General features: G+C 41.8%; 1 protein-coding gene, 1 long non-coding RNA gene and 1 other non-coding gene across 4 annotated transcripts; 1 reads left to right on the top strand and 2 right to left on the bottom strand.

The window, feature by feature from the left end:
• Nucleotides 1-37,332: 37,332 nt before the first annotated feature.
• NPR3 (natriuretic peptide receptor 3) lies at nt 37,333-111,390 on the bottom strand. 2 transcript variants are annotated; one of them, XM_004484628.5, is made up of 8 exons: nt 110,421-111,390; nt 101,902-102,024; nt 90,573-90,739; nt 53,483-53,618; nt 48,102-48,196; nt 46,406-46,541; nt 43,795-43,882; nt 37,333-42,850 (listed from the first exon to the last, which is right to left on the bottom strand). In XM_004484628.5, the coding sequence occupies exons 1-8, from the start codon at nt 111,175-111,177 to the stop codon at nt 42,739-42,741; spliced, it is 1,614 nt and encodes a 537-aa protein (XP_004484685.2). In that variant the 5' UTR covers nt 111,178-111,390; the 3' UTR covers nt 37,333-42,738. The 2 variants fall into 2 exon arrangements, with proteins under 2 accessions (XP_004484685.2, XP_004484686.2); XM_004484629.5 differs by having other exon boundaries at nt 43,795-43,879; nt 110,421-111,240.
• LOC111762210 (U1 spliceosomal RNA) lies at nt 104,125-104,285 on the bottom strand. The gene has a single exon (XR_002795380.1). It is a non-coding gene; the product is annotated as a U1 spliceosomal RNA (small nuclear RNA).
• A 20,463-nt stretch (nt 111,391-131,853) lies between the features above and the next one.
• On the top strand, nt 131,854-136,505 carry LOC111762205 (uncharacterized). The gene is made up of 3 exons (XR_002795376.3): nt 131,854-131,929; nt 132,068-132,306; nt 136,024-136,505. It is a non-coding gene; the product is annotated as an uncharacterized lncRNA (long non-coding RNA).
• The last annotated feature ends 7,674 nt before the right edge of the window (nt 136,506-144,179 follow it).

Genomic DNA, 144,179 nt, shown 5'->3' with positions numbered 1-144,179 from the left:
ACATAGGGGACCCCACAGGCAAGGAGTGCACCCTGCAAGGAGAGCCACCCCGCGCAAAAAAGCACAGCCCACCTAGGAGTAGCACAGCACACATGGAGAGCTGATGCAGCAAGAAGACGCAACAAAAAAAAAGACAGAGATTCTCGGTGCCACTGAGAATGCAAGTGGACACAGAAGAACACACAGCAAGTGTACACAAGAGAGCAGACAATGGGCAGAGGTGGTGGGGAGGAGGGGAGAGAAATAAATAAATAAATATTTAATTTTAAAAAAAATTTACCTGGGTGTCCTGTATTTTACCTGGCTACCTTCTGGCTTGCCATCTCTCTGAGTCACCATCACAGTTTCTGAAATGACAGCAGTGTGGCTCTTTGAAAAAGATAGAAGAGCAATTCAAGGTTGAAGCTGACAAGGACAGACCCTGTTTCCACACAAAATATTCACTTAATAGCAGCCAAAATAAACTTCCCTCTTAAACTTGGAGGTTGGGCCAAACTGCCTCATTGAACCCCTCCTCTCCTAAACCCTGTAAATGTTAATCAATATTTGCTGAATGAGGACCTTCTGACCTTCAGACTTCTCACCAGGCAAATAATGATAATATTTCACTGGGTTGTTTTGAAGGTCAAATGAGGTTATGTATGTTAACATTTACTGTAAATGCTGTTTTGGCACTCATATTTCTGAACATAGGAAATTTTTCCTAAGAACCAAGAATAAATGCTGTTAATCCAAGTCACTTTCAGTGAACATATAAACCAGGAAGTCTAATATTTAAACAGATTAAGATAAAAACTAATATACTTGAAAGTTTGTAAAAAAGAATGACTTAAGTTTTAAAATCAACTGTAAAAACCCCTAAGCATCTCTTCACGCAGTTATATACAAAAATAGTCCTTTACACATGTTATATGTGCTATTTATTTCCATTATTTCTGCAGTGTCAGCGTTTAAAAACTGATCTGGATATCATAAACAAGGATTGTTCTTGAATATCATTCTTTTTTTTCTTTTTTTCTCTTAGTGAAAAGCTATCCAAAAAAATTACATAGAACAAGATTACATTAAACCTCCTAATAGCCAAGAGTAATACAGAGAGTACAAAAGTAAATATGCTATATACACATACACATATTCACACACGCACACACACCCATATACAGAAGGATGATAAGGAAATGAAGAGTTTTGCATGAATATTTTAATTTATCAACATTTTCCAGATGTTTACTCAAGTTCTTTGTAAAAAAGAAAGTCTTATTCCTTCCCGTCTGTCAGATGGGAATTTCAGATCCTTTTCTGTTCAAAGAGAACCTGTCTTCTTTTAAAAATAGAAAATGCCTCTTAGGAAAAGTTAATTGAATGGAAGTCTCAAATATTCAAGTTGGGTTGACCAGCCAAAACAATTTGTTCCTCAAAACTCCTTTATAGACTGGCAGCCCTTGATCTGATCAGGGTCAGTGTATCTGAAATAAAAATCTTCTGCTAGAAACTTGGAGTTTTAAGAGAAATGATGGAGACTTAGAACTGAGAGAAATATTTGAGATTCGTGGAACTCAACGTAATCCTGTGTCCTTGGAGAATAGGCAGCTGAGGGATATGGGGTTTGTACAGAAAAGAATGTAGACCTTACAAGTCAGAAAAATCTGAATTTTTGTCCTAGTTCCACTACCAACTTGCTGTGTGTCTCTCAGCCCCTCTGAGTCTCTGTTCCCCCATCTTTAAAATGGAGGCAATAACAATTGGAGATAATGTGGTGAAGATGCATGTATGTAAAGTTAACAAATGGCTATTATTAAGCAGTGTTCTTACTATATTTGTAAGGAAGTAGAACCTAGGGGCTAGCTGCTCAGGAAAAAAGGGGGATTCCATGTGGGGATGTATCATAGGCAGAATTCAATCACATTATACAGTGGGATTGGATTTGGATGCAGGGAGTAGAAACTCAGGATGGGAAGGTAGACATAGAGTCCAGAAAGGGATTTTTAGTTTCAGAAAGTTCTGATATTAACTGAGCCAGACACCTGAAATGACTGTAAAGACTTCCACAGCCTGTACACTTACAAATGAAGTCACTGCTGGTGTAGCTCATCGTACAGAATCTCTGTATAGAATTATAACAATCTCATTTGTGCTCTGAGTCGGCTGTGGGAGGCCACAAAGATGGGAGCAGTGACTCAGGGAGAAGGTGAAAGAAAAGTCATGGGTTTGAAGGAGCAATCGTGATTGGATGTGATGAAACAAGGTGGCCCAAGTGTCAGCTAAACCAGATACATGCATTCTGCCTGGATGATTTCCTGTTTTGTCATGGCTCCAGATTGGAAACAGGTGGCTGGCAGTCAGAGGGCAAACCAATCAAATCCAATCAAGTTCCAAGCTGAATCCTGTCTCTTCCCTCTACTGCCCCGCAAGTGGTATCAACCACCGTTAGGGATGAAAGCCAGTAACAGGCCCTGATACCCCAAATTCCAGTGGATGCCTGTGAGGCCCCCTGGATGGTTTTCTTAAAGTCCCTTCCCCCACTTGACTGAAGGCGAGAGGAAAGTGCCCCCACTCCAGGAGGGGGGTTATCCCTTCCAGGCTAAAAATTTCCTCCAAAGATGCGCTCCAACTGTCCTCATCAACCTCCTCATGACTTCCTAGGCTTTTCTTATATAACCTCTACTCAGTTCACATTTGTATTTGTGTTTCTTATTTTTTTAATCAGGAAAAAAATCATTAATATGAAAGTCCTCAGGATGTTAGGAATGTTGAATTGAATGTGAAGTCCAAGGAGAGATCTGACTCTGGCTTCAAGGCTGTGGGTAATCTATAGGTTCAAAAAATGACATCTGCTTCTTGCCCTTCTCTCCCTCCCACACTTGGTTTTGCTTTATTCTGAGACAGCTTCATTCCCAGGCAGACTGTCTTCACATGGCAGCAAATGCCCCTCCAAAAGTTCAAATTCACCTGACTAATTTTTTTAAGCTCACCAAGTCAGAAACAGGGAGAGTCTCTCTTTCATGGAATTCACCTCAATCTTCCCCTCCCCTGAAACTCAGTGGTCCTGCTGGACCTACAGCTCAATCACTGTGTCCAGGGAGTGGGGCACTTGGATTGGCCAGTGGGGTTATGTGGCTACCCAAGTGGCAGGTGAGATAAGACCCACTTGATTACCAGCCCCATCTTAAACACAGGAAAATGGAAAGAGAATGTTCCTAAAGTGATGGAAGGCAGATTGAAAGAAGGAAGGAAGGGAGGGAGGGAGAGAGGGAGGGTACCACACCAGAGGCTGAACATTTACAGGGAACATTTACTGACTGCCCACTTCATGCATGATACTAAAGACCCTTAGAAATCAAGAATTTAACATGGAAAGTTTGGCTACAAGGGACCTCAAAGATCCATGTTCTGACGCTATATAATAAATTCTAATGGCAATAATGTTTCCTACATCAGTCATTGCCAAACTGTAGTGTGCATCAGAGTCACCTGGAGGGCTTGCTAAAACACAGATTGCTAGACCCCACTCCCAGAGTTTTCAATTCAGTAAGTCTGAGGTGAGGCCCAAGAATTTACATCTCTAGCAAGTTCCCAGGTGCTGATGATGCTATAAGGACCACACTTTGAGAACCACTGCCCTACAACCAAGGATTTCATGAAGATAAAATTTAAAATATAACTAAAGTGGCTACTACTACTTTGAGTCCCTGATTCAGCAAGAATGGTGACTCTACTGGGTGAAGAAGTCAATTCAACTTCTGCATCTCACTTACGAGTGTTCTTGAATTTAGGGTTACCCCAAAGTCTCTGGATGCATTCTTCACAATTAACAAAAATTTGGTGTACAAAGAGATCTAATCAATTGCCCACCCTGGACAATAGTGCGATTCGATGGCAAGTCACTAGTGCTCTGCCTAAAGCCTGAAGCAAATGGCCAATCCTGACATTTCTCTGCTGCTGCCCCATCCTTTGCAAAACAATGCAAGGCTTGGACAAGTCAAGGACACCTTCTGAAAAAAACAAAATAAAAACAGCAAAACAGGCAGGAAGGACATCAAGAGCTTTAAACTAAAGACACTTTCATCCCCAAAATAGCATGTTCATTCTCTTTGGGTTAGCCAGTGTTTCTGGCGGAAGTGAAATTCTTCTCTGGAGTCCAAGAAATATTTATGACTGCAAAAGAACAGATTTTACCTGGCAGTGGGTATGTGCAAGGTTTGTTCTCTTTCATACCAGGCCCAATTGCTCTTTATTTGGCAGATGCTAATATTAGACCCAGTTAATCATTGCACATTCCTTTTATTAGGTGAGGAGCTACATTCTTGAAACTGCTCTCAGGAAAACAATCCTTCACTTCCAGACCACCCTGAGTCGTAGACTTGGGGTTTCGGCAGCAGTCGTATTGCCGGGCCATGTGGTAGACATTTGGGCAGCCCTTGGACATCTGCTCTTCGACCTCAACCCCTTGGAAGTGGTTCGGAACTTCCTCTTTTCTCTTTCACTTGGCCCAAATTTGCTCCTTCTACAAACATCATGAAGGTGTTAGTAGCACCAGGGTATTAGACTTTATTGCCTCTTTCCCTAAGGGCAAGGCCGCTGGAATAGGATGTATTCAGTATACAGTATTTGAAAGCCCTAAGTCAGACAAGTTAGTGAGTTTGAGAAAAATATGAAATAAGAAATTGTTAGGCTCTGTTCAGTTCTGTTACTTCTAGGTGAGTATGTCTTAATTCTAATGGTCATTTAAAGTTGATTATTGGCAAATTAGTAGCCAATTTGCCATAGAAACATTGTGGTTAGACTCTGAGCCAACCCCCAGATGTCTCCTTAACTCATTTTGTGCCTGAAGTATAGTATTATACTAATAGCACCATGAAATCTCATCACCAACTACAACTTTGCTTTTGGAATGAAAACATCTCAAGTTCCAGCTCAGAACTTCAGAGGCTGGTGGCTGGGCTCCCCTTTATTCCTTTCTGTTGCAGCTATAGTAGTCAGCAGAACTCCCAGAGATGGAGTGAGATGGGGATCCCAGAAAGAAGAAAGGGGATTTTAGGAGGAGATTTTGGGGTGATGGGAACAGCGGAAGTCTAGGCCCATAATTTTACATGGTGGTTCCCAGTCCTTGCCGAGTGACAGTGGTCTCAAAAATGGGGAACGGGAAAGCAGGGGGTAGGCAAGGAGACCCTTCACAGAAACAGGGATGCCAGCAGGGAGAGGAGCCTCTGGTGTGGGCTACAATTCACAAAGAGAAAATGCTCCCCTTGAATTAGTAAGCGTTCCATACGACGACCATAACCAGGCAAAATCATGTTGCTACCAACATCCTTTGGGACTATTGCCTCAAATAACGGGGCTCCTGAGGGCTCTGCAGACATTCAGACACTATAGGCAGGGCAGACAGCTCAGGAGTTTAGTGTCCTGCCAGTGGACCCTACTTTGTCATTTATGCTCCCCAGTGCACCCGAGTTGGACTGTCATGGTTTCCCTACACACGGCTCTTCTGCCCCTTCTATTTGAACCTATGGTTAGTACTAGAGTAGGTAGGTTTATGTCCCAGAGACTTAAGTCTTTGGGCTGCCCATATACCAGCTGGGCCCTGAATCTCAACAGAGTTGCAACACCTACTCTCTAATTTATTGAGCTCACCCAGGACAACTAACAAGGAAATGATGACAGACAACGCCCATCCTAAGGAACAGAGAGTCTACAACTACAAGCAAGACAGTAAAAAAAAAAAAATCCTTAGGGATCCACCAGATACAATATTTTATAACTGTCCCATAAATTCAAAACACTGTTGCTTCCATTGTGCCTGAAAAATCATCTATTCCCTTAAGTCTTTTAGCACCTACTTCTCTACTCACCGCCAGGTCCTATAATCAGACTTTATCCAGCAGTTTTTTATTGAGCAGTGACTCAACCTCACAAACATTCCGTTTGTCTATAACCTGCAAACCATCTACTTCGTGTCATGAATAAACTCATTTGAGGTGTTCTTTCCCACATGGTGTCTTCTGGGCCCCCTCTTTCTCTTCTCATTTGCTCTTTCATCTCTGAGATTCCCTCGACCTGACCAGTCCCAACTGGGGCCCCCGTGGGTACCATTCCCTCTAGAATCCCACTCCTGGTCATAACCCCAGGGCCCAGCAGATATCTCCACTGCTGCAAGGACAAAGAAGCAGACATTAGTCCTGACTGAGAAAAAGCATAAACGAGGCTGGCTTATATTTCTGTTTTAAATTCTATTTTCTAGGCTCTGGTGGAAATTGTTTACTTTTTTCTTTCTTTCTATTCCTTCCTTCCATTCTTCCCCTTACACTCTTTGTTTTTCCTTCTCTTTCATTTTTCCTTTCTTCTTCCTTCTGATGTCTATCCATGAAACTTTTGCTTCCTGCTAAGCAGTGTGGAAAACTGGGGGAAGGGTTGAATTTACAAGGCTCAACCCACACAGAGCACTGATGTACATATTAGGCTGCAACTGATGAAAGCTGGAGTCCAAAGTTGCATTCCCAAAAGAACTCTACTTAGGAAAGATGCCTAACAGGCATGTGGGTAAGGCTCCAGCCTCTGAGGCTTCGTTTACATTTCATAGCTTTTACTAAATTTTCTTCAGCTGTCTCCCCAAACATCCTTCCCTGGTCCGTAAACCATTTCCAGTGAAATTTGGATCGCATTTGATCTAATTCCTGTAACTCTGCGAGAAGCTGAGACAGGCCAATCATTTGTAAGCAAAGCTCTCTGCTTAAAAAATCATCTTTTCCATTTCTCTGTCAGCATTGTCAATAGCACAAACATCCTTCCTTCTGATAATCAGGGCGATCTGTATCTTCCTAAAATACCAGTTATGCGGACCCTGCTTGCCACTCTAAATTTCACTGCGTCTTTATAGACATTTATTTTTTAAACTATGAACAAGTCATTTCTAATTGTCTGGGCCAAACAGGAGAGAAATGCTAAAATTTGGTATTCTCAACCTTCCCTACCTACTCCTTTGAAAGTAAAAATCGAGGAGAGGGTGTGGCTCGGTGGTTGAGCACCTGCCTTGCACAGGCGCTGTCCAGGGTTCAATCCCTGGTACCTCCTTTTAAAAAAAAAAAAAGGAAAAAGTAAGTAAAAATCTTTCATCTTAAAATCTAGATAACGGATGAGGCTTAGTGGTGACGTCCTCCAGTACACCGTGTTTAGTAATGTGAAATTTCAGGAAGGTAGCATCATGGGTGTCTTGTGAACTCTTAAAATACATCATTAAGGCAACCTCTTACTGCTGTAAGGGTCTGAGAGCTCTGAGATGTCGGTGGAATTGCTGCCCCACTGCTTCCTAGAGTTCACGAGGATGTAGTTGGGAGGCAGCCTGACCCGTAAGACCTAGGACGGGCAGCTCTGCTTCTAGGAGAGGCATTAGCTCTCTCCTGGAATATGAACACACAAAGGCCGGCTCCTCTTTAAAGCCACCTAGGAGAAACAGTCTTTCTCCTGGGAGTCCAGCCAAGTAAAAGAACATTTTGTTAAGCATTGCTCATTATCAGTTTGGCCAAAGAACTGTGGGTTTATTGTTTGCATCTGGGTGGCACAGGGCAAATGTCATCACATAAACAACCAGTTTACAATTCTGGGTGGTTTCCCTGGGTCAGAAACTCTCAAGTCAGCCCTTTGGAACTTCCAGTGGGGGTACTTCACCTTGAACCCAATAGACTTGGCATTTTTCAGTCATCCTCGTGGCCGGGTAAAATGGAATTCTCCATGCTTGTCCTCAGAGCTCAGGAAGCTTTTGTGGCAAACACTTGTTTCTACAGGTCTGTCATTTTAAGGTACATTTGCTCTAAAATGGAATATTCATTTAAAATACTGTGCATCCTTCCACTCCCCTCAACCAGTGGCCTGGCTCAAGGGCTCAGCTTGCCGTTGTGGACCGGATAATGTTTTGCAATACTAGCAGTGGCTCTGGTTTTTCTTCTTCAAGACTAGTTATGCAAACAGTGACTTCATTTAATTTAAACAAGCCATATTGGTACTTCTGCCTTAGGCAAATAGAAAGGTCTAGTAGTAAATTCACCTTGCCCCTTGTGAATGGCAGATATACATTATTAATAACTCTAATCCTCAAAGATGTTTAGAAATACTGAATCAGTCTCATCTTCTATAATGGTCCTTTAGAGAATCTCAGGCAAAAATCATTTGCTTAGCCAGGCAGGAAACAATTGTTAGTACTTCATTTCCTGAGAGAATTTGAAAAAATGGAGCAATTTCAGCTCCTCTGATATGAGACATGGAAAAAATAATGATATTCTGCTTAGAACCCACCATAAGGCAAGCTGAACTAGCCAACTGTACTTCTTCTGATTGTAAGGAAAAGCCAAATCGTTCAGGTCAAAATCTAATTGCACGGGGAAGTGGACTTGGCCCAGTGGTTAGGGCGTCCGTCTACCACATGGGAGGTCCACGGTTCAAACCCCCCCGGGGCCTCCTTGACCCGTGTGGAGCTAGCCCATGCACAGTGCTGATGCGTGCAAGGAGTGCCGTGCCACGCAGGGGTGTCCCCCGCGTAGGGGAGCCCCACGCGCAAGGAGTGCGCCCCGTAAGGAGAGCCGCCCAGCGTGAAAGAAAGTGCAGCCTGCCCAGGAATGGCACCGCACACACGGAGAGCTGACACAACAAGATGACGCAACAAAAAGAAACACAGATTCCCGTGCCGCTGACAACAACAGAAGCAGACAAAGAAACAAGATGCATCAAATAGACACAGAAAACAGACAACTGGGGGAAGGGGAGAAAAATAAATAAAATAAATCTTTTTTTAAAAATCTAATTGCATTTTTCTAGAGGGTCGATTTAAGACAACATTTTTCAAAGTTTTGTTTTTAATAAAATTCATGGCAAGAATTATATTTTATGTCATGGCATACCCACACACCTATAAATATTTATCCAAATTATGTTTTGGGAACTATTACTCTTACTACATACTATAAACTCTGTTAATTTTATCTGTTCTAGTCCATTCTCTCTCATTCCATTCTATTCATTCTGGTCTATTTCGTTCTTTTAAAGGTATTAATTGTGACCCATAACATTGATTTCCCAATCTACCACCCACACTGTGAGAAACACTTTCACAGGTAGAGGGTTCAAAATTACTCCTCACAAATTATCTAAATCCTTCCACCCCAGTTGGAGATGCCCCAAATTTCCCATTGAGATGTCATTGCTTTGGCTAAAAGTGTTATCTCCTATTAAAATGTAAACAAACACTGAATGGGTAACAGAGTAAACCTTGTCCGTCATTTATACCTTGACATTGAACGTATTACATCATATCACATATAGCACAGAGGAGCAAGGAGGTCAGGTTGGATAGGGAAGGGATGGGAGTGAGAACATGAAAGTTCTGAGAAGGAGTGGGTGGTGCAGGGGTTCTTCTGAGGCGGGGAGGGCACCTCTGGGACCCTAGACCATTGTCCTCCTCTCCTGTGTAGGTGGAGGAACGCAGATGAAGGCCTCCTCAGCATTCCCCGAGTTCCCTGGCTGACCCCCTCGTCCCGCACATAGCAAGGGGCAGGAATAGGAAGTGCAGCCCAGAAGCGAAAGGGACAGAGCCAGCACCCCTTGAGGCCCACAGGAGGCTTCCGGAAGGCAGGGGAGCAAACGGGACAGGAGGACCCACCTTGCCCACCTCTTTCCCTTTGCCACGCGGTTTCTCTGCTAGGAATGCTCTTCCCATTCCTCTCTGCCTTGCTCACCTCTTCCAATAAGAAGTTCCCGACTACGCCTCCTCTGTCCTTTCAAAGCCACCTGCACAGACGGTCAGCAGAGCCCCCAGCGCATGCAAAACAGCCTCACTAATCGATCGCCAGTTCCTGGAGGTCATCGGGTCATCTCCAGTGCCTGCACGGGGACCATATCCCCCCACTCGTCCATATGTTCTTGCATTCAGCTAACAAATGTGATTGTAGTACATATCAGGCCCTCTGCCAGGGGTAGGGAATGCAGTGATGAACAAAACAGACCGTGGCCTCTGCTTTTCTGGAATTTGTTGTCTATTTGTTAATATAGATATTTTCTGAAGGCATGAATGAGTGAACAAATGAGTCTTATGCTGCTCTCTATTGCTCTCTTACTGCTTCATAGTACAGGCAGGTTTCATTGTGAGAAAGTCCTTGTGTTGAATCAAAGCCTATTTCCATGAAACTTCTGTGTATTATTCCATAAAGAATAGAAGCAGCTGACATTCTCTGTGTCTACTGACATTCTCCTCTCCAGTCTAAATGTCCCCAGTTCCTTCAGAGGTTCCTCCAAATAGCAACATCAGCAAGAATATGAACTGCTTTTGAGTTATCCCACCATTCTAGCTCCTTTTCTCCTAACATCCTCCATTTGGTCTATAATCTCCAAGAGTGACACACAAAAGGAAAATCCAGGCTCCAGATGTGCTAACTACTGCCCTCTAAATTTTATAAGTCCACACATGCAGCTTCCTGCCATATTAACTTCTCTGAAAACTGGATTCTACCACTGACTCCATATTAACAATGTTGACCACATACTTATACTTTAACTTTATGGAATTATTCATCCAAAACCTCCCTTTACTCCTTGAATTTTTGGACCACCGTCTTCCTCCCCCTGACCAAGCATATTTAATGGCTGTTTTGAGAAATGTCATTTTTTTTATATGATTCTGTCTCCCTGACTACAGGAGAGCTCTTACCAGGTTTCCTCTTTCTCTGATTATATCTTAAATAGCCAATCTCTCCTAAATTTAGTAGCAAAAGTCCTAAGAAGGGAGACTCAGGAGCTTTTCAGGTCACAGTCTTGCCTTGTGTAGAAGGATGGTTTCTAGTGAGAGAGAATAAAACTGCCACTCGAAGAGAAACTGAGACTAGAGATGGCGGGAATCCAAATCTTTTGCATCCCTAGCCCCATTTATCCCTGAAATTCAGTAGTCTCCCTTCCTTTCCTACAGTCTGGTTGTTCTTGGATTTTAAGAACCAATAAGTTCCCTTTTTGCCCTTTTGCCTAATTCCAGTTGGGTTTCTGTAAGTTGCAACCAAAAAATTCCTGACTAGTTCATCCCTTAATTTTTTCTTCCTGAACGCTGCCATGCTGTTCCTACACCAAATATTCACATCCTGTACGTACATGTTTTTTAACTCAAAGGCAGGTCCTTACATTTACTGCTGCTGAGTATCATCTTGTTTTATTTGATTCATAATTCTAGTGTACCTGATCACAAATTTGCACATACTGCTGTCAGTTGTGCTAAGAAAATGTAACTTTTGTAAATGTTTGGTAATGTAACTGGTTCCCCTCAAAAGTCCCTGCTGGGTAGCAAGAAAAGAAAACAAATTTTCCAATAATCATATCTCATTCAAAAAAAGACTTTTATTTAAGAGAAATGCTTCCATAACTTGATGAGCTGCCTTTTGTCTGTTATTTTATATTTTGAATTTAAAATAAAGTTTGCATTAAACAAATAAAAATAAAAATTTAACATTACCACATACACACACAAAAAAAGACTTTTAAGCTGGATAAAACTGACTCAGTTTCTTTTGAGTTAATTTTCAGTCCTTTGGAGCAATCCAACACCTGTTCTTCTCCAGAATGTCAAATGGGTAAAGATAGGAATCATGAGACTTCATCATGATAGAAAGGGGGCTCCAAAATCCAAATGACAACCTCTGGTCCTCACTCGTCTGTACATGGGATGACTTGTCTGTTCTCATCCCTGGACTGGCACCCCTGAACTGTAAATGGTCCTATGTGCACCTTAGGAACATCAAACTGTCATCCACAGTTGCAATCACTGGCCCTGGCTCTTTGCTCTGGTTACAAAGTCAACATACACTGAATCTTTCCAAGCCCTCTCAGCATCTCCATGTGCCCTCCCTGGGGCATGTGAGAATTGCACAAACAGATCATGGGAGGCCAAGAATGTTGCCTAGGGTTTATCTATCAAGTCATCTCTTTGTTAGTGAAACAACACATTGGAAATTATGGATGCCCACATAATTGTGAGGCCAATTCCAGAAGTATGGAGCTTTCTTCACACTAAACATAAGGAAACTAGCCAATAGCCAATATACTTCCATATACCTATCTGGATATTTCTGCAGTCCTTGAACTTTTGGGCTTGAACAGGGTCACAAACAACCCTGGGATCTGAACTCCATATCCTACTGTCTTTCTCCTTCCCATAGTCAATGGGGCTGCACAGCATTGTCTTCTCTTCTTTCCTTGTTGACAGAGGCTTCTCTGACATCATGCTGGAGTTCCCACTGTCCTGTTGCTTCTTAAAACCCAATAATCAAAAATGTTGGGAGCTAAAGAAGTTTAGAAAATCTATTGTCTCTCACCAAAGCCGTTTTTTTCCTTCAAAATATTGTCAGTCTGCGAACTCAAAATTTCCATTTTGGAATTTGAAAGCTGGGCATTGCTTTTGTCTTTGCATTCCTGCTGCAATAATCCTAATTTTCCCCAAGGCAAATGATGCCTCTGACTGAATAGGAAGAGGTCACATAAAAATTTCAAAAGTAAAAAGCATTTTAATATATATTAAAATATTATCCCCCTTATACTAGCACAGAGATAAAATTGGAACCTAATTGTGTCATCCAAATTATGTACTAACACTCTGATCTCATTTACCCATAACTTCAAAAAATCTGCCTATTGTATCTTCATGACATCATTGATAATAACAATAAAAATGTTGAACAACATAGAGGATAGAGTTCTAAGGCACATCACTGGAAAAAATATTGACAACTGACAGTGATCCACAGTGAAAATATTTTGTGTCTGGAATTATTCCTGTGTTAGCCCAAGTAAATCACTTGTTTAGGGATGTGGTGGGCAGACCATAAGGCAACCCCCAGTGATCTGTGCCTTTTGGAATTCATGCCCTTCAATAATCTTCTCCTCTTGAGTGTGAGTGCGACTTGTGACTTGCTTCTAACCAATAGAATATGGCAAAGGTGATGGATGTCTCTCCCATGATTATGTTGTTATATAAAACTCTGTCTTGCTAGAGACTTCCCCCTTACTGGCTATAAAAAAGTAAGCAGTCATGTTAGGAGGCCCATGTGGCAAGGAAGCAAGGGTGGTCTCTAAAGGAGAGGACAGGCTCCAGCCACCATTCAGAAAAAAGCTGAGGTCCTCAGTCTAACAGCCATAAGGAAACTAATTCTGCCGACAATCTGAGTAAGGAAGGAAGGGGACTCTTCTCCAGTTGAACATAGAGTCTGGTTGATAACCTTGATTATTACAACTTGGTAAAACCCTGTGATGGAGAACCCAGTTAAGCCTTGTCCAGGCTCCCAACCCAAAGAAATTGTAAGAAAGTAAATGTACATTGTTTTAAGCCATTAAGGTTTTGGCAATTTGTTACATGGCATAAAAAACTAATAGTGGTTGGGATCGTGAAAGAACAAATTGTTCAGATAGGTGCATTTGTTCTGACCCCTGCTTCAGATTATTTTGCTTATTTGGACATATCCAGCCAAATGGACAATGGGACTATTAAAAATTCCGAGCGTGGGGTATTTAGCGGGTAATGAAAGTATTCTGCATGATCTTGCAATGATGGATACAGGTCATGTTGAACTCATAAAAAATTTATAAAAGTATATGGTCTAGAGTGTAGACCATAGTGTAAATGATTGACCAAGGTTAGTGGCTATGTTTCAATATCTGTACATCAGTTGTAACAAATGTACCAACCACATGCAAAAAGGTTATTGATATGGGAAGGGGGAATAGGGGGAAGAGGTTGGATATATGGGAGTCCCCTGCATTCTGTATGTGACTTTACTGTAACCTAAAGCTTCCTTGAAGACAAAATGAATAAAAGTAAGACACCAGGGAAGAAATGAAAGATATTGTCACTGTACATACAGGACAACAGATAATACAGTGATGAAAAGCAAAAGGTAAAAAAAAAATTTTAATATTTTTCATTTTTTTATATTCCAATTTTTAAATTTTATTTTAGTTTTAGTTTTTCCAAAATATTATGTATATTATTTCTTCCATTTAAAACATTATTATTTCATTTTCCTATTAATTGTATTTGGTAATATTCTTGGCTTCATTTTTGAAGAACTTTTGGACCACAGAAAGGTTACAATTGTGGCAGGAGAGGACCATTGGTGTGGGTGTCAGTGATGGAAGATACATGGGAGGTATTTCACCTGGGCATATATATAAGGTATATAAATGTGTTCAAATGTTCATGGGGCATTGTCACAGTGGGTGAAGATTCACACAATAACAGAAAGGATATTGAATTGCCATTGTGGGGAGCTCTGCCACATTCTCTAACAGAACAACAACAATCCCCCAGGTGCAGGGCAATGACTAGTGAAGAAGGATGGTCCATTGATGGGCCATGATATTGATGATTGTTTATGAGCCTTTGCTCTTGAAATTACAACTTTACCTAGTGCTGTAGGGTGCCTAAGAGTTGTCTCCTGAAAGCCTCCACGTTGCTCAAATGTGACCTCTCTCTAAGCCAAACTCAACATATAAAGGCATTACCTACCCCCCAGCATGGGGCATGACTCCTGGGAATGAGCTGGCACTGAGGGATTACTACCAAGCACTGGCTGGTGATGCAACTGGAAAAAGACCTTGAATTAAAGGGGTACGGACAAATGAGTTTATATAGCTAAGAGACTTCAAAGTGAGTCAGGAAGTCATCCCAGAGGTAACACTTATGAACATCTCAGTAGGATCTCATAGACTGCTCTATTAGTCAGGGTTCTCTAGAGAAACAGAATCAACAAGAGATATCTGTAAATAGCATGCAAATCTATAAGAGTCTCTCATGCAGCTGTGGGGACACACAAGTCCAGGTTCCGCAGGCAGGTTGCAACCAGGAACTCCAATGAAAGTCCAATGAAGGTTCAAAGTAGATACTACCCCAAAGCAGATACTACCCCAAATAGAGGGATTCCTGAGGTCTCTGGAGACACCCAGGTCCTACAGTCATGGCAGATAGCTCTGGAGTTTGGTGCCTTGCCAGTGGGCCCTACTTTGCAGTTTGTGCTCCTGACTGTGACAGAGTTGGACTCAGTTGTGACTTCTCTACGCGTGCCTCTTCTGTCCCTAACTTCTGTAGTTGGTACTGGAGTTGGTAGATGTACATCCAAGAGACTTGACTTTTGTGGCTGTTCTTGGGCCACATGGGCCCTGAGCCTCAGCAGAGTTGCAATACTTACTCTCCAGTTTGTTGGACTCATCCAGGCAACTAACAAGGAGGTGAGGATGGACAACCACCATACCAAGGAACTGAGAGAGTCTACAACTGCAAGCAAGAGAGTCCCATCTATCAGCCATATGGGATCAAGGGCCCCTCACAATTAGAGGTGGAGTGGGCATCACCATCTCAGAATCCTGAGGATTGGGGAATAAAATATGGACTAGATTGGAATTACTGATATTCTACTATACACTTATTGTGATTCTAGCAATGGAAGAAATTATATCATTAATACAGAGACAGTGGCCACTGTAGGTGCTGAAGCAGGGAGAGGGAAAAAGAGGTGTAATATGGGGGCATTATTGGGACTTGGAATTGTCCTAAATTGTTGTGGGAAATTGGCTTACCTCTTTGTTGCTTCCTGTTATTGTACAAAATGTTCTAAGGTGCTTTCTGTTATTGTAAATTACCTTATTGTAGATGTTGCAAGTTGCTTCTTGTTATTGTACAGGATGTTCCTGTACCTTATTGTAGATGTTGCAAGTTGCTTCTTATGTTGCAAGTTGTTCATTGGCTTTCACATAAATACAATGGAGAAACTAGGGTTGAGGCTCTCAGTTTCAGAAGCTGTGAGGCCCCCTGGTCCCATCTTTGTTCCCTCTCTTGTATCTTTCTTTCTGTCCTTTTACTTCTTCAGTTCTGTGTCGCCTTCCCTTCATGCAGACCTATTGCTGAGCTGGTCTCAGCACTGAATGACATTGCAACAACAGATACAGGCCATTATGTATTGTACCATGATGTAAAGAATTGAGTGGGAGAGAGTGTAAACTACAATGTAAACTATAATCCATGCTTAGTGGCAATGCTCCAAAATGTGTTCATCAGTTGCAATGAATGTACCACACTAATCAGAGAAGTTGCTAATGTGGGGAAGGGTGGGAGGTGTGGGGAGTGGGGCATATAAGAATCCTATGTAATTTTTGTGTAACATTTTGTACAATCTAGGTATCTTTTTAAAAAATAAAAAATACATTTTAAAAATATTCCCAGCTTGGTTTTATCAGCATCATTCTGAAGACCTCTATTTTTTTAAAAATCTAGCAGGAGTCTTTTTTCAATGAAAGAAAAATAACTTCCCTCAGCCCAATTCTGAGAAACTTAGCATGGAAATCCTCTTCATATTCTCCACCCCTAATAACAGACATCGCTCAGTTATTAGACCACTGTCTTGACTTCTGGTTAGTTGGATGAGCAGAGCCAATGTTCTTAGAAGTAAACCAGAGCAACAAATTCATATGAAATAATTTTATGGGTCTCCATTTTCTAATGCTGCATAAAGAAAGGCTTTGAATAGTGCTGGATTCTGGGAAGAACCATGGTGAGTATTTTCTAAGCTGTCAAGGTCAATGGGGAATATAACTGAGAACATAAATTCTAAGACCATCATAAGCTCAATGTTGGAAAAAGAGAAGTGTTCTTTTCAGTATGAAAAAAATAAATCTTCTCATTAGAGCCTTAGAATGAATCTACTCTTAGAAGTCTAATCCATGAATAAACTAAGAAATGGAACTTTGCTGAAAAATTCCTCATGGATTTACAAGTTGCTATAAGTCCCTAAGGAGTAGGGCTTGGGCTATAAAGTTGCCTGAGATACACAGGTCTGTACAGTGTAGTGAGAATTTGGGAATTGCCATCATTCCACAACAAAGACACTACTGATACCAAAACCAGACCTATCAGGCTTTCTGTCCCCTGTGTTAAATAGTACTTAGTATGGGTTTAAAGTAACTTAATGGTTGCTGCTTAAGAAGGAAGGAATTTCGAGGGACTGTTAAATATGTGAAACCAGAAAAGTCCATCTAAATTTCTTAAAAATCTGAAACTTGAAATCATTTATTTTAAAAATTATTCCATCTTAAATTGATAATTGTCTGGTAATATTCAAAATTCTTCATTATTCAGAAACATAAGCAAAACCAGAAAACATGAGCACATATGTCTTTATTCCTCTTGTCAAATGAAATAACAATGTTAAATAGTAGGTGTCAATAAATTAACTTTCATTTCACTCTCCACTCTGTGCTTTACTCAATTGCCTCATAAGAACAGTGGACCAATTATTTGTCAACTCTTTGATTTTATAGTTAACTCAGCTGAATATTAGATGTGTTGATCAGATAACTTTTTTAAAAAAACAATCTTTTGTGTGATCTATGTATCTTTTAAAAAAAACAGGGAAAAAAATCACAATCTCAAAACTGAACTACAGTATAACCAAGATGATAATATTGTCTATCTTGAAGATCATAGCACTCTCTGGTGCTAAATTCATTTTTAAAAGCCTGCTTTGACCATTTGCAATATTCTTTTCTTTCATAGCTAAGAAAGGATCTAATATACAGGAGATAGGAAATTGATGAACTTTTGTGGCATAAGATACCTGGCCAGAGTGAATATTAATTTACCTTTTATATGTTTTGATCACTAGACTGATTGGAAATGTAGAAGTCTGGGATTGTCAGTGAGCTTATGGTTTCAACAGCTGGATGCTCACCAGATGGAGAAATTCAGAGAAATGTTCCATGACTCTTAGATCTTCAGGTCATGCTTTTATTTACCTTTGAGTTCCCTCACACTTTCTAGTTCATGTTCAAGAATTCAACAAAAGCTAAAATGTAGTAATTTCACTTAATATTTTAATTATTTAACAAGTACACATTCACCAAAAAATTAAATTGATTGCAAACTATATGCATAAAGGCTTGCCAATTAAAGAGAATATGGGCGGCGGACTTGGCCCAGTGGTTAGGGCGTCTGTCTACTACACTGGAGGTCCGCAGTTCAAACCCCGGGCCTCCTTGACCCGTGTGGAGCTGGCCCATGCGCAGTGCTGATGCGCACAAGGAGTGCCCTGCCACACAGGGGTGTCCCCGCATAGGGGAGCCCCACACGCAAGGAGTGCGCCCCGTAAGGAGAGCCACCCAGCGCAAAAGTGCAGCCTGCCCAGGAATGGCGCCGCCCACACGGAGAGCTGACACAACAAGATGACGCAACAAAAAGAAACACAGATTCCCGTGCCGCTGATAACAACAGAAGTGGACAAAGAAACAAGATGCAGCAAACAGACACAGAGAACAGACAACCGGGGTGGGGGGGAAGGGGAGAGAAATAAATAAATAAACAAACAAATAAATAAATAAATAAAGAGCATAGTTTGGGTAGAGAGAAAGAGAAATAAGGCATAATTCCTGGCCTCCAATCCTAGTCTAGAAGAAAAATAATGAGACCTATTCCCATACAAGGTAGAATGTGCCATGTGAGGAGTATGGATAGTATGGAACATGAGTTCAAAGAGGAGATTATTTGATTGCCAGCGTTCAAAAAAAAGATTTTACAGTACTTCCCATCACTGTTATATTATGGAACCATTAAAATTATCTTAGAATCAAGGATCTCAGAATTGGGAGGAGTCTACAAATCAAGTCCACCGCTCTTCCCCATGGGTTCTTAAGTGGAAATCCATGGACCAGCTTTAAGGTGTCAGAACCTTTAGACATTGCCTCTCATTCTGTGCCTGCATTGGAGGCTCATTCTTTCCAAATCTATCTATTAAATGTTATTGTTCCTCAAGGATTAATCCCATACCCATTCTTCCACATATGTAACTTTAATAACTAATATAAGGAAGTGGATTTGGCTCAACTGATAGAACAACCACCTACCACATAAGAGGTACAGGGTTCAAACCCAGGGCCTCATGACCCGTGTGGTGAGCTGGCCCACACACAGTGCTGGTGTATGCAAAGAGTGCCGTGCCACACAGGGCGGTCCCCCGCCTAGGGGAGCCCCATGCGCAAGGAGAGCATCCCTCGAGGAGAGCCACCCCACGTGAAAAAAGTGCAGCCTGGCCAGGAGTGGCACTGCACACATGGAGAGCTGACACAGCAAAATGATGCAGGAAAAAAAAAAAGAGACACAGATTCCCAGTGCCACTGACAAGAATGCATGTGGACACAGAAGAACATACAGCAAATGGGGGGTGGGGGGGAAGGGAGGGGAGAGAGATAAATAAAAATAAATCTTTAAAAAAAAAATAAATCTTTAAAAAAAAATAACTAATATATATATCAATGATACCTAAATTTATTTCCCAGCCTAAATCTCACTTCTGAGTTCAAGACCCATAAATTTCACTACCTACTTGGCATCTCCAGTAGGAAAACTTAAAGACAGTTTATATTCAACATGTTAAAAATTGACCTCATACTCTTCCCCTTCAAACCTGTTCCTCCTTCTCTTTTCCCTAAAACACAACACAATCTCCACACATTGAAACTTGAGTATCTCTTTAAAAATCACACATGACTGTGTCACATTTTTGCTAAAACCCTTCTGCAGCCTCCTATTTTTCACAGGGTAAAAGCAAAACCCTAGATATGGCTGCATGGTCTTGGATGTTTTGGGCTGCAAATAGCAGGAATGCTCCATTCAAATAGCTTAAGTAATGATGTCAGCTTTAAAAACTGTTCTTTTTTTCTTTACTGAAATATAAACATGCCATAAAATTCACTTTTAAAGTGTAAAAATATCTTAAAAAGTGGGATTCCAGATGAATCATCAACATCATCAAGAAAACAGTTTCTTTTCATCTTTAGTCTCTGCCGTTGAATGTTTAAATCTGATTTATTCTCATCATAATTTTGTCTTGAAGGAAAATTTCCTTACCTTGGTTTTTCTTGTAGAGATGTTTATCTCTGAGAAAGCGGAGAACATTGAGGCCACTTAACTTGATTTCTTCCTAAAATTCAATTCATTTATTTAATTGTTATCTAAAGTACCCTCATGCTGTCTCTTAATTATGGTGGGTGTATTTTTGTAGGGTATTTTCAAGTGTAAATGGGTGGGGTTCATGAAATCTGTTGCTTCACCAAGAATGCACAATTTTGACAAATATGACCCTGATCAACTGACCCAAAAGTGATATGTCCCATACCAACTTATTTGTAAAAATCATCAACCAACGAATTTCAAGCTCAAAAAACATTCAATTTTAGTGGACTGAAAGTATTTAATTGTGTTTGATAAAACATAGGTCAGTACACATATTGACTCTTGGGTACCTCTCAGTAAAATATTCATCAAAGGTGAGTCTTACTTTCTTCTCTTGCTATGTACTTTGCTCTGTTGAATGGGCTAGGTTGCAAGTCAAGCAATAACAAGGAAATAAAGGGAATGGAAGAAGTGCAATTTCTTGTCCTAGAGCCATGCATTGGAGGAGAAGCATACCAAGCAGAAAGGCAACATGAAATACCCAAGGGTATGTCTCTTGCATTCCTTGGGAATGGCATGCTACTGACAGTAATATAAGTTTGCCAAGCTAAATAAATTGGATTCTGATGCAATATCAACTGCAAATCAAATGTGATGAACAAAAAAGTCATTTGCAGTGAAAATATGTTGTTTATGATTGTTCCTTAAAGGTAGCCAAGGTGATCTTTATGACATTCAAAAGAAGTCAACAACCCCAGCTTAAAGAGAGACCAAGACTTAGTATCAGGGGGGAATGAACTTCTGTAGTTCTAGTCAAAGTATATAAAAGGTACTGCACGATGTCCCTGTAATGAAATCCCAGAAGGATAATGGAGACCATGATGAAGTGGTCTTTCCATTATTAGGAAAACAACATAGAAGGCTTATAAGGATTGCTTGATAAAGTTTATGTAATTAAACCAAGTAGAATTTGTTGGTGAACATCACCTGAATGAAAATTTGGGGTGAAAGCCAAACATTAAGGTTCTGGATTTTTAAAATCAGGAAACTCTTAATTTGTCACGACTTCTTTGAACTTTGCAGATCATTTGAATCCCCATTTGTCCTTGAAACCTGAACTGAGCAAGCAAAGGTTGATTGATCTGATATTTTCAAAATGCCCATAATTCCAAGATCTTGTGAAGAACAATGAAAAAGAACATTGCCTATGACCTTGAGGAGCTATTAACTTCAGGAGAGTCTGGGTGAGAAACTTCTTCACGGATAACAGGAAACCGGGTCGGGGGAGGGTGAGACTTACAGACAGCTTAAGGGATCTGGACTTGTTTGTCCTTCCCAGTAACTTGAGGCTACAGAGCTGAGATGATAACCTCAGAATATAGGAGGGACTGGAAAGACTTATGCAAGAACTCCTTTGTACTAACTTCATGTCTCCTCAATTCCGAATGTCTTCATGGATCGAATATTTTGATACCATAGACTCACTCTCTCCCCCTCAGAACTTTCAAGGCAGAGACTTCATGATTTGCCTGGGTCTGTACAAGGTATTAGTAAAAAGTGCTTCATCCCAACAACTAATATATAAGAGTAAGTTGGGCCTGGAGAAAAACAATGGCTCAAATCAATCAGGCAATGAGAAACCACAGGACAACAAAGAACTGTAAACAAAGTAAGTGAGTTGGTCAGAGCCTAAGAAACAGAGTGGTATTCTGGACTGTAGGTACGAATTGGAGCCCAGGTGGGAAGTATGACCAGCAGAGGTTATGGACTCTATCAGGTGCTCCAGGCAATAAACCCAGGAGCCTGTAGCAATATGTAGCTGGACGTCCCTGTCAGGAATCTTCTCCCAGGAGTAATCCAGATGGCTGAGCAGAAACTCACCTCACCTTGCAGACCCTGACTCAGGACACAACCAACACCTCACATATCCTACTAATAGGAGAAAGTATCTCTTGTTATCTCTTCCCATCCCTTTTATAAAAATTGAAAAGATTCCCATTTATAGCCATATGGAGAATAAAATTATCTGGCAACTGCCCACTACAAAATAACTAGAAATACTGGATAAAATACAACATTATATTAAATGTATACCTGAGCTCAACAAAGAATTAAGACAAAGTTCCAGGGCCCCAAATGCAAAGAGATCTGTATGAACGCCAGGGCACCACAAGCATGAGCCAATTGCCCCTCCCCTGAGTACTAAGGGGGTGGGGAGTTTGCCAGGTTATAGAAACCAGGACTTACTTGGGTTTTAACAGCTGTGCAGGAGCAGAAGAATAAATGTTTCAGACAATTGGACTCTTAGATACCTGGTCGGAACAAGTCTGAGATCTTTCTTCCCATTTGCGGGCCCTGAAGATGAACACAGTGAACTTATCCCAGCATTTTTTTTTGGACATGTTCATATCTATTAGAAAGCAGAAGATATTGAAGTTACTTTATTACAATAACAAACCTTGGAGAACCTCAGATTTCTCCAACTTTGGTAGCATTTTGTCACCCACGAGTCGTTAGCTCCTCATCAACTCTCCCAGATTCACAAAATTTAGTTATACATCTCTGGCTCTCCCTGCCTGCTCATTCTAAGGATTCTAGATTGTATCATACTACGGATATCCTGAGCCTAAAACCTACCTTGCCTTAAAAAGTACAATGAAGATCATAACGTTCTTCCTGAAAAATTATTATTCCTTTTAGAAGGAAGGGCCTTGCTTGTTTTTAAAGTCAAATATTACGTCTTTTCCTTTAACAAAACTCTATATTGGCAGGTTTGGTCATGGCCTCCTCAAGTTTGGTACCAAAACCTGGGAGGAGAACTACAGGTCTCAGGAAGTGGCACTACACTCTATGGTTAAGAAACAAATAGGTACTTGGAAGGAAAAAAGGAGAACATGGTTACAGTGAAAATGGAGATCATTATCTGTGATACTAATTCTCCTCAGACAAGGAATTCCATGTTTTCCTGAGAAGGTAAATATGAGAAGGTCAGTTAGCTCTGAGATGACTCACTGAAATCCACCCAGAGTAGCTGTATGTACACTGGGAGACCCCATTGGCATTGCAAGCTGTAAATTATGGTCATTCCTAAGAGGTAACAAGAGAGGTTCTGTCAGCTGTGCAATTACTTTGTTTTGGCAGGACACTTTGGAGTCAAGAAAACATTGGCTGGGGTTCAAGGCCAAGATTTTGGATCAGCTGCCACCATAATTTTTCAGAAATGTGATGACCGTTCCTCAAGAAATACTTTCCTAAGTAGGCTGCAGGAATGTCTCCTGTATATGTTTGAAACGGATTTAAAGAATGAGTCCCTGGGGGGCCCACCAGTACATTTGAGTTACCATGGGCTTTTCAAGCGGAGGGCAAGAAGTCTGGGTCACATCAGGAATCAGTAGATTTAATTGAGATAGGATATACCTGAACTCTGTTATCTTTTACAATTTATATGAATAAATCAATGTAAAACATGTTTAAGCTACCTAAAATAGAATTTCTCCTTTATTATAAGTTCTGTGCTAAACTAAATGGGTTATGCTTTCTACACTGCCAGCTATCCTATTTGGATGTAATGACATTGAAAAAAGAAGATTATGTTAACATCTAAATGACCCCATCCCCTAGAAGGTCACTGAAGTCCTAGATACCCTCAGTCTCCTTACTTCCCATTCCCCAGTCTTTCATTTGTATATCAGAAAGCGTCATTTATGTTTAAGAGATTCAGGGCATCATTGCAATTCGAATACCAACTCCATTCTCTGGCCCCCTTTTTTTTTTAGTATACCATTGGACAAACACTCTGTTATTAACTTTTTATGTTGTGGTTGCCAAGAAAACATTTACAACGTGCCTGAGCTCCTCAGATAGAAAAGAAGATAAAGTTTGGATGGTGGGAGATGGGTGTGAAATAGGGAATGTATTGAATCAGAAATACCATGGCAGAAGCATAGATACACTCCCCAGGGAGGCTCTGAGCATACTTGATCACTGATGGTGGAAGAGAAAGGCCACCACAGACAGCGGCAGCACCACACAGGTAACCTCCCAAGAAGATGAGAGTGTGCCATTAATTTCTTGTCAAGTATTAGATTCATGCTGTTAACTTTGTGGGAAGAAAAGTATATACAAAATACTTGGTTCTATAAGAGGCTGGAAAAAGAAATCATGGCAGATGTCTGAGAGTGTAGATAGTTAACATCAATGTTTGCTACAGTGGAGGCTGATGGTGGTTTTCTCATTCTATGGGAAATGATGTTCATTACTCTTGGGGAAGTCTGAAAATTTTCTCTGCTTTGAAATGAATGTGCTTAGATTGGTTCTACCTTATAAATACGATATTATAAATGTCACAGGATCTAATATGCAAATGGCTGTGCCTGAAGTCTTGGAAGGCCTACTGTATTTCAAGTATTTTTTATCATGTTTCCAACTTTACCAAGGGCATGTGTGTGTGCCATGTATGCATATGGGATATGTTGGGGCTGTCGATATAGGAGGAAGGGGGACACCTAGAAGATTCAACAGCAAAGCTTGCAATTGTCAGATTCCTAGTGATTTTCATCCTTTATTGTCACCCTTCCTATCCCCTAACTGGCAATGCACACATACACCTCACCAAAACAGCGAGGGAGTCTGGTGACACCACACTTCGGAACTGTTAGCAGAGGCCCAAAACGCGTTTTCATATTTTAAAGATTTATGTTACGGGAATCAGGATCTTTATTCTCTTTATTGACCCTATGGGCAGAACTTTCTCCAGGGTCATTATTAAACTGAGAAGTTCATCCGAAAATCCAAGGTCTTTATAAAGTCTGGATTGTCCTTCATGCTTTCGCATGAAAAAAGCACTAACTCGGCTCTTGATGTCTATGGGCTTTAGTCCTGAGTGTGCTGTTTATCAGCTGTGAGGCTGAACAGATCACGTAACTTCTTAGAACATCAATTTCCTTATCATTGAGAGAGAAGTGTTATTGGTGGGTTGAGTTCTGGGTTCCCCTCGTAAGAAAAAGTGAATAGCAGGCAGTGGTATGCTGGTAAGTGCTTAGTAACAGGAACAGAAACCGCCCCGATTTGTCATTTGTCAATTTCCATGGTGTAAATATGCCCGCCATGGCTGGTTTCACTCTCCCAATATGTTGCTGAGTGGGGAGCTGGGAAGCAATGCACAGTAGCACACCATTACACAATATTTCCACTGTACAGATACAATAGGCAACAATAACCTCAAGAGTGTAGATAATAGTAAAATGTAGTACAATAATTAGGAGATGATGCTCTGAGTATTTATCGTCTTTGTTTTTAATAAAATTTATTGAATTATAAGTCTATATAATTTTGTTTTTAATAATGATTTTGTTTACCAACTGGTTCCCAAAATTCCTGAAAATTTAATAATTGGGTCTCATGAACCCATATGTGCCAGCTCCAAAACATCACTGGCTGTTGGGTCTCTTTTACGTGCCAGAGATGAACCAGAGAACGGCAATTACTTCTTAAATGAAACCAAAGAATAGCTTTGAGCCCAGGTTTACATAGGATCAGACTATACAGGATTTTGGATGGATAGAAATGATAAGATGAGAAAAACATTCACACTAGTATTTGAGGATTTGGAATCAGAGGCTTTTCTTTTTTCTCAAGTCAAAGCAGCTTAGCTTAGCAATGGTTCAGGGAAGTGGATATGGCTCAAGCAATTGGGGGCCCACCTACCACCCAGGAGGTCCCATGTTTGGTTCCCAGTGCCTCATAAAGAGAAGACAAACAGCGAGCACAAACAATGAGGAGAGGGGAGAAATAAATACAAAGAAAATAAATCTTTAAAAAAAGAAAAGTTTCAAAGTAAGAAAAAATTGCTTCAGTGTCATTGTTTGGAAGGACACACTTTTTACGAAGAGTACACTTAGCAAAAATCCCTCCTGTATTGTCACATTATAAATTGGTAAGTAGTGATCTGTTCACTATCCAGATACTGCTTGTAGGTATAACTGAAAGTTCAAAATTGTGGACTGGTTTTGAAAAACAGCTATGAAAGCCTTTGAAGGAAAGAGTGGTGGTCTGAGATGTTTGTTTCGCTAGCAGTTTGGTCTTAAGGGTGATGCATTCATGAATTCCACTACTACACTCAGAATGTGAGAGATCTCTCAAAGCAGGACAAAGATAAACTATTAATAATCCAGGCAGGGCACAGGTTACATGTGGCCCTTAAAAGAATCAGCTGGCAGGGATTTACTGAATAGAGATCTCTAAGTCTCTGGGGATACATAAAAAGGGCAAGGTTGGGTCCTGGTGCCCAGAAGACAAGATATATTCTCATGTTACAACAAATAAACAAGAGAATATTTTGGAATTCCATCAGAACAACAAACTAAAGCAATGCTTCTAGACATAGGGATTTCATAAATTTCAACCATTTAAAAAAAATTTAAGGGTTCCCAACATTGTATTTATCAAGTTAAGATGTAAAAAATAAACCTATTAACTATTATTATGACAATTTAAAAGGTATTTTTGTAACTTGTACACATAATCATAAGGCTATACTCTCAGACAGAAGAGGCAATCTTTAAGCAATGAATCAACTTAAGATAATGAAAATTTTCCTATATTGTCCAAATTTTCTAATTACAACACACAATGGGAAAACTCCCTAATTGCCACCAGTCTTCAGATAGGCGGCTGGGAACCCCTGAACTATAGCCCTAAATTCTCCCTTTTCCTTACCATCCAATGGGCATTTGATATGGCAGCGGGTGGCAGAGGACCAAAGGTGGGAAAGCAGTGTGCACTCCACAAAGAAGAGGAGATGCTGGAGAGTCTTCTAGGATTACTTACGGTATGAACGACAGCAGTGACTGTGCTATGTCATATATCAGGGTGGAAAGAGCATGGGTTCTGGAACAGACTGCCTGTTTTCATGCCCTTGATTCTATCATTTCCTGGCTCAGTGACTGGGGGAAGTTGTTTACTCCATGCATCCGTTTCCTCAGTTTTGAAATAGAGGTCGTAACACTACCTCCATCAGGTGTGAGTTACAGTACTTAGAACAGTGAGGCTCTGCTGGGAACCTCACTCACAATCCAGTGAAAGCCTTGGTGTCCTCGTCTCTGAAATGGGGATAAGGATTAGAAAGTGTGTGTACTTACTCCTAGGGCACATGCAAAAAAAGGCCCCAGGGCCTCAGTTACGTGCCAGTCTTGATACCAGAGCCCAAGAATGCCAGCCACCAAAAAGGCTCTGCTTACTAAGCTGCTGCATATCAGCTATCAGCACTGCTTGAAAACCCTACAAAGTAGTTACTAGTCTCCTCATTCTACAAAGGAGAAAACCAAGGCTCAGAGAGGTCCTGTGATTTGCAGAGGCCACATGGCTAGTAAATAGAAAAGCAGGGATTTAAACTCAAGAGTCCTTCTAGTGAGTGTGTTTAAAAATATCCCAGTTTTAAGAAAATCTGATTTCACAAAGCAAAAACATTATGCCATGAGTATTTACATTACAAAAATTCTAGAGTTCCTTCAAGTAATAATTCTCCTAGGGCAGGAAATATTTTGTTTTGGCATCATGAAGTACTTGACAAAGAAACCAAACAGGGAAAGACTTAAAGTGTCAAGGAATTCTTTGAAGACCTGCAGCTCTGAAGTTATGATGTTAAAAAGGATAAATAAGGTAGCAATAGAAGAGATGGTGCAAAACTCTGCCTGATTGTCCGATTAACTGTATGAACCAGGCTTGCCAGTTCTAAAGCCCTAACATATACTAGTAAAGAGAACTAGCTGTAAGAACTTCAGGAATAGTCAAGAGTGAGGCATTTGCCTCACCGGGACGCATATGCCCCATGCAAAGGTGTTCAGATTCCAGTTTTTTTCTAAATACTGGGTAACCAAACCAAATGCATCTGCAGACCTCCTGTTCCTAACCTCTGAAACAGTAAATAACATGAAATCAGGTAGAACTTGTTTAAAGTTAGGAGGTCAGAAGCCTACAGAGGAACTGGGATTTAACTGCAGATAAAGGACAGGCCTGATTAAAAAGAGAAAGGGAGGAGTTCTAGGAAGAGTTATCGGAGTAGGTATCTCTCACAAAAACAACGGAGAAAGGGCCAAAAGCTGTCCTAGGCATCTGCTTTGGGGATCAGCAGACCAGGACAGTGCTACACAACTCCTGGGATGAGAGCCAGAGACGAAGCACACAAAACAACAAATGTTAGTTACAAAAACCTGCCCAGTGGGACGGGCTTCCAGCTTGCACACACAAGACATTAAGCTGGGATAAAATCCCTGGCTCACTGCAGTCAAATGAGAGTGGAACAGACATCTTCTTCTCTGTCAGCTCTTACAAGGGAAAAGGGAGGAGAGTTGAGGGGCTTCTCTTCAGTGAATTCAGCCATCAGAGCTTGCTTTGAACCTCAGCTCTGGGCAGACCAAAACACAGGAAGGAGAAAATTGAAAGAAACACCTCAGTGGTAAGGTGCACTGACAAGCAGCATCTGCTGGCCAGGCTGGAAATTGCATGGACAAAAACCACTGAGGGCTCTCTTTACCTTAAATCCCGGGACAAAATCTGTGCACCATTAGTGAGTCCCTGGCTAGATTTTGATAACTTAAGCTGGGCAATTTTAAAGATATAGAATAAGTTGAACCAAATGTCAAAAAAGAGCTGGGGGGTGGGGGGGTGGGAAAGGCAAGAGAGACAAAATGGGCCATCAGAGTAAATCCGTCAACATATTCAGATACCTAGACATCTGCAAAAATTTACAAGTCATACTAAGAAACAGGAAGAGATGACCCAGCCAAAGGAACAAACCAAATATCCTGAAGAGATACAGGATTTAAGACAATAAATGATAATCACACAACTCCCTTAAATCAACTCAAAAGAGAAAATATGGCTAAAGAGATAAATGATATTAAGAAGACACTGGGAGATCATAAAGAACAACGTGAAAGACTGCAAAGAAAAGTAACAGAACTTATGGGAATGAAAGACATGATGGGTGACATTAAAAATACATTAGAGGCACATAAGAGCAGATTTGAATTGCTCAAACACAGAATTAGTGATTTCAAAGACAGAACATCTGAAATGGGAAAGACAGGAGATCAAAAATAGAAGTGAATGGAAAAAATGGAACAGTCTCAGGGAATTGAAAGACAACATGAAATGCACAAACATATGCATTATCAGTGTCCCAGAAGGAGAAGAGAATAGAAAAAGGGCAGAAAGAATATTTGAGCAATAATGACTGAAAACTTCCCAACCCTTATAAAAGACATAAATATCAATATCCAAAAGGAAAGTGTACCCCAAACAGAATGAATCTGCATAGACCTACCCTGAGACACCTACTATTCAGATATCAGAACTAAAGAGAGGATTCTGAAAGCAGTAAGAGAAAAGCAAAGCATCACATACAAGGGAATGTCAATAAGATTAAGTGCCACCCTCTCAACAGAAACCATGGAGTTGAGAAGAAAGTGGTAAGACATATATAAGCTACTAAAAGAGAAAACCTGCCAGTCAAAAATTCTGAATTCAGCAAAACTGTCCTTCAAAAATGAGGGTGAGTTCAAAGTCTTCACAAACAAAAACTGATAGAGTATGGTTCCAAGATACCAGAATTATAAGAGATACTAAAGGGAGTACTGCAGCCTGAAAGGAAAAAACAAAGGCAAGAAACTTGGAGGACTGTAAAATAAATATTATTAAGAAGAGTAAATTAAAGGGTAGAAAGACAGAAAATAGTCAGATATGACAACAGAAAGCCAAAGGACAAGATGGATGAGGTAAGTAATGCCTTTACAGCAATAATACTGAATGTTAATCGCTTGGACTCCCCAATAAAAAGACATGGACTAATTGAATGGATTAAAAAAAAAATGAGTCATCTATACGCTGTCTGCAAGAGACTTACCTCAGATGTAAGGAAACAACCAGGTTAAAAATGAGAGGTTGGAAAAAATTTTTCCATGCAAATAGTAAAACAGAAAAAAGCAGGAGTAGCAAAACTAATATCAGACAAAACAGATTTTAAATGCAAAACTGGGGAAGCAGTTGTGGCTCAACTGATAGAGCATCTGCCTACCATACGGAGGGCCCAAGGGTTCAATACCCAGGGCCTCTGGACCTCTGTGGTAAGCTAAGGAGTGCTGTGCCATGAAGGGGTGTCCCCCACATAGGGGTACCCCATGCTGAAGGAGTGTACCCCACAAGGATTGCCGCTCCTGCGTGAAAAAAGTGCAGCCCGCCCCAGGAGCGGCTCCGCACACACAGAGAGCCGACACAGCAAGATGACGCAACAAAAAAGCAACATGGTTTCCCAGCGCTGCATGACAAGAATACAAGCAGACACAGAAGAACACACAGTGAATGAACAGAGAGAGCAGACAACAGGGAGAAGGGGAGAGAAATAAATAAAGTAAATCTTCAAAAAAATTATAAATAAATCCAGAACTGTTAGAAGGGATGAAGAAGGTCATTATACATTAATGAAAGGGGCAATTCACCAAGAAGAAATAACTATACTAAATATCTATGCACCTACTCTGAGTGCCCCAAGGTACACAAGGCACACACTGGCAAAGCTAAAGGGAGAAATAGATGTCTCTACAATAGTAGCTGAAAACTTTAATACTCTCAATATTGTATAGAAGAACTGGAAGAGAGGATAAATAAAGAAACAGAGACCTTTAATATTATGATAAACAAACTAGACCTAACAGACATCAATAAAGCACTGCACCTCAAAACAACAGGATATACATTTTTTCAGGTGTTCATGGCTCCTTCAGCCAGATAGACAACATGTTGGGTCATGATACAAGACTCAATTAATTTAAAAAGATTGAAATTATACAAAACACTTTCTCTGATCATAACAGAATGAAGCTGGAAATCAGTAATGGTTGGAAAAAGGGAAAATTCATAAATATATGGGCATTAAACAAACATTCTCTTTTTTAAAAAGATTTTATTTATTTTACTTCATTTTATTTATTCCACCCCCCTTGTTGCCTGTACTTGCTGTCCATGGGCCATCAGCTCTCCACGGCTGTGTGGGCCATCAGTTTGCCTTCACCAGGAGGCCCCAGGAATTGAACCTGGGACCTCCCATATGGTAGATGGGAGCCCAATCACCTGAGCCACACCTGCCTCCCTAAACAACACACTTTTTTTTTTTAAGATTTATTTATTTGTTTCTCTCCCCTTTCACCCCATCCCACTCCAGGTGTCTGTTCTCTGTGTCTATTTGCTGCGTGTTCTTCTTTGTCCGCCTTTGTTGTTGTCAGCGGCATGAGAATCTGTGTTTCTTTTTTTTGTTGTGCCATCATGTTGGATCAGCTCTCTGTGTATGTGGTGCCATTCCTGGGCAGGCTGCACTTTCTTTTGCGCTGGGCGGCTCTCCTTACGGGGCACACTCCTTGCACGTGGGGCTCCCCTATGCGGGGGACACCCCTGCGTGGCATGGCACTCCTTGTGTGCATCAGCACTGAGCATGGGCCAGCTCCACATGGGTCATGGAGGCCCGGGGTTTGAACCATGGACCTCCCATGTGGTAGACGGATGCCCTAACCACTGGGCCAAGTCCGCTTCCCAACAACACACTCTTAAATAATCAGTGGGTCAAAGAATAAATTGCAAGAGAATTCAGCAAATATATTGAGACAAATAAAAATGAGAACAGAACATATCAAAACCTATAGGACAATGCAAAGGCAGTGCAGAGAAGGAAATGTATAGCCCTCAATGCTTGCATTAAAAAAGAATCAATTAGTATAATAAACCACATAGAAAAATTGAAGAAAAACCACACGATCCTCTTGACTGATGCAGAAAAGGTGTTCGACAAAATACAGCACCCTTTCTTGATTAAAACACTACAAGAGATGGGAATAGAAGGAAGCTTTCTCAATATGTTAAAGTGCATATATGAAAAAGCAAATACTAGCATTGTACTCACTGCTGAAAGACTAAAGCTTTCCCGCTGAGATCTGGAACAAGATAAGGACCCTACTGTCCCCACTATATTCAATACTGTGCTAGAATTTCTACCTAGAGCAGTAAGGCCAGACAAGAAATAAAAGGCACCCAAATAGGAAAAGAAGAAGTAAAACTTTCACTATTTGCTGATGATAGGATCCTATATGTAGAAAATCCTGATAAATCCACAACAAAGCTGCTAGAACTAATAAACAAGTTCATCAAAGTGGCAGAATACAAGATTAATATGCAAAAATCAATAGCATTTCTATACACTACTAATGTGCAATGTGAGAAAATCAGAAAAAAATTCCATTTATAATAGTGACTAAAATAATCAAATATTTAGGAATAAACTTAACCAAGGACATAAAATACCTATATTCAGAAAACTACAAAACATTGCTAAAAGAAACTGAGGAAGACAAATAAATGGAAAGATATTCCATGTCCATGGATTGGAAAACTAAATACAGTTAAGATGCCAATTCTACCCAAACTGACCTACAGATTCAAGCAATAACAATAAAAACCCCCGCTGTTTTTTTTTTTTTTTTTTTGCAGAAATGGAAAAGCCAATTATCAAATTTATTTGGAAGGGAAATGGGCCCCAAATAGCCAAAAATATCTTTAAAAAGAACAAAATTGGAGGACTCTCACTTCCTGACTTGAAAGCATATTACTTAACTACATAGGTAAAAACAGCATGGTACTGACATAAAGACAGACAGACTGACCAATGGAACCAAACTGACAAAGTTTACCCTCACATTTATAGTCAAGTGATTTTTGACAGGGCTGTTAAGCCCTCCCAACTGGGCCAGTAACAGTATATTCAACAGACGGTCCTGGGAGAATGGGATAGCCATATTCAAAAGAAAGAAAGAGGACCCCTATCTCATACTTTATACAAAAAGTAACTCAGAATGGATCAAGGACCTAAATATAGAAGTGGCAACCATAAAACTCCTAGAAGAAAATATAAGAAAACACCTTTGAGACCTTGTGGTAAGGGTGGTTTCTTATACCTTACACCCAAAGCACAAGCCAAAAAAGTAAAAATAGATAAATGGGACCTGCTCAAAATTAAACTCTTGCACCTCAGAGGACTTTGTCAAAAGGATGAAAAGGCAGCCAACACAATGGGAGAAAATAATTTGGCAATCACATATCCAGTAAGGATTTAATATCCATGATACATAAAGAAATCATAAACAGGGAAGCGGACTTGGCCCAGTGGTTAGGGTGTCCGTCTACCACATGGGAGGTCCGCGGCTCAAACACCGGGCCTCCTTGACCCGTGTGCAGCTGGCCCATGCACAGTGCTGATGCGCCAAGGAGTGCCACACCACGCGGGGGTGTCCCCCATGTAGGGGAGCCCCACGTGCAAGGAGTGCGCCCCGTAAGGAGAGCCGCCCAGCATGAAAGGAAGTGCATGCAGCCTGCCCAGGAATGGTGCTGCACACAGAGAGCTGACACACAAGATGACTCAACAAAAAGAAACACAGATTCCCGTGCCACTGACAACAAAAGAAGTGGACAAAGAAGAAGACGCAGCAAATAGACACAGAGAACAGACAACCGGGGCGGGGGAAAGGGAGAGAAATAATTAAAATAAATAAATCTTAAAAAAAAAAAAGAAATCATAAACACAACCATAAAAAGACAAACCACCTGGTTTAAAATTGGGCAAAAGACTTGAAAAGACAATTGTCCAAAGAAGAAATACAAATGGTAAAAAAAAAACACATGAAAAATGTTCAGCATCACTAGCAATTTGGGAAATGCAAATCAAAACTACAATGAGATATCATTTCACATGTATTAGACTGGCCGCTACTAAAAAGTTAGAAAACTTGAAGTGTTGGAGAGGATGTGGAGAGATAGGAACACTTATTCACTGTTGGTGGGAATGTAGAATTGGTATAGCTCCTGTGGAGGGTTCTTGGGCAGTTCCCAAGAAAATTGAATATAGACTTGCCATGTGACCCAGAAATTCCATTACTAGGTATAGACCCAGAAGAACTGAGAGCAGAGACACAAAGAGACATCAGCACACCGATGTTCAATGAGACATTATTCACGACTGCCAAAAAATAGAAACAACCCAAGTGTCCATCAACTGCTGAATGGGTAAACAAATTGTGGTATATCATACAATGGAATATTATGCAGCTATAAGAAGAAATGAAGTTGTGAAGCATATGACAACATGGATGAACCTGGAGTGAAGCAAGCGAGACACAAAAGGACAAATACTGTGTGATTGAGCTATTATGAACTAAATATATTGTGTAAACTCAAAGAGTTAATAATCAGAGGGAAGCAGATTTGGCTCAACTGATAGGGCATCCACCTACCAGATGGGAGGCCCAGTGTTCAAACCCAGGGCCTCCTGCCCCGTGTGGTGAGCTGGCCCATGCACAGTGCTGATGTATGCAAAGAGTGTCCTGCCACGCAGGGGTGCCCCTGCATAGGGGAGCCCCACTTGCAAGGAATGCACCCCACAAGGAGAGCCGCCCTGTGCGAAAAAAGCTCAGCCTGCCCAGGAATGGCCCCACACAGACAGAGAGCTGACACAGCAAGATGACACAACAAAAAGAGACAGATTGCCAGTACCAACGACAAGAATGCAAGCAGACACAGAACACACAGCAGATGGACACAGAGAGCAGACAATGGGGGGGGGGGTAACGGGGGCAAAGGGGAGAGAAATAAATTTAAAATCTTAAAAAAATAAAATAGAATATTGTTCACCAGAAAATAGAAGAAGGTAGAAAACAGAAAGCTGAAGTTTAATCTGTGCAGAATTGGTAAAAAGGATGCGTGTCACCGTTCAGAAATGAATAGTAATGGTGAAAACACATCATTGTGTTTGTAACCAGCAGAACTAGTGTATAACAGTGGTTGAAAGGGCAAGTCTGAAGTCATGTATGTTACTAGAAGGAAAGCTAAAAATATAATAGGACTGTGTAACATAGTGAAACCTCATGTGAAATATGAATATGGTTGGTATTGCATATATGACTTTTCACAAAATATAAATACAAGTAAACTAGAGAGACAAAAACAAAATAGCAGCCATGTACAGCAGGGGAAGCATAGAGAGATTAAGAAGAGCTTTGTTTGTTGGTTTGTTTTTTATTATTATTGGAATAATGAAAATGATCTAAAATAATTGAAGTGATGAATGCACAACTATGTGATTTTGTCATTATACTGAATACCATTGATTATGCACTTTGGATGGATTTATGCTCTATTAATATGTATCAATAAAATGGACTTGTTTAAAAGAGAGAGAGAGAGGATTTTCCAGGCAAGGGGACAGTGGGAATAAAAGTTACAGGTAGAAAAATGCAGGGAATGTTTAGTGGATGAGAGGTAAATCAATTTAATTCAGTACAATTCAGCACAATCTAATTGACTCAAAGGAATAATGAATAAATCAACAAAGCAAGATGGAGCATCTTCTCTTAGGGTTGTGAACACCAAGCACAAAATATGGAATCTGACCCACTGGAAAAGGGAGCTGTTAAAGGTCACTGAGCAGAAGAGTAACATTATCGAAGGAGGATTGTAGGAAGACTGATATGGCAGTTGTGTGAAAATGAGTAAATGAGGAGAGTTTAGCAATAAAGAGGTGTCAGGAGGCTGCTCTTGGCTCAGTTAGGACCAAGGGGATAAAGGGCTTGATTAGTGGCAGTGAAAATGGAGAGGAAGAGATGGAGGGGATTCTGAGTATGGAAGGTGATGAAAGGAAGTGAGAGCTACCTGAGAAGGATGGAACCACCACCATCTACTGGATTACGCAGTTTGGCATAGCCATTGTCTAGAGCTAGCAGTCTGGCTTCAAACCCAGTTCTGCCTTGTCCTAAGCTAGTGAGACCTTAAGCAAGCTTGTTACCTTCTCTGTGCCTCAGCTTACACATCTCTAAAGTAGGAAGCCAACCATAGATCCTATCTCATAGGGTACTATGAGAGTTAAATAAATGAACACATTTATGGTGCTTAGCACAACCTGACATATAGGAAGCTCTTAGTAAATAACTACAGTTGTTAAGTTGAGAAGGCACACACTCTGCCTGTTCTTTATTTTCCTTTTGAATAAAATGCTGAAAGTAGTCATAAAGATACCAGGTGGCAAGCTTTATTTAGATATGGTCTCTTGCTGGATTTTTGCCTTCAAGCATAAAATACCTTTGACGCCACCCAAGACGGCCCTGCTGGGGAAATACAGACCTCTTACGCACAGCTGGTTCTTCTCAGGCATTCCATGAAGCTGGCTGAGGCACAGTCAGGGATACCTAGCACTGGCTGCTGGGCTCTGTGATGGAGAAAGGATGACATGGGCTGGAAGGCAGCCTCCCAGCTCTGCCACCTCTGACCCTCATTCTGAACTAAGACCCTCTGGGAAGAGTGGGCATCGTCCCTATTTTGCTCAGAGCTGACAGGCCTGAGAGGATAAGGATCCCATAAGCTAACCCAGAAAGCCTGAGCCTCTGCTCTATAAAGGTCACATCCCCCACCAGCCTGCAGGGCACCTGGTCTCTCTTGGCCCACTGGAATAAAAGTGGAATAAAATCCTCTTGGTCTACGCTGGGAAATGCCCCCAACCACTAACATCCTGTCAGTCCTGTGTCTCTGGAAAACCTTTGATAATAGAGGTCACGATCCCAAAAGTGATTGGGAAAGTGATGGGAACACCGTTTTCTGGAGATTTCTTGGTTCCACCTTCTTTCCTACCCTGCCCTTCCCCCAGTCAGCACCCAGCGGGGAATCTTCTAAAACACAGGCAGCACCCTGTGGGTGGCATTTGTGGTGATGTCAGGGGACCTCATTGGCAGTGGCCGCAGGGCCAGGGGAACACTGCTCCAACCATGAGAATTACTGTGTGTGCTCTGGGCTTAAAATATTTCATGAGTAATTTCCCAGATAGCGACGCAGCCTACCACGCTTACCACGGTAAGCCTACCAGCTTCACAACCCAGAGGCAACTGGGGATTCTTGAAGGGGGTTAATTCAGGAAGCTGAGGGGCTCTTCAGAGTGACAAAACCGACTTTAGGGTCTCCAAAGTGGGCAGGGGGCATAATTATCTGAGACAATGAGGTCAACTGTGTGGTCTCAAGCTGTGGAGATTCAAGATAATGTGTACTATTCATGGAAGATGTCCTCCCTTACCTGCCAATTCAGGGTACACCCCTCATTTTGGGCATTTATTCTTTTCTTATTTCCACAAGCTTCCCTTTGCTGCACAGAAATTCTTGAGTCATTTCATGGGTATTATTCAAACATTACAATTCATCCCATCCATTACTTGATCTTTGACTTAAACTAGTCCTAGGAGAACAGAAAGTCCTCAACGAATATGGATATGTGCAGTGGATTATAAACAGAAAAGGCTCTCTGTGGGATGTAATTTTTAATGAGAACACATTGTTATACTCAGGGTATGTGGCACTCTTGCTTAATAGAAACATTTACAAGAACACATACACAGTTATATCCAAATGCCAAATGAAGTAGATATTTTAAATGACCAACTTGCACCAGACATAAAATATATCATACAAAACAGGGGTTATATCCACAGTCATTAATTTTCATTTTCTACACACAACAATAAATTAAATCACATTATATGCAGATAGTACTACTTACATTAGAATAAATTGTACGGAACTTATACAGCTTTTATTTTTATTTTTCTACCAGACTCATGGTAGGTTGGTATTGTTTGGTAACTCTGTATTTAAATGAACAATGACTAGCATGAACCAGAAGACAAGAGCCCCAAATACACCTTTATAGTACCTGTCCCAGGTTCTCTTGGTTTCAGTTAATCACCATGCACAGGGAACAAAGCTCAGATTCCCAGGCCCCAAAACAGAGGTCTGCAAACCCACTGCGTTTCCAGACTGTCACCTCGTTGTTGTCTTGTAAGAAAAATCACAGTAAAGATTTTCAGATCTTGGCACTGAATAACAAAAATGACACCGGGTTTTCAAAACCCAAGTTGTCCTCTTTCTCTACCTCCTTTGCCAAATCATTACATGCTATGACAGCTTTGTTCTCCTAGCAAATAAAAAATAATCTGGTGAGCCTAGGTTGTGATTTACAATTGGTACGTGGTCCCTTTACTCCTTGTGCATAGAAACTTAGGTCTTTAAAAGTATGAATCAAAGCAATCCAGCATTTCCGCTAACTCTTAATTCTGCTTGTTCTAATCTCTCCCCTAGGAATCATCCCATACCTGATATACATCAAAGAGCAATTATAACATATGGATTTTTACTTCTGAATCTCAGCTCCTGTTGAAACCTTTTCATTGGGTTTGAAGTAGTGAACAACTTGAACGTTACCAGCATCAGCTGGCTTAGAATGTTTTGCCTTTGGTATGAATTAACATTAGTGGTTAATGAGAAATGTGAATAAATCCAGCCTCTTTGGAAAGTAAGTTTTAATCCTTCAGTCTTGCTGTGGGTTATACCTGCAGGAGACATTTGGGAAATCTACATGCTGAAAACCAAAGCCAGACTTGCTGAAATATATGGACGTCACAGGCTTGAACTGCCCAAGAGCTTATGTGGTCAAGTTAGCATAAGGTCAGGATCAAAAGGCAGCTACATTCTCACAGGCAGCACTGTTTTGCCTTGTTTCCTCTGAGGAGGTAAGCAGGTTCTACAAACAGGTTTCAACATGCGTAGGCAAGATGCTAGCATCCCACTGAAGTGGTGACACAGGAGGGTGCCCGGGGAAGGGGAGAGGGGCTCAGGTAAAGGCAGTGGCAGCCTGCAATACCACCCTTTTCTGTTACTTCTGGAGGATCAAACTCCTGGCACATCCCAGGTTTCTTGCTGAGTCTGGCTTATAAAAGAGCTGTTGAAAAGGGACTAACTTATTGGCTATTTTTTAGTTCTAAAGATCAAATAAAAATGAAACAGATCCCTTTGAACAGCACCATCTCATTCCCTTTGCTTCCACATTGCCTGTAAAGGTTATTCTACCTTTCTAGACAGTTTCAGCTTTTTCCACTGAGCAAGAAATTCAACTCATTTACTAGCTTCCTCATGAAGCACTGACCCACAGGGTGTAACTAAACAAAACCCAAGAAAGGTAAATCAGGGGGCCTAGTTTGGGTTGGCATTTGGCTTTATGACAGCATTCACTCATGATCTCAGTTGTTTGTGTCCCAAGAAACATAGGTATGCCTTCCTTCCAGGCTATAAATGCTCCTTATTACTGGTGGCAGGATATTCTATTTGGTCTCTTAAAGAGACTCCCACAAATAGCCAGTGTATACTTATTTACCGGAAGGTCCTGATGCCACTGGAATCTGCCTTGTGAATCTCTGTCGCTTTGTGTATAAGCTCTATACAAAGACCTTGATTTCCCTGCTGATGGCATAGCATACCACTCCCCCAAATCAGCTACAACCAGAAGGAAAGTGGGAAGTTAGGGGCAAAGAAGGCACATGTGCCATTAGAATATTAATGATCCCAGAAGTATGAACAGGAAGAAGGGGCCCAGCATTCCAAAGCAAAAAACTCTGAATGTAAGGAAGAGAAAAGGAGACCGCCTCTTTTCATATGTTTCTCCCCAATCCCATTAGAAATAGCTTCTGAAATGTAAAGGACTATTTTTAGGACTGTGGAACCATATCTGTGGTTCAGGAAAAGACAAGTGGATGGCTCTTCAGAGAAATGTAATGCACATGGAGTCTTCCTCGTGGAATTGTGGTCCGTCTGGGGTGGGATATGGACTCTAAAGAAGTTCTTACCAGAGAGAAGTGATCTTTGGGGAAAGCTTTTATTTCTGAGTCTTTCCCCCACCGCCACCTCTCACACACAAAAGCTAAGAGGGACAATGATCATCCTAAAACTATAGCTATTTCCAACACCAAAAAAATATATATTGTATACTCATTTTGACCTGTATCAATATCAGCTTATGACCTACTAATTAAGCACCCCTTTAAAATCTAAACATCCTGCAAGTACAATAAAAATATATAGAATGGATTAAGAACTAAAGTCCTGCTTATTTCACTATATGCTACTGGTAGGATATGAATATTATATGAGGTCAGCAAAGATGTTGCTTAGCAGTTAGAACTTAAATCCCAAACTACAATCTGGAGAGGTCTTAACCAGGGATAACCTTGGCCAAAACATCTACACTTTAACAAAAGTTTCCCAACTTAACGGAGTTTTGGTTATTCATATGAAAACTCCAAGGAAGAAAGAACAGACAAGACATGGAAACAAGCAATCTATCTTCAGAAAAGGAGAATTGCTTTAAGATTGGAAATAAATGGCATCTGTGGACCAGAAATTTCATGATTGGTTATTCCATTGGGAGGGGGGGGGTTGTTTTTATTTCATAAACTATTAGAAGTTAAAGTGAGTAGATTTTTGTTAATATTCCTTGTAGCATTTTACAGGTGCAACAGAAAACCTGAAGAACCAAATTAGGATAGCTGTGGTTCATTAGATAAATGTTGCCATTCTTCCATTTTTGAAAGATAAATTCTCACTCATTCTTAAGATTTGATCTGGGGACAAAATATTAAGTTTCCTCTACCTGAAGTAGAAATAAAAGATACTCAGTTCTAAAAGTTAGAGTTAATGAGCCCCTATACATTCTAGAAAGGTTAGAAATGTTTATACCTAAACACAGCAACCAAGTAGAGTATTTGTTCCTGTATACGTTCATAGGCTCAAATTTTAAATGTGTGTTTTTTTTTTACAAACACAAGATAACAGAAAATGAGTATTTCTAGAATATATGGAAAACATCTTTGAGAAATAAAAACGTGAAAGAAATAAGCTCTCCAATTCATGTAAATAAGATGGATGCCCTCTTTCCATCCTGGTTTCACTTTGAGGAGCCCTGAGCTGTCAAATGCTTCGCTTTCCTGGATTTTACTTCCCAAGCTCTCTCCCTAATTAGGATCTCTGGAGTTGGTCTCTCTTGCCTTTTTTACATTCAGCCCTTGTTCCTTTGCATATAGCACGGAGAACTACCACATTCCTGTTTCAGTTGACCTTAGTTCATTCTTTTATCATGCCCTTCCACTGCCTGCATTCCATATTTTAAATGAAAGAGGGGGGGAAATGTGCCTCACCCAGAAATAATCTGTTCACTTTGACTGCATTGGTGGTGACAGAGGCAGACTCGGCCAGATCCAAAGACACGCGACTCTCGTGCACACAGCCTGTCACACCACCTCTGTGAACGGCGACCTCCATCACACCAAGTCATGACTCAAACTCAGCTGTCTTCCTCCCTGGAGATGACCATTTACAGCTATTTAGATACATTTTAAACTACTTTTCAGTTGCTCAACATGTCACAGAGGAAAGACCCGAGTGCCCCAATACTAAGTAACCTTATCTAGCAACTTCCCATTCTTCCCTGTCTATTTTCTCTACAATTAATAAGTGAACGTGGCAACCTGAGTTTAAATCCGTGTGCAGAGTACTGGGCACAAAGCAGATATCCAGCAAATACTTACTTAACCTAGTCCAAGCTCCTTCTATCCATACTCAACCCAGTGTGACAGGTTATTAGCGGGCGATTATAAAGGAAGTAAAAGGGAATATAATAAGATATTTAGATTCCCTCTTTTAACCGAAACCACCACTATGAATTTTGGTAAAAGGTCATATATATGCATGTTTTAAATTTATCATTTCTGTGCTTACCGCCATGGTCTTACTCTACAAAGCTGTCCTGGAGGAAAAAGGACTGCCTCCCTTTATATACCCTGCTTAGTTCTAGTAACTTTTCACCCCTGATCTTGAAATAGCATTTGACCAAAACTGGAAGGGTGTGTCTACCCATAAAGTAACTTGCCTTTAAACAGGTAAAGGGATGTACTCCTTTAGACTTTATAATCTGGATACTTTCTACATCTCTGAAATTAAAACAGCAAATTGCGTTTGACTGTGACTAAGGGCCAGAGGGAAACAAGGCAAAAATGAGAAGCATCTTTCATCATCGTTGGTTGGTTGTACACTTTAGCCATGCATTTAAAATATAAATGAAATTTAATCTTCAAAATGAAAAAATAGACACATTTTCTAATAGCAAAATACAAGATTAAAATACTTAAAAATAAAATATTAGTGTGAAATAGGGCTTTTTGTTTACATTTTTAAAAGGAAACATTTTAGACTTGCTTTTCTTGTATAAATCCTCTTTTCTCACTAATATTTACAACCTTCCAGAGTTGCTTTTATGAGACACAGAAGGAGACAGGGAGGAAACCCTTTTTCAAGATTTGAAGCTAGAACCCGAAAGTACACGCTGGACAGATGGGTCCTCAATCACCCCCTCTAGAAAGAGGAATGCTGTACTTACGGCCTTGCGGTTTTTCATTACATTTTCCTCTTCCTGGGTGTTAATTTTTTTCTAAGAATGTCCTACCTGTAAAGATGATTTTTATTCTAGCTATAAAGCATTTCATTTAAGAAAACCACATTTTATATCCTTGCACGAAATGCCCCCTCAGACCATCAAAATATGGAGACATCAGATTTTAACACCATAAAAGTAATCCTATACCCTTGAAGCAGTATGAACATTTAACAGAGTTAACGTTATTTCCTCCTATTTGTTTGTCATGAGATGAAGGGCCGTGAGGCATATGGTGATTAATAATCATTCCTGAGCGTCTAAAGAAATTTTAAAACGAAATGACTAACTGCTTAAAAGAACGAATTCCCTAAGAGCGCCTCTTCTATTCCATTGATGTCTTTCATCCCATCTATCTCCTTAAAGAATCTCAGGCAGAAAGAAAAGCCTTCCTCTAAGCCACCGAAAAATGGGATCTGATGGAATCTTCCCGTAACTCGCGATGTTTTCCAAGGGTACTTTCTTCTTGCTGGTTTCGTCTCTCAATGGTTATTCTGTATTTCTTCCTGGAGAAAGGGAAAGTTAATGTAGTAATAAAACCTCGCTTGGCTACAAAACACTATGGTTTCTCTCACAAAGAATGCCCTCAAGGGACATCGGGGTTTGGGCTGATAAATGGGAAGTGACAGAAATGAAACGCTGGTCAGAGATTAAAGTAGTGTGCCCCAAGGCGTCGTGCCCTTATTCAAGGAGGAAAATCGGCATGCCTTTCCAAATACCGTAGAACAAGCCTTCCCCTTCTTCCCTGGGCGCCTTGTGGGTGAAGTCTTGTCTATTCTGCCACAGACGCTCTCCCCAGCTCCCAGGATAGGCTTTAGATAAAAATCAGATTAAGTGCACTGGGACCAAAGGAACAGGAATACAACTGTTCCCACAAAGAGCCTTTGACACCCAGAATTACATTTCCACTGAAGGAATGAAAAAACCTTGGTCTAATGACTTATAAATAAGCCATAAATTGGACCACCAGAGATTACAAAGGAATGGCCCCTCCTTGCCTGAGGAACCATCAGTACCTTGAACGCAAGAAAAGGATGACAATTTCACAGGCCTCGGGCTAAGCACACACCAGCCCAAGCCTGGATTCCGAGCTTCCCCCTCCTCTTAAGAAGGTGAACCAAGGCACTTATTTCCTAATTGGAAGAAGTCTGAGAAAGGGGAAGCTGATTTTTCCCCTTTGTCCAGATTCCCTCTCCACGTTCACATTTGGTGGGTAGTAGGAATCTGGGTCAGAATTTCTGTGTTGAAGGATAGCAGCGGCAATCTGGCCCACAGGATGGGATAGACACTTCTGGGCCCCCACTACCCATCCACTAACCCACTGACCACCAAAGCCCGGGTCCCACCAGAAGAACGGCTTAGGTTTTTTTAACCGCCTCACACAAATGGGATGGTGCAAGTGACAAAGGACAGGAGAGGTGATTTTAAAGCTTTATAAAGCGGTCCTAACCTGAAGAAGTAGAAGGCCATTAGCAAACCTGCTCCTAGTAAGGCCCCCACAACAATTCCTGTCACAGCCGATTCTTCTAGGCCACCTGCTTGAGAGAGAAACAAAGATAATGAGAGTTTGTTTTGAGAAAACAGCTAAGAATGCCTCAAGCTTCATCCATTGGAAGGTGTTTTTCAATTTCCCACTTGAGGCAAGTTTTCCTTTCTTTTTAACAAAAGTTTTCCTGGTGATCCAACACTTTCCATTTGCTGCCAAGGGAAAAGCTTAAGACACATTTGAGAAAGTAGTTGATGAATGTGAGAAAAGAATGAACACAATGGGAATATCAGCAGAGTCAAGACAGATTTGAGGAAGACTAGAAACCAAAGTTCTCAGATACATCCACACTCTTTGGAGTTTATTGTCGGAGAAGACAACCAGTTGGACCATGGGATTGACCCAGCACTTCTTATTTTCACAGATGGATGGTGACACCTCAAAGTGCTGGAAGATTTGGTGAAAAATTTGCTGGGTTCATGTTCTATTTTTAGATGTTCTCTCACCACAGCCAGAGTTTCATGTCAAAACGTCCTATATAGCTTTGTGAAAATGTGAATAACAATTTGAAACAATCAAGTTCAGTAGTGTCCCAGTTATTACATAAAAGTGATAAATAGCGAGCTTTTCTATAAAGAGTTCAGTTTATGGCCTTTGGTGCATAACCTCATTTAAGCCTCAAAACAACCCTAAAAGTTGGGCTCACTTTCCCATTTTACATATGGCAAACTGAGGCTTACAGAGGTCAAGGAACTCTTCTAGGGTCACAAAATCAGCAAATACTGAGGGTGGGATTTGAAACCAGCCCAGTAACTCCAGAGACAGTGCTCTCAACACCCTTCGCCTTACTCCCTCCTACAATTATTGCATAGACACAAACATCCCACCATGTGAAAGGTGCTCCCAAAACATAATGACTACACAAATAGGAGCCTAAAATGATCAACTGGCCTGAGAGATTGATATTTGCTTCGTTCTCCTTCATGACCTTATCAAAAGGATTATACCTTAACAAAAAGGAAGAAAAGGTAAAGACAAATGACTTTATATGGCTAAGAGACTTCAAGTGAGTCAAGAGGTCATTCCAGAGGTTACGCTTATGCATGTTTCAGCAAGATCTCAATGACTGCCAAAGTAAATACTACCTGAAATAGTGGGGCACTAAGGGCTCTGGAGACTGCCGGACACTATAGGCGGGGCAGACAGCTCAGGAGTTTGGCACCCTGCCGGTGGGCCCTACTTTGGAATTTATGCTCCCCAATGTGAGAGTTGGACTCAGTTGTGGTTTCCCTATGCATGGCTCTTCTGTCCCTTGTATTTAAACCTATAGTTAGTAGTAGAGTTGATAGGTATACATCCAAGAGACTTAGATCTTTGGGCTTCCATGTGCCAGCTGGGCCCTGAATCTGAATAGAGTTGCAACATCTATTCTCCACTTCATTGGACTCACCCAGGACAACTACAAGATGATGAAGGACAATGCCCATCCCAAGGAACAGAGAGAGTCTACAACTGCAAGCAACACAGTCCCATCCATCTGCCCCATGGGAGCTAAGCCCCCTCTCAATTAGAAGCAGAGTGGGCATCACCATCCCAGAATCCTCAGGACTGGGGAATGAACGATGGACTGGAGCAGACTGACTGGTATTCTACTACAGACTTATTGTGATTCTAGCAATGGAAACTTGTTGGCCACTGGAGGTTCTGAGGGGAGGCAGAGGGAAAAACAGGCGTAATATGGGAGCATTTTCAGAACATGGGAATTGTCCTGAATGTCATCGCAATGATACAGATACAAGCCATTATATTTCTTGTCCTAACTTACAAAATAGTGCAGAAGAAGTGTAAACTACAATGTAAAATATAATCCATGCTTAGTGGCAATGTTCCAAAATGTGTTCAGCAATTGTAACTAATGTAGGATGTTGTTGATGTGGGAAAATATGGGAGCAGTAGGCAGTGGGGCATATGGGGATCCCCTATATTTTTTATGTAACATTTATGTAATCTAAATATCTTTTTAAAAAATAAAAAATATATATATTTTTAAAAAGGTCTTATAAAAGCTACGGTTTCTAACAATTTTCCTATTTGTAAGCTCCTTATAGGAACATCACCTGCTTCTATATTTGTGTACAAGGCTGCTCATAATAATAGGTTTTACACTTACCTGTCCATTTATAAATTTTCAGGGACATTATACATTTGGTTTTGAGGAGCATAACTACAGACTTTGAAAATAAGAATAAGACTTGCTAGAAAAAATGAATACGTGAGTGACATTTAGTCTTTGATATTTTTATTTTTCCTAAAAGTGAGAACCTCAAATAGTAAGAGATGTAAAAATAGAGAGAAGCCTTCTGCCATTCTGAAAAAGAAAGATGGAAAGACCTGTAAGCCTCTGATAAAAGCAGGATGCCAGTTTGTGAATTTTTCCCATGTGTTTTATACCCATCAGAAAAAGAAATCTCAACTTTCAGAACATGGGCTCCTGGAGGACACTTATCTCTTAAGCTTGCATTATACTGAGACTTTAGATAATGAAGTACATAGTAAATTAAGTTTCTAGACTTACATGATTTGCAAGGAGAGGTATTTGAGTGCTCCACAATTCTGGTTTCATCTATTCTCAGTTTCAAAGGTCCCCAAGGATATTTGACATTTGGCCGCATTTCAAAACGACCTTCTTTTCCAAAGTAATCACCAATAACCTATATGAGAAAGAAAAGGCCAAAGTTATCTGTTCCCAAAGCAGGCACAAAGCACAGAGCCTTGAACTGTGAAAAAAAAAAAAATTTTTTTTTTAATTAATGAAGTTGTAAGTTTACAAAGTAATCATGCATACCATACAGGATTACTATACATCACCCCACCACCAACACCTTACAATTGTTGTGACACATTTATTACAAATGATGAGAGAACAGCATCATAATATTACTGCTACCTATAGTCCATAGCCCAAAAAAATCTTGACTTAAAGAATCTTCAGAAACGCATCCTCTTGTCCTGACTGCTGGGTTACACTCGCCCCTCTGATGAATTTACCCTCTTTGCACCCCCATTTCCAGACTGAGCACTCTCTTTCAAGTGGCCCCTGTGCCCCTGGGAAGTATTCTGTTGGTTCTAGATTCACTCCTCAGTTTCTGAGCCCTACCCTAGAAGTATCTTCCCACCCAAGCTTTCAGGACTTGTCTTTTGGTGAGGCAGGAGCACACTGCTCCTGAGAGGCCAGGAACATCTCCTCCCCTCTCTCTCCTCAAGGAGGTCCCCCAGACTCTGATGGGCTAGTCCATGTTGGAGTAAGAAGTCTAGATCATTTCCCAAGTATAACAACAGTGGCAGGTACTGGGCATGGACCACCTGCTTTGAGCATATTCACACCCTATGCCTCAGACGAACTCAGTGATGGACTAGGATTACTCGCCTTTCGCAGATGGGGAAAGCAGAAGTGAATGAGACCCAGATCACTCAACGCGCAAAAGCCCATTCAGTGCACAGAGACCACGCCTGTCCTGCCGACCGGCCCTTCCCACCAAGGCCCTGCACTGGACCAGAGGGAACAGCAAGTCCCACCTGCCAGGGCAGAGAAGGTGCCTCGGAGTAAGGACGCTGTGCACGAGTGAGCAAGGCAGCGCTCAGGAGACAGTGCTGTTGGACTTGAAACACTGCACACTTGTATAATATTTATACAGTTATCATTTAAAATTTATTTTGGACTTTCCTAGGTTTCATTTTCCGCTGGTTCTCACAATAAGTGCATGAGATTGGAAAGGAAGATATTACGGTTTATATTTTACAGCTGAGCAAATGAAAAGAGCACGCACCTTTGGAAAACGTCGGGTGCTCATCATTGTATCCAAGGCGCTCTTTCCTTTTCTTGATGCTATCCTGAAACTACATCATCTTTTGAAATACATACAAGCCCAGTTTGTAATAATTCCAAGATAATTCCCAAATGGAAGAGGGGAAATAAAATTCCACTCTTCCACCCTGATAACCTTCCCTTGTCTTTTAGGACTAATGTGTGGCTCGTGGCCAGTTGAAACGTGGATTTCCCCACTGAGGACAAACTTGGCACCCTTTCCTGAAGTCTTCCCTGATACCCTCAACCAAAGGTGAGCTCTTCCTCCTTGGAAACTCCAGTGTTTTCAACTCATTTATTTTTTGGAGACTGCTTCTGGGACAGCTATTTTGACAGCAGGACAAACACATTCCTTGGATTCTCGACAAGCAGAGTGAGCTGCGGATACAGAAATTCCTTTGCTTACCTCCTGGGTGCCCGCTTCTGTGTCCGTCATGGCAATCACAGAGAAATCTCCATGCCGGTCTCCATTCGCATCTATGGACACCGGCCCAGCGATACCTAGAGGACCATATATGAAGGACTGGAAATGAGTTGCTTAAACTACCTCTCTCTGCCAACAAAAACAAGAAAATGAATTGACAGGATTTTTTAAACAAACTAATGCCACAGGAAATCTCATCAGACGCTGAGCATTTTTGCTGGCATTTGGAAAGACATTGTAATTTCATCTGTGTCTGCATTCCTAAATTCTTAGCATTTCTCCATTTAAAAAAGAAAAGAAAGAGAAATAAGTGACTTTCTTTGGGGAATAAGTTTTTTTTTTTAAATGCAGGCTAATCCTGGAAGCAACATGCCTATCCCAGAGCTCTGTACTAATGCTGAGAGAGAGAGAGACAGACAGCAAAGAATGAGCAGTAGAAGGACTTTCACGGACTTGTCATGGGGTTGCATGATCATCAGACAAATAAGATGAAAATCCGTCCAGGGCCCAGGACTCAGTCTTAGCAACAGGCTTCAATGCACAGGAGAGCAGAGAAGGGGGTCTGGTCTGGTGGGTCCTGGATGCTGAATTTGGTGCCACAGCTGAGGCAGAGCTGAGTCGGAAACACTCTGTGCTCAAGAGTGGGGTGGCCTGAGCTAGGGATCTGCAAGTTTGCACTGGAATCGACTGTTTGCATTTGGATTCCAGGGCTGACATTTACTGGTTCTGTGGGCATGGGCAAGGTACTAAACCCTCTGAGCCCCAGTCTCTATGACTGCAAAACAGGTATAATAGTACCTCCTGACCAAGCGAGGTACATTTCCTCTTCTGAACAGAGACAAAATGAGAAAAAAACCATGGGAAGAACTTTCAACACGATTACTCTTCTATCGTTCTTTTTCTTCTATTGTTATTACGACTATCATTTTGCACGACAGCTGGTAGAGGACACAGGCTGTGCTCACACCACGCAGAGGACGAGCCATTCCATCCACATGGAGAATCAGTGAGGACTCAGTAAGAGAATTGGTATTTTACAGGGACTTGGGAGGAAGTGCATGATTTGGACAAGTAGCAGTCCTGGTTCTGGGATATTTTAAGCAGAAAAACCAGTCTAGTAAGTACTTAGAAAGGCAGAGGGGCCAAAAGGGACAGAGGGACCTTGAGATTTCTGGGGAGATGGGTGCACGTGTGTGGAGGGGAACTGCGAGAAGGAAGGCTGGGACAGAGTGGCCAGCGCGTGCCTCGTGAAGGATTTCATCTTACTCTGGCTGGCAGGCAAAGTGTAGAATGCTCAATAAGAGCAAATAGGCATTATTAGCTGATATTAAACGTCTGTATCATAATTTTCAGACACTAAATAAGAGACTGCATGCATCAGCCACATTCTAATTAACTAAGGCTGTTTGTTTTCTTTCATTTAAACTGTGGTAAAGTTCAGTGTAACCCTTAATTGGTGTTTCTATTGATTTGGTTCTTTCCAGAAGGACTGCCTCCTCTAGTAAAATGGATGTCTGGGAAAAAGGATCCCAAGGGAAAGTTCCATCCTCTAGTGTGGTTTGGAGAGGGCCTGTATTTGGGTTTACTGTCCTTTGGGTTGTGGTTTGAGGGCTCATTGATTTTTCCAGACTTTGGTCTTCTTTGCCGGAAACAGAATGGAGCTGCCATTCATCTGGATTTTTTTGTCTTCTTAATATAGACTGGTTACAAAAGATGCATGTACCTCAAACTTGTGTATCTTGACAGTCTGTATAACTTTAAGATTATAAATAGCTTTCTTTTAAATTTATCTCCAAACATATTGGCCATCCAACACCACTTGTCCCTCTGTTCAGAAGTGTTTATGATGGTGTGTCCTGCTAAGTATTTCAGAGTATTTTATAAAACAAGGTAGCCCTGGTAATCAAAGACCTCATTACACCTTTAAGCTATTACATTTCTGCTGAGAAATAGGGTGAGAACACTCAGGGTGGGCGATTAGCAAAGTGAGACCTCACCTAAGAGTACTGTACATAAGGTGAGATCGTTAGGCTGCCTGAAGAATTTTCCTGTACAAAATTAATGGGACGTTCCACCCTCATTTCTATGGGCCTGGAGTGGAAACCCAGGTTGGAGCCACAGTCCTATTTACCTTGTCACTCTGACCTCTCACACAGAGAAGAAATTGAGCTTCTTTCCAGGCCATCTGTTGAAAGCCTTGAGAGTTGGTCGTGGGTTTCACAGCAATAAAATCCAAATTTGTCAAGCAACATCCAGGGTATTTTTCCCCTGACAACTTAATTATCACTTACAGGTTACTTTGTTATTAATTTTAGGAAGGCTAGAATTGCTCTTCCTTCAGATAGATACCTTAGAGTTCTTTCTGGACCTACCCTGGGGTGGGTCGTTGTTTAGCAACTAAAATTGGCTCCCCAAGCAACTGCAACCCAAAACCTACCTTGAAATTATCTGTCTATTTGGTCAAAGGAGATTTAGACTGAACTACATGGCTGATTGTTTCAGGACTTGTTGCATATTGCCAAGCACAGACCTGTCCCTAGAATGTATGTGTCAAGATGGCCTCTGGGAAAGGTCAGTCCATGTCCTGGCTCCAAGCAGAGCTGTACTCCAGCCACCATGGGGGCCTGCTCTTCCCTTAATAACCTCCCTCAGTGCTGCCTTCCAACGTCCCCCAACTCTGGCTCCTGTTCTTCTGTCAGAAGACCAGGAACAAATGACCACACCAGGTAGTGAGTAATAGCTAGAATGGGATGTGGCCTACCGAGCTTGTGTCCACACAGGCCAGTGCCGCAGTGTATTGTGTGCAGCTTCTGGGAAATTCGCCTCTGTCCTCATATGCCCCCTGAATTAGGCTATTTGTTTCCAGCTCTTCAGCTGAATCCATCAAAGGTGAAGCAAAATGATCCTGGAGTCTTAGCTGCCCATGTCCGATAATCTCTCTCAAGTTTTATAAAAGAGAAGTCACTCCGATTTTGAGGAAGGCATGGCATTGGCTAAAACCACCAGGGAGAAATGAAAGCGATCAACTGGGACCATAGCTACTGCCCAGTCAACCCTAGCTGGGAATGGGCCCCTCCCTCCTGTCCTACCCTTTCTAATAACAGAAGGCAAGTGGGAGACTGGAGTGGGGTAGGGGTCCCATCAGAAAAATTAATGTTTTCCAGAAGTTTAGACTTACAGGGATTAATTCATTAAATAAATAAATCCAAGTTATTTAATGAAATAAAAATTTCCTAAGTTGGATTACAGATAAATATAGGCACACTCCAATGCATTAAGGAACTTTAAGGAAGAGTCAGCATAATGCCGAAGGGAACAGGACCTTGTGAGTCATCAGTTGGACCGACCTCCTTATTGTACAGATGAAGAGAGAAGCCAGCTGAATGAGGTTACTGGTAAGTCAGGGCCCAGGATGCAGGTTTCCCACCCCCTGTTCCAGTGACCTGTACACCATGTCTGTAGTTCTCAAATGATGCCCACAACATACTGTAGTTCATTTTCCATAAGGAGCCATTTTTAAGATGCAAGACATGATGGTGTCACTCAAAACCCACTAGTGGCTTTCAGCCTCACTCAGGATAAAACCCAAAGTCCTTGCCATAGCTTCCAAGTCCACACGATGCAGCCCTACTAACCTCTCTGACCATGTTTCCTACCACACTGCCCCCCCCACCGGTACTCTGCTTCACCAAAAAGGCCCCCTTGCTCTTCTGTGGACACGCAGCACTCTCCTGCCACCTGCATTCGCGGCTCCCTCTGGAATGCTCTCCCACAAACAGCTACTCTACCTAACTTGCCCCTCACTTTCTTCAGCCCATGCCCCATTCCCCAGCCTTACTGCCACTGCCCAGAGAGGCCTTCCCTGACCACCCTATCACTTTCTACCTCCCTCCTTTGCTTTATTTTTCTTCTTAATACTGATACAGCCCCTGAAATAGTATATCAATTTGTTCACTGCTAGTTCTCCCCCACTAGCACGTAAGCTCAGTTTATTGAAGGAAGCGTCATTAGTTCACTGTCAATCCCCAGCACGTCAAACAGGGCCTAGCACACAGTAGGTGCTCAATAAATATTGGTTGAATGAATGAATGACCATAAAGTTGATATCTTTAGGACTCCAGCAACTGGGTCATTCCCATGTTGAATCTTAGCTTAGATTTCCTATGCACTATGGGCAAGAATATAACTTAGTGGATCTTTCTGGAAGATATCTGGCAATATCTCACGCATTTAAAAGGCACCAACATACTGTTGCATCCAGAACTCCCACACTAGGAACCTATACCACTGGATGTCTTAACAAAACTCCATCAAGATGAGAAGCATTTTGCCTAAATGGCAGCATTTTGCATAATAGAAAAAATTGCAAATAACTGAAGTGCCCATCAATAGGAAACTGGTTAAAGAAATGATTGCACAGCCATATGGTGGAATTATATATGTTAACTGTTATTTTAAAACGTGTTGGATCTGGAAGTGCTAATAGGAAAATTCATTTAGTTGACATAACTAAAACCTTAGATGAAGAATGGTATTTGTAGTATAATCCCTTTTGTGTACATTTTTTAGATAAGATATACAAATGCATATCTGCTGGCAGAAGGCATAAAATATTTTTAGACAGACTCATAGGAAACGTTGGGGAGAGAGGACTAGGGTGGGAAGGAAAGCTTTCACTTTTCATTTTGTACATTTTTTATACTGTTTAAATTTCATAGCCAAGTATAGTCTCATTCTTGTAAAATTTTTAAATGTTGACAGAGGTTGCCTGAGTGATGAGTTTATGGGCTATTTTTGTTGTTGTTCTTACACGTCTCTGTACTTAAGAAAATAACAACTAATATATATCATTTTTTAAAATTAAATAAAAGTAGAGTTCTCAATTGGACTTCCTCTTCCTTCAAACCACCCAGGTTTAACCATGACAGGTACTATTTCCTCAGTTTGACAAAGACCAACATTGTCTGACCGGAGCAATGTAAATTTGACAAGTTTTAAAACTTACCGCAGAACTCTTAACAAACTGGTTATTCTATCATGAAAGAGACTTGTCATTTTAATGACATGAGTCATTTAATGGGACTTTTGTCTTAAGAAGCACAGAGCTGTTGCTTAACGACCAAAAGAACGAGACATTTTCTATTTCAGCAGTACTATTTCAAAACACTTTCACATGCATCATCTCATTTAATTTCCACAAGTTTGTGAGGTGGGTTAATTTTGAACTGTTACCCTTCCTTTACAGCTGAGAAAAAGAAAGACACTGGCCAGATCCCACAGTCGTAACAGAGAAAAAGAGAACCAGGAAAGATAGCAGCTCGATCGGCAGCAGAGAGGTGTTGCCTTATAGGATGAATGCTCACCTTCAAATGTTCTGTTCCAAGTCTGCTGGATAATTTTCCCTCCATCCTTCTTGCTGTAACCAGCTCTGAGCACTTCGTGTAAAGCCAGGACATAGAGGAGGATAGCATCATGGAATCCTTCCACAAACATGTTAACCTGTAAGGGAAACCCCAGCTGGGTGAGGCCAAACACCAAATGACCCCCATTCGGAGGGAGATCAGCAGTCCAAAGGGTTAACACCTGAGATCATGAGCCTTAAGCAGTGGCGGGACTGCCGTGGTTTTCTGGCACTCCTTCAGTGAGGAAAACTCTTCCCCAGTTCGGGAATTTGGAGAGCAGACAAGACATTACAGAAGGCAAGAAAATTTCCCCTGTTGATTAAGGGAAGTATTACAGGGGCAGCCACCTTTGCATGCAGATCCCACTGCAGGATGTCCTCCTTCTCCCCTATGCCTACTCTCCACCTCAAGACTGCTCCAGCCCCACCTTCCCCTTGAGGACTTCTCCACCTCCCACGGCCCCCACGACCTCTCCAAGCTGTGGCAGGGGGACTGACTACAACAGTCAGCATCCACTCATTCCCCTGCATGCCAAGGAGGGCACCGGTGCTAAGGGCGCCCAAAGGAGTGCACTCGGCGATTTCTGCCTTCCTGCGGCCATCAGTGTCCTCTCTTCCCTTCACAACTGTATCTCACTTTCCCTTTCCAACTTGTGTTTTAGTGGATCGGAAGCATCTGACCACTCACTACCCCAAACCCCTGCTGTCACGCTCTCTGAACCAGAATGGGAAACAGGCCTGACTGTTAGTATCTCCCAGCCAGCGTGGGAGGCTGAGGGCAGTGCGGCCCCTGATGTGCTTCAGGGCCTGCGACTGAGTTGACTAGACGGGGGCGGGGGGGCGGGGGGGCAAGGCCATGCCAGGAGATGGGACTGGAGTGGCAAGTGGAGTCAGATCATGGAGAACCCAGGGGCCACTCTGAGGAAACTGGACTCCTCGGCAGGCGTTTCATTCCTTTCACTTACTTCATTTCACCTCTTAGGCAGGTTATAAGCACCCTTTGGCAAGTTCTAATTCCCCATTTAAACCCATTATAGCATTGCACGCGGAATGAGCAAATACAATATTGAAACGCTAAACAGCTGACAACCAAACTCTGTATAGAACGAAAAAAAAAATCCAAGCCTTCCTGTTTCAGGGAAAAGTGTCAACAATGGAATGCCAGGGCAAAGCAACATAAACGGGATGTCCTGCAGACCACTCTGTGACACTTTTGAGTTGGGAATTCCCTCCCCCATCCCTAGGAAAACCCCTTTGAGAAGAAGAGCCCCCTGGTTCACATGCACAGAGGTCCACAGAAGGCTTGGCCCAGCATCCGGCTCTACTTGGCTTTGTCTGACCCCTAAGGACGGTGAGTCCTGTCTGCATCCCAGAAACCAGTGTTTCTGTATTTGCTAAAGCCTAGTGCTGAGAGGCAGTTTGTCATGATGGTTAAAGAGCCTGGGCTTGCTTCCCAGCCCTGAAGCTTATTAGCTACATTTCTGAACCACTCGGACCCTCAGTTTCCTCATCTGGAAAATGATGATAAAAGTATCTGCTGCACAGGCTGCTGTTAGGTTTAAATGAGTTAATGGATATAAAAGATTTTGACTAGTGCCTGGCATGGAGTCAGCACTCACTGTTAGCTTTCGGTGTAGTTATCATCTAGACATGGAGAATTACAAACCTATGGGTCACACTCAGCTTTTTAAAAAATGTCTCTCCCCTTCCCCGCCCCCTCCCCCTCCCCAGTTGTCTGCTCTCTGTGTCCACTCGCTGTGTGTTCTTCTCTGTCCGCTTGTATTCTTGTCAGCGGCACCCGGAATCTGCGTCTTGTTTTGTTGTGTCAAATTGCTGTGTCAGCTCTCTGTGTCCAGCACCACTCCTGGGCAGGCTGCACTTTTTTCGCACTGGGCGGCTCTCCTTACGGGGCGCACTCCTTGCGCGTGGGGCTCCCCTACACAGGGGACACCCCTGCGTGGCACAGCACTCCTTGTGCGCATCAGCACTGCACATGGGCCAGCTCCACACGGGGCAAGGAGGCCCAGGGTTTGAACCGCGGACCTCCCATGTGGTAGACGGACGCCCTACCCATTGGGCCAAATCGGCTTCCCCACACTCAGCTTTTAATTTCTAAGTCAGAAAATGAGTGATGTGCTTATAGGTAAAGCATATCATATTAATCCATTTATACTTAACAAAAATGATAACTCCCCTCTCCTGCCTTGGTGCCCCAGGCAGTTCTCTTAGTCGCACAGTGCCAAGCCCTCGATTTCACCCGGGTAGATGGGGGCTGCCCAAGCACTCAGTTCTGCAGAACCTCTGGGAGCAGGGGAGAGCAGAGCGCCTGCTCGATCACAGGAGAGCTCTGGGTTAGTTGGCCGGACCCTGAGCTCTGGGTTGGCCCAACCCCGACACGTGACAGTCACTCTGACCCTCAGTTTCCTCACCTGTTGATGGGGGTTTATTCTCTCCTCACCTCAGAGAGCTCTTCTGGGGATTAAATGAATTAGTGTGCCTCAGCACCTAAAACAGTTCCTGGGACCATGAAAACAGCTGGGAGGTGCTGGCACTTCCTCTGACACATCAAGCTCAAGTCTCAGTCATTATTTTCTTAGGCAGTGAAGAATGATGTGGAAAAAACATCTAGTCAAAGATAATTTTCCGCTGATTTGGCCATGCTAATTCAATTTTCCAAAGGAATATGAAATGTTCACTCAGGCCATGAGGTCACCATGGTTTGAGAAAGCATGTGTGCTGATGCATCAAAGAGTTTTAATAAGTGGACTCAAGCAGTGGACTTGAATTCTCAGGCCGCAAACACAAACAAACAAACAAACAAATGTCTCAAAAGGTTCGTCCTCTTTCTGAGAATTACATGAACACCACCCTGCTACGGAGGGAAGCCACAGAACGGAACGGGTGATGTCAGGGGGCTCTGGTCCAAGCCTCTCCCTGCCCTGAGGACCACAGCGGCTTCACTCACCCTCGGTCCTGCCGCGTTCCACGCTCCTCGTTCCCGGGGAGCCTGGAGTGGCCTTGGCGGTCCACCGCCCCTCCTCCTCCTTCTGACCTCTTCTCAGAACCCTGACGCGGGGCCACCTGCTCACCTCAGCCGCCCAAAGTGCTAGACGCGCACCCCAGTACCACCTTCTACCTGCCTTCCTTCTTGCTGTGCCCTCTCTGCCATCCAGGACGCAAACACCAATTACCTAGCCTGGAAGGATGGACACGGGTTCCTTTTGTCCAATAAACTGGAGAGTAGGTGCTGCAACTCTGTTGAGGTTCGGGGCCCAGCTGGTACAGGGGCAGCCCAAAGATTGAAGCCTCTTGGACTTATACCTATCAACTCAGCTTCGATGATACAACAGAAGAGATAAACCAGGCTCTGAACACATGCCAAGGTCTAAACACTCACTCAGTCTTGATTAGCAAACGGATCACAGAATTGACCTTCTTTCCTCTGGGAGTGGCTGAGTGTCTCCCTCTCTTGCCAAAATTAGCAGGAGGGCTGCTGTCCCTGCTAGGTTCATGGCACCCCAGCCTGCTGCGGGGGAGGTTTCCTAACACCTACCTCACAGCACCTCAAGCCATAAGCAAAACCCTAGAGACCGCCTTTTCTCCAGGAGAATATTTTCACGTCTGCACGTGTTTTTAGTGGGAGGAAAGCCCGTTAGCACATTTATCAACACTGAAAATTGGAAGTGCAAATTAAAAAAAAAAAAAGAGGGGGGAAAAAAACCACACAAAACCCCAGAGTATTAAGCTGCCTTTGGAACACTCTCCACTGGATTTCAGGGCTGAAGGAAACTTGGGCCATCTGGTCTGTGTCCCTGACTCCGGTCAGAATGACACTTGAACCTCAAGGTCCCAAAGAGCACAGATCAGGCTGTTGTTACTGATCACAGAAAACTGGATTCCTCAGCCTGGACGCCCTGTTCTAGGATTTAACATCCTTCCAGGCCAGCTGTCCACATCCATGTCCATGCCGGGTGCTGAACAAGCCAAGTCAGACCAGCACGTGCAGGAGCTCCAGGCGTTCACATCCTCACCCAGTCAGCACCGCTGCTCCACAGGAATGGGCAGTCACAGCCTATGCGCGGCCGCTGTGAGGTGGACAAGCATGGGGGACAAGCTCCAGAGAGGTCATCATTTGACCTATGTACCAGGTATCAAAAGAAGTGCCTGTCCTTCAAATGAGATGAAAACCATTCACCAGGAATGCTGCCCCTTCCCCATCCCTGACTCTCAATTGCCCTGATTTGGTCCTCTGCAGACACCAAGAGCGCTGGCTGGCCATACCTTTCTGACAGCACCTGTCAGCATGCCTACTTGTTGGTGTTTTGCCTACTTGTTGGTGTTTCCCCATCATGGGGAAAGCAAAATAGAAATCTTATCTGCTAACTGAGTGTTCAGGACGCAGCTCCTAGCTGTGAGAGTGAGCAGCATCTTTCTCATTTCTCTCTGGAGGCAAGGGGGAGGGCAATTCCTATTGAGATGAACTCCTCCATGCTTGTGTTGCCAACAGTAAGCAAAGACTGCAACGTGCCTCAGCTGTTCCACAAAGGGAGAGTGACCAGCCGGCCATAATCTTCTCTCTGGCTATCTGAGAAGGCCTCTAAAGCTCTCGGAGGGAGGCTGCTGGAAGAAAGCTTCCCAAGTTAACTGCAAGGTTAGGCTGTCCCAGACAGGTTTTGCTTGTGGTATTCACATGAAGTCAAGCACTGCATACAGTGGTTCTGTCTTCCTCACCACAAATCTATGGTTCCCGATGCAAATAAGGGTGTTGGGCAGGAGTGCCCAAGAGGCAGGGGGGATTCCGAAGGAGCGCAGGTGAGAGGAGAGCGTGTGTCCAGGCCCAAGCCCTGCCCGCCCACAGCCCTCACATGCGCCTGGCCTGGTCCGGGGAGTGGCGAGAGCCTGAAAACACAACGAGCTGCGCTGCTGGAGATGGCGCCCGCAGAAGGAAGCGGCCTGGGTGGGCCGCGTGGGCAGCCCACGGGTTAAAGAGGATTTTGCATTTGCCGAACACGACTGTACATTACCCCATACTTGAAAACTACAGCTACGATCTATTTCAGTGGTTTCCTTTTTCATCGTAATATGAAAAGTCTACAATGGATGGTAACAGCGAGAGCCACCACCAGCCAAGTGACATCACAGCCTCGCCCCCAACAGAGGGGCTCTCAGGCCGAATGGACAGACGTCCCAATGTCTGTTCCTCTATACTGCACCTGCCTTCGTGGAATTCACACTTGGTCGGTTGCTCGTTAATTCTAGCCCTGAGGAAAATTACGCTGAAAATCTGATCGTTATCCTAGTTTAACTTGAGGAAATGCCAAGGGCAAGTGGTTCACCCGCAGGTAGCACATGGGGCAGGGAGCCAGGGTCTCCAGACGCAGCGCTGGGACGCGGTACTGCCGGCAGACTTCTTTCTCCCCACCCTTAAGCTAGGACTTTCTTGGGGTGGGGGGTTGTCCTCCATTGTTCAGTCACCACAGGTCTGTTAGTGGGAACTGAAGGCGATACAGCACCAGCAGATGAGTGTCTTTTTAAAATCCTCCCCACACTCGCACAGGGAATTCAGTCATCTGATGTATTGGCCCTTTGAATGTGTCACACACGCGATATACAGATGGTTCGCATCACCCATCACCCTCGAGTGGTTCAGTGAGAAATGCACACACAGGATGGCATAGGTGGTCCCTGGCTGTCACATGAACAGGTGAGTAACATCTGCCCTTGGCCTTGGCACCCCAGCCTGGCATCAGTGCCCAACCAGACGTGCTGCTGGAAAACCTGGGGACCCAACTCCCACAGACTGCTGGTCTCTCTTCCCAGGCACCTGTGTTCCTGTCAAAGGCATGGTGGTCGAGGTGACCAAAGGCATGAAACATAACAGGAGAAGGGCAAGAGCAGGCCAGCAGGTGCCCTACACACAGCAGGCTCAGCAAAGCTGTGGGCACTGACGCACACCCAAAGTACGAAGGGAGGGCCAGGTCAGAGGGAGACGGAGCTGGGGGAGTCGGGGACCATTTCTGGTTTCATTATTTCTGTAGAGCCCAAAGTGGAAGAAGCATGTAAATTCTACTTGATCAAACTTTAAAATGCCTATTATGCCAAAGGAGCATCTAATCCGGCTGGATGTGAAGGAGCAGTGTCTTACGTCAGAGTAGTCTGCTTCAAGCACATCAGAAGCCAAGCCAGATAATGAAAGATACACTAATTGTTAATACAAGTTTTCTAACTAGGACTCAATATGAAGTGCAATGGCTTGGTTTTGGAGGGTCTTCAATCTGTATGGTCTTGATTCTTGATGATAACAACAACAACAATAATAATAGATAGCAAAGCATCACTTACTCAGCCTTGTTAGGGAAAAAGGAGGTTTCATATAAGCAAATTTTCCAGATTCTTAAATGTTTTTTCTCTAAGCATCCAAATGTTTCAATAATATAAATAGAGTGGATGGAAATGTTTCTAAAATGAGTCCCTACGTTCATGCCTTGGGAACAGAAAGTGCTGACTACAATATTAACTAATTGGGATTCCCTCTAACAGAAAGTCATGGCAATGAACAGTCTGGAGGCCTCCACCGCTACTGAAATGAGTACGGTGCTCTTTACACAATGCCAACTCCAAACTTGGCATTTTCTTATAAATATTCTCTCTTCTTCCACACTGACAGCACATGAGCTGGGACCCTCACCCCTTCCTGAAACACTTCCTTCCCTTGGCCACCCACTCTTCCGTGTGTCCTCATCAAGCCCCCACTGTGGGTGACCTCCAGGGATCTCAACAGCTCAAGAATTATGTCCAAATGTCTCAGGATGGCAAACGACACTCTCCATTGCCACGCCCCCAAATGAACTCTATCTCCCACTCCTTACAAAACCCCTTAGATTCTCTGAGCATGCCATGAGGTCACTTTACATATTAGCCACTGGGCTTGGAATGCCCTCCCCATGGAACTTGTCTCTCCAAAGCAAACTCCCACTCAGCTTTGCTGGATATTCTCCAGTTACTCCCTCCAGATCCACCTTCCACTCTTCTCCAGCTGGCTCTGGGCCCTGGGAGGCTGACACATATAGATAGCATCAACTGTGTCCCCTTACCCTCTCTGGCTGGATTCAGCAATGAGGGACACCAGAAGGAGAGGAGAAGGAGAAGGAGAAAGGTCAGGTTGCTGGAGACTGCACTCTTCCTCTAGATGCCCCAGATGGGTCTCTCCAATGGCCACAGGCTCTGGAAACTTCTCCCTCCCTTTGTTCCTTCTGGTCTATGGGTGGTAACAGCTTCCCATTTTTGCAGGCCCCAGAGTTCTGCATCTTTCCTTGTTGGTTTCCCTTAACTCCACACATACCTTTGTAAATAGCCCCTTCCTTAAATTCTCTCTCATTTCCTTTAAGAGTGTCATCTATTTCCTCCAAGACCCGACTGCTACATCAACTTTCTGTGAGCAACTCAAGCTTGTTCTTGCTGAAGCCACATAGGAACCTCCAGTCTATTTTGCATGTATGTATGTCTGTATACCCATAAGCTGCACAAGCTCTTTGGTGGCACAAGTCATATCTTAGGTGTCTTTGTTTCTCTAGGACTCAGCCCTGCACCTTGCAGAGGGTGCATTTGCTTGATTTGACTTCCTTCCACCTGTCACTGTCCGTTCCTCTCACTGTGCCTGCCTCCAGCATTCCATCAACTCTTTCTCCCTTGCTACCACTAATGTTCTCTAAGGTGGAGGAAGAAATCACAAGGCTTGTTAGAGCAATACCTAAATTAGGGATAATAAGTTCGGAGGGAGGATTTAAGAGATTCTCCCATGATGAAACTAATAGATTATATGTCTATTTTAGCTGCTCAAAGGCCTTCTTCCCTTATTCCTTTGCTCTGGGCTAGTCCCATATAGGTGAGATTGCCATAAAAGTGGTTCAACAGCTACCGCTGAAAGAAAGCCCTCTGTGTTTGAATACCAATGCAGGGATGCTCATATGAAAATAACACTATAATTCTTAGCAAGTGAATGAAAGCAAGAAATGGTTTTAAATCAACTCTTTTTATTTTGAGAAATGTTTTCCAAGTTTGCTACCAAAAATAAAGAAAATGAAACAAAACTAAGTATCATCTCTGTCACAAGAAACTTAATTCCTGGCATTTTTGAACACTGACTATTGGTGAAATATTACTATCTTTCAAGTATGATCATGGTATTATGGTTATGTTTTTCAAAAAGAGAGTTCTAGTAGTGGCATAGTAGTTTAAATCAGACTAACTCTCCCACAGTCAAAAAATATGTACTCTGGAAAAAATTTTTAAAGAAGGCATCAGAAAGTGACCAAATTCAGGCATAAACTGGAAGAGACTGACCCTTGAAAGAAGGGACAACACAATATCCCTGAGGGAATTCACTGGTCCAGGAGGCATGGGGCAGCTAGAACTCAAGCAGAAAGTCATAGGTTTCTTGGGTTTAGCGATAGAAGGATGGAATTCAGAGCCGCAAGAGGGGCCAGAAATTGAGGAAGTAAATCCTAGAAAGGACAAAGCCACAGAGAAAAGAACACTAAAATCTATATTTAAACTTCTGCCATTCTTGATTCAGCCCTAAACTGTACATGCATCAGGAAAGACAACACATTGGGAAACGGACTTTGGCCCAGTGGTTAGGGCGTCCGTCTACCACATGGGAGGTCCGCGGTTCAAACCCCGGGCCTCCTTGACCCGTGTGGAGCTGGCCATGCGCAGCGCTGATGCGCGCAAGGAGTGCCGTGCCACGCAAGGGTGTCCCCCGCGTGGGGGAGCCCCACGCGCAAGGAGTGCGCCCGTGAGGAAAGCCGCCCAGCGTGAAAAGAAAGAGCAGCCTGCCCAGGAATGGCGCCGCCCACACTTCCCGTGCCGCTGACGACAACAGAAGCGGGTGCCGCTGACGACAACAGAAGCGGACAAAGAAACAAGACGCAGCAAACAGACACCAAGAACAGACAACCAGGGGAGGGGGGGAAATTAAATAAAATAAATAAAAAAAAAAAAAAAAGGAAAGACAACACATTGTCCAGCAAAAGGCAACAGCTGAATGGCTGAAAAAGCTGAGAAACATGTGAATTTCTGTCCTGAGCAGGGAAGAGAGTCTGGAGTTTGAATCTGGAGTTAAACAAAAGTGGTAAAAACCTCAGGTTTTCCAGTGAAACCCTATATTGGTTATTGGTCACACCAAGTGAAGATTATGTTACAAAACAAACTAAAGATTAACCCAAAGACTAAGAGCAAAAACAAAATAGAACCACCCTTAAGAAATTGTAAAAGTGAGCTTCCAGAAGTTCAAAGTGGTCAGTCAGTGATTTTGATACCTGCTAGAACAAAAATTAGCACTCTTCAGAGATTCATAACTGAATTCAGTGTCTCTGTAAAGTTCCATTCACAACATCCAGAGAGAATAAAAAATCACCAGACATGCAGAGGTGACGGGAAGGAAAATATGGTCTATAATCAGAAAGAAGAAAAAAAATGACAAATAGAAACAGACCCTGAAATAATCCAAATGTTTAAATTAGCAAATTTGGACTTTAAAGAAGTTATTTCAAAAACATTCACATCTTAAAGAAAAGGATAGTCCAATAAAAGGTGACCATATGGGGAATCTCAGCAGAGAAATTGATGCTATAATAAAAGAAGAAATGTAAAAACCAGAACTGAAAAGTACAACGTTGAAAAAAAAATTCACAGCATAGGCTTAAATGGAGATTGGAGAACTTCTGGGGAAGATGTTTGAGTAGGGAGCTCCAGGACCCAGTCCTTCACCAAAACAACCATTAAACAGGCAGAAACTATCTGAAACAACTATTTTGAAATGCCAGAGATCAGAAGAACACTGTACGGCATCCACGGAACTATGAGAGAAAGAGGCTGATAAATTATGGTAAAGAACTGTAAATTACTCTCTCTGAGCAGCAGCTACTGGTGTCCACCTCCCACTCTCAGGGCAGGCCACTGTGAGTCCAGTTCCTGGCTAGCAGCTGCTGACAGAAAGGAACATAAAAATCTTCTCCAACAACAGGGCTGTCCACAGGCAATCACTGATGATGGCTTTTGATTGTTGAATTTGGATCACTGGGTACTGGCTCTGAAGGAAACTATTGTTTCAATCTACCCCATAGAAGGGCAGTGACAGCCATTATTTCAACTCTGTCCCAGACAATGGCAGGGGCAGCCATTGTTTTATCCCTCCCTGGACAGGGGAGGGGGGAAGGAGAGTTAAAAATGCAAGGCTTCCTTAGGTTTGTGGGGGAAATGTAGCTAAAAGGCTGCATGTAGTGGGCAGGTCAGGATAGTTCAGCTTTGAGGAGCCATAGGAGAACTTTTTGGTGCCTTTTCTGACCCCCTTCCTTTCCAGGGCACTTTGGAATCAGTCTGTGCCCCCTTGGTGGATTCCTTGCCCTATTTTGGCTGGGAAAGACCAAATTGGGAAAGGCCTCCCTCGGGTGACCATCCTTCCAGAATTTGTGGGCAGAAAGGAAAAATATTAAAAGCATAATGGCCTAACATAACTTTTGGACACCATCAAGTGCACCAAAGTATGCATTATGGGATTCATAGAAGGAGAAAAAAAGAGAAAGGGGGAGAAAGAATAGTCAGAGAAATAATGACAGAGAGTTTCCCAAACCTAATAAAAGATGTGAATATACACATTCAAGAAGCTCAGAGAACACCAAACAGGATAAATGCACCCTGTCTTATATTGGTGACACTACCAAATGCAAAAGACAAGAAGAGAGTTCTAGGAAGCAGATGTGGCTCCAGCTATTGAGCTCCAGCCTACCACATGGGAGGACAATGGTTCAGTTCCTGGTGCCTCCTAAAGAAGACATTGAGCTGGCACAACGGGCAGGTGTGGCAGCTGACACAACAAGATGGTGCAACAAGAGACACAAGAGAAAAGCCATAACGAGAGACAAAACAAAAGCAGGGAACAGAGGTGACTCAAGCAATTAGGCACCTCCCTTCCACATCAGAGGTCCAGATTCAGTTCCCCGTGCCTCCTAAAGAAACAAAAGAAGATGAACAGACACAGCAAGTGTAAACAATGAGGGGGTGGGAAGAAATAAATTTTTTAAAAAAGAGAGAGTTCTGAACACTGCAAAAGAAAAGCAACCTGTTACCTACTAAAGGAATCCAATAAGATTGAATGCCAAATTCTCATCAGAAATCATGGAGCCAAGAAGGCAGTGGGCTGAAATACTTAAAGTACTGAAGAAAAACAACTGCCAACCAAGAATTTGATATCTGGCAAGACTCTCTTTCAAAAATGAAGGAGAGATTAAGACATTCTCATATAAACAAAAGCTGAAGGAGTTCATCACCACTAGGCTTGCCCTATGAGCAATGGTAAAGGGAGTTCTTCAGACTGAAAGGAAAGTGCCCTAGACAGGGGCTCAAAGTACCATAAAGAAATAAAGACCTGTGGTAAAGGTAACCATTTGGGTAACTATAAATGCCAGTATTATTGTATTTGTAATGTTTGGTATGTAACTTACCTTCATACTTCCTACAGGTGCTGAAATGCAAATGCATAAAAAGTAGTGATAAATATAGATTTTGGACATACAATGGACAAAGATATAAGTGGTACCCAGTACCAGAAGTATAGTAAGTAGACAGAGGGTACAGGAAAGTACATGTGTATGCTATTGAAATTAAGTTGGTATAAAACCAAAAATAATTGATATATATTTAGGATGTTAAATTTTAACCCCATGGTAACTACAAAGAAGAGATGAAAAATATATCCAGATAGAAATGAGAAGGCATTCCATATGGTAAAACACAAGAAATCAAATAAATATATAAGTACACTTTAACAGAAGTAAGAGACAAAAAAAGTATGACTTACAAAGCCAAAATAGAAAAAGGCAGAAAAAAAAACAAAACGAAACACTTGTATTATCAGTAGTGACTTTAAATGCAAATGCATTAAACTCTCCAGTCAAAAGGCAGACATTGGCAGAATGGATAAATAAGCATGACCCAACTATATGCTGTCTGCAAAAGACTTACCTTGAAGTCTAAGATACAAGTAGGTTAATGGTGAAAGGGTGGAAAAATACATACCATGAAAGTAGTAACCAAAAGGGAGCTGGAGGGGTTGTAACTAACATCAGATAAAATAGACTTCAAGTCAAAACTAGTTACAAGAGACAAAGGTGGTCATTACACACTGATAAAGGGGACAATTCAACAGGAAGATATAACAATTATAAATATAAATGCACCTAAGAGCAAAGCCCCCAAAGTATATGAAGCAAATACTCTCAGATTTGAAGAGAAATTGACAGTTCTACATTAATAGCAGGAGACGGTAACATGTCATTCTCAATAACAGATAGATCATCTAGTCAGAAGATCAATAAGAAAGTACAAGACTTGAATGATATACTAAATCAATTAGACCTAACAGAAAGATATAGAACACTGTACCCAAGGAAAATAGAATACACATTCTTCTCAAGTGCACATGGATCATTCTCCAGGATAGACCATACGTTGGGTCACAAACCCAGTCTCAATAAATCCAAGAACATTTGAAATCATACAATACATATCATCTGACCACAATGAAACGAAGCTAGAAAAAAATAACAGAGGAAGAAAATTCACAACTATGTGGAAATTGAGCAACAAACTCTTAAATAACCAATGGGTCAAAGAAGAAATTAGAGGTAAAATTAGGAAATATCTTTTATCTTTTTTTTTTTAAGGTACCGGGGCTGGGGATTGAACCCAGGACCTTGTACATTGTATGCCAGTGCTCAACCACTTGAGCTACATCAATTCCCAGAAATATCTTAAGGCAAATGAAGATGAAAATACAACATACCAAAACTTTTGGGATGCAACAAAGGCAGTGCTGAGAGGGAAATTTATAGCTCTAAATAATTAAAAAAGAAGAAAGATTTTAAATAAGAGACCTAACCTCAAAACTGGAAGAACTAGAAAAAGAAGAGCAAATTAGAACCAAAGCAAGAAGAAAGAAGGAAATAACAAAGATTAGAGCAGAGATGAATGAAATAGAAATGAGAGAGAGAGAAAATCAAGAAACCAAAAGTTGGTTCTTTGAAAATATCAACAAATTTGTCAAGCCTTTTACTAGGCTAAGAAAGAAAAAGAGAAAGCAGATACAGAAAAGGGGGACATTACTACTGACCCTGCTGAAATAAAAAGGACTATGAGTGGGTACTAAGAAAAACTGTATGACAATAAATTTGATAACTGTATTAGTCAGCCAAAAGGGTATTGATGCAAAGTATAAGAAATCTGTTAGCTTTTATAAAGGATATTTATTTGGGGTAAAAAACTTACAGTTAAAAGGCCGTAGGAGTCCAAATCAAGGTACCATAATAAGAGGTACTTTCTCACCCAAAGTCAATTGCCACGTGTTGAAGCAAGATGGCGGGCAATGTCTGGGAGGGTTCAGTCCTCGTTCTTCTTCCATGGTCCCAGCTTCTTCTGATCTCAGCTGTAGGCTGGCATAAGGCTCATCTCTCAGGGCTTCTTAGCTGCTCTTTTACCTTCACAAGGTCAGCTATAAACTATCAGGCAAGTGGCTCATCTCGCCCCAGGGCTCCAGCATCAAAACCAAGTTCTCTCCTTTGTCTTGTCTTTTTCTGTGTATCTACTTCTCTGCATCTCCTTGATTAAGAGTCCATTTTATATAGCCCACAAAGAGGGCAGGGACTCAAACTGAGTCACCCTAATGACATGGTGTAATCAAAGCCCCACTCTTACCATAATTTAATCAAAGGCATCTCAGCTAAATCTAATACAATCAAGAGGTATCACGTCCAGAGGAATAGACCAGTTTATAAATATAATCAATATCTCTTTTTGGCATTTATAAATAAATATCAAACTGCTGTAATAACCTAGATGAAAGGACTAATTCTTAGAAGCACCCAAACTACATACATTGACTCAAGAAAAAATAGATCTCAACAAACCAATTAGTAAAGAGAATAAATCAATAATCAAAAACAAAGAAAAGCCCAGGCCAAGTAGTTTCATTGGGGAGTTCTATCAAACATTCCAAGAAGGCTTAACTTCAATTTTTCTCAAACTAACCCAAAAAAACTGTAGAGGAGAGAAACTCCCTAACTCATTCTACAAGGCCAACATCATCCTCATACCAAAACCAGATAAAGATACTACAAGGAAAGAAAACTTCAGACCATATCTCTTATAAATATAGATGCAAAAATCCTCAACAAAATATGTACAAACTGAATCCAACAGCATATTAAAATAATTATACTCCATGATCAAGTGAGATTTATTCTTGGTGTGCAAGATTGATTCAATATAAGAAAACCAATTAGTGCAATATACTATGACCTCACACCATATACAAAAATCAACTCTAAATGGTTCAAAGACCTAAATATAAGAGCTAGAACCATCAAACTCCTAGAAGAAAATATAGGGAAACATCATCAGGATCTTGTCTAAGGCAACAGTTTCTTAGACTTTACACCCAAAGCACAAGCAGTAAAAGAAAAAATAGATAGGGAAACGGATGTGGCTCAACTGATAGAATGCCCGCCTATGATACAGAAGGTCCAGAGTTCAAACCGAGGGCCTCCTGGCCCATGTAGTAAGCTGGCTCACACATAGTGCTGCCACACGCAAGGAGTGCCATGCCATACAGGGATGTCCCCCACGTAGGGGAGCCACATGCACAAGGAGTGCGCCCTGCAAGGAGAGCAACCCCGTGCGAAAAAAGCACAGCCTGCCCAGGAGTGGTGCCGCACTCATGGAGAGCTGACACAGTAAGATGACGCAACAAAAAGAGACACATATTCCTGGTGCCACCAAGAATGCAAGCAGACACAGAAGAACACACAGCGAATGGACACAAGAGAGCAGACAACGGGGAGGAAGGGGATAGAAATAAATAAAATCTGAAAAGAAAAGAAAAGAAAAGAAAAGAAAAGAAAAGAAAAGAAAAGAAAAGAAAAGAAAAGAAAAGAAAAGAAAAGAAAAGAAAAGAAAAGAAAAGAAAAGAAAAGAAAAGAAAAGAAAAGAAAAGAAAAGAAAAGAAAAGAAAAGAAAAGAAAAGAAAAGAAAAGAAAAGAAAAGAGAAAAGGAAAGAAAAGAAAAGAAAAGAAAAGAGAAAAGGAAAGAAAAGAAAAGAGAAAAGGAAAGAAAAGAGAAAAGGAAAGAAAAGATAGATAAATGAAACCTCATCAAAATAAATAACTTTTGTGCCTCAAAGGACTCACTCTATCATGAAATTAAAAAGGTAATCTTCATAATAGGAGAAAATATTTGGAAACCAAATATCTGATAAATTATTAATATGCAGTTTATATAAAGAAATACCTTAACTTTAACTTAACAACAAAAATATAAACAATCCAATTTTTAAAATTGGCGAAAGACCTAAACAGACATCTCATCTCTTCAAAGAAGATATACAAATAGGTAGGAAGCACATGAAAAAATGCCAAACACCCTTAGCCATAGGAAAATGCAAATCAAAACCACAATGACATGCCACTTTGCACCATTAGAATGGCTGTTACTAAAAACAACAACAACAAAACAGAAAATAAATGTTGGAGAAGATGCGGAGAAATAGGAACACTCATTCATTGCTGGTGGCAATGTAAAATAGTGCAGCCACTATGGAAGACAGTTTGGGAGAAAGCTAGGTGCAGAAGTACCATATGACCAGGTGACCCACTATTAGGTTTATACCCAAAGAACTGAAAACAGGGACTTGAACAGATATTTGTATACAGATATTCATAGCAGCATTATTCACAATTGCCAAAAGATGGAAGCAACCCAAGTGTCCACTAACTGAGGCATCAATAAATAAAATGTAGTATATGCATACAATGGAATATTATTCAGCCGTGAAAAGAAATGAATTCCTGATACATGGATGAACCTTGAAGAAACCATGTTGAGTAAAATAAGCCAGACACAACCAGAAAGTATTGTATGATCGCCCTGATTTGAAACAATTAGAATAAGCAAACTCATAGTTTCAGAATCTAGAATATAGTTACCAGGGGATGGGGTGACGATAGGGAATAAAAGAAGCTAAGACTTAAAATGTACTGGGTTCTTATTTGGAATGATGGAAATGTTTTAATAATGGATGGTGATGATGGTAGCACAACACTATGAATGCAATTAACAGCACTGAATATATATCTGAATATGATTAAAAGGGGAAATGTTACATTGTATATATGGTAAAAATTTTTTAATGCATGGTACTACACTACCCAAACAGTAAACCCAAGTTAAACCACAGACTTTAATAGCACAATTATGAAAACGTGCTATCATCAATTTTACAAACGTTCCTCCCTAAATGCAACATGTTGGTGGTGAGGGTGCTACATGTATTTTGTGCATGATTATAAACTCATAACTTCTCTAATAGGGAGAAAAAAGCAGATATGAGACAGCCAAAGCATCAGTGGTCTTGAAGACATACCAATAGTGAATATCGAATCTAAAGTACAGAAATGATTCAAGGTCAATATGCAAAAATCATCTGTATTTCTATATACTGTCAACAAACAATTGAAAGTGAATTTTTAAATTTCTGTTTAAAATAGCATCAAAAGGTATAAAATTAGCACACACAAAAAAATTCATCAAAGATGTGCAGGGCTGCCACACAGAAAACTACAAAGTATTGCTGAGAGAAACTAAAGACCTAAGGAAATGGAAAGATGTAGGGGGTTGAATCATGCCTCCCATGAAGACATGCTCAAGTCTTAATCTGCATTCCTGTAGGGAACCCATTTGTAAATAGGACCTTTGAAGGTGTTATTAGTTAAGATGTGGACTCATTTGTGAATAGGACCTTTGAATATCCTTTTTAGATGAGGCGAAACTGAACTGGGATGGACCTTAAACCATATGACTGAAGTCCTTATAAAGCAGAGGACATTTGGAGGCAGTCAGTTGGTAAGAGCCAGAAGTCAGAGAAAGCCACAGGGAGAGAGCCAGTAGGCAGATCACCTTGTATTGGAGGCAGAGATGCAAACCAAGAAACATCAAAGATTACCCACAAGTGACCACCAGAAGCTACAGACTCCCAAAGAAAACAAGATTGGCCAAGATCTTGATTTTGCACTTCTTTCCTCCAAAACCATAAGACAATAAATTTCTGTTGTTTAAGCCTAACCATTATGTGGTATTTGACATAACAGCCCTGGCAAACTGAGAGAAAAGTTTATGGATTGGAAGACTCAATATTTTTAGGATGTCAGTTTCTCCCAAAATTTGTCTACAGATTCAATACAATCCCAATCAAAAATCCTAGGAAAACTTTTTGTAGAAATTGACAACATGATCCAAAAATTTATACTGGAAAAGGAAAGAATTTAGAATAGGCAAAACTTTGTTGAAAGAGAAGAATAAATTAAATAAATCACGTTACTACATTTCAAAACTCAATATAAACCTGCAGCCCTCAAGACAGTGTAGAATTTGTATAAGAAAACCACACTCGCATAGTCAATAGTTTTGACCAAAGTGCTTGAGCAATTCAATGGGTCCAAACAAAGTCTTTTTAACACATGATGGTGGAAAAAGCTGAAAAACATACCAGAGAAAATTAAAACTTGACCCCTATCTCACACCATAAACAAAAATTAATTCAAGATGGATTATAGACCTAAACACAAAAGCTGAACTACAAATTTGTTTTAAAAAGCAAGAGAATATCTTTGCGACTTTAGTGTTGGCAAATCTTTATTGAAACACAAAAAAACACTAGCCATAAAAAAAATTGACTTCATTAAAAAAAAAGTCTCCTCATCAAAAAGTACCATCAAAAATCTAAAAGCCCAAGTGAAATACTGGGAGAAAATATTCATTATACATATGTTTACTTACATGCAAAATAAATAAATAAATAAATAATTCCTTAAAGTCAATAACTCAAAAACAACCCAATTTAAAAATCGGCCAAAAAAAATCAGCAGATAGGCCACAAAGTGAAGTGGCCAATAGGTACACACACAAAAAAGCCTTAAGATCATAGTCATCAGAGTAATACAATTTAAAACCACACTGAGAAACCATTTTACATCCACCAGAAAAGTTCAAATTTAAAAGCTAACAACACCAAATGTACGTGAGGATGTGGAACAACTGGCACTCTCACAGATTGCTAGCAGGAATGTAAAACAATACGACGACGCTGGCAGTTCCTTATAAAAGTAAACATACATCTATGCTATGACCTAACAATCCCATTCCTAGATACTTAACTCAATAGAAATGAAAACATATGGCCACAAAAATGCAAGAATGTTCATTGTAGCTTTAATAACTAGATCCAATCGGGAAAGAACCAGGCTCCATCAAGAGGAGAATAAATCAACAAATTGAAGTAGGTTACACAGTGGGATATTACTCAGCAATTTACTCTAAAAAATGATGAACTTCTGATATATGCAACATCATGCAAAAAAACCTCAAAAGCATTATACTGAGTTAAAGAAGACAGACACAAAAGGATGTCATTTATGATTCCACTCATACAGTATGTGCCATCTGAATTCAAGAATGAGCAACACTAATGTACGGTAACAGAAATCGCAAGACTGGTTACCAAGAGGAGTGGGTTACCAAGAGGACATGAAGGAACAGTATGTGGTGACACAAATGCCCTATATCCTGACTGGGGTGATGATTACATGGATGCATACATTTATCAAAGCCAATCAAATAGTACAATTAAGATCTGTGGATTTCACTGTATGAAAATTTATTTTAATAAAATAATAAAGAGCTGTATCATTTATATACACATTAAAATATTCACATACGAATTGATGATGCCCTGGATTTTCTTCAAAATTATCAGAGTGAAGGTGAGGATGAGAAAAAGGTTTCAGACAAAATTAGTCTGAGTTGATAATTCTTCAAGCTGGGTGACAGGGACATGGAGTTTCACTATACTGCTCTGTCTGCTTTTATATATATTTGAAATTTTCCGTAATAAGTTTTTTATTAATCAGTTCCCTAAGTGAACAACCCAAATCTGGAAAACTGTGGAAACATTTCCAGAGTTGGTGCATTTAGAACATTTGAAAATGCATAATGAGGTCAGCATTCACATTTTGTCCAGTCCAGTACTGTTTCCTTATCACCAAAGGCAAAAAAAAAAATTTTTAAGACATTTATAGATCTCAGATATCAATTGAAAAGATTAGGGCAGTGCACCAAAAGATCAGCACTCTCTCTGTCTCATTTGGGATCCATCATGACGGACAGAACTAAGTCATTCTGGAACCCATTTTAAAATAGCCTTTGGAACTGTGCAAATAATGGCTTTTGTAGTCTTACTAACTACCAGCAAAAATAGTTACTCCTGGTTATTATCCTAAAAATATCTCAGTTCTACAGTTTGAGAATTGACTTATATCCTCGAATTTCAAGAAATGTCCCTCCGCAGTCTTTACAAGGTTGGACCATGCTACACCTTATCATACATTTTAAAGAGACTAATCTTTTCCATCTGTTTCGTAAGAAAGTTATTTTGCTCCCTTAGACAATTAAAAGACCTTTTTAAATAAATCTTTTGGGATAACATACTTTGTTAACATGAGAAAACTCGTTTCTCCTAAGAAAGTTACCAAAACTGTGTCCAGTATACTAGATGCAGATATATCATCATTTTGAATCATGGAAGATATTCCCAATCTATTGGAAAGTCAAATGACACTATGGCTTAAATACATTGGCCATAATACAGGAAAGACTTCTGGGTAGATGTCTTATAGAAGAAATTTGCCCTAGCAAATACAATATTTAATTAATTGTCAAGAAAATAAGATCAAAGGGAAAACAGAGTAATACTGGATATTAGAGGTAAAGTCAGACCTAGAGTTGCTGGGGAAAAAATTATAAATTGACATAAAACCAGAAAAAAAAAGGCTTAGTCTCTTAAGGGCCACTATTCATAAGGTCAATTCAGCATTATTTAGAGACCTGGTATTAATATATTTTTGTAAGAGCTGAGACAGAACTCAAGGAAGAAAAAACCTAACCAGAGTGTTCCCAAAGAACTGAGATGTCAAAAATCCTATACCGAATCTTTGCTATCATCTGATGTAAGGCACTCCCTCACTCCCAGGGCATAATGAATGCAGTAAGGAGGTTGGCAGGCTGCTCACATTCTTCCGCTCCGCCCACATTACTGCATTCATACTGAGCCATCTCGCTGTCCCTGTGCAGTACCCATTCATTCAACACCCTGGCCTTTTGGTTCCTTGACCACCATAATTATGATGAAATTCATCACCATTCTATTTCCACAGCTCAGTCTCAGGCACATGACCTTGACAGATACTTCAGACTTTAATGTGCATGCAGTTCACCCAGAGATCGTGTTCAAATCCAGATTCTGATTCAGTAGGCGTGAGGGGAGGGAGATTTCTACAGTCTCCCACGTGATAGTGAGGCTGCCAGTCCGTAGACTACCCTTTGAAGAGCCAGACCTTAGATTTTGGCATCACCTGGAACGTCTATACTTTTAAAATCTTTGGAAATCTCTTTTTTTTTTTTTTTTTTACAACAACCTCCTAGCCTTCAAGTTCCCTTAGAATGCAGAGTAAACTCTTTGAGCTCAGATAGACTTCTACTCCCCTTGTCTTTATGCTTGGTCCAGTGGAGCTCTGAATGGAGGAGTCCTCAGGAAGGGGCTGAGGGCTGGTAGACACCATTCTTCAGAGAGAAGAGCCCAGTGGGAAACTGGAAGCAGGGGTGTGCCACTCGGGAGGAAGTCTGGGGTTGGAGACCTGAATTTAGAGGTTATCCACACAGAGGGGAACATCCTGCCCAGGTAAGTAGATATGCTTTCCCAATATAATGTTTAGAGAGCTGAGGGCAAAGGGAAGAACTATGGGAAACATCAATTTTTGTTGAGCAAGTAGAAAAGAGAAGTCATCAAAGGAACCTAAGAAGGATGCAGCAAGGTAGGTATCTGGAGACTGGTATTTTGGGCATGCAAGGGAAGAGTGAATTTCACAGAAGAGCAAGACCTTTCCAAACAACTCCTCTGCAAAACCCTTCCATTCAAGCATGGTACTCACTATTTCATAAATGTGTCTAATGCAGTCCTACCTCTAAGCTTGGATTCCCTGAGTTTGTCTTACTCAGAGGCCCATTGCTACCCATCTATTCTTGCCCATCCTTCAAGAGTCACCTAGCATGGGTGCTGGCTTGTCCCCATAGCACCTAGCACATGCCCTGCCTAAAAGAAGAGGCACAGTAAGTACAGGATGGTGTATATATTGGCTTAATCGATAATCAACTTCAGGTTTAACTACACACATGGTGATACACAGAGATCACATTATCAACAAAAACACATGAGTGCTGAAGGGAAAATGAGTCATACAAAATCAGCTGAATCCAAGGAATTTTGGGACACATGGTTACAATATATGTCATCGCTGACCTCTTACAAAAAAAAGAAAATGGCCTAATATTGAAATGAAATTAATTTGGGTGGCAATCTGACGTAGGACTGATTACTAAGAAAGAAATCTCTTCGAAATCTTTAACAACTAGAAACACAGCAATCTGACTTCAGTGATGTGGTAATTACCCCAAATAGAGGTAACTGAGTCAAAGGAATAATTAATAAATGTCCCCAAATTTAGGTCAACCATCAAACTGTCTATCCTCTGCTCACCTCCTCCCTATCTTCACCGCCTTTGGAGCAAGATTTTCAGATCTTTACAAAATGAAGCACGTTGACTCCAGGAAAAACAAATCAGAAGATTAAAAGACTAATTCAAAATAAGCTCCTGCAGCGAGAACTACTTTCAAATTTCATAATGGAGAAGAGGGTTGACTCCCTGGCAATATATTATTCTAGCTCCTCTCCTTTAACAATTGGCTGGACCCCAGAAAGGATGTCATTTAAAACTGCTACTACACAACCGCTCACAGGCCCCAAGCACATTCTGCTCTGGGCTGCTGTTTCCTTTGGATGCTATCTACTCAAGGTGCTTAAGCTTATAAAACCCCTTTACAATTATTTTTCGTAACTTCCGAGGGCAACTAAGTGTAGTTTTCTCCATTGAAGAGATTAAAGCCGCCGCACACAAGGCAGCATGCCCGGGGGTCATCGATTGTTTTAATGCCCATCAACTAGTATTTACTGAACCACTACCTTGAACTTTTCCGTCACCTCCACCCACATGGGTAGCAGAAGCAATAGCCAGGCCATATGAACAAGAACCCTGCCCTCTGAGGCTTAAAAACCTGAGGCTGCTGTCGGCTTCAAACACCGGAGTTCTCTGTTAGTTGCGTGGCTTAGGAAGCCTGGCAGTAGCCTGTCCACTTCCCTTCTTCCAACCTGGAAGGCTGAATACATGGGCATTTCCTTCTGGATTCTGGCAAACTTCACAAAATGCAGAGCAGCTGCTGTTGCACTATTCGGGAAAATTCAAACTGCAAGAATGGGCGTTTGGGTTCTGAAAGCACAACGCTGCTCACATTCTGGGTCGTGATGGAGTAAATCCTGACGTTTGCGAGGCACACTCGTCTTCCTCCACCTGAGAGCAAAATATCACCTCTCTCTGCATTTACCTTTCATGCCTTCCTTTTCCTGGTTCCTCCTTTAAGTGCAATATCCTGGTAATGCTTACCTACTGAAATCTTTCATGTAAATGAAATCCTCACCAAGTGCAGAAAGAGGGGTGCTGGGAGGCCCAGGAGCACAGATGTAGTGGAAGGGATGAGAAAGATGTAGAGCTTTCATCCTCTACAATTTTGCCCGGGGCCCCTCACTTGTACGAACTGGTATAATTCTGAAAGCCCATGCAGATTCTTTCTTCAGGCTGACCTGGTAATGTGTCTACAGCCCATATTTTAAGTGATCTGACTATTCAGAAAGAATTTAAATTGTGTTTCAATTGTCAAGAATTTGGACATACTTGGAATCTACTCCATACAGTGACAATACAGAGGGAAAAAAAAGAATCAGATAAAAGTAAACCAGTTTAGTCTTTGAATTGTGAAACACATTTCCACACTGCATTGCTATTTTATTCATGTACATTTGAGTATATTGCCACCATTACAAAATATCTTTCTAACTGAAGTTACGTCACCACTGGTAATGGGGGAAAAATAGTGATTGTCTTTCGCAAAGTCAAAATGAAGCCTATGTTCTCTGTCAAACATTTTCAGATTACACCTGTTCAATAACATCTTTGCAAATGATAAATCCACACCTGCCAATATATGGAGATCACAAGCAAATGATAAGTAATGTTTTAAGATCAAGCAAAAAACAGTTCAATCAGGAGATGTCCACGTTATTTAAACATTCTAATTTAGCCCAACTAAAGCTACTTATAAGTTAAAAGAACAAACAATTTGTAGAGCATTTCCCCCTTTACTTCAAGAAAACAAAAGGGATGTGCCTTTTAGATTTCAATACATCTTTATTTAAACATGTTTTGCAAGTCAACTGATGCTTCTTTTGCTACAGAAAACGAATGGCTGTGCATAAACCATTCCCTTCACAGTGCCTTGGCCTCCCAATTACATTTTACTAATAAAGTGAATCTTATTAATATGTTGGCATGTGAACTCATTATTTTTCTGTTGCTAAAAGCCAACTTGTGGTTTGCTTGTATTCTTTCAACTACAATTAGCAAAGCCCTCCAGTGCCTGAAAGGGCCTTTTCATTTGGACAAATTAGTCCCTGGCTGACTTTAAAGAAACAGGGGGAGGGTCAAAAAGGGAGAGAGCAGTGGAGGAGGCAAAGGAAGCTCCTTCCATTCTGATGCAGCTCGAGCAGACACAAAAGGCTGCCTGTACGTAATCCCACCAGAAGTGGGGCAAATACAGCTTGCATCCATGGGCTACTGTTTCTTTGATTTTTCTTCCACTAGCTTTAAGGAATAGCTAACGTGTAAAAACTCCAATGAGAGTGCACAGTTCAAATTAAATTATATTATGGAAGACGAGGGGGAGTGAGGGTTCAGCCAAGATTTTATTGGTGATCTGATAACTTTTCAATTGGCACCTCCCACACTCCTTCTGTGCAAAACCAGTGTCAAAGCACAAGCTGGTGCAGACGGCTTTACTGCTGGCCCTTCCCTCACTTAAGGAGATCAGAGTGCCGGTTTTCCAACATTTTGGACTATTCAGAATGTAATGCCTGGCCTATCTAAACAATTATTTATTAAGCCCTGCCTCTGTTCAAATACCTCGGTAAGATAAATTGCCTGCTCTCCGGCCTCCCATTTCGTTTTTGAGTGTTAGAGGGAAACCCGAGAGAGGGAGTGCCCAAAATACATCCCAACTCTGTAACAATACGGCTGTGCCTCGGACACTGCTGGGATATTTGTTTAATTAGTTAAATTTTCAACTTTCAAATAAGGAAAAAAAACAAGCTATGGGTGGCCCACTAACCTCAAGCGAGCAAATACCCAAGGTTATAAAATGACCCACTGCTCAGAATACCTGGTTAGAAATAAAAACAGCTTTTACCAAATTCTAACCCAAGCCCAGAACAGAGGTCGCATTAAGAAGTATGAAGCTAAATTCGACAGCTAAAGTACGAAGGATGCAGCATTATTTCATTTTAAAAAATGGATTCCACACATTCCTTATAGCCAAAACACTTTCCTTTAGCCAAAAGTCATCTCTGAGATTAACGGGAGAAATACCACTGATCCACTCTTAAAAACTAGGTTCTAATTGTGTTTGCAAAACTACACTTGCAGCTGTATCTTGGAAAATGCAAATCAGATACAGAACATTGCAATTACTTAATTTGTATAGACAAAGGAGAGTTTTGCATGTACCAACAGTTATACTCTATTGAAAGGCAGTGGCAGTAGAGGAAGAAAAGCTGGTCCTTCATGCGTTAAGGCTGGAGTAATGAAAATTTCCAAACAACTTTTCTTATGCAATGTATTAAGAAGAATGCTTCATTGTAATACTATTCTCCTAAAATGTAGTGGAGTCAAGGGGAAGGGGGAGGAGGGTTGTGATGATTGTTACACTACGATTTTTTTAATAAAGCATAAGTAAATTCTATCCTCAGAACATAACAAAGAAACACAGCCTCCAAATTAAGACTAAAGTTAGAAAACACAAGTTGAACAAGTAGAACAGAAACTTGGAAATGCGAAAAGCCCCTTGAGGTGCTGGTCCAACTCCTGGCTTTCCAACAGTAGCAGCCCTAAGAAATAAAGGGACCCAGCCAAGGGCTTTCCCAGCAGCAGTCACTGGACTAGTCCATGGTCAGGAGCTCTCCCTTCTCCCTCCAGCTGCTTTCACAGCCGATAGCCTTGGCAGTGGAAATGATGCTGTCTGCACCACCAACCAGAGCCTGTTAGAGGATGGGAACACTGGAAGGTAACTGGGCCGCATGTTGGGGACCTCTTAATAAACTAATGTACTCAAATGTTTTCACCATTTTAAAAGGTATATTATTTTGCAATTTTAGATTCCTAATAGATCTAGAAAATGTGTGATACTGCTACCATTTCATAGTGATTAACTACAAATAACCTATCTGGACACAAAAAAAAAAAAACCTCCTCCAATTATTTCCCATTTTCAACCCTAAAGCTGAGTTAACTTGGCTTTTTTAAAAAACTGCTTTAAAACCTAGAATTCTATTTACACTGGTAGCAGGTTTTCTGGATGGTTTTCCTATATATGTACAAAAGGATCATTTTTAAAATGAAGCTAGCATGACAGGTATATTAGAGGAAACAATTTAGCCCCAGACATAAAATGAAAGAAACAGTCTTCATATACCAGTATGACAAACAGCTTCTTCCTTAGTAAATTTGTATTATTGTTAATACACTTTGCTTTTGTCAACTGTTTCTAACCAATCACAGAAGGTAGGCTTATCTCTGAGGGTAAAAAAATAAGCATTGGGCTGGTAGAAAGTCAAGATAAACTATCCAGTAGAAGGAAAACTGGAACCAAAAGGGGATTTTTAAAGAGACTAGAGCATTTGACACGAAAAAAATATGCTTGTGCATTCTCTCTCTCTCCCTCTCTCTCTCTCCCTCCTCCCTCACTCCCTCCTTTCTTTACTTGCTTTGAATATAAGAAGATAATCCCTCAAAAAAAAAAAAAAAAAAAAAGATGGCACTGCTATCTGTAGATATAAGCCTTGTATTGAGATTCAACAATCCAGAGGATACTTCCAGTAAATCACAACCACTTAAATACTTAGTCCCTCCAAAATCCCCACTAAAACAACAATAAAGGAATTTCTTGAGGTGTAAACCTACAAGATGAAAGAGTCAAGGAAGAGAATAATGAGAAATGTCAACAAAATTTTGGGGAAAGGGGTAACTGACTCAAAAGGTCTGAGAAACTAAAATCTCAGGGTTCACAGTGAAGTAGCAGGGATGTCCAGCAGGACACAGAGGTATTCACTGTGAGAGGCTCTAAAATTGGAGACACTTGCTACCTCCAGAGACTAGGCTGTGGTGAGGTGGAAAACAACAAGATTAGTTGAAAGTTTGTATAAGGAGCACTTAAAACTCACATCCCCTCCCCAGCCTCATACAAATATGAAACTGCCCCTTCCAACCCAGGCGGCAGGCAGAGATTTATTTTCTGAAGTTCTTGAGGGCAAGAGATCTGAACAGGAGGATACCAGGCACAGCTGGAGATTGGATGAAGCAAAAAACAGAAAATGAAGTTTAAATGAAACATTTGAAATCCTAAAGGTGAGACTCCCCTTCATTGGGCTACCAGTATGTTGGGAAGCCTTAAGACCCTCAAGAAGGCCACTGAAGGTTAACACTTTAGCGAAACTTGAAGACCAACAACCTAACAGGTAATCATGTTTAGAGTCCCCCTTAAAAAAAAAAAACTACCTCAAAGCCTTATTACCCTAAAGTCCACCACTAGAAAAGTTCCATCCATACCGGCAGAACTTCTGGAGAGCCCATTAATCCTATTAATGGTTTATCCTTAAATATAATCAGACTGCCAGGGATTGCTAAAAATTTGAGGAAAGTCTCTAATATAAAAAAGAAAGAGCAAATCTAATAGAAAAAGGAGGGGGGACTTGAAAGAAATAGGTAATGCAAAAGATGGATGAAAACTTAAAAAAAAACTTGATGAATGATACCTACAATTTTAAGATGAGCCGTTGTTTTATGTACCTTAAGAAAAAATATCTATACCTATTAAATTATGACAGATCATCAATTATAAAATGGATTCCCAATTTTAGAAATTTTTTTTTTTTTAAAAAGTGTATTCTAGAACTGATAAAATATTGCATCCAGGAAACAAGACCAGGGTGCTATTTTTAAAAAGGGAAGCATTTAGGAAGTAAGAGAGAGCCCTTGAAAATTAAAAATATGTTAGCAGAAATTGAAAATTCAATAACGGATTGGAAGAAAAATTCAAGGCAGTCTCTCAGAAAGTAAAACAAAAAAGCAGTGCTGAAAAATAGGAGAGGAAATTAGAGGACCACTTAAGAAGGGCCAATATCCAATGTTAAAAGTTCCAAAAAGAGAGAACAGAGTCCAACAGAAAGATCCACACCAAGACCTACCACTGTGAATTTTCAGAATATCAGTTAGCCAATTGGCTGCCCTCTTTGGTTCCCAATTCATTCCCCCTTCCTTCCTCAGCTCTGCTCTGTACTATATCACAGGGAATGACACTCCATGCTGCATTTCCCTCTAGGCCGACTTCCAGCTAGTTCAGCCAACATGAAGCACAAGTGGGAGATTTAAAATAGGGGGAAGGCAAAAGCCAGCATATTTCTCCCCCTCTTTCTTTGCCTTGGTAATGTCTCTTACAGAGGCTGCATATCCTTTCTACTTCTAGCTCCCATGGGCAGCACTAACTCCTGGATCCTGGTAAAACTATCTCTTCCCTATTCCTCCAGGTCTAAGCATAGTAATGTCTTTTTTGTTTTTTAGTAATGTCCTTTTACTCATGCTAAACTCTGCCTTGTCTTACTGTTCCATTCAGCATTTTTGATCTTCCCAAACCTTAAAATTAGTTCTCCTTTTAAATTCCTTCTGTGGGATTACCTGGTAGAGGCTCTTTTTTCCCTTTTTTTTCCCTTATTCCCTTATTTGAGAATAAGGAGAAAATATTAAAAGCATCTAGAGATAAAGAAAAAGAAAGTAACAGTGAAAAGATGAAGAATCAGAAAGGTACCTCCAAAAGCTACAAAACAACAGAGCAATGAAGTCAAAATTTTGAAGGAGGGGAAGTGGACTTTGCCCAGTGGTTAGGGCGTTCATCTATGGTTCAAACCCCGGGCCTCCTTGACCCGTGTGGAGCTGGCCCACGTGCAGTGCTGATGCACACAAGGAGTGCCCTGCCACGCAGGGGTGTCCCCCATGGGGGAGCCCCATGCGCAAGGAGTGCACCCCGTAAGGAGAGCCGCCCAGCAGAAAACAAAGTTCAGCCCGCCTAAGAACAGCACCACACACAGAGAGCTGACACAACAAGATGACGCAACAAAAAGAAACACAGATTCCCGTGCCACTGACAACAACAGAAGCAGACAAAGGAAAACACTCAGCAAATAGATGCAGAGAACAGACAATTGGGGGGGTGGGCAGGGGAAGGGGAGAGAAATAAATAAATAAAATCTTTTAAAAAAATTTTTGAAGCAAAATAATCTTCAGACTAAAATTTTATACCCAGCTAAACTGTCAATTAAATATAACCAAAAAATGTTTCCTGAGGTGCAAAGTCTCAAAATATTTTCCAGTTATGCACCCCAGTCTTCTTTGAAACCAAGGTGATAATCAAGACAGAAGAAAAACTTTATATGCAAGTAAAAGGGGATCCAACACAGAAGAAAACTGAAGGAAATTTCCAGGTTATGTGTAAAAGAGTTAAAACTTTTTCCACTGTGGGAAATCAAGAGATAATAGTAAAAGTTTTAATAACAAAAGTAGCAAAATAAATAAGCTGTTTTAGAAATATGGAGGGAAGCAGATAAAAATGTTAATGATTATTGACTCAAAGAAAAGAGAGGCAGGAATGAGGAACAGCAGAACAGGGTGCTCATGTTTGTCTATAAGACTTATAGTGGGAAACAGACTTGGCCAGTGGTTGGGGCGTCCGTCTGTCACATGGGAGGTCCGCGGTTCAGGCCCCGGGCCTCCCTGACCCGTGTGGAGCTGGCCCACGCACAGTACTGATGTGCGCAGGGAGTGCCGTGCCACGCAGGGGTGTCCCCTACGTGGGGGAGCCCCACGCGCAGGGAGTGTGCCCTGTAGGGAGAGCCGCCCAGCACAAAAGAAGGTGCGGCCTCCCTAGGAATGGCGCCACACACACGGAGAGCTGACGCAGCAAGATGACGCGACAGGAGGAGACACAGATTCCCATGCCACTGACAACAACAGAAGCAGACAAAGAAACGAGACGCAGCAAATGGACACAGAGAACAGACAACCGGGGTTGGGGGGGAGGGGAGAGAAATAAATAAATAATTTTTTTAAAAAAAGACTTATAGTAATACGAATTTACTTTAATTCAATGTGGGTCTTTTTCCATTCATCGTATCAGGTCTTCTCAATCCAGAAAGTCATGTATTATTTTATTTAAACTGCATCAGGGAGATAAGGTGAGCTTCATCCAAGGGCAGAGCCAACTGTTAAAGGGCCAGCCAGTTAGTGGGTCTCAGAAATGTTAAACACAGGGAAACAGACTTGGCCCGGTGGTTAGGGCATCCGTCTACCACATGGGAGGTCCGCGGTTCAAACCCCGAGCCTCCTTGACCCGTGTGGAGCTGGCCCATGCACAGTGCTGATGCGCGCAAGGAGTGCCGCACCATGCAGGGGTGTCCCCCACGTAGGGGAGCCCCACATGCAAGGAGTGCACCCGTAAGGAGAGCCGCCCAGTGCCAAAGAAAGTGCAGCCTGCCCAGGAATGGCGCCGCCCACACTTCCTGTGCCGCTGACGACAACAGAAGCAGACAAAGAAACAAGACGCAGCAAATAGACACAGAGAACAGATAACCGGCGGGGGCGGGGGGGGGGGGATTAAATAAATAATTAAATAAATAAAAAAAAAAGAAATGTCAAACACAATAGGGAGAATGGGTCAAGGCCAAGAATGGGATTTACTGAAGGGCCCAGAAGCCAGAAAGGCTGCCAAAGGGGAAGAGATGTCTCCAAGGCTGGCTCAGTCTAACCTGAGAAATAGTAGCAGAGAAAAATTTAAATATACCTCTTCAAGACATAATGTGAAAACACTGGGAATTGGAAGCACTGCACTGACTTCCTAGTCCAGGATAAATGCATGAATAAATGAACAAACATTTCTTTTATCTCAGAAATAAATGTAATGGTTTTAGAATCTAAGAAAAGGCAATATTAGAGCTTTTTAAGCACTTCTTTAGTTTCTTCCAGGGAAGTGGTTTTTCAGTGTAACTCTGTATGCTCAATGTTATTTCCTATCCACGTGAATAAATAAGGTTCAGTACATTAACTAAGCAAATGGTATGCTGATTAGCCATGGTCTAGTTCAACGGTTCTTAAGTTTTTGCTACACTGACCCTATTAAAACCAGATGAGGGACTATGTATACATACATACAAAATTTTGTACATAATTATAAAGAGTTAATGCATCCTTGGTCAAGAAACCCTCACCCACTTAAAGGGACAAAGAAATCATAGAAAGGAGTCTCCTACTAAAGAAGACCTAAGTAAGCCCACTTTGCTCGATGCCCCTTCTCTAGAAACATGACTTTCACATATGCACCACATTCGGTGCGCCACATTCGGTCCCTTACAAAATAGACTGTCCAGACTCTGTGAGCGGCATCAATGTGTCACAATAAGGGGCATGAGGCTCTAAGTCCATGCTGGTACAGGAATGCAGCTGTTGGGATCTCCCCAGAGCGCACAGCCATGGATATTTGTATACCTGCTTACATATTTTCAGGTGATGAGGATCCCATCCTGGATGGGGTCACTGTATTGTTCAGGATCAAACTCAAGTCCATGCTCCTTTGGGTACTTAATAAACAGCATCTGATGATCGAGAAAATGATGGTTTACACTTCAGAAAAAAACAACAATAGGTCACTGCAGATGAAGAGGCAACAGCCAACCTTTGTGCAAGAGTCAGAGTCTGATACCTTATAAGTCTGTATTTGGGCAGGCAGGGTACAGGGAAAGAAAGGGACTCCTTCTGCCCATGTTGCCTGCCAGCCTCACTTGTAGGACCTGAGACACTTAATCTTTGGGTCATGAGTTTGCCCGCATATTGGGCACATTGTTATTCAAAGGGTTGGACTGATGTAGTGGAAAAAGAAAGTCACTGAACCAGGAGTCAGTGGATGCATCTAATCTTGGCTTGGCCACCACACAGCGCATTCTAAAACCAAATACCAGTGCTCTGGAATTGAAACTGCTCGCGTGGCAAAGGCCAAGCACCTCCATTAAGACACCCTTGAATGGGAGCCACTGCTCATGTGGGTGACCCAATAAAAACTGCCCGAGAAGGCCAGGAGGTACTTTGCAAAGATTGGCCGGAGCCCTGCTGGAGGCCCAGTGGTGCTTAACTTCTGAACTTTACATTTCTGATGATCCCCAAATGGTCCTCAGAATTCCACTGTGAAATGCCCAACATCATCTCCCACAGTACAGAGGGAACCAAACATCTGGTTCTGTGTACCTGATGAGATCTAGATACAATATCTCGTTGACGGACTGCAATATGCTAGCTGCCTTACAATCCTGAGCCTCAGTTTCCACCACTGAACAGGGAAGGGGTTGGCTCTGCTGTCCTTCCCCTTCAATAATAGCAACAATAATATGCATAATAATAATAGCTCACTTTTATTGATGGCTTCCTATGTGCCAAGGATATAATAAGGGGAGTGTAGCAGTCTGATATAGTTATGAATTCCAAAAATAGACATCGGATTATGTTTGTAATCTAGTCTGTACCTGGGCATGATGAAGTTACGATTAGGGCTTTGATTGGGCCACGTCATTAGGGCATTGAGTCCCCACCCACCAAGGGGTGGGTGATAAAAGGCATGACAAAGGATGGAGTTGAGGGGTTTTGATGTTGGAGTTTTGAGGTTGGAGTTTGATACTGAAGCCTTAAGCTGGAGCCCCGGGAAGTAAGCTCACAGAGGAAAAAGAAGCAAACCCCAGGAAGAGAGGAACCCTGAGCCCAAGAAAAGCAGGAACCCTGAACCCAGAGAGAAGCAAGACCCTGGAAAAGAGGAACCCAGGAAGCCTGAACCTTCGCAGATGTCAGCAGCCATCTTGCTCCAACACGTGAAAATAGATTTTGGTGAGGGAAGTAACTTATGCTTTATGGTCTGCTATCTGTAAGCTCCTACCCCAAATAAATACCCTTTATAAAACACAGCAGATTTCTGGCATTTTGCATCAGCACCCCTTTGGCTGACTAATACAGGAATTAAGTAGGGAGCTGAATAAAATGGGGCTCATACTCTCACAGAATTTACATTCTGGTGGAGGAGACAGAAGTTAGTTAGAAAATCTCACACAAAGGTGTGTGATTACAACCTGAGCAGAATGCTGTGATGGAAAAAAAGTAGCGCGCTGGGAGATAGTCTATGGGGCATGAAAAGATTATGCTTAGGAAGTGGTATTTGAGATAAGCTCTGAAGGACAAGTAGGAGTATTAGAGGCACACAGGAGCCTCATAGACATTGGCCTGGAGTATAAAAATAATAGTGAGAGACACAGCCACCATCCATTGAAAACTTAACTGCGGGCATTGTCTTAAATATTAGCTATATACAATTCTCGAGTTATTTTAACAACCTTGGCAGTTACAATTATTAGCTCCATTTCATAGTCAGTCAACTAAGGCACCAGGTTTCAGAAACATGCCCAAAAATAGTAAGAGTCAGACCCAGGTCTGTGAAATCTCCAGCCTGTGTATTTAGCCACTAGGCTATGCCACTCCAAGGGTGGCCACCTGTCCCTTAAAAACATGATGTATCAGAATGGAAGAGGTTTCTACCAGCCTCACTGTATTTTTTTAAATAGTGTTGTGCTACATGTTAGGAGTGCAGGAGGCAGTGTCGTAACACACAAGTGCTAATCACTAGACAACTACCATCTATACAACACCCACCCCCAGTGATAGGTCGCCTTAAGCAACCCTATTTTCTGTCACATGACACACATGTACCCACTCAGCCCCCAACCAGAGTCAAGAGAAACGAGTGGACACTTGACCCAAGAGAAGTTAATCCATTGGCTGACACCGGCCTTTGTGATGACTGAACCTGAAACACTCCATCTAGACAAACATGGCAGGTCCAACCATGGTTATACTCTCCAAAATATGAACTGCAAAACAGAGAAGCTGAAAAATCTTGAGGTAGAAAGAGGTCAGAAATATCCTAGAAGCACACAGAGGGTTAAAATTAGAAATATATGACAATATCAATCACCATATTGTAACAGATAAAAGAAAAACCACCTGATTCTCTCAACAAATACAGAAAAAGCACTTGAAACTCAAAATCCAAACCTACACAGGTAATAAAATTATATAGACCTTAATGCACACACTCAAGTACAAGTAAAATTGGGGAAATCTGAGTCAGATCAATGGATCATATGAATGTCAATATCCTGGTTGTAATATACTATCATTTTCCAATATGGTACTGTTGGGATAAACTGAGCAAAGTATTTAAGGGATTTCTCTGTATTATATCTTAAAACTGCATGTAAATCTTCAATTATCTCTAAAAACAATAATTAAAAAAAGAGAGAGGATAAGAAATGGAGATGGAGGTGGGGGAGGAGATCACATTTACAAAACTAAAAATTTCATTAATCCTTCAAATGGGGTACGTGAAATATAAATAATAATAATTTTGCTAAAAAATATCATTGTCACTGTATCCTTCCAAAGCTTCAAGTAGAGCCTTAATGAAATTTAGAAGTTTCACTTTTGCATTTTGAAAAGACCATAACCTTTCCAAGCACAAGACAACATGCTTCTCCATGAATGTGGCTGTGGATACTATCTATGAAGTTGAATCAGGGAAATCATACAATCTGTGTTGCCTACAATAAATATCTCAGTCCAAAGCGTTCCCTTAATCTAGATTATAGACACCCTGATGCTTGTAATGCTGTTTTTGTTTCAGCTGGCCTACTAAAACGTGTTACTTTGACAAAAAGGGGAAGAGGGTCTCTATACAAACATGAAATAAAAGAACTCCCATAATCTAATAAAGACTCTTTCCCCAAAAAAACCCACAGCAAACATCTTATTAAATGGTGAAATGTTAGATTCTCTCCTTTTTAAAGTTAAGAACAAGGCAAGAATGCCCACTATCATTGCTTATATTGCATACTGTATTGGGATCCTAGCCAGTTCAAGGCTACTGAATTAATAAATTAAAAGTACAAGAATTGAAAGGAAACAAAACTGTCGCAGTCCCATCCACAGGCCATGGGATCATACAGAAAATGCATGACAAATTTTAGGCAATATTTAAATTTCAGAACTAATAAGACTTGACCAAAGTTACTGGATTCGCAGTCAACGCAGAGACTGAAGAGACCACAATGGGTTTCCTGGACTCAAGCTCGTAGTAAGCAGATGAGACAACCCGTTAGCAGAAAGAAGAAAACCAGAAAGACCTAGGAAAGAGCCGAGACCTAGAGCGGAGACCACAAACGCTCACTGCTCTTGCGAAGCGTCTCCTGCCGCATCAGCTCTAAGTCCAGCATCTGTGAGGCTGTCACACCAAGGTCCTTGTCCCCTGTGACTCACAGCTTCCTTCTCTACAGTAGCTCACCACGACCACCTGTGTAAACTAATCTGATAGTCTGCACCTGGCACTCAAAATCATCTAACTGAAACACACATACATATGAAAGATAGCTACTTCTGAAGTTATTATAATAAGCTCTAATTTCTACTTAAAATTATAATTTTTGTTTATTTACATGTATTTATACTTATCTGTAAAGTTCATTGATCCCACCATCAGGGAAACGCAGTGTTATAAGCCTCAGCTGTAAATAATCTCCAAAGCACCATGTGGTTTAGAATGTATTATGCCTCTCTCTGAGATTTTGCTTAGACTGCTATTAAAATGAGACTTACTATTCTGAACAGAGAATAACTGATGACCGAGAAAAATGACCCAGTAGTGTCTTGGGATGCCAGCTTATGCCCACCTATGCTGAAATAGTTGAGCTTCTATAACCTCAGGGAAATGGGCCAGACAAAATGACACCATGGTAGAGTTTTTAAACCATAAAATTAACACTAAATTAGCAAAGCAAAATAATACGGTGACACATGTAAAACACTGTGGAGCTCCCAATCAGTCCAGGCCAGGTGCAGTAGTACTACTGAGTCTTAGGGCCCTCTGTGTTCTTTCAGACTCCTGAGGCAAAGGATTGGGATAATGACAAGACTATCATCAATTTCCTTAAACTTGGGCTTTATTACAGAGACCCTACTTCTTTCAAAACTCAGAGCAATGCTGTCCAATATGGTAGCCACTAGTCACCAGTGGTCACTGAGCACCTCAAGTGTCTGAACTGAGACATGCTGGAAGGGTAAAATACACACTGGATTTCAAAGACTTTGTACCAAAAAAATTACAAAATCTCATTAATACTTTTACATTGATTAAATGTTGAAATGATAATTATTAATAAATTGAGCTAATAAAATATATTATTAAAATTAATTTCACCTTTGTTTCTTTCCTTCCTTTTTTTAATGTGGCTACTAGGAATATTTTTGGTTTGTATTATAAGGACAGTACTGATTTAAAATGTCAAAAAATATTTTAAATGATATGTATTATATATATATAACATAAAAATACTAATAAATATATTTATAAGACCCTTGGCATGTCATTTGACAGAAAATGCCTATAAAGACGGGTATAATTTTATAATAATAGTACAAAAGAAGTACTATTTCTTGAGTTTCCCCTTTATGACAGGGATAGTGCTAAATGCTTCAGACAGATTATCTAAAATCCTCCCCAAAATGCCCCCTTGGATCAGAGAGACTGAGTAACGGCCCCAGATTACCTAGCTAGAAAGCCCTGGATCCAGGCTCTTCACGCAAGCCTGCCTGAGGCCAATGCCGGTAATCCACAGTACTTCAAGTAAAGAACCTGGTAGAGGCCCTCTTTGGAAGTGACCATCTCTTACAAAGTAGGTCATTATTCAACTTGGACAGAGACTCTCCAAGCCATATACCCATCATTGACGGAATGCCCTTCGTTTTGGACACTGTGGAGGGAACAGATTTGAAAACCAGCACACCTACCCTACCAGCCCAAGGGGACCAATGCTCATTCTTCTGAGAAAGGATTTGCAGGAATGAGAAGCCATTGGAGGGGCTACACAGCCAAGTGTGCCAGAGGCAACCAAAACAAGGGGCCAGGTGGGCAGCGTCAGCTGCCCTCTTAGAGGCATTCCTCTGCTAGAGGACACCTCCTAGCCTGCAAAGCTGCTAACTCTGGTGCACTCACAAAATGCAGCAGCAACCACAGTACCCATGGATTGGAAAGGCCTGGAATACCTGAACAGGAAGCAGCTTGCAGCAGCAGGAGGCCACAATAGCATCCGCAAGAGAGAGGTGCAGGCTAGCCATGAAGCTCAGACAGAGTGCCCAAAGATCCTTCTAGAACCCAAAATATCTTCTGCCGCCAAGCTTTGGGAAAATTAGGCACGCAAAGCACTGGCACTCCTTCGTCCATCTTCCCCCCACCACCCTCCTAGCCTAAGAGGTGGGTGAAGTATACAGACGTGGGCTCGGCATGACCACAAGTACCCACAAAAAGCAATTTTCCTTCCTGCAGCAGTTGGAAAAGTGAGAGGGAAGGGTGGGGGTGATGGGGGGGGGAGAGGGAGGGAGGAGAACTAGCCAGGAAAAGAACACACAGAAGGCAACAGTGACATTCAGACGCAAACCTAGGAATTTTTGAATGGCTCAGAATGGGACACTTTGTCACCTTTGATTTAATTAGAAGACTGTTTTCAGGATGCTGAAGGTCTAGGCTCATAATCAAGCACTTACGTAATCCTCCTCATTGAGCCCTTGTTTCTCAACAGAACTTTTCACCTCCATGGAAAACTTCTCAAACTCGGGTTTCACTGTCCTCAGTAGAGTGACTGTTTGGAGGGATGAGTACGCTTGCTTCGCTTCAAAGTCGTGTTTGTCTCCTCTCTTCCACGAGCCATCTCCTACGGGAGAAGTGAAAATATTTATAATTCCAAGCCAGTCAACATAAAGAGGCCATTCTCCCTTTTCAACTGTGATGTGTCCCTAACATGCTACTTTGGCAGCCGGGGCAAGCGCATTGTCATAGCATTGCACTTGGGTATAATCTGTCAATGTAGAGATCGTTAAAGAAGAAGGCCCTTTGGATGTGTGTTCCTTTGATGTGTAAGAGAGAAAGAGAAGCAACGTTGAGGTAACTGCCTCCTAATAACCATGTAACTGCAAAGTTTAGCCCCCCAGAATTGCAGCACTACAAGAGCAAGAGGTAAATTTTTACCCCTTGCCAACCACACATTTTACAAACCTGCAATCAACTGTAGCATCTAATCAAGTTAATGCAATATGATAAATCTGATACTGTGTAGCTATGGAACAGGAGGCAACAGCTACATACTACAACCATACTGTTAGAAAAAAATGTTTTGGATTTTGACATTTCTTACATCTCTTCAAGGTGAAAAGTAGCTTAAGTGAACTTGAGGATTTGCATCTTGCTAGTACTGACAATGTCATAAAAATTATTCATTGGACAATGTCCATGAGTGGAGCAATAGTGATGAAATAAAAACTGCAGACATTTATTGAGCCCATACTATATAATAATAATAAAAGCCAGTATTTCTTGGCCACTTTATATGTATAAATGCATTAACTGTCATAAGCCCCTGTGATGTGGGTACTATTACCCTCTTGATTTTACAGATGAGGAAACTGAGGCATTGAGAATCTGGGTACTCCACGGCTTCATAACTCTCCCTTTCACAAAAGCAAAGGTAAACTACATGGATAAGAATGATTACCCCTTCCTCCATCATATCATTTTTGAGAAAACCTGTGGCCTGCAGGACCCAGAGAAGAAATGTGGACCTCTAAGTTTTAACATACACACATACGCACACAAAAAACTGTTTTTCTCTAAGTTATCATTATGATTCCTGACTATCTCTGAAAGCACAACCAGAAACGCAATCTGCCAGAGTCCAGCAACAAACTCATTTGTTCACCACCAGCCCCAGTCCAGGAGGACTGGACCTTCCACCCCAAAGGCTGAGCCGTGAGGCTTTGGCAGAGCCTGCCGCCTAAGCCACGCAGCACCCGCTTGACTTGCACAGAATAAGTTGAACGCAGGTTGAGGGACTCTGGAATTTCTATCACACCTTGAATCAGACAGACATGGATTAACCACACACGACGCGCAAGGTCCCGTCAGAGTCACAGCGGGCGCCATCCATGTCTTGAACAGCCTTGACCAGTTTGAAGAGAGAGTTTTGAGACTGAGCCACAAACAACCAAAGTTAGTACAGGGTGGGATGAACACGTTCCCACGGGAGCACAAAGAAGCTATGCAGCATGGAGAGGAAGAATCCACGCGCTCCCACGGGAGAGGCTGCGCGTCAGGAGGCGCCACTGGGCCTAACGGCGGGACGAGGATGTTACCGGGAGGAGAGGGCAGGGAGAGGTGAGCCTGGCAGAGCGCACGGTTACGGGCAAAGACGCAGGAGTGCATGGCATCCAGTGGGCAGCCTGCAGCGCGAGGAAAGGCAGAGACAGAATGTGTTTGCGGCGGCACCCGTATGACACAATCCTAATAATAGCAACCATCTAGTCATTGCTTGCGACGCCAGGGAGCCGTGACAAGAGCAAAGAAGACAGAGCCGAGGACACAATTCACTTAGGACTAGATCCCTTCTGCAGTGAGCGCAAGATTACATTTCAGGTGACCAAACAAAACTTGGCAATGAGGTCCTTCCCCTCCCCCGTGAAACCTCCCAGGCCCTGAGGAGGCCCCCGTGTGAGCAATAACTACGCCTAACCTCAGAGAGCAAGTGGGCAGGCAGCACGGGGCGACCAGGGAAACCCGCGGGATGCTCCCAGCGAGACACAGACGCCTTCGTTACGGGGTCAAATCCACTTGCCAGCGAGACCCCAAATTCTAAGAACATCCAGAGCATCTTCATCCCACAGAGAATGTTAACAGAGTCCCAGGGAGGAACCCATTTAATACAGGCACGCAACAAACACCTACTGAACCATTTAACCTCACCTGAGATGTCAACACTCAGCAGAGGAAATGCTTCCTAAGCAAAGAGGGCCGGCGCACCTCAGCTCTGGGAACAGGTTCTCTCCAGAAGCTAAGAGGAAAACTACTTAACACCATAGGCCATTACACCGTGTATGCCAAAAGCACACCTAGAACTAGAAACAGCAACTATCTCAGTTACTAAAACGGAAAAAAAAAAATTTTTTTTTAACAATTTTTGAAAGGAGTTAAATCTAGTACGACAAATCTGTCTACCACAGCCTAAAAGACTTTGTAGATCCAATTTCTAGAAAAACTCGAGTGGAAATGACAGTGCTTAATAAACTCAAGCCAAGCCAAACAGTCATCTACCCATAACTGTAACTGTTACTATAACTTCCTGCTTTTGTGGGTGTTTCTTCTTCATGATGTTTCAGTAACATCTCCCATCTCGGGGCTGCTGGGCACTAGGAAAGCAGAGATCAGCTTGGCAAGACGCCCCATGAGCGGGGACAAATTTAATTCAGTAGACAACTGGGTGCCTCTAAAGATTTATGAGCGGAACAGAAGAGTGACATGATCGGAATCCTGCCTTGGGAAATATCAGTGGATTAGAGTGGGGAGACACTGAAGGTTCACAGCCCACAGTAATCCAGGCAAGAGGTTATAAGAGGTTACAGGTGGGAAGTTACACACCAAAAAATTAAAAATGGTTCTCTGGGTGACTAGCAGTATGGGTGAGTTTTCTTTTCTTTTTTTTTTGAATTTTTCTGGACCTAAAAAAATTTCAGTAATAGCTATTTATCATTTGTATAATCAGGAAAAGCAGTGAAACCCTGGAGAATGGAAGTAGAAGACGGTGCACGTAGACCCCCAAGCCTGCAGCAGTTAGGGAGTGAGGGACAGCAAAGCAGGAGGCACGTCACCAGGGACACCAAAGAGGAAAGGGAAACTGCTTGTCATTAAAAGAAAGAGCAGGGAAACGGAGGTGGCTCAACGAATTGGACTCCCATGTACCATTTAGGAGGTCCAGGGTTCGATGCCCAGGGCCTCCCGGTGAGGGCAAGCTGGCCCATATGGCGAGCTGGCCCATGCAGAATGCCAGCCCACACAGAATGCCACCCCGCACAGAAGTGGCCCCTGTGCGGGAATATCACCAGCACGGGAAAGTCACCCCACATAGGAGTGCCGGCCGACATGAAGAGCTGGCACAGCAAGATGATGCAACAAGAGACACAGAGGAGAGAAAATAAGACGAAATAGCAGAACAGGGAGTTGAGGTGGCGCAAGAGGGTAATTGCCTCTCTCCCACTCCGGAAGGGCCCAGGATCGGTTCCTGGAGCTGCCTAATAGGAATACAAGCAGACACAGAAGAACACACAGCGAATGGACACAGAGAGCAGACATCAGGGGGGACGGGGGGGTGGGGAGAAATAAATAAAATATATCTTTAAAAAAATAATAATAAAGAAATAGCAGAGCTAGGTGAAGGAAAAGGGGTTAGGTGGTCATGAGAAATGATAATGACTTCAGTTGGGGTCATGGTAACTCCAAAGTGATTACAGAAAGCCCAGGTGACAACATCCTGCTGGCATTTAGGACCCAAATGAAGCAGAAAGAGGAGCGAGCACTAAAGAGAGTGTCTAGAGTCATTTCCAGACAGCTCAGCATGAGAACCCAGGGCTGGGCTGCTCTGGAGAAGAGAGTGCAGAGAGAGAGGGGAGAAGGGTTGAGCCCAGAACACTTTGGGAATGTAATTTTAATGGGCAGGAAGAGTAAAAAGCTAACAGAGAACCAAAAGAATGTTGTGTCACCAGAGCTAAGAGCACGGGGTTTCCAAAAAGAGGTGGATGCTAACAATATGGAACGCTCTAGAGCGGTGGCTATATAATCCAGTAGCCCTGCCCACCTGTGTGACTAACTTAAATTTAAATTTGTTAAAATTTATAGAGATTTAAAAGTCATTCCCTCAGTCACGCTTGGCACATTTCAAATGCTGAATAGCCACATGTGGCTAATGGCTCCCACAGTGGGGAACACAGAAGAGAACACAGCCATCATTCACGAAGTCCCATGGGATGGCGCTGCTTTAGAGCAATGGAGGCACGGTCTGAGGTAATGGTTTGGTAACGGCCATTGGTGACCTTCAGGAAAGCACTCTTGGAAGTTGGTAGGCACAAACATTACATTCTTAACGATCATCCTGAACAAGGGATAAAGATGTAGAGAAAGAGTCTACCAGTGAAAGGTAGAGTAGAAAAGGTGATACTTGGTAGCTGTTTCATGTATAAGAGAAAACAGATTTACTTTGCTTTGCTTAGTTTTGTTTTAAGCATCATGAAAACCCGAGCGTTCATTTAGAGTGAGAACATTTATGAAAGAGGAAGTAACCTGTGGGCACCAAGGCCTGTGCTCTGCAATCCTGTGACTGGGGAGCTGGTGCCAACAAGGGGTGTCCACCTTGAGGTAACCACGTCATCCTACAGCACCTGCTGAGCAACCGAGGACCCAGCACAGAGTAGACCTCCAATAAATTTGGCCTGAATGAGTGAGTCATCACAGATCTGCCCAAGAGGTAACTGCGTTCAACTGGACAGGCTGTGTGACACTGTGGCTTTTGACCTCTGGTGGCCAGTTAAGTGAGAGAAAAGCATGGGTCTCTTTGCTTCACCCATCCTCTCTAAATGACCAGTGTTACCTGTTGCCATGAGCTGGACTAGTTGGGTTACATCCATCAGGGATGGTGTATGCCCTTGGGCACAGCTCTCTACAGCTGCTTGGCCTATAGCATTTCACTGTTTAATCCTCATATTGACACTATGAGGGAGACTGAAGTGCAATCCCATTTTATGGATGAGAAGACTGAGGTTCAAGGAGATTAACACTTCCCAAGCTACTTGGCAAATACATGAGAGAAGCAGGATTCAAACACAGGCTGGACCCCAAAGGCTAGTGCCCTGCCTTCCCTATATTCATTCCATTCAGAGCTGGGAGCCTTCCAGCTCTTTAAAACTGCATGCACAGTGAGAAGAAAAGATGTAAAAAACAAAAGAGGAGAAAAGATGAGAAGGCAAAGGGCTTCAACACTGTTTAACAACCATTACAGTTGAGGAACTATGTGAGAATTCCTTTTGTTTTCTCTTTGTCCCAATGAGATTTTAATGTGCCTTTATCACTACATATATGTTATCTCATTAATTATTATCACATAATAAATCCCATTCCCTACCCCAGTTTTTCTGTTTTTTTCCCTTTTTAGCCAGCCACATAATTTAATTGATGTATCACCAATCTCTATTATACTTCCATCCTCACTTTGGTGTCCTTTGAGTTTTCAGGAAGGCAGGAAAGCTCTACAATAATCTTAATAGCCCTGGAATGGGGTCACCCAAATAACTTCCACCTAATTGACATTCTAAGAAGATAATTCCAATGGATGATAATGGCCATAGGTGCTATTACAAACACTACAGGGAAGTATCTCTCATCTTCTCTCTGAATGTTTCCTTTAAGTTATCCTTTCTATCTTAAATTCTCCCAAAATGTATAACCCACGGAACTCCTGCAACAACATAATTTGGGCAAATCTGATCTTTGTGTGTATGTGTGCTCACCAAACCCAAACAATCTGGAGATCAGTAAAAATGGACACACTATCAATATGGTTTTTTCAGGGTTTTGGGGTTTGTTTTCTTTTTTGTTTTCTTGGTGTTACAGGTGGCAACAGATTGAACCTGGGACCCTCCCATGTGGGAAGCAGGCACTCAGCTGCTTGAGCCACATCTGCTTCCCTCAACATCAGTAAGTACTGATCAAAATAGAGGCCTTGGGAAGCGGATTTGGCTCAACGGACAGAGCGCCTGCCTACCACATGGGAGGTCCAGGGTTCACACCCAGGGCCTCCTGACCCGTGTGATAAGCTGGCTTACAGGCAGTGCTGATGCACAAAAGGAGTGCCATGCCACACAGGGGCATTACCCGCGTAGGAGTGTGCCCTGTAAGGAGAGCCGCCCAGTGCATAAAAAGTGCAGCCTGCCCAGGAGCAGCAACGCACACATGGAGAGATGATGCAGCAAGATGATGCAATGAAGAGAGACAGATTCCTGGTGCCGCTGACAAGAATATAAGCGGACACAGAAGAACACGCACCGAATGGACACAGAGAGCAGACAACTAGAGCGGGGAAGAGGAGAGAAATTAAAAAAATAAAATCTTAAAAAAAAAAATAGAGGTCTTTCTTGGAACAGGTTTAGGGGTTTGGTGTGAGGAGGCACAGGGAGTAGAGGATACTAAAGGACTTTCCCATAAACATCTATTTGAGTCTTAGCATACAAAATCTCAAAAAAGTCTCTTCACTAATAACCCCGGAACTTTGGTCTAGGTCACTCTGCCCACCATATGATCCTCTTACTTTTAGTCCAATAAGGAAGGGTACTTAGGTTCTGTGGAAAATATAAACAGTTGCCTCCCTATATCCATTCTCCCTTCTTCCTTGGTAACAGATCCTTGAATTGATTTGGGTTAGCAGTGAGTCCAACTAAAAGTACACATTTTCCTGGCCTCCCTTACAACCAGGAGTAGCCAACGACACGCAAGCAGAATCTAAGGAGTGGGGCTTCCAGGAGAGCCCTTTGAAGAGGACCAATTCAGCTGGAAGGGTCTCTTTTTGCCTCGTCTTTCCCCCTTGGTCTTGCTTGGAACTAGGACGTGATCTCTGGAGCCCTGGCCACCATCTTATATCTCAGAAAAAGACGCCAGGTACTAAGGTTGAGGGAACAGAAAAACATAAGAAGCCTGAACACCTGAGGACATTATGGAACCACCTCAGGCATCTCCCATGTGAGGGCAAAAAAAACAAACTTAAATTTGTTTAAATCACTATAGTAGGGGTTTTGGTTATTTGTATGTACATGCAATTCCTAATGGATGCAGATCTTTAGAATGTATTTGGTAACAGAACATTTGGCCCTAAAACCACCTATAAAACTACCATCACACACACAAAAAGAAAATGCACAAACTTAACTTATAATTTTGAAGTATTATGTGCACTGGTTAAAGTAAAATAAGAGTAATAATAAATACTTCTAATATTTACTGTGTTCCAAGAACTTGGCTGTACATTTTACATACATCATCTCATTCATTACTCAGCCATAATGTAAGCACTATTCCTATCATGAGAAAAGAACTAAGGCTTGCAGGGATGGGCAGGGTTAGTCACTTTCCCAAGGGAACACAAATGGCCCATGACAAAGCCTCTCGGGCAGACCGGCACCAGAACACAAAGCCTGAGCAAGCATGCTGTAAAAAGGTGAAAGCGAAGCAGATATAATCACAATCATCACGGATACTTTGTGAATTGCAGAACACTCTGTGAACCTCTATGCAATTTAATTTAATATCAGCAAGACTTATTATGCACTGAGAAGGACACAGTATCACTTTTGTAGTAGTCTTGTCAAAAATGCATAATCTTAATCTAATCATGAGGAAACACCAGATAAAGCCAAATTGAGAGACATTTTACAAAATAACAGGCCAGCACTCATCAAAAGTGCCAAGGTCATAAAAGAAAAGGAAAGGGAAGCAGATGTCGCTCACGCAGTTGGGTGCCTGCCTACCACACAGAAGGTCCCAGGTTCAGTTCTCGGTGTCTCCTAAAGAAGAAGAGCAAGACAGTGAACTGACATGGTAGGCTGACGCAGTGAGCTGATGCAAAAAGATGCTGCAGCAAGGAAACACAAGAAGGAAACACAATGAGAGACACAACAAACAGAGAAGAGAGGTGGCACAAGCAATTGGGCACCTCCCTCGCACATTGCTGTTCCCAGGTTCGGTTCCTGGTGCCTCCTAAAAAAAAGATGAGCACATAACAAACAGACACAGAGAGCAGACAGTGAGCACAAACAATGAGGGGGTAGGGAGAGAAAAATAAATAAGGTCAATCCTGTAAAAAAATAAAAAAAAAAAAAGACAAAGACTGAGGAACTATCCCAGGTTAGAGGAGATAAGGCAACACAGCAACTAAATGTAATATGGGATATTGGACTGGATCCTGGAACAGAAAAAGAACATTTGGAGGAAAAGTTGTAACATTCAAATAAGGGCTGTAGTTTAGTTAGTAAGATTGTACTAATGCTAATTTTCTTATTTTGACCATTGTACTAAGTCATTTATATTGTGTATACATGAACTTTCCATATTATTTTTGCAGGTTTTCTGTAAGCCTAAAAATATTTCAAATTACAAAGGTGAAAAAAAATAAAGTCCAAAAATTACCTCTAAAAATAAGTTAGGTCTAGATACAGAGTTGATATGTTTCTCTCTTTCAAGGAATATTCTTATGGTGTATAAACTGTTCTAGAGCACAGAAAACAATGGAAATTGTCCTGCTTATTTTAAAACCAGTATAAACTTCAAGGGAAGAAAAATTCCATTCAATCTAAATCATGAATATAGTTTCAAAACTCTTAAGTAAAATACTAGAAACTTAAATTTAGCATTACATCTTTTTAAAAATCATCATGATATAGGGCCCTTAAGTCCAAGAATGCTTGGATGGTTCAGTATTAGGAAATTTTTTAAAATAGGTAAAACGCATGATAATATTCAACATCTGCTTCTGCTTTTTAAAAACATGTTTAATAAACTAGGAATAAACTAGGATACATTAACATCTACTTCAAGGCAATAAATCAGAAACTAAGGTATCACTGCTATTATTTAATATTATTCTGGAGCTCTTGTCAACGCGCTACGAAAAAGAAATTACACATTCAACTATCAAAAAGGAGGAAAACAGTTATTGTTATACGAAAATGATATAAAACCTGTTAGAACAGAAGATTTAACATGTGGAATGCTAGCAAAATAAATAAAAACAGTTTTTCTGTATAAAAACTGTATAAAATGTCACAGGAAAAGATTATGATCATAATAAAACAAAATATATATATAAAACACTTAAGAATGAACTCAATAAGAGTGAAACAGATGCAACTGAAGAAAACTAGAAAACTTTGCTTGAAGACAAAAAGAAATTGAAATAAATAAAATTAGAATGTTAAAACAAATCCTACCAAGGATTTAAGAAAACAATCTCATACATTGTTGCAGAAATGTAAATTGGTACAACCACTTTAGAAGGAAACTTGGCAATATTTATCAAAACTTTAAATGTACAAAACTCTTAACCCAGAAATTCTTCCAGAAATTTATCATATAGATTATATATATATACACACACACACACACACGAATAAATATGTGTGTACATGCACACACAGGGCTAATCAATATAGCATTGTTCTTAATAGCAAAAGGCTAAAAACAATGTAAATATCAAGAAACAAGGGACTGATTTAGGGGGTACATCAGCTTTATAAAATACTATGCAGCCACTGAAATCAAACAGTAAAAGAATATATAAAGGCAAAAAAAAGTTGTAATATAACTGGTAAAGATCAGGCTATAGAGCTAAAGAGTATGATCATTTTATCAAAAAAATACTTTTATTAAATATATATAATTTTTAAATCAGACAAGATGTACAACCTTCAAAAAAATTACCAATGTATTCTTATCTGGGTAGCACAATTGTAATTTCTTTTCATCCCCAAGTTTTTTCCATGTTTTCCATATTTTCTGCAATATGCATTGAAATTTGTGGAAGGATAAAAGCTTTATCAATTGTGGTTGAAAGGAAGTTCAGGCCTCATATATGTATTACACTTGTCCATTTATAATGTGCATTCACATGCACTGCCTCCAAATTATGCATTTCCCGTTACCAACTTGCAAAACTTGGAATAAACATTTTTCATTTTTCACCAGTCCCTACCACTATCTCAATGAACTCAATACTGCAGCCAATAACATAATTACATTCCATTTGGGTCAAGAAGTGAAACCACCATTCTGAGTAAAGGAGTGGGGAAAAAATGAAGATCACAGCAGCAAGAGGGACAAAATAAGGTGTTATCCTACCAGCCTCACATCTCCTACTTTTTCTACTCCAGGAAGCAGTGGTTATTTCTCTTTCATCAATTTTTCTTTTTCCCCATAAGAAGTGAATGTTATTATCTGCAGATTGATTAAGTGAGCCAGGATGACAGGGCAGGAAAGCCGGGTGAATGCTTTAAAGTTTAGATCCTGCTAACTATATCCTGTCAGTGACAACTGGGAAGTGGAGCTCAGTATAAACATGCCATTTGTGATATGCACACTTTAGAGTCCCCTGGGAATGCCTCAGCTTCAAGCAGTCAACGGAGAATCTCTGAGGAACTGAGCCATAGCCCTGTAGTGTCTACTTCACAGACAGCCCTCACCACATTTGGAGGGAAATGTTCTGAACTTCTGATCTTGAGGACTTCCTTAAACACTCTCCATTACCAGAGTACATCCCCACATCCATTTGAAGGAACTACATGCTTTAGATCCTCTACATCGGTGATCCCCACACTTGCCTATATAGAGGCTTAAGGACAGTCATCTGCATAGAAGCTGGGCCAGGAGTAGTTTTCAAATTTTCTTACTTCAAACGACAGTAAGAAATTTATTTTACATCGCAATCCATTAAGCAAAGGTATATGCATGCATAACTTTATATTTGCAAACATACAATTCTATTAATAAAATAAAAGGCTCGTGAAACATTGCACAGGCTAAGTGTGGCACACGTTGACAAGTTCTACTGTATTATGTCGGTATCTTCTATTCTATTCCATTCAATTAAAAGTAGAAAAAAAATGCTGCCCAATTCTCACTAAACTTATTTCAACAGTCCAGTATGGTGGCAACCTGCAGCTGGAAAAGCCCGGGGCCAGGACTCCTTCTGACCTGGACTCCGTATTTGGAGAGCTAGAGTGGGCTGGGCTTAAAGCCCTTGCTGTCACTATTCAAGCTCTCTTTTTACCCTCCTTGCCGTCTCAGAGGAGGAAAGCTTGAGAAGGCATGAGAAATCGTGGGAGTGTCCAGAGGCACAAGCCCCTGCAATCCTGTTACAGAAATCAAATCCATTCACCCAACTCAAATCAGTGCACTTTTCTCCCAAGCCCTCTGTGACACCTCAGCCCTGGGAGGGGAGACTGGAAGGCGAGTTACCGTATGAAGAGCTGTTGAAGAGTTCGATGTTGAAGAAGGCGTAGTCCCCGCTGGTCATGCCGTGCCTGTGCGCCGCCAACATGATGCTCCGGATGGTGTCGCTGCTCGCACACAGGATCACGACTGGCGGAGGAAGAACAAACAACGCATGAAACTGCCTCTTCACACAAGGCAGGGGAAGCTGAAGCCCCTGGGGCCGCGGGCTGGTGGGCAGTTCTGCCAAGGAGTAGGTATTTATACACCCCTAAGATGTCTTCTCATCAATTACTTCCAAATGACAAAGAGGAGAAGACTCATACAGTGGAGAAACCTAGCAGAGCCCACCTGACCACCGGAGGGATGGAAGCCACATCACCTAACGATAGGGACTCAGGAGCCTCGGAACCCAAACGACCACGCCGTAACTGGGAAGCAAAGCAAACCCAAACTGGGGGACAGTCTGTAACATAACTGGTAGCCTATACTCCTTAAAAATGTCCATTTCCTGAAAACTGAAACAAGCTGAGGAAACGTTCCGGAAAAGAGAATGCAATGTGGATCCCAGATTGGATCCTGGACCTTAATAAAATGTTTTACCATAAAGGCATTATTGAGACAACAGCCAAACTTTGAATAAAGTCTGCAAATCCGATAAAAAGCAACTGCATTTGCCTTAAAGTTCTTGTTTTTCATAATTATACTGAGGTTATATAAGTATTTAGGGGTAAAGAAGCATGATGGCTGCTGCTTTCAAATAGTTTAGAAAAAGATAGCAATGTTTGTGAATGTGTATGTGTATATGTACATACACAGAGACGGGGAGGCAGGAGTTTTAAAAGAGAGCTTGAGAATGATAAAGGAAATGTGGCAAGATTCCTGTCTGAAGTCTGGCTGAATGCTATATGGGGGTTCTTTGTACTTTCTTTCATCTTTTCCAAAAGCTTAAAATTACTTCCAAAAATCCTTTATACTGTATGAATTTTGAAACATTATTCTCAGGCTATCTCAACATACTTAGGGAATAATTGCTATTCTAGGTCCGTCTCCCACGTTGTGTCCGTTTTATCCACATTGCTGGATTGGAGAGACTTTAAGCAGAACCAGAATATCTTTGCCTATAAAGAGCAACACGGGCTGGAGTGAAGCGGGGATTTGGCCAATAATCAGCTAAGTCGATCGATGTTGATGGCCAAACCAATAATGTGCACATCTCTGTCCTGCTCGCCGGGGTGGGTCCTGTTTGGCCTCATACACAGTGCAAAGGAGAGACCCGACGAGGCCTTGGGTGCTGTAACCGCGTTATCACCATCCTCGCCAGCCCTCCAAGCTGTGTATGTTCTTTGTAAAAGCACGGGTGCTGAAAGACGTAAAACAAACTTCAGGCTGTGCCAAGGCTGCCTTGGCAACCTGTGTGGAGGACTAGGCTCTTGTTGACGTTTAGTTTACTGCACACGTTAATTCAGATGTTAGAACAGAGCTTTGACATTTCTAACTACAAAAGGACTCGGTGTGCGAAAGCTCTGGAGAGTAAGAGATACAGTTACACACCAGGGTTCAGTAGTCAAATTCCAAGATGCCTCTGCAAGGAAGCTTTAGAACACCTAATTACTGATTATTACCTACACCCTTGTTTTAGCTCTGATTCTATTCTAGCCGTTTAAAGAAAAATAGCAAGGTATCCCACAAAGCGGTCAACATAGAGAAGACAAGGGGCCGAGGCTGGAGAGATGCAGCGTGGATTCTCAAAGTGGGGCCTCTAGGAGGTCCCAGCCCACTCCGCTGAGCAGCCCTCATCACTTTTTGAGCCATTATTCACAATCCAGGATCTGGCTCTCCACTCAAAGACAAAGAACTTGATTCTGTCAGCAAAGAGAGAATAGTCATTGCTTGGGGGCAGATTCCCATTCACCCAATTTAGGTATTTTCAAATAAACTGAAATGCAGTTGATTTAGTAGGACCAGGACAGTCATGACCACGTTTGCGTCAACGTGATCTGTGCCTGGGCATGCTAAGTGAGCAACCAAATTATACATAATAGGGTCCAGGAGCAAGCAGGCTGCATGCTCAGGCCGGAGCATGAGCTTCTCTCAGTCCTGCATGGACTCTGCCCAACACTGGCCTCTGTGGTACTCTTTTATTATTATTAAATTCCTGGTCACTCTCCTTCTCTCTATCCGCATCACCACCATCATAAACCCCTTCTGGCACATTCTATTTTTATATTTCTTTTTCATTTTTTAAAGGAAGGGATAGCAGGAATGCAGCCCCTCACTGCCACTAATTATGCAGTGAGTTTCCCACACCCAGGGAAATCACAGGGGTCAGCATATCTGGAGTGCAATGGATAAGCTTCACCCCAGGAAAACCATGAATGATCATGGTATCTCCACTGCCAAATAAGTAAACACATTCTTTTTTTCAGACATTAGTATCTGTTTAGATTGAGAGGCCCGGGATGACATTCGTCTCTCCAAGAGACTTGGCGTATATCAGAGCTCATCCATTTGCGTTGACCATGTGGTTTAACTCTCAGGAGGAAACCCTAATTTCCAAGTTCACGTGTGGGAAGTCAGAGCAAGCCCTTGACGATGCTAACAAAGCAGAGTGCGGCACCCGTCTGGGTTACGTTCCTCAGGCTCATACCGTTGTCTCATTCAGGCCTAATTCAACAGCAGCTTGCCTTTAGAAGTCTATTAAAAGATTTAAAGTCATTTTCATCAAAACAACTTTCCCTTCCTCCTCATGTTTCATCAGTTGACATAATAACTAATTAAATTACATACTATGATACTGAGCACAACTGGCACAAACAGATTTGGGAACAACTCTTGGAAAAAAAGTGTACAGGCAGGTCAGAGCACTCTAGCTGCAGGTACCCCACAATGAGGTTTAGAGAGGAAAAGGGTAGAGCAGCTTACCCTGCATGCTGCTAAGTGAAGGCCCATTAAGACAATTTCTCTTGTACTTGAATATGTTTGAATACATAATTTTTTATCAAATGGTTAAACTTCTAGCACAGGAGATAATGTGATTCTAAATCTCTGGATAGACTTTTCTTCATTCTACTCTAGATTTTCTGCCTTGCCAAAGAATCTGTGTTGTCCTCCACCATCTGCTTCCCACATCTTCTGTAAATGGTTTCTCACTATCGCAGGACATTTTTGGCATCAGAGAGAAGTGCAGAATGGGTAGCTATAGAAATCAATCCAGGGAAGCAACAATATTCCAAGTCATATATCTGAGTTAGAGGGGATATCCTTTCCCTAGTTTCTGTGTGGAAGATTCTAATAGGGTAACAGTCCTCATCTCTCAAGGTGCCCTCACTTATTCTTTCTCAGGAAAAAAGGAATGAATTCTTTGATTGGTAAGTCTGGAAGAAAAAACTGGGCAAATGGACCCAGCTCTTTATACCTTCCTCTTGGGGATATGTCTGCAGAGAACAGTGGTCCTTCCAGGACCACTTTCATCACGTGGCCAGGGGTCTGCCCAGGAGGGGATGTCTGCTGCTGCTCAGCACTACCTGTGGCTTGGAAAATTATGCTGACTAATTTTGGGGTGCAGTAATAACAAGCAGGCCCTTTGGAAACAGATCTAAATCCATGCTCTCCAATAGGTTTTATCAATAATGAAAATGAAATTTTCATATTCTCCATCTGACCCTTATACCCATTTTCTACTTAATCCCAAATTTAGAAGGGAATGAGGGGTGTATCACTGCATGGAAGCAAAGCAGGATGTGCTGTGCAGAAACTGAAAATATGATCACAGAAATGAAAAATGAAAACTCAACTGTAATTCTGGAAATAAAGTCAAAGAAACATCCAAGCAAGAGGAATTAAAAAAAAAAAAAAAAGGACAGGTGATAAAATAGGAGAAAGGGGATAAGAAAGGAAGAGGATTGACCCAGGAAGTCTTACATTCAAATAAACCAAATTCCAGAAAGAGAACAGAGAAAATTAAGAGGATAAAATTATCAAATTTTCCCAGAATTGAAACACATATGTGTCCAGATTGAAGGGGCCCACTGAGTGCATAAGGCAAAATACTGCCACCAAAACATATAATAATAAAATGTTAAAATATTAGGTGCAGGGGAGTAGGTGTAACTCAGTGGTTGAGGACCTGCTTCCCATGTACATAATCCTGGTTCAATTCCCAGGCCCCAGATTTCCAGGGGGAAAAAAAGGGGTCAAGAATCCAAATCATTCAAGCTTCCTAAAAGCAATGCTGGAAGTTAGAGGACTTTGGAGCAATGACTTCAAATTTTGGGGGGAAATTATTTCCAACCTAGAATTCTATAATTATGTATAAAGGTAGGATAAAAAAATTGTTCAGTCACGAGGGTCTCAAAATTTAGCTTTCATCTGTCCTTTCTCAGGAAGCTCCTAGAGGATGTGCTCCATCAAAACAAGGGTATAAACCAAGAAAGAGGAAGACACAGGGATCTCACACAAGAGGAGGTAGCAGGAATCCCCAGAAGGATGTTGAAGAAAGAACCCAGAGTTACAGCAGTGCAGCATACCTAGAAAATATTCAAATTGGAGCAGCTCCAGGGAAGATGAATTAGTTGTAAGGATATAGGAAACTAAGCAGACAAACAAAATCCAGCATTTTTTAACCCCAAGGAAAACATGGAGGACAATAAATGAAATGTCGCCATAGCAGTCTATATGACTCAGCTGTGGATGGCAATTAGAAGGTAATAACAATGATACTGCATACCAAATTAACCAAAAAGTTTGACACAACCCTAAGAAAAGGATGACTGGAAGGAAAGATTCTGTGTGTAGTTAGCAGGTAGTAGAAGAGAACTCAATCATCATTTTCACTGGGATGGTAAGAGATAAGAACTAAAACTAAAATAATCAAAAATAGCATGTTTTTCAGAGATAAGTAGGTAAATAACCAGAAACAGCTATAAGAGTTGAAAATGGCTGTCACTGGGAAGAGAGAAATGGGGGTGTGGTGTGTAAAAGGCAGGAAATTCATTTTCCTAATAAGACCAGTGTGATTTTCTGACTTTTAAAAGTATATACCTGTACAACTAGCTTTAGTAAAATAAACTTACTAAAACCTAAAACTTATTTTGTATTTATCATGAATTCTTCACTTAAAAATTCTGCTCATCAACCACTTAGTCATTTACCCTAGACTAATTCTAAAAATAAATGACTCATCAGTTATTAAATACTATTATCTCTGCAGTCGTTAGGCACACCCAGATTAATGACATTAACAAAGGGATAACACTACAGTTCTTCATACAAAAATGTTCTTGGGTAGAGTACCTCTAGTTTTGCATCTGATAAGGAGTATAAACAAAATAACTGCTAGTTTTTATTACTTGGAAAAACTTTTTACTTGCAATTTTTAAAAATATCTTTTAAAATATCTTACATATGGAATATTGACGGCAGTACTTGACCAGCTGTACAAGAGAAACCATTTTAAATAGATTGTTTTTTAAAAACAATATATACCTAGGTGTGTGTATTTAGGTGACAGAATATTTCTACATTCTTATTATTGCCCTAAAATGAAAGGATAATTAGCGTCTCTTCGTTTTTTCCACAGTCCAGCACACAGCCTTGTGAAATTTTAATCATTACTATTTGACACGGTGGCATTGTTGGTTTTTACCCTTTAAGAGATCCAAACATTCATAATCTGTTTTAAGGATGAACTAAGTCAAATAAAATGCTTAAAATGTTACCTACTGAAAAGAAGGAAAGAAAAAACTCTCTACCTTAGTTTCGTGATATTTAATATGGAATTTTCAAAGGCAAAAATATTGTCACATTTTTACACCTGGGTAAGCACAAATTGGCACCCCTGAATAACAACAGCTCCAAGAGGCCTGATTCTAATCCAACCTCACTGTTTCTCAAAGGAAGACTCTCAGAGAAGTTAAGTGCCCTGCACAGGCCACACATCTGCTAAGTGGACAGGCAGAACCAGACATGTCTCTCCTACCCTAGGCATGGTGTCATCTGAGTAAAGACGATTAGCATCATATATAATAAGTACAATAAAACCTCACAATTACTTAGTACTAAGTATGTATCTGGCACTGTTTCAGTGAGTTCCATGTGTCAGCTCATTTAATCCTCCCAGCATCCCCAAAGATGTGGGTGCTTCTACTACCCCCACTGTACGTGAGGAGCCTGAGGTTCCGAGGTTTTCACAGGAGCCCAAGATCCCCCAGCCAGTGAGTGGCTGAGCCAGGACAGGCATTTTGGAAGTGAAACAGCACAGCCCACGTTCTGAACTACTATTTAACACATTAACTGCTTATGATGAAGTAATGATGACTCAGTGTGTTTGCGAAAGATCCCCTGAGAGCTTTATCATGCAATTTTCGCTCCTGAGAATAAAGAATTTCTGTAATTTTAAAAAATGTTTTTAATTTAAGAAATGGCTTAATGGAGAAACTATTTCGTTTCAGAATTCTGAAAATCTGCAAAGTCAATATTGGAAATATATATAAGTAAAATACACAGGTCAGCTGATCAAACTTTCACCACTAAATCCAGACTTGGAAGGAAAAAAAGGGGAGGACTTGGGACCATCTACCAGGCTTTGGAATTTTAAAAAATCATCATCATCATAAGCCTGCAGCCTCTGAAGTCCGAGGCTTCTGATCAGCCCCCAGCCCCACCGGGGAACTGCGGCCTTTCTGCTCCCTGGCCTCGGCTCAGTCTTGACGCTGAGGGGCCCCATGATTGTGTTCTGTCCTCATCTGTTCTGACAGGTCCCAATTCTCAGGCCACGTGCGCGGGGTCACCACCGGCGGTGGGACTGTAACGGCAGTGCCAGCACCAACGCGTTGGCAGACCTCCGTCTCCCCCGTGGGGGTTCAGAGTTGACACACCCTTGGGAGTCTCCAACCCTGAACTCCTGGCCCTAGCAAGCCGACCGCTGAAAAAGGAGTTTCCGGGGTCCAGAGTAGCCCAAGGTCTGCAGGGGCTTACGGTGACCCGGGGACAGGAACTGGGGAGAGAAGTGGACGTGGATTCCTCGCCCGGCCTGGCGAGTCCACTGTCCCTGGACACAAATGCCCTTTTTCATAATCAGGAAAGCCGGCGCCCCGCCTGCTTGGCTGGCAGGGTTTCGGCGCAGACAGCCTGGATTCCGGACGCTCAAAACTTGGCCACGCATCTCCAGTATCAACACCTCCCGCCTCTTCGCTCTAAGGGGTGCGTTCACTCCAAGTCAAAGGTGAAAAAGTTGGGGAAAGGACTGGTCACAGCGCCACCCTTGGCGCCTCTGCCCATTCTCACCTGTTCCCGAGGCCCCTAGCCTCAGGTTACGCTGAGCCTCAAGGCCAGTGCCCAGGTATCCAGCCGTTATACATCGTGGACGAGCCCCGCGGCTGGCTAAGCCCGGCTCCCCTTTGGTCACACACGCGAGGTATCGGGGACACGGGTTGCCCGGCCGGGATTACACTGCTGACATTCACGATGCACATAAGCACGGAAAAGGGGCAGAGGCGGGATTCCCACGCGCTGTGCACACCCCATGCCAGACGTGGGGAAGGAGGGAACTGTGCAATGTTGGGATCTCTGCCCGCCTTCCCTCAGAATCTACTCTGCAATAAAATGGGTAGCACAAAGGGGTTTCCGCGGTTCTGTGTCCGCGACTACCCGTTTCTCCTCCTGATACTTGTAGCCACAGACTTCAACCCCAGCCTTAAGCTGTTTGTCCAGCTTGGGTACGATTAAAAACTTCCACAGACCTGAGGCGAAAACTTGGGATGGGGGCGGGGGGAGGGGGGAGTGAGCACGTGGAAAGGCGGTTCGGCACAGAAACCCAGAAAACTCGCTCTGGGCGCTTTAGAGACACAGATGCCGAGCGCGCCGGGGGAAGTGAGTGTCGCCTGAGTACAGACACAGCAAGGCATTTTTGTTGGAAACCACAAAAGCTCATTTATAAGGGACCTGGGAGGCCACGGAGAGGAATGAGAAGGGCGATACAATGAGCCTTTAAAAGAAACCTGAGGTCTGTGGCAAGAGCAGCAGGGAAACCCGGCGACCCGGGCTAGCTATGCGCTGCACGCCGGCTGCAGCGCGTCCGCAGACGCTTCCGCGCTGTGAGAGGGCACACGCCTGGCCCCGGCTGGATAACAAGTTCTTTCGGCCTCTGTACACTTGCACGCTTGCACACCCAGGTTAAAGCATGGCATGGGGAGTGAGCCCATAATCGCCAGCCCGACACCCGCAAAGGGGAAACGAATAGGAAAAAAACCCAGGCGATTTGACCGCACCTGTCGGACCTAGCCCACGAGAGTGGCGAGTCCAGATGCCCCTCCCCCAGGCTTCTCTACCTCCCCCAGACCCTTTATGTACTCCCCTGGACTGGGGTGGACGATCGCTTAAAGTCGGTGGCAGTCTGTGAACACCGGACACGTCCCCGCGCGCGTGCCCTCCCGGGGTCCTCAGCGTAGCAGCGAGCAGTGGGGTCCGCAGAGGGAGGAGCGGGTGTAGGAAAACTGCGGAGAACGGACAGGTTAGGACCGGGCTTGCGGCACACTCCTGCTCACCTCGCTCACTGGCCTGGATGTAGCGCACAATGTCGTCCAGGTCTAAGTCTTTAGTCTCATCGAAATTGTAGGCGGACGTATGCAAGCCCTCCTCTTGGAAGACCTCGTGGACCCCCTCGAGAGTGAAGTAGCAGTTCCGCTCCAGCTTGTCGTCGCTGTAGATCAGCGCGGCGCGGCTCCACTGATGGTGGCGGAACAGGGCTAGCATCATCTCGCCCATCTTGGCGTAGGCAGGCGCCACGCGCGTGAGGTGCGAGTACTCGGTGTCCTTATGCTGGAAGCCAGCGGCCAGTGCCCCGGCCGACAGCATGGGCAGGTCCCAGTGCGACGCAAGCCGGGCCACGGGTGCCGCCGCGTACTCGCACACCGGCCCTAGGATGAGGTCGGGCTTGGCGCCCCGCGCCGCCGCCACGCGGTCCACCAGGCTGAAGAGCGCACGGTTGCCGCAGTCTGAGTCCTCGTAGGCCACCTGGAAGCGGGTGCCGGCAGGCAGAAGCGGCCGCCCGGTCCCGTTGCCCTCCACGCTGCGCAGCGCATACTCGATGGCTGGCCGCACCCGAGCCAAGGAGAACAGGTAAGAGTCGTCCTGGGGCAGCAGCACCAGCACCTCGATCTTCTGCGGCGGCAGCGTTTCTCCCAGCCGGGGCCCGCCGCCGGGGCCCGCGCCCCCTCCGCCGCCACCACCCGTGCCGCCGGCCAGCAACGCCCAGCCGAGCCAGACGCTCGTGGAGAAAGTGAGCACCAGCGGGGACGGCATCGTGCCGCGAGCAAGCGCCTGCCCTCGCCACCGACTCGCCCTCTGCCCCCCACCCACCCTTTCTCTCCCCTCTCCACTCTTCTCCTCCGAGGTCCCTGCGCCCCCTTGGGCGCCCAAAGAAAACAGAATTACCCCTTCACTAAATCGCCAAAAGAGAGGAAGAGTCCTTCTCTGCAATGTCACAAGTTTTGAAAAAAGAAAAAGAGAAAAAGTTCACCGGGTGTAGTAAACCTGTGCGCCTGCATATATTTACATATATACTTATAAATAAATATATATATATTCGCCCTCCCTTTATATATACTATTTTGCTTAGAGGTGGCTTCTTATTTGGGCGTTGCTGAGGTTGCTTTTGAAAGCGTATTTGTAAAAGAAAAAAAGTTAGACTTGTCCAAGTGCTTGTAATTGACGGTGCATCTCCCTCGCGTTTGATCTCATTGATTCGCGCCGGTTCCTGGAGCCATAGCCTGCGTTTAAATAGCGTGGCAGCGGCGGAGCGTGTTACCACACATGGCGCGCCGAGGCCGGGCTTGTATTTCCAGCGGGTGGGGTGGGTGGGGGTGGGGAAGGATGGGGGCTGGGCTGGGGGAGCCTCTCATTAAAATTCTTACATCAGGGCTCCTCCCCGCACCCCTTCCCTTCCCACCCCTCCCTGTCCCTACCCCCATTTCCCCGCCACCCGCCTTTTCCTTAAAGCCGCAGCCGCCCACGTCTGCACGGGTGGGAGCCCCCACCGCGCCGGTGCGGCGATCCCCACCTCCTCCCCGCCCCGCATACCGCAGCGCTCTCGCTAGCTCCCGACTTTCAAAAAAGAAATGTGTTCGAAAGGAAAGAATGCGCGCGCAAACACACATACACATATACACAGGCACAATGTCGTGCGAACACACACACACAGGACTGGTACAGAGGGTGATCCTAGACATAGGTTATTATCCGTGCAAAATTTCGTATGTTCCGCTCACTCTCACCTCTTTCTCGCTTTGGCTACACTCTGTCCTGACGCGCGGACTTTTGGCGGGCACCCTACCATCTCGGCCCCCGGCACAAGGTCAGCGAACAGGGTCCAAGGTCCCGGCGCAGACTGCTAGATCGCAGACCCGGGACGCTGCCGGCGCCCGGCTGGCACCAGCTGCCCCGCAGCCTTCCTCTCCCCGCCTGCGCCCGCCCCCTCCCTCCCGAGTCGCACTGGTGCGAGGGTCCCCGTGAATCAGCGCGCAGAACCTTCGCGGGTCCTCTGCGAGCAGGAAAGCAAAACTTGTTGCTCCCAAAGGCGCGGCCGCGAGCGACCGGTTCGGCTTCTGAAAGTGGCCGAAAGCTTGAAAGGCGTCCTCGGGGCTTTGCTAAGCCAGGTAACTAAATAAACAGACAGTCCTGCCAAAACAATCTCCCGAACCTCGCCGCCTGGGTACGGGGCGTGCGGTCTGCTCCAACGCGCGCGCTCGGAAGTCCAATCTCCTTTCTCTGCTCGGGGGCGCGCAAGACCCTGTGCTCCCGGTTCTCTGATGCCGAGAAAGGTCCTGCACCGGAGACACAGTTCTGCCGCTGGTCACAGCCACAGTAGCAGTGGAGACAAGGGTAGAAACGGTCGCGGAAAAGTCGTTGGCCAGAGGTGCCTCGCCGAAATCCTCCGCGCCACTGGGCAGGTCCGAAAGGAACTTGACCCTCTGACCGTGATAACACTGAGGTCGTTTGTAATGTGGTCGTGTTACATTGGACGAAAGAGTTCAGACCCTTAACCCGCGAAAAGTAAAATAAGTTGAAAATGTTTTCAAATGTTCTTTCATTTGAATGGGCGTCCTTGTCCACTAATTTCCATTAGTTAGACCAACGCCCTCTTTCGACGGAAACCTGCAAACGACCGGTAACCTCCGTGCCACCGCCCTAGGCGCTGCATTTTTTAACTCCGAGTCCCTTAAGTGTTCTGTCTCTCAGTGTGACCGTGAGAAAGCAAACTGGGGTTTCCCGAGGTGTGGAAACTTCAGACCTCAGTGTTCGCCGCGGTTACTAGCACCCCCCTTATGGGTCTTTCTGGCCCCATAGTTGTAATTATGGGTAACGCTTCATCTTCTGGGTCATTTAGATTTCAGATTATGCGCAGCGATTCCTGATTGTAAATTAGAGTTTCTAATGCCTGGGAGGGCTTTTATTTATCTAACAAGAGCTACTAACCAGTAGCAAAGCAGCAGTCTATAAAAAGTTTAATTCCACAAACGGGGTAATCCACATATACTGGAAATTGAGATTTAGAGCCTCACAGCAATTAAATCCTTCCTGAACTCCTTGGAGGCCAGGCTTATGGAATCATAGGTTTAATATAAAAACAAAAACAAATACAGCCAAATCCCCAATTCCAAGGGTCGTAATGGATAACTGGTTGCCAGGAGACGTGAAGGAACACGGGTTTCCTATTACGCCCGGTTATGCCCTGTGTCTGGGGAAGCCCGGCCAAGGGCCATATGATTCTGCACAATGTGTGGTGTGGGCTTTTTTGGAGATGCTGGGATTGCAGCGGCACGGGGCGTGAATGCCTCTTGGCTCCCAGGCGCTGCCCAGCCTCCCCGGGGGGTCAGGTGCAGGGCAAGGCGTTGACGTTTGGGTGAGTATCGCCACTTCTCCGAGGCCTTTAAATGGGAGCTCTCAGCTTCCAGCTTGTCACTAAGGGCAGCGACAAGATGAAGCTGTGGAAGGCAAGCGCCCCCAAACTAGACAGTGGAATGAGAAAAGAATGTCACTGCTCTTGCTGCTGCCCTAATACCAGCTAAAAATTTCCAACACGCGGGAATTAGGATATATAAAGAAAGTTTTTCCAAATGAAAATAGGCACAGAGTTACAGGAAGACCTACCAAGTGATATAAGTAGATGGACTTTAATGTTATGGGTTTGTTTACTTTCCATTCAATTAGTTTTTTTCTCATGCAGCCGAAAAAAATCTGTAAATATGGTGACGTCTTAGGGCTGGAAGAGCCTTTAGAAGTCTCGCGGCCTCACGTTCTTTGCTCTCCAAATGAAGAACTGAGGCTCAAAGAGTATAAACGACACGCCTAAATACCTCTTCATCCCTCGAAAATATTTTTCAATAGGACTGGATTAGAAATAAAGCACACACGATTTATTATACTGTGTAAAAGAGGATTGGGGGCAACGCTCACTCTCACTTAAGGTAATAACATTTTTGTATCAAAATTTTAACGAGGCTTGGAAGGTATAGTCCACAACAAAACCGAAAGTTAGTAACAAGTCATTTTATAATAGAATTTTTGCAGCACCTTAATCATAAAGATGAACCAAAACAAGAAAGAAGGGGGGAGGGGATTGAAATAACTCATCCCTTGGGCTCAGTTTTTAAATATTGTTCCTTTCAATTCCTTAAAACACTGAAACAAAAAACAATTAGTACTCTTTTTTTTTAACATTCAAAAGAATGCTAAGATTTTCACTGAGTGCATCCTTTCAGTGAGTTAAGCAAAGAAAAGTTACAGGAATGTCCTGCAAAATAAAAGAAAATTAGCCAATGGAAACTACTAAGTATTTTATAGGATCTGGAAATGTGTTTGTTAACCTTCATAAGCCATGAGTTTTTTATTTTTTCTAAAATAATTTAATTCTGTTTTCCAGAAATGAAATGAAGCCATTTCATTACATTTTTCTTTGAAAAATGTATTAGGAATGCTGTCAGAAGAAAGTCTTCTCCACCAGTTGTAGCAGTCTATAAAACCCCTCCTATCCCTCAAAAACCTAACCCACACAGATTTTTAATGAGAGACTCTTCTTCCCAGTAGAACCAGCCCAGGGGTCACACTAAAGAGCATTCCCCAGGAAGCCTGTATTCCACAAAGAAAATACCTTCTGGGGAGAGAATTGTTGAAAACACACTTCCCCCTAGAGGCAGAAAGGATGAAAGAATATCACACATTATTCAAGAACTACTTCAAGTGTCCACTAACGGTGGAATGAATGAATGAATTCAAACCTCTAAAGCATATGGCTTATGTATATCTTGTTTCCTGATCACAACAGACTTTATTTAAAATGTTTCTTTGATAACACTGGCTTCCCTAGGGGAACTCTTGATATATAGGCCCTGGATTCCCAAGTGCTAAATACCTAGGCTATAAAATCTTGAGCCCAGGGTTTAACACTCTTGTTCAATTCAGCAAGCCCTTTTAAATATCTATAGTGGGTCAAGGACAGTGGTGTTTTACAGCTTGAAGCTACTGTGAGAGACAGTCATCTGTTTTGTTTGGGGATATCATTCAACCAGTTATATTTAAATCAGTGTGATAGGTAATCATGCTACAGATTTGACTGTTAAAAGCATGACACTGAGGGGGGTGAGGGGTATATGGGGACCTCATATTTTTTTAATGTAATATCAAAAAAATGAATAAAGACCAAAAAAAATGACGCTAAAAAACATTTTCCTGGTCATATTCTATCATATTATTGAACAATTTCGACTCTAAAATGATCAGCATTAGACTATAAACACCATGAGGACTGAGATTATTTTCTTCAATGCTGCATTCTCTCCCTCAAGAATGATACAGCAGGCACTTAAAATTTTTTGTCACCAATGATTAATCCAAAGAAAGCAAAGATTACTATTAAACAGGATTTAGAAGAGAAACAATGATGCAATGAAAGAAAAAAGAGGTAATTCAAAGAGAAATTAAATCATAATCCAAATACAAACTTCTAAAATCACAATTCTTGGAGTATTACCATATGATCCTTTTGGATTTCTCATTATACAAACAACTGAGGACTCCAAAGATCCTAAAAACACACTCTTAGCATAGTAATTTATCAGCACTTAATCATTCGTACTTAATTCTTGATCATTACCTTGATAATGAGAACAATACAGTTTCTGTTAAAATCTGTGCATTATGTTCTTTAAAATGCTATGCGCAAGAATTAAAGGTGCTGAACAAAATATTTGGTACTATCATGTGAGATCTAATTTATTTCTTTCCAGCAAGAACATTCCACTTGGTATTAAATTTTGGATAGCTGATGCATGAGACTAAAATAGAATAGAAGGCTGTGAGGAAAACATTGGGCAAATTCGTGACATTTGCCCTTTCATATTTTTGGTAATCATGTTATGACATCAAATTTCAGGCTGACATTAATGGGGAAAACATTCCATGAAGCTGACATTGTTACACTTCAATTGTTGGTAACTCCTTTGACATTAAATGTTCTTCCTCACCCTTTCTCCATCCTAAAAAATATTCTCTTTTCAGCCTTTATGTTCTTTTTCCCTTTACTAGCTGCCTGGAAGAAATGGTAAGGATTATTTTAAACTGAATCCCATTGTTTTGCAGACTCTTGGTAGTCTTGAGGTATGACATGGAAATGACTTTCTACTTGTGCAATTTTTCAAACACAAGTGTATGTAAGTGTACAAATTTTCTCAAATTATAAATCATTTGTATTTTAGTGAATGACTGGGTTGTTTTTAACCTCAGGTACAAGTTTTTGAGTTAACCACATCTTTAATTCTTGGCACACTCTCATTATCAGTCTTGTACAAGGTTCTTTTATTTCTCCTCTTCATTCCTCTCTTCACATTACTCTTACTCCATAGGGTCCTCTTTAATGTGTTTAAAATATGTTGTGGATATGTCTGTATCCTTGAAAAGAGTATTTCTTGTGCATGTATGTGTTCCTCACACATAGAAATTATGTTATTTCTTATTTTCACACAGAGTAAGACCACAGAAACAGATGAAAATTCCCTAGAGACATTCAACAGATTGGAGCTGGCAGAAGAAAGAAGCAGTGAGCTTGAAGATAAGATAATTGAAACCATTCAGTCTGAGGAGCAGAAAGAAAAAAAATGAAAAATTGTAAACAGAACCTGATATTTGTGGGACACCATCAAGCATACCAATATACATATGGTCTCAGTCCCAAATGAGAAGAAAGAGAGAAAGGGACATAAAGAATATTTGAAGAAATGATGACTGAAAATTTCACAAATTTAATGAAAGACATTAATATACTCATCCAAGAAGCTCAACAAACTCCAAACGGAATAAACCCAAGTAAACACACATTGAGACATATTATAATCAAACTTTCAAATGCCAAAGATAGAGAATTTTTTTAAATGTATCTTTTATTTATTTCTCTTCCCTCCCCCCGCCCCGTTGTCTGCTCTCTATATCCATTTGCTGGGTGTTCTTCTGTGTCCACTTGTATTCTTGTCAGCGGCACTGGGAACCTATGTCTCTTTTTGTTGTGTGATCTTGCTGCATCAGCCCTCTGTGTGTGCAGCGCCACTCCTGAGCAGGCTGCGCTTTTTTCACGTGGGCAGCTCTCCTCATGGGGCACACTCCTTGTGCATGGGGCTCTCCTATGTGGGGGACACCCCTGCATGTCATGGCACTCCTTACACACATCAGCCCAGCACATGGGCCAGCTCATCACATGGGCCAGGGGGCTCTGGGTTTGAACCCTGGATCTCCCATATGGTAGTTGGATGCTCTATCAGTTGAGCCAAATTTGCATCCCAAGAGAGAATGCTAATAGACACAAAAGCAACACATTATGTACAAGGATATTAAGTGATGATTTCTCATTGGAACGCATGGAAGCAAGAAGGCAATGGGATAACATTTAAAGTGCTGAAAGGAAAAAATGTCAACTAAGAATACTATATCCAGCAAAATTATCTTTCCAGCAGGAGGGGGAGATTAAGATATTCCCAAATAAACAAAAGCTGAGGGTGTTCATCACTGCTACAGCAGCTGTACAAGAAATGTTAAAGGGAGTTGTTCAAGTTGAAAGCAAAGGATAATAGGTTATATAGATCAAAATTGAGTGAAGAAATAAAATCTCCGGTAAAGGTAACAATAGTGGCAAATATAGATGACATGCTATTACATTTCTTGGTTTGTAATTCCAGTTTTTACTTCCTACATGTTCTAAAAGGCACATGCATATTCCAATCAACTACAAGTAATGATATACCAATGCTTTGGACTAATAATATATAAATATATAATCTGCGACAAGAACTACATAAAGGTGGGGGTACAGAGAGGTATAAGAATATTCTGACAGATTTGAAGGGAAAAATAGATGGTTTCACATTAATATTGGAAATTTCAAAATACTACTTTCAAGAATGGTATCAAATGAAACAATATTCTTATCAATTTTGGATGTTAAGGCAGCAGACTTGGCCCAGTGGTTAGGGTGTCCGTCTACCATATGGGAGGTCCGTGGTTCAAACCCCGGGCCTCCTTGACCCGTGTGGAGCTGGCCCATGCACAGTGCTGATGCGCACAAGGAGTGCCCTGCCATGCAAGGGTGTCCCCTGCATAGGGGAGCCCCACGCGCAAGGAGTGTGCCCCATAAGGAGAGCTGCCCAGCGCGAAAGAAAGTGCAGCCTGCCCAAAAATGGTGCTGCACACACGGAGAGCTGACACAGCAAGATGATGCAACAAAAAGAAATACAGATTCCCATGCCACTGACAACAACAGAAGTGGACAAAAGAAGACGCAGCAAATAGACACAGCGAACAGACAACCGAGTTGGGGGGGGAAATAAATAAATAAATAAATAAATAAATCTTTTTTTAAAATTTTGGATGTTAAATTTAAGCCTTATAGTAACAACAAAGAAAATATTAGAAACATGCGTAGAAGGAAGAGAGAAGGGATTTTAAAGACATCACTACAAAAAATTAAATAAATACAAAAGTAGGCAATAATGGAAGAATTGAATGACAAGAAAAAAGTATGAGGTTTACAAAAATCAGAGTAAAAATGTCCTAAAGAAATCAGTAGACTCTTCTGCCCCTTTTACTTGAACCTATAATTAACACTATCCTTGTTAAATACACGTCCCAGAGGCTTAAATCTTTGGTCTGTTCATGTGCCAATTAAGCCCTGAATCTCAGCAGAGTTGCAACACCTACTCTCCCATTCATTGGACTCACCCAGAACAACTAACAAGGAGATGATGATGGACACTGCCCATCCTATGGAACAGAGTGTGTCTGCACCTGCAAGCAAGACAGTTCCATCCATCTAATCTGTGGGCTCTAAGTCCCCCCTCAATTAGAAACAGAGTGGGCATCACCATGCCAAAATCCTAAGATTGGGGAATGAACAATGGACTACAATAGACCTATTGTTATTCTATTATGGACTTATAATTATTCTAGCAATGGAAGAACTTTTGTCATTATTATAAAGGCAATGGCCACCAGATTTTCTGAGGGAAGGAAGAGGTAAAAATAGGTATGACATGGGGGTATTTTTAGGACATTGGAATTGTCCTGCATGACACTGCAATGACTGCTAGAGGTCTTTGTACATTTTGTCAAAACCTATAAAACCATGCAAGGCAGAGTGTAAATTATAACATAAACTGTATTCCATGGTTAGTTGCAATGTTTCAATATGTGTTCATCAATTGTAATGTACCATACCAATGAAAGATGTTGTTAATTTGGGAAAGTGTGGGAGGGAGAGGGGGTGGGAAATATGGGAATCCCCTATATTTTTGATGTAACATTTATGTAATCTAAAGCTACTTTTAAAATTTAAAAAAAACAAATATTTCCCCAAAAAAAAGACAGAAAAAAAGAAATCATGCATTACCAGTAATTACTTTACATGTAAATGGGTTAAAATTCCTTTTTTAAGAGATTTTTTAGAATTTATTTCTCTCCCCTTCCCCCCCTCTCCCATTGTCTGCTCTTTGTCCATTCGCTGTGTGTTCTTCTGTGTCTGCTTGCATTCTCAGTGGCACTGGGAATCTGTGTATCTTTTTGTTGCATCATCTTGCTGCATCGGCTCTATGCATGTGCGGCGCCACTCCTGGGCAGGCTGCATTTTTTTCACATGGGGCAGTTCAATGCAGGGTGCACTCCTTGTGCATGGGGCTCCCGCATGCAGGGGATACCCCTGCAAGGCATGGCACTCCTTGCACATACACATGGGCCAGCTCACCACATGGGCCAGGAGGCCCTGGGTTCAAACCCTGGACCTCCCATATTGTAGGCAGATGCTATATCAGTTGGGCCATGTCTGCTTCCCAAAATTTCTAGTCAAAAGGACAGACTGATAGAATTAATAAAAGCATGGTAATCCTATGGGAAAAGTACAGCCTTCGTAAGTTAGAATTAATAGTAATATTATAATATTTTTGCAGCAATGGCAAAGAAGGCATTATATCAATTCTAAGAGACAATAGGGTGGTATAAGGGGGTATGGGATTTTTCCTTTAGAAGTAATGAAAATGATCTAAAATTGACTGAGGTGATGACAGCACAGCTCTGTGATGAAAATGAAAGCCACTGAGTATATGAGGCAGGTTACTACAGGAAAAAGGAAGGCAAGTCACAGCTGGGACCTGGCAGAGAACGTGGCTATGAGACCCCACATAGAAACCCCCTGAGGAAAGGCTGCTCCTAGGAGCAAAGCCCAAAAGACCTACCAAGACCCTGGCCACAAGATCCCTTTTGGAACTCTTTCCAGGGTCAAGCGGGAAACCCCAGATAACTCCAAACACAGATTACCCCTTGATCCCAGATAACTCCAATCAAAAGACCTCCCTTGAAAAGACAATTTTAAAAAATAATAAAAAATAAAATAAAAAAAGACCTCCCCAGTAGTCTCCTGAGACCTAACAGGTAGGGGATCATAAGGCAACCAATCAGAACAGCAAACAGCAGGGACCCTCCCCAAAATTAGGAAAGGGGAGGGGTAAAGATCTTAAAAAGGCCTAACTCAGTGCCCTGTAGTATGGCCTGCACCCATGCTTTGGGTGTGTACTTATCTCTCTTATCATTTATTAGTCTCTTAATAAACTCCACTCGCTTGCCTACTCTATGGCATGTCCTTAAATTCCTTTATGCGACATAGCCAAGAAATTAGAAGGCCAGAACCCAGAGCATTCTGCTAACATATTTGGCTAGTTATGGCAGGAAGACAAAGAGGCATGTAATGCTCCCCAACACCCGAGGAAGACTAGGGAGTCTAGGCTTTTTAATTACAACCTGTCTGTGCCTTCTTTTGTTTTATTATTAAGGCCCCCAAGACTCTCACCCTGGTCCGTGAGGTTCCTCTTAATCCATTACTTCTGGGGCCCCCAAGGCTCTTTGCCTGTAAGCTGCAGATCAGTCTCTGGCTTTTTTAATGTGCTCCTTAATGTCTGGTTTAACTACAAAACTCAGTCCCTGGCAGTGACCATAAAGTGAGCTCTCTGTCATGGTCACTTCCTAAGACCTCTGTGAGAGTAGGCCAGAGAAAGTTTCCTCGCCAGTCCCTGTCCTAGGAGGAAAGCCCAGCTTGGGAGCCTTGGTCTAGAAACTAGATCCAGATGTCTCCCAAGACCTCTAAGGCTCTGGGGACACCCAAAGACATAAAGATGCCTGATCCCCACATTGTGGAGACAGAGCAGGGCTTTCAACCACCAGGATGCTGGCTCAGTGAGCAAGCCATTCAATTAGGTCTAGTAGTGGGATGCCACCAAGTCTGATGAACATGTTTATCCTCTCCTAACCTACCTACTGATGGTCTAAAATGAAGAGGCTTATCTTTTTCTGCCACCCCATGTGGCCACAGTATAGCCAACAGTGGCCTCTCTCTGGGACCCAGAATTCCAGTTAAACCTGTGTATGGGGGAAGGAGGAGACAGGCAGATCTGAAGGCCACATGTCTCCTCAAAGGGGATGAGGATGTGCACTGCCAAACAAGTTGATGATAATAAGCTCAGGGAAATTTCTCAGAGGCAGAACCTAGAAACCCAGCCTTATTTCAAGGAAAGCTGGTAGAGGAAATGAAAACAAACACCTCTGGTAGATCCTGACTCTAGAGAAGGACAGATCTTCCTAGGAACTCACTTTATTAGCCAGTCTGCCTCAGATATTTATAGGAAAGTGCAGACACTTTCCCTGGCTCCCCAAACTTTCAATAACTTCCTTTTGGAAACAGCCTTCACAATTTTCTGCAATCAAGACTGAGCCACTGAGGTAAGGCAGGTGAGGAGGGGCAGGCATAGGGCCCAGAAACAGGCTCACCTTTTAACTGCCATGGCTAAAGTCACCCTGTCACCTCAGGGCCACCTGAATTCATGCTTCCATGTCAGCAGGACAAGTGTGGAGGCAGGCCCCTGGCCCCAAGCTGCCTCACTACCCGGACCCCGGGGCCTTGCCCCAGGGGAGGACAGAGGGGACCTGAAGCCACTCGTGAACCATCAACCAGAAGGAGCCTCAGGTGACCTTTGATGGGGCAGGTGAGATCCTTAATTTCTTAATTAACATGAGAGCCACTTTATTTGGTCCTGACGAGGTGCTCCAGATGTCTCTAGACTTGGTTGTGCCTAATAAGGGGAGTGAATAGGGAAACAAGATCTAGGCCATTAACTAAACTCCCCTGCCTCTGGCCCATGATTTAAAAGTTCCTGGCAATTCCCAGCTCCCTGTCTATTACCTTGCAACACGCTGATCCTTTTAGCAAAAAAGCCTACAGGGTCTGCTCTGCTTATCATTGTTACCACCAAAATGACTGCTGTCTTTAGAAACCCTAATGCAAAACAGATGAAACTCCTGTGCAAGTAGAGCAGTGGAACCTAAAGCCAAAGGAAGCCTCCGATGTGAGGCCATCAGAAACCCAAAATGGAGATGCATCTGAAGAAACTGCGGAAATTGGAAAAGTAAAAAATTCCCTAAAACAGTCTATGGATCTGGGCTTGTCAGAAACCCAAAATGGAGTCATGCCTAATGAAACACATGAAAAATGTTAAAGTAAAAAAATCCCTAAAGAAATCTACCATATTAAGTCACCAAATTCAGAATCAAAGAAGAAAAAGAGAAAAATGGTAGAAAACTCTGGTCCTGATGCAAAAAAAAAAAAGAAGCAAAAACCAAAGATAAAGAGGAGACAGAATAGAAGGTGCCTGGAGCTCATAAAGAAACAGAAAGTAGTGTGGAGAAGCCAAGCGATGAAGTGGACAATGAAGTGTCCAGCTTGACCCTGGGACTGACAGGAGCTTTTATTTTTTTTGAGGGCGAGAGTTTCCACCCAGGACCTCACGTGGGGGGAGCTGGTGCTCAACAACTGAGCCACATCAGCTCCCCTGGATTTTTTTTCTTTTGTTTGCTTGTTATTTTGTTTTTAGGAGGCACAAGGAACCAAATCTGGGACCTCCCATTCGGGAAGCAGGTTCTCAACTGCTTGAGGCACATCTGCTCCCTTTAAATGAGTTTTTGAGGCTCCCTCATTCACATTCCTCCATAATCTTGTCAATAAAAACACCCTGAAGACTATAAAAGAAACCGACTTTATGAACAAGACTGAAATTCAACATGAAACTACCAGGCCACCTCTGGAAGGCAGAGATCTTCTAGCAGCTGCAAAAAAACAGGCAGTGGCAAAGTTATATGCAAAATTTTGCTTCAGATAAAATTTTAATTTTTCAAATTTCTAAGCTGGGTTGGAGGGCATGGCTTTACTTTCTATTTCTCTTTATTTCCTAACCTTGTATTTCATACAGTGGAACCACTCCTGGGAATTCTGTCTTATAGATTTGAATTAGAATATAATTGGAGAGATCTGTTGGTAGGCCAATGATTTGGGAGTTTTTTGTGCTGATTACCATCATTTTTGGTCATTTCTAAATATATAGTGAAATTAGATTTTTTAAAAAAAGAGAAAAAGCCTACAGAACTTACCCTTTTCAGGAGGTAGCTAATGGGGATGAAGCCCCAGAACAGGCCCAGTGTTGGTCTCTTCATTTTCAGGGCTTCCCTGGATCTCTCAGCTCAGTGCCTAGCAGGTTCCCATTTCCCTGGAAGAATGAAGTTGGAGGGTTCTGCCTTGGGCAGACACAGGGAGCTTCATAGGAAGGTGATTCTAAGGCAGGTCTTTCCCTATGATAAATATGTGTGTAAAATTCTCTTTTCTGTTCTTATCTGTGCTTACTTTAACTTTGCTGGTCTGCTTATGCCTAGGAATTCATAAATCAGATCTGGCGTTTGCCTGTTACAAACTGGATAACAGTGAAAGGTAACCTCAAAATGAGTCTTTAAATGTCAGTATGGGGAAGCGGACTTGGCTCAAAGGATAGGGCATCCGCCTACCACATGGGAAGTCCAAGGTTCAAACCCCGGGCCTCTCTGACCCGTGTGGAGCTGGCCCACACTCAGTGCTGGTGTGTGCAAGGAGTGCCGTGCCATGCAGGGGTGTGTCCCCCACGTAGAAGGGCCCCACGCGCAAGGAGTGCACCCTGTAAGGAGAGCTGCCCAGCAAGAAAGAAAGTGCAGCCTGCCCAAGAATAGCACCGCACACACGGAGAGCTGACACAACAAGATGATGCAACAAAAAGAAGCACAGATTCCCGGTGCTGCTGATAAGGATAGGAGCGGTCACAGAAGAACACATAGCAAATGGACACAGAGAGCAGACAACTGGTGGGGGGGGGTGGGTAAATAAATAAATCTTTAAATGTCAATATGATCTTGGAATTGGATTTGATATATAAAAGAAATCACAAGTGGAATTAGTTCAGCTGCTGGAAAAGCAGAAAAACTTAGCAACATTAATGTTTTGTTTTTGGTTTTTTTTTTCCATGTGTGCGGCACCATTCCTGGGCAGGCTGCACTTTGTTTCGCACTGGGCGGCTCTCCTTACGGGGAGCAGTCCTTGCACGAGGGGCTCCTCTATGCGGGGACACCCCTGCGTGGCAGGGCACTCCTTGCGCCCATCAGCACTGTGCATGGACCAGCTCCACACGGGTCAAGGAGGCCTGGGGTTTGAACCACAGACCTCCCATGTGGTAAGCAGATGCCCTAATCACTGGGCCAAGTCTGCTTCCCACATTAATGTTACTAATAAAATAGTTTTAGTTACTTGTTAATAAACAAAAGTGCCCAATTTGGTTTAAAGTAAAAACTTACTAGAAACTGTAACTAAGAGTTAAGATCATTCTATAGATGCCTTTATATTATAAAACAACAAAAGGATAATATCTGAAATTGCTGTAAGTGATTTTGCCCCAACCTATCATTGCGATGGTAATCTTAGACTGACTGACCTTTGTTTATGGTTACTTCAGGTCCAGCCTCACTCATGTATATGCTTGCTATAGTAATGGTAATCATAAACCGAACTTGCCTTTGATTATGGTTGAGACTAGCTTCTCCCCTAGACCAACTATTGTGATGGTAATTCTAAATTCAATTTACCTTTGTTTATAGTTAGTTCAAGTCAAGTCTCACCCTCCAGTATGCTTGCTATTGTGATGGTAATTCTAAACTGAGTATGCCTTTGTGTGGAGAAATGGCCAGAAGTTAAAATGTTTCTGTGACGCAAATGAGGATAAGGACCTTAGAACATCAGCTCCTGTCAAGACAGAACACTGTCCTGGACAACCTGTGACTGAGTGCAGAAGGAAACATTTAAACCTTGCAAGGCATACATGGGGAAAATGTGGACCTGATTACTCTGGCAAAATATTATCGAAAGAATAAAAAATAACTATATTCCCATCCCTGAGATATTCAATAAATACGATGTGGAAGCTTGGGTCGAGGCTCTGAGTCCTTGAGACTTTGAATCCCCTGTTCCCATCTTTTCCTACTTCTTGTGTCTCTTTCTTAAGTTCTGCAGTGCCTTTTATTTGAGCATTCCTTATGTAGAGCTGGTCCCAACATTTGGCACCCAACATGGGGCTCAAATAGGAGAAGGATTGCCAGAGCAAAACTGAAATTGGTGTATTGTTATAGAGCCCCGAGTGGTTGCAATGGCCCTGAAATCTTCAATTGGTAAGGACGCTCTCAGGTATTTTTTACAGGGTAACAATGAGAAATGGAGACAGTACAACCAAGTATCCATCCTTATGTCTGTCTCCTGAAACAGCTTCTTAAAGCTGGGGGAGCTAAGGCTAGTGAGTCCCATATTATGGTACGTTTGCAAGTTGTTGAAACACTGCTCGTGGTTTCCAACATTGGGCAGTTTAGAAATAGCAGATTGGGGATGAGTCCATAAGGAATTTAAAAAATTATATGCTCAAGGAACTTCTATCCCTGTTACTATCTGGCCTTCATGGACTATTATTAAGTCTGTCCTAGAACCTTTACAAACAGAGGATGAAGAGGAAGAGGAAGAAAAGGTCCATGATTACCCTCCCCCCCATAAAAATTTCTAAAGGTTTTGATTCTAAACATTCTTTGCCTATGGCCCCTCCATTAATTAATTTTGAGGAAGCTGATATACCTCCTCTTCCTCCACCCCCTACACCTGTGCCTGGAAATATCCAGCCTGAATTATCCCCTTTACAAGAGGGAATCTTGCAGGCTAGAAGGGAGGAATTCATTGATGCTCTTCAAATGACATTTCCTGTTCGAGTACATGAATGGGTGGCTCCAGGAATAGATGCTAATAATCCAAATGGAGTTGATGAGTTTATTCATGAACATTTTCTCTTTAAAACTTTAAAGGAATTAAAATTAGCTGTGCAGCAATATGATCCTAATTCTCCTTTTACTTACTGCATAGTACAAGGACTTGCTGGTGGCTCCAGATTAATTGCTGCCGATTGGTCTACTATGGCCCATACCATGCTTGGGTCTGGAGAATTTTCACAATTTAAAACCTGGTGTGTAGGAACTGTAGTTGGTGCTGGGGTTTAGTGTATACCCAGGGGACCTGAATCTCTGGACTGACCATGTGATAGCCAGGCCCTGAGCCTCAACTGGCTTGCAACTCCTACACTCTGGTTTATTGGACTTACCCCACTCAGCTAACATGGAGGTGAAGAAGGTCAACCACCACACCAGGGAGCCAAGAGTGCCTACAACTAAAAGCAGGAGGATTGCATCCAGCATCCATGTGGAATCTAAGCCCCCTCTTGATATAGATGTGGAGTGGACACAACCAATCCAAGGTCCACAGGATGGAGGAATAGAGTATGGATTAGAGTGGACTTACTGATATTCTATTCATGAACTATTGTGATTAGTAATCAAAGAAAATGTGGCATTGGTGTGGAGAAAGTGGCCATGGTGGCTGCTGGGAGTAGGGAATGGGAGGAAGAGATGTGATGTGGGGGCATTTTGAGGACTTGGAGTTGTCCTGGGTGGTGCTGCAGGGACAGTTACTAGACACTGTATGTCCTCCCATGGCCCACTGGGTGGACTGTGGGAGAGTGTGGGCTATGGTGTGGACCATTGACCATAGGTGCAGCGGTGCTCAGAGAAGTATTCACCAAATGCAATGAATGTCTCAAGATAATGGAGGAGGTTGTTGTTTTGGGGGTAGGAGTGGGGTGAGGGGGGTGGAGGGTATAGGGGGACCTCATATTTTTTTAATGTAACATTAAAAAATCAAATAAAGACAAAAAAAACCTGGTGGGTAGATCATGCTGAAACGCAAGCTGCTCATAATAGAGCCCATAACATTACAATTTCATTAGATCAACTGGTAGGGAGTGGGAATTGGGCTGGAGTTGAAAATCAGTTATGACTTACCAGGCTATTGCTCAAAATTAGTTATGACTTACCAGGCTATTGCTCAAATTCAGCGTCATTGCCTGAGCACCTTGGAGAAAATTGAAATAAAAGGATGGCCTCTGGTATCTTTTCAAAAAGTAGTACAGGGACCTCGAGAACCTTAGCCAGAATTTATTGCCCGGCTTCAAGAAGCTGTTAGAAGACAGGTCAGTAATTTAGAGGCAGCCGACACTATTTTACAGTTAATGGCTTATGAGAATGCCAATCAGGATTGTCAAAAAACTATCGGACCAATGAAAGGAAAGGTGGATCTGACCGGATATATTAAAATGTGTCAAGAGTAGGAACAGAAAATTATTGGACCCAAATGATGACTCAAGCTATAGCAGGTTTAAAAATTAACAATAGATTCTCTGGTAAATGTTTTAACTGTGGAAAACATGGTCATACAAGGAGAGAATATCAAAAAAGATTTAGAGAAAAATGAATGTCAAATTCAAAACAGAATGAGGCATCTCAAAAACAGCCATGTCTGTGTCCCTGTTGTGGTAAAGGGAAACACTGGTCTAATCAATGCCATTCTGTATTTCATAAAGATGGGATCCTTTTGTCGGGTAACTCCCAGTGGAACCAGTTCCCATCCCTTTACCAAAAGGGGGCATTCCTTGTTCAGCAGAACAATCCCAACAATCAGCAGCACTCCTCAGTGCCTTGGAATTATCCCCTGCAACAACAGGAAGCACAGCTGTAGATATCCCTGCTGCAGAACCTGTTATTCTCCTCCCCGGGGACAAGCCAGTCTGGGTAAGAACTGGACTTAAAGGACCACTGCCTGCTGGCACTGTTGGCCTCCTCCTAGGAAAGAGTAGTCTTTCTTCACAAGGAGTCAGGGTGCATCCTGGAATAATTGATTGCGATTATCAAGGGGAAATTCAAATTGTTATGTCCACATCCATCCCATGCAAAGCTAATTTGGGAGATCATATAGCTCAATTGCTTCTGCTTCTCTATGTTCCTCCAGGAACTAGCACAAGAACTCGTGGTGACAAAGGTTTTGGAAGTACAGGCAACGATGGAGTTTTTCTCAGTGAAAAGATTCTCGAGTCCTGGGGCCCCATATGTGAAGTAATTACACAAAATAAGTCCTTTAAGGGTCTTATTGACACTGGGGCTGGTATTTCAATTATTAGTACTAGTTATTGGCCTTCTTCATGACCCTTGCAAAATTCTTCCATTTCTGTTGTGGGACATGGTGCTCCCAGAGAATTAATGCAGAGTGTTCAAATTTTTTCTTGCCGAGGACCTGATGACCAGCCTGCTGCTTTACAACGTTATGTTGCTGACCTATCCATTAGTTTACGGGGTTGAGATTTGTTAGAACAATGGCAAGCTGAAATCTACGTCCCCAAATTTGGACAATAAAGCAAACAGAGTCAGTGATTAATGAAGAGGCAAGGACATATTTCTGCACTGGGATTGGGTAAACATCATCAAGGAATAATTGACCCCTTTCACTCATAGCCAATGAAACTCGAGAAGGGTTGCATTACTAGCCGTTTTGATAGTGGCCACTGCTCAGTCTAGCCTCCTTGGACCACCTAAACCCATTCCACTTAAATGGACTACTTCTACCCCAGTTACATAAAGCACTATTTACTCTCAATTTTCTTAATTAGGAGACTACTTTACAAGAAACAGCGACTGAATGGCATTTTCAACATCATAAAAGGAATCAAACCAGTTTTTTTTCTGAATTACCATTCATCTGATGAAATGACCCATTGACCAACGAATGGTCAACAGGAAAGCTGTTAACCTGGGGACGAGGGTTTGCTTGTGTTTCCCCAGGAGACGGCAAACGTCCTGTGTGGATACCTGTGGGATCTGGAACCCCCAGTCATACAAATGGAAGGTCTAACACTGAAGACAACCAGGCTAGGTCCCACTCCAAAGACTCAAGCTGCCCCATCCCCCACGTGGGGACAGATCAAACATCTGTGTCAAGAAGCTGAACAACAGAAAGGAATGAGTCACCAGTAACTGCCCCAACTTTGTTGGTCTCCATGTTAGCCATTATAACAGCATCTGTAAGTATGTTCCCCAGGGCAGCAGCCGAGAATCACTACACTTATTGGGCATATGTTCCTAATCCTCCCCTGCTGCGCGCTCTCTCTGGGATGACGGCTCCTCCTCTGATTTATGTTAATGATTCCTCCTGGGTACGGAGAATGGAAGATCCTCTGCTACCATTACATATTCATGAGGAGGGTACTAATCTCAATTTAACTCTAGGATTTACTGAATTACCACCATGTGTGGGCCTGCTGAAGGATGTTTAAATATGACGCAGCAGGCCTGGCTGTCTGTCACTCCTAAACATGGCAATATCACAAAAGCTCAATTACATCTCATCTCTGGAATGAGTTTTAAATATATACCATGTAATAGCACTGATTTAAATCCCCCAGATAAACCAATATGTGTATGCCGTTCTTTGTGGACTCCTGAGAGTGATCATATTCAATGGGAAAACTGTCAAGGGTTAGTAGTTTGTTGCTACTTAATGGTTCCTATGGAATTGTAACTGATTGGGCTCCTAAGGGGTATGCAGTTCAGAACTGTAGTAATACAAATGAGACCTGTAATTCTCATGATGCTTTAAGATGGAGTGTGTTTAAATATAATCATACCACAATCACAACACATGCAGACCATCCCATTATTCGGCATGGTACAGGAATGGTTCCACCTTTTCCCTCATTAAAGGGTGGTCCAGAACAAACAACTTTTTGGAAAATACCTTTTAGTTTAAAACCAATCTGGATTTGGAATGGAAGTTATCAGCATTCTCGTAATTATTATTTATCAGTCAATACTTCAAAAATTTTTTCTTTTCATATTCAATCTTGTGTTAGCAATCCCTACGTATTCTTGGTAGGAGAATTTTATTTGAATCAAACCTCTCAAGAAATTCAGTGCTCAAATGATTCCTGCAAACTCTATACTTGCATTAATGAAATATTGTTTTCTACCAATTATAGTTACATGATGCCGTGAAGACAGTTGGGCATTTGGATTCCAGTATCCCAAAACTGACCATAGGACTCCTCCCCTGATATGTGTGCCTTATTAGTAGTCTTACAACAAGTGCTCAAACGTACAAAAAGATTGATAGGACTATTGATAGCTGCTGTTATAGGCATAATAACCCTCATTACTGTGGTAGTCATTTCAGGAGTGGCATTACATCAAGGTGTTAGGACTACTGACTTTATCCAAGAATGGCATAAAAATGCCAGTTTGACTTGGGGAAGTCAAACTCAAATTGACAAGGAGATAAATACTCATCTAGTAGACTTGGAAAGTGCGGTTTTGAGCTTGGGAGAAGAATTACAAACTGTAAATATGCGTTTACACCTAAAATGTGATTGGAATATATCTAGTTTTTGTGTGAATTCCTATGTATATAATAGCAGCGAATATTCCTTGGGAATCAGTGAATCGTCATTTGTGTGGCCATAGAGATCATTAAAGTTTAGACATTTCTCAATTACAAGCGCAATTAACAAACATTCAATGTGCTCATTTGCAATTGCTTCCTGCCTCACAAACTATGACAGGAATTGTGGATGGATTAGGATCCCTGAGCCCTATGATATGGATTAAGAGTTGGGAACGGGGTTTTCTAGGAGGTATGTTAATTATCTGTTCCTGTCTGTTTTGTATGTTTTTAGTCCTAAAACACATGCAACAAACCCTCCGGGGATTAATACAGCAAGAAAGTACTTGAACTGCATTCATTATTTTGCAAAAACAAAAAGGGGGGAATGTGGAGAAATGGCCGGAGGTTAAAATGTTTCCCTGATGCAAATGAGGGTACAGACCTTAGAACATCAGGTCCTGTCAAGACAGAACACTGTCTGGACAACCTGTGACTGAGTGCAGAAGGAAACATTTAAACCTTGCTCAGCATACATGGGAAAAATGTGGGCGTGATTACTCTGGCAAAATGTTATCTAAAGAATAAAAAAGTAACTATACCCCATCCCTGAGATATTCAATAAATACGATGTGGAAGCTTGGGTCGAGGCTCTGAGTCCTTGAGACTTTGAGTCCCCTATTTCCATTTTTTCCTACTTCTTGTATCTCTTTCTTAAGGTCTGTGACACCTTTTACTTGAGCATTCCTTATGTAGAGCTGGTCTCAACACCTTTGTTTATGGTTTTTTCAGGACTGGCCTCACCCTTGTGTACTCTTGCGCGCCTTCATAATGGTAACTACTCTATTCTCCCTGTTTGAATCCATGAAAACTTCTGTTCCCCATGGTTTGGGGGAAGGCAAATCTGAGACACCCTTGTCTCCAGTCCTTCCATTGGTGTTAATGGCCCTGCTTTCTCTCATATCTATCCAGGTGTGGGTAGTGGCCTGTGGGCAAGAGCCCAGAGGGACCACACAACCTTTCAGGAAATTGCTGCCTGGTGGAATCCTCACCCACAGGATTGGACACCCACTCTTCCAGTTCAGCAGCTGCCGGAGTCCTGTTCTGTCTGTGGACTGGGAAGTGGGGGCATCTCCCACCCTGAGCATCAAGAATTCAAAAAGCATCAAGTCATGAGAAAAAATACTTGTCCTTGAGCTTCAATGACACAAGTGAGTATAAACTGGAATTAGTATTGTTCATCCAAGGTCTGTCAAAGTGGAAATGGGAAATAAGCAAAGGGCTGGAGTAAAGGAAAATGTCATAAATTGTATTTTAAAGTATTGGGAATAATTTGGTTATAAGCCAGTAACTAAAGAGAATGAAATTCTTGTGCAAAACCACATGGTCACAATGCAGATTATTTAGAAACAATCTTCAAAGAGATCTTTTGAATATGTTATTTTACAGTTAAACTTATTTTGTAAGAGAATGAAAATTATACATAACACCAGTAAGTTGTGTTTTTCTGTGTCTAACTCTCTATTTGTGTCTATCTGTTCAGTGTATATTTTCAGACATTGAGATTAACAAATGAAAATTCCTAAAAGAGCTCTATTCGAATTGTAAAATGTTAAATATGCACTCATATATGTAAATGAGTACTCCTGGAGCCCAAACTGGAGAAATTAAGTAGGATGGAAAGGTCATATAAAAATCTGAATAGGCAGCGGACTTGGCCCAGTGGTTCAGGCATCCATCTACCACATGGGAGGTCCGCAGTTCAAACCCTGGGCCTCCTTGACCTGTGTTGAGCTGGCCCATGCACACAAGGAGTGCCCTGCCACCCAGGGATGTCCCCCGCGTAGGGGAGTCCCACGAGCAAGAAGTGCGTCCCGTAAGGAGAGCCGCCCCGCGCAAAAGAAAGTGCAGCCTGCCCAGGAATGGTGCTGCATACACAGAGAACTGACACAACAAGATGATGCAACAAAAAGAAACACAGATTTCTATGCCTCTGACAACAACAGAAGCGGACAAAGAAGATGCAGAAAACAGACACAGAGAACAGACAATGGGGATGGGGGGGAGGAGAGGGAAATAAATAAATAAATCTTAAAAATAAATAAATGAAGACAATGTCACTCTCACAAGGGTGCCTGGCGAGAGCAAATGGCTGCCTTTAAAAAAAAAAATCTGAATTTAGAAACCATTGGGAAAGGAAAAAGTTTTTCCTAAGCTCCTTGACCTACCCAGCCCCCCGACTCCTCCTTCTCTTTGCTGGAGTTATGGGGGAAAGACTAGGTGTGACAAGATAGGGAAATGTAAGTTTAACTTAAAACTGTCTTCTAGGCTGGGGAATTAATTGCCATAGTTTGTCCTATAATTCCCCAATTTAACCATTTTAATAGCCTTAAAATGAGAATAATTAATCCAAATTTCAGTAATTAAAGGAAAAAGTCCTTGAAAGCCATGGAAAGATCTTTTCTAAACCATGATTAAAGCAAATAAATAATTATAAGATATTCCAGAACCTGGTAGTCTGTATGCTTTTAGGTTATTCACAATTTGAGACTATAAAAAAAGAGGTTTTAGACTCTGTGGAAGGAAAGAAAGAACATTTCTTGCATAAACTATAACTGCTCCAATTTTATTTAGCTTGGGTGTAATCTCCCTAGGTTTATAGATATCAGTTAAATAAATTAGCATTGTATTATTAAATCTTTAAGATGATGTAAATTACAAGTTCATGTTTAATAAAATATAGAACTGTCCTAAAATGAAATGACTAGTTTTTACAGAACAGAATGAGAAATGTAAGACAAGACTTAAATGGATAAAAGTAAATTTCATTGGTTGCTAACAGTAATTTGATAAGCTTATTTAAAGGTAAAAGTAACTTATACTTAATTATAAGAAGTTTGTAAAAGCATTGCCTAAACTGAAGTACTTAAATAGCTAATTCCAGGAAGCCTTTATTAAATGGAAACCTTAGTATTGATATCAAAAAGTAACTTCAGGGAAGCAGACTTGGCCCAGTGGTTACGGCATCCATCTACCACGTGGGAGGTCCGCGGTTCAAACCCCGGGCCCCCTTGACCCGTGTGGAGCTGGCCCATGCGCAGTGCTGATGCGCACAAGGAGTGCTGTGCCATGCAGGGGTGAACCCCATGTACGGGAGCCCCATGCGCAAGGAGTGCACCCCATAAGGAGAGCTGCCCAGCACGAAAGAAAGTTCAGCCTGCCTAGGTATGGCACTGCACACATGGAGAGCTGGCATACAGGATGACACAACAAAAAGAAACACATATTCCTGTGCTGCTGACAAGAACAGAGGCAGACAAAGAAAAACATGCAGCAAATAGACACAGAGAACAGAAAACTGGGGCAAGGGGGGGAGAAGGGGAGAGAAACAAATAAATAAATAAATCTTTAAAAAAAAAGTAACTTCATAGCAAGGAGATTTGTCAGAGACCACCTCCATCTGCATATTAAAGTGGTGGCAGGGGGAAGATAATCTTGATTCCATTGGGAATTGTAGATTTTCATAAAATAATGGAGAAATAGTTTTTCTGTATTGCTAAAGTAAAAAACCTGTTAATTAACATAATTATGGTAAAGGTGTAAAAGTCAAAAGTGAAGTACTAAATAGTCAAGCTCATTCGCTATGCAAATAATTATGAAGTGTATAAATGTTAAAAGAGATAGACTTCAGTACTGTGCAGTCAAACCTGTCCTCAGTACCTTGCATGGTGCTTCTCCATTTAAGTTATTGGCTAGGTCAGCCACTATGACCTGTGAAACAATAAAGTATCTACTACATTTCTGGACATGCTCCTAAAGTGGATGGAAAGTACGTTGCTGTTTCTGACTCCTGCAGCAGCTGGTGATGGCTCAGTATAGCCAGATTTACAATGAATATTTCCTCCAGACTGGCTTTGTTTCATAGTGCCAAAGGACTATGCACCAGGTCAGTGAAACACTGGAGCCTACCTTCCTAGCTTCTCTCTAGGATCAACAGTGCTGCAACATTCTGACTGTGTGAAGGACATACTAAATGTGGCAATAATTACCAGAGTGATGTGAATAGAACTTAAACAAACACAATTGGAATTATGGCCTGCTCCCATGGAGAGACAGCATGTATGGTATTACAAACCGGAGCTTATATCTATTAACTGAAACTCAAAAGGTACTTGTGCATTGATTAGTGCATTGATTAGTATCAAGTACTGTACCTATACATGTGATGAATATGATAATATCTCTTTTATTCTAGATCATATGCAGAAGGATATTGGACATGTTAAGATTCTTCGTAAACTTAATTCATTTTCTAAGTAGTTAATGAATGTGCCTATAAGATAAAGGAATGGCTCTCTTAAGTACTGTCTTTATTTTGCTTGCCATATGTTTGTCTTGTTGTTGCCTATACTGCCTTTGTGAGTTTATGTCTAGGGCAGTGCCTCTCTTTATACCTCTCCTAGCTGTCTGAAGCATAACCACCATGGGAACTGGGGTTGGCAGTTTATACCAAATTCAGCAGGTCTACCACAAGCTCTCCCTTGAATTAACCAACAGCACTGAAGAAACAAGTCATGCTTTAGAAGCTCTTAGACAGCAAACAGACTCTCTTGCTGCTGTGGTGCTGCAAAATCACAAAGCCATAAATAAGCCAGCAGCAGTGCAGGGAGGAACATGTGTGTTTCTCAAGGAAGAATGCTCTTTCTATGTAAATTGCTCTGGAATAGTCCTAAACAGCATTTGAAACATGCAAGATGAAGCCCACCAACTTAAAGAAGATGCAGCCTCAGGAGGCGCATGGCCTTTCTCACTCTCATGGTCCAGTATGTCATGGTTGGCCCCCTTCCTAGACCTGCTTACCCCATCTCCTTTATCCGTTTATCAAGACCATGTATCTTCAAAATTCTAACTAAGTTTATTTCTTCCAGAATCAACACCTTCCAGAACAAGATATCAGTCACTCAGGGATTTCGTCCAGTTCCAACCATGGTGCCAGAACCATCTCCCTCATCCTTAACTGAATAGCCAGAGAATTCACACCTTGTCAGGCAAGGACTACTCCCCCTAACCAGCAGGAAGCAGCTAGAGAAGAATGACCATCACCTTTCAGTTTCCCCTTAAAAATAAAGGGGCATACGCAGCTAACATGGAGGTGAAGAAGGTCAACCACCACACCAGGGAGCCAAGAGTGCCCACAACTGAAAGCAGGAGAATTGCATCCAGCATCCATGTGGAATCTAAACCCCCTCTTGATATAGATGTGGAGTGGACATAACCATTCCAAGATCCACAGGATGGAGGAATAGAGTATGGATTAGAGTGGACTTACTGATATTCTATTCATGAACTATTGTGATTAGTAATCAAAGAAAATGTGGCATTGGTGTGGAGAAAGTGGCCATGGTGGCTGCTGGGGGTAGGGAGTAGAAGGAAGAGATGAGATGTGGCGGCATTTTCAGGGGTTGGAGTTGTCCTGGGTGATGCTGCAGGGACTGTTACCAGACATTGTATGTCCTCCCATGGCCCACTGTGTGGACTGTGGGAGAGTATGGGCTATGGTGTGGACCATTGACCATAGGTGCAGCGGTGCTCAGAGATGTATTCACCAAATGCAATGAATGTCTCATGATGATGGAGGAGATTGTTGTTATGGGGGGAGGAGTGGGGTGAGGGGGGGTGGGGGGAATATGGGGACCTCATATTTTTTTAATGTAATATTAAAAAAATAAATAAAGACAAAATTTTTTTTTTAAAACTTGAATGCATAGGCAAGTTGTGGAAGGTATTGTGATAACATTAAGTAAGGGAATGTGTTCTGTGAAGGTGAAATTTGTCTTAAAATAAAATAATTATAGTCTAAAAAAAAAAGAATAAAGGGGCAAACTCTCTGAGGGGGAAGTTGAGGCAGGTCAGTATAGGAAAAAAGAAAAATGAGTCATAGCTGGGACCTGGCAGAGAACATGGCCATGAGACCCTGCCCAGAAACTCCCTGAGGGAAGGCTGCTACTGAGAACAAAGTCAGAAAGACCCACCAATGCCCTGGCCATGAGGTCCCATTTGGAACTCTTTCCAGGGACTAGGGGAAGCCCTGGATAACTCCAAACAAAAGACTTCCCCGTTGGTCCCCTGAGACCTAATAGGTGGGCAGTTGTAAGCAATCAACCAATCAGAACAGCAAACAGCTGGGGACCCTCCCCAACGTTAGGAAAGGGGAGGAGGAAAGGTCTTAAAAAGGCCTAACCTGGGGCCCCACATGCGCACCTCACCCTGTAGCGTGCCCACATCCGTGTCTGGGGTTACGTACTTTTTTCTTTTCTCTCATTGCTTAATAAACTCTTTACTCCCTTGGCTGCCCTATGGTGTGTCCTTAAATCCTTTATGTGACACAACCAAGTACCTGGAAGCCCAGAAACCAGAGCATTCTGCTAGCATGTACACTTTGAATAGATTGTACCAATCATGGGACTTTATAACACAGGGAATCCAGTGGTGGAAGATGGACTGTAGCTAACAGGACAAATATGAGAATGTTCTCTCATGAACTATAATAAATGTATAAAACTAATACAGGGAGTTAATAATCAGGTGGGTTGTGGGAAAATACACCAAATGTAAGATATGGTTATAGTTAGTAGTAATATTTTGATGATGCCCTTTCATAGTCTGTAGCAAGTGTTTCACAACAATGCAAGGTTTTGTGGTAGGGTGATGTACGGGAACCCTACATGATGATATGCATGTTTTTGCAAATTCATATCTTTTACTATACACTTATTATTTACGTGTGTTAAAGTATGATTAATATACTTTGATAAAATTTTATTTTTAAAAAAGCATGACCCATATATATGGTGTTTACAAGAGGCAATTTAAATGCAAAAATATAGTAGATTGAAAGTGAAAAGATGGAAAAAACACTCCATACAAATAGTAATTCAAAAAAAGAGCAGGGGTAATCCATATCAGACAAATAGACTTTTAAAAAACTGTTAAAAGAGGCAAAGAAAGGAACTATACATTTATGAAAGTGTCATGCTATCAAGAATATAAAATGAGGGAAACGGACTTGGCCCAGTGGTTAGGGCGTCCGTCTACCACATGGGAGGTCTGCGGTTCAAACCCCGGGCCTCCTTGACCTGTGTGGAGCTGGCCCAAGTGCAGTGCTGATGCGCGCAAGGAGTGCCCTGCCATGCAGGGGTGTCCCCCGCGTAGGGGAGCCCCACGCACAAGGAGTGCACCCATAAAGAGAGCCGCCCAGCGTGAAGGAGGGAGCAGCCTGCCCAGGAATGGCGCCGCCCACACTTCCGTGCCACTGATGACAACAGAAGCAGACAAAGAAACAAGACACAGAGAACACACAACCGGGGGAGAGGGGGGAATTAAATAAATAAATAAATCTTTTTAAAAAAAGAATATAAAATGATTATAACCATATATGCATCTAACAACAGATCCCCAATACATACAAAGCAAATTTTGACAGATTTGAAGAGAGAAACAGATGGTTCTACATTAATAATAGGAAACTTCAAAATGTCACTTTCAATAATGGTGAGAAGATCTAGACAGAAGATCAATAAGGAAATAGAACAGAAAACAATATTATGAAGCAGTTAGACCTAAGAGACATATTTAGGACACTTCATCCAACAACAGTGGAGTACACATTCTTCTCAATTGCTCAAGGACTGTTTTCTAGGACAGACCACATGCTAGTTCACAACACAAGTCTCAATAAATTTTAAAAGATTGAAATCATTAAAAGTATCTTCTCTGACCACAATGGTATGAAACTAGAAATCAATAACAGAGGGAGAATTGGAAAATTCATAAATCTGTGGAAATGAAACACTATACTCTTAAACAATCAATCAGTTAAAGAAGTCATAAGGGAAATTAGTAAATATCTTGACACAATGAAAATGAGAACAAAACATACCAACAGGTTTGAAAACCAGTACAGGCAGTGCTCAGACAAAAATGTTTAGCTCTAAATACTTACATTATAAAGGAAGAAAGATCTAAAGTAACCTAATCTCACACCTGATGGGACTAGAAAAAGAAGAACCCAAAGTGAGCAGAAGGAAGAAAATAATAAAGATAAGAGTAGAGATAAATGAAATAAAGAATAGAAAAATAGCAAAAATCAATGAAACTAAAAGTTCTTTGAAAATATCAATAAAATTGACAAACCTTTAGCTACACTGACAAAGAACAAAAGAAAGTGGACACAAACACAGGGGGAAAAGTAGAAATGAAAGAGTGGACATTATTACTGACCTTACAGGAGTAAAAAGAATTATAAGAGAATATGATGAACAACTGTGTGCCAACAAATGGATAATCAAAAGGAAATGGACAAATTCCAAGAAACACACTACCTAATATGACTCAAGAAGAAATAGAAGATCTCAACAGATCAATAAAAGAAGATGGGATCAGTAATCAAAAACCTCCCCCAAACAAAAAAGTACAGGTCCAGATGGCTTCACTGGTAAATTTTACCAAACATTCAAAGAATTAACCAATCTTTCTCAAACTCTTGGATAAACTGAAGAGGAAGGAAGACTTCCTAACTTCTTTCTGTAAGACCAGCATCACCCTAATATCAAAGTCATATAAAGACATAACAAGAAAAGAAATTACAGACCAATTTCCTCCGTAAAAGTAGCTTCAAAATTTCTCAACAATATACTAGCAAACTGAATCCAACTGCACATCAAAAGAATTATGCATCATGATCCAACAGGATTCATCCCTGGAATGGGAGGGTGGTTCAACCTAAGGAAATCCAGCAATAATACACCACAAAAGAAAAACCTACATGATCATATTGATTGGTGTAGAAAATTCATTTCACCAAATCCAGAATCCCTTCCTAATAAAAAACAGTCAGAAAAATAGGAATAGAAGAGAATATCCTCAACATGATAAAGTACATACATGAAAAACTCACAGCTAACATCGCACTCTATGATGAAAGTCTGACCACTGTCCCCCTAAAATCAAGACAATGTTGCCCACTATCGCCATTACTATTCATCATTGTACTGGAAGTGCCAACTAGATCAATTAATCAGAAAAAGAAAGAAAAAGCATCCAATTTGAAAAGGAAAAATTAATACTATCCTTATTTGCAGATGACAAGATCTTACATAGAGAAAATCCAGAAGAATATACAAGAAAGCTATTACAGCTAATAAATTAATTCAGCAAAGTAGCAGGGTACAAGATTATTACTTTAAAATCCATGATTTTTTTTTTATACCAGCAAGGAACAATATGAAAGTCAAATCAAAAGAATAATTCCAGGGTTCAAACCCAGGGCCTCCTGACCCATGCAATGAACTGGCCCAATTGTAGCACTGATGCACGCAAGGAGTGCCCTGCCATGCAGGGGTGTCCCCGCATAGGGAAGCCCCACAAGCAAGGAGTGTACCCCGTAAAGAGAGTCGCCCCATGATAAAAAAGTGCAGCCTGCCCAGGAGTGGCACCTTACACATGGAAAGCTGATGCAGCAAGATGATACAACAAAAAGAGACACAGATTCCTTGTGCCGCTGACAAGAATACAAGCGGACCCAGAACACACAGTGAATGGACACAGTGAGCAGACAACTGCAGGGGCGGGGTGGGAGGGGAAGGAAGGGAAGGCGAGAGAAATAAATAAAAAATTAAAAAGAAAAGAACAATTCCATTTACAATATTATCAACTGAAAGAATCAAATATCTAAGAATAAATTTACCAATGATGTAAAGGACTGTATGGACAAATTTGTAAAGGACAAATCATTACTGATGGAACTTAATGAACACCTAGGTAAATTGAAAGATATTCCATGCACAAGAATCAGAAGATTTAATATCATTGAGATGTCAATATTACCCGAAGTGATTTACAGATTTAATGCAATCCCAATCAAAATTTGAACAATGTTCTTCACAGAAATGGAAAAGCTAATCATCAAATTCATATGAAAGGACAAGGGACCTATAAAACCAAAATCACCTTTAAATACAAGAACAAAGTTTGGAAGACCCACATTTCCAGTGTCATTACCTATTACAACACTACAGCAATCAAACAAGTGTGGTAATGGCAAAAGGACAGATGTATAGACCAATGGAATAGGATTGAGAGTGCAGAAGTAAATGCACACATCTATGGCCGATTGATTTTTGATAAGGGAGCCAAGTCACTCAAAGGGAAAAAGACAATCTCTTCAACAAATGGTGCCAGGAAACTGGATATCCTCATACAAAAGAATAAAAGTGCATCTCTACCTCACACCATAAACAAAAATTAACTCAAAATGGATCAACAACCTAAATATAAAAAGAGAAAACTATAAAAACTCTTAGAAGAAAACATAGGGAAATATGTTCAGGACCTCACATTATGTAGTGGGTTCTTAGACTATATACCCAAAGCAGGAATAAAAAAAGAAAAAAGAAATTGAGCATCAAAATTTAAAGTTTTGTGCAACAAAGGACTTTATCGTGAAAGTAAAATGACAACCTACACAATGGGAGAAAATATTTTGGAACCTGTATCTGATAAGTGTTTAATATCCAGAATATGTAAATCCCTACAAATCAACAACAAAAAGACAACCCAATTTAAAAATGGGCAGAAGACTTGAAAGACAGTTTTCCAAAGAAGTTACACAAATGGTCAACTAGCACATGAAAAGATGCTCTACTGCAACTAATTTGTAAATACAGGGAAGAGTATACATTGTTCGTTCATAACTTACCATTTAGAAAATCATGCCACTTAGAAGTATATTGCTTGTGACATTTCAGCCATCAATGCAAAATTTTAGACTTCAGGTTTCAGTCTTAATTTGTAGCAGTCATGTGCATAAAGTAAGAGAAGAGATTTGAGCCTTTTTTACAGTCTTGGGATAAAATACTATTAAAATTGCAGAGAAATTTAGTAATCACATTAAAATCATTAATAAAATTTCTATCAAAGATATTTTACATTGTCCTTGTATATATGTAAAATGATAAGATGAAAAGAAATCCAGGTAGTAAAAATTAAACGTGTGAAAATATTTTTTTGAAAAAAGATCCTCTACATCTTCAGGCATTATAAAATATAAATCTAAACCACAGTGAGATACTACCTTACATTCACTAAAATGATTATGATTTTTTAAAAAGTAAAATATCAAATGCTGGCAAGGATACAGAGAATAGGAATCCTCGTATTTGTTGATGGGAGTATAAATTGATAAAGCTGCTGTGGTAAAGTCTGGGAGTTCCTCAAAAAGTTAATGATAAAACTACCATATGACCCTGTGTATTAGTCAGCCAAAGGGGTGCTAATGCAAAATACCAGAAATAGGTTGGTTTTTATAAAAGGTATTTATTTGGGGTAGAAGCTTGCAGTTACCAGACCATAAAGCATAAGTTACTTCCCTCAGCAAAGTCTTTTGCCATGTGTTAGAGCAAGATGGCTGCAAACATCTTCCAGGGTTCAGGCTTCCTGGATTTCTCTCTTCCCAGCACTTGTTTCTCTCTGGGTTCAGGGTCAGTCTCTTCCCAAGGCTTGCTTCCTTTTCCTCATAACCAAGTTTCTTTGTGTTCTTACTTCCTGGGGCTCCAGCTCAAGATTCCAACATCAAAAACTTCAACTCTGTCCTTTGCCATGTCTTTTATCTGTGAGTCCCCACCCTCCAAGGGGCAGGGATGTGGCCCAATCAAAGCCCTAATCATACTTTAATTACACCCAGGTACAGACCAGTTTAGAAACATGATCCAATATTTCTTTTTGGAATGCATAACCTTATCAAACTGCTATACCCCGCAATCCCACTTTTAGTTATATACCCAAAACATTTTAAAGCAAGGACTCAGACAGATATTTGTACACCAAAGTTCATAGCAGCATTATTCATAATAGCCAAAATGTGGAAGCAACCCAAATACCTATCAGCAGATGAATGGATAAACAAAATGTATACATTAAATGGAATTTTATTCAACCCTAAAAAGGAATGAAGATCTGATACATGCTACCACATAAATGAACCATGAGACACTATGTTGAGCAAAGTAAGTCAGACACAAAAGGAAGGATATTGTATGATTTCAGTAAGTGAAATAGCTATAATGTACAAATTCATAGAGACAGAAAGTAGACTACCTACAGTTTAAGGCAGTGCAGTAAGGGGAATAGGAACTTGATGCATAATGGGTATAGGGTTTCTATTTTGGAAGGTTCTGGTTATGGATGGTGGTGGGTGTGGTGCAACACTGTGAATGTGATTAATCCCAGGTTGGCCTGGAAGTGGTTATGATGGAAAAGTTATATTGTATATATGTTCCGCAATTTTAAAAAATAGTGACTAAAGAGATAATGATAATTAAATGCAATGCATGATCCCAGACTGGTTCTAATATGAAGGAGAAAATTCCCAAAAGAATATTATTTGGACATATGAAAATTGGAATACAGACTATAAGTTCTATATCAGTGTTAAATTTTGCATTGAAGGTGGTTACACAAGGAAATATCATTGTTCTTAGGATATGTACATGGAAGTATTAAGTTTTCAAAGAGAATGCTATATACAATCTACTCTCAAATGTTTGAAATAGATAAAGAGAGAAAATGAAATGGCAAATGTGGCAAATGTTCAAAGTTGGTGGGTCTGGGCATCTGGGTGGGGGGTATGTTGGAGGTCCATGTATGGATCTTGTATCATTTTTGCAGCTGTCCTATAAGCTTGAAATTATTTCAAAATAAAACTTTTAAGAATTGAAAAAAAATACATGCAGCTGCATTCCACTCCGCAAGAACTACTGAATTAGAATCTACAGATGTGGGGTCAGAGATAAGTGAATTTTAGAAAATCTCCCTAGGTGATTATAATGGGCAGCCCTTTTTAAGAACCACTAGTACTAAAATCTGTGAGAGAAAGAAAGACTCACACAAAGATAACATCCTAAAATATTTAAGCCCTAAAAGGCATACAGTAGATTAGAATTATGAAATTTGGTTCTAGAGAAAACATCATTTATCATTTGACAAAGCCATTTACCCAAAATCCTACAAAAATAAAAATGTTACTGTG

This window comes from Dasypus novemcinctus, chromosome 2 (assembly GCF_030445035.2).
Source record: "Dasypus novemcinctus isolate mDasNov1 chromosome 2, mDasNov1.1.hap2, whole genome shotgun sequence".
NCBI lineage: Eukaryota > Metazoa > Chordata > Mammalia > Cingulata > Dasypodidae > Dasypus > Dasypus novemcinctus.
The sequence above is the reverse complement of the archived record's forward strand: the minus strand, read 5'-3'. Positions and strand labels throughout refer to the sequence as shown.

What these genes read in the sequence shown, in the direction of transcription:
- NPR3 (XM_004484628.5), bottom strand. Translation starts at nt 111,177, where the DNA reads ATGCCGTCCCCGCTGGTGCTCACTTTCTCCACGAGCGTCTGGCTCGGC. An exon ending in TTGGAACAGAACATTTGAAG is followed by an intron (nt 48,197 to 53,482) that starts GTGAGCATTCAT and finishes ATGGTCCTCTAG; the next exon opens with GTATCGCTGGGCCGGTGTCC. An exon ending in ATGGCCTTCTACTTCTTCAG is followed by an intron (nt 42,851 to 43,794) that starts GTTAGGACCGCT and finishes CCCTTTCTCCAG; the next exon opens with GAAGAAATACAGAATAACCA.